The sequence below is a fragment of the Vanessa cardui genome, chromosome 20 (assembly GCF_905220365.1).
Source record: "Vanessa cardui chromosome 20, ilVanCard2.1, whole genome shotgun sequence".
NCBI lineage: Eukaryota > Metazoa > Arthropoda > Insecta > Lepidoptera > Nymphalidae > Vanessa > Vanessa cardui.
This window is the reverse complement of record NC_061142.1, coordinates 12,273,937-12,418,115: the sequence shown is the minus strand read 5'-3', so window position 1 is coordinate 12,418,115 and position 144,179 is coordinate 12,273,937. Positions and strand designations below refer to the sequence as shown.

The window sequence follows — 144,179 nt, the reverse complement described above, 5'->3', positions numbered from 1 at the left end:
GTCTTTATAATTCATCTCGTGCTCGGCGGTGAAGGAAAACATCGTGAGGAAACCTGCATGTGTCTAATTTCATCAAAATTCTGCCACATGTGCATTCCACCAACCCGCATTGGAACAGCGTGGTGGAATATGTTCCAAACCTTCTCCTCAAAGGGAGAGGAGGCCTTTAGCCCAGCAGTGGGAATTTACAGGCTGTTACTTTTTTATTTTATGTTACATTACGTAGCTCATTAGTCTGTCTATCTTAATATTGTTTTGTTTTTTACTTCACTTGTACATTTCGTATATTTAGGCCTCTCTGAGTGCGTTGTTGAAATAAGTCAGCATCATTCAGCGAAAAAGTGAAAAGTTGTTATCCAATTTCGTTCCATTTCGTTTTGTGTCAAATGGACGCGATCCTCTTGAAATACAGAAAATCAATAACAAAAAAATAGTACGTTGAGTAATTTTATATTTTTAATCTGCGATGATATTGACTATATACAATAGACGATGAATGAAATAAAGTTCATAAGGCTTTTTGTTACAAGACTAAAGTCGAGGTATGTCATAAAAAAAGTTTCGTTAAAATAGATTTTCAATCGGTTAACATATAGTATGAGATACACACCATCAATAAATAGTTTATAAAAATTAAACCGACTTTAAAATAAGAATTAGCTAGTGAAAAGTTTAAATGTTAAAAAAGAGTAACTACTGAGTTTCTTGCCGGTTCTTTTCGGTAGAATCCAATTTCCGAACCGGTGGTAGCTTCACTAACCTAATTGTAAAAAAACGATTCAAAAATGCTTGTAAAAGCCTACTCGAATAAAGTTTATTTTGATATGATTTGATTTAGTACTAAAAATAAAAAATATATTTATCTACGAAACTACTCGACCGATTTTAATGAAACTTAAATGGTTCCCTAGGTTGAAGTGTTAGGTTAGATTAAAAATGATAATCACAATACGAATTTTACATTTCGAGAAATTCGTGGACATACAACCATACACTTACGAAACTAAGCACATGTGCTTAGAAGCTTAAATGGATCATCATACTCAAATACAATTAAATAACATGCATGTCGGACTGATAACCTCCTTTTTGTAGAAGTCGGTTAAAAACTATTTCTGGACTGATATAGAGGATAATGAAAGTCATTAACTGGTTCACGATTTATTAACGAGACGGTACAATTATACGGACTGTGACGCACTTGATAGACACTCTGCTTTACATATGCAATGCTTCAACTGTTATACATGATATATGCCAAAGAATATGAGATACACAGATGTGAAATATTTTAGTCATAGAATATGTAACTTTACTCACTATTTACTTTCATACCTGTGTGCATATACGGCACAAAACAATTGAGATTTCGAATCAATTAATTTACAAACAAAATCCACATGAATCATTACTTTAAATTGCATTACAAGAAATATTTTCAGATAAAATAGTATCTCCAGAGTGTCAGTTCAATGGTGCTAAAAGTGTTATCTTAATTAGTTAAAAAGTAATTAGTCCGCAGTATTGCAATCATTGGCTTCGCAGTCCCCACGGCCGCAGCCGAGAGACTGCCTGCGTCCGACGTTGTGTGATGCTGCGTAATTAGTTCGTTTCGACTTTGTATTACGTTAAATCTAGTTTGGAAAGCTTAAAGATGTATGAGATTACCAACACCTCCCCCCGCCCCCCCTTATTCCATACAGGATTACTATACATCTGTCTTAGTTTAGCTTTAGCTTTGCCACTTGATAAATTGAAAACATATCCTTGTCTAAATTATTTTTTAATATTTTAATGAAGTATTCAAACTTTTTACACTTTATGGAAACCGGCTGTGATGGAATGGACGTGTTATGCGGAGGACTGAGTACCATGTTGTAAAGAAGATCTTGAGCATGGTTGTAGAGGACGACCAAAGGAACTATGGATGGATAGAAACAAAAAGTTTAGGCACAGGATCGCTGTTCTTAGTGCTGGCATAGTTTGTGCGCACGTGATTTTTATAGAATTTCCAAGATGCACCAAAATCATCATCATCATACTCTCCTTCTCCATCTATCATCAGTAGGTTCCCGCCACTTATTTTTCTTCTTCAATATATCGATCTGCCTACGGTGTGTACTAAACTGTATTCTTTCATTTATTAATTTCCACTTTATGTCTTTTCTGTCACTTACCTCGACATACGTGATCTACACTTTATACTTATGATATAAATTCTATATACACTATTTTAATTAATCATATAAGCAACGTCAATCTCTCTATATACTAGTTTCGATCTCGCAATTGCTATTATTGCTGATAAAATTGATTTATATTAAATAAAATCATTTAATCCAAACAAAGCAATTCGCATTTTAAATGTGATGTTTGTTTTGTAGAAAGGCGGTTATCCGACGTAAGCCGTGAGGAGCGTGTTCCGGGGACCGCTGCGGCGACTTCGATTTCTTTATTACCTAGTCTTCTCTCTTTTATTGGATTTTATATAGTCTTCCTAATTCTATTACAATCAAATATCTGTATCATTACATAGTATAAAACAAGTGTACTGCTTTCTTTACCTATGTGTGCTTAGATCTTTAAAAATAGGCAACGGATTGTGATGAGGTTTTTTAATAGATAGATTGATTTCGAGAGGAAGGTTTTGTGTATAATACATGGGCAATATAGTAAAGAATCACCGATAACATTAGAAGTTTTTAATGTGATGTCGTAAATGAGCAAATCTTTCGTAGTATATTATTTTATTATCATAATTTTACCCGTGCGAAACCAGGGCCGGTCACCAGTTCTATAATACATGTTATTTAAGATAACTTTAAAAGAATTACTTATACAAGTTAACGAGGAATCCTACATAATCTTCAAAGGAATGGTACCCGATGCTAAAGTCTGTAACTAATTAATTATTTCTCAGTTTGTGTAATCAACAGCGTTACTGAAATATCATAATTATAAAGTCTCAAGGATTATAATATTGAAATAATACATATAAATACCTAATATTGTTTAACAAGGGAATGGAATTAAAAGTTTGTATGTGTGTGTGATGTGATTCGTTTATTTTGCCCTGGCAAGTCTCGGCCTCCTCGAGTGGGCTTTATAAAGCACATTGGAAACGTCATATTATTAACTATATTAAGTGAATCTATCACCGTTTCTGAATGTTGTTTCTACCGAAATGAACCGACAAGAAACTCAATAGTTACTGTTCTGTGTTGACATTTAAAGTACGAAGTTATGTTGCCCATATACAATTGTATATGTATATTATATATCTTGCTTCGAATCCAACAATTTTCTGTGTTTTCATCAATATCATCGTTTTAGGATGGTCACGAGTTTAAACAACGATATTTTTCCAGATTCATTTATTAGCGCTATTTTCACATTCATTTTATCCACTATTTCATGTTTTACAATACATCCCGTATTTTATATCTAAATTTAGCTTCTCATTCTCATTATTTCCAAATCAATAATATAAAAAATTATAAATATCACCAAACATTGCCGTCGCATTCGATTTCTTGACATTCTCTTTCTTACCGGCCAGTATCAGACAATCGGGCAGTATTCATCGTGAACAATTAAAATATTACATTACAACATATTCTAAAAATAGTCAAACGACATATTATTAACTAAATTATTCTAATAAATTATAGTTATACAATTTATAACAAAAATAGCTCTAACAGCTCGGCCTTCCTGTCCAGCGCGTGTCCTCACGCGTTACAAACACTATTCTTTAAAATATCAGTAAATACCTACATAGGACATAAAAAAAAAATACAAAAACTAAATTAAGCTTCATACAAACAGTACTGGATATTATGGAGATATTTTGAACCATACAATATCTTTTTAATTACATATATATGCTAGTGTTATTAACATAATCGTCTCGGTCGACATTGTCATCATTATTTACATCGTCATCATTATCATTGCTGGTATCATCGTCTGTGGAATCATCGAAATTTCGGTCGAAACTCATCCAAGGTTGCATTTTATCTACGACAATGATGTCTTCATATCTTTATCATTGACTTCAGAAACTGTTTTGTCCGTCCTATTTTCAGTTTGTTTATAAAAACTAACTCCAGAGCAGTCAGTCATCAGTAGACTGATGGCCAATCCTATCACAATTTGTACATTTGACCAATCTATCAATCAAAATAAACTATTGTAAAACAGTGAGTATTCTTACTTTGTTAAAAACATCCCGAAGAGAGTCTCTAGTTCAAAGATATGTCTAACTTTTCTAATCGCGTATGCTGCAGAGCCGTCTTCCTGTTAGGGATGATAAAAAATAATGGGGACTCTACAGAAGTCTGGAATTCTATTCCTTAGAACACCGTATTATAGGCTACATCAAGACGGCCACCGTTTAAAAATATATCATAATTTTGCTTTCTCTCATTGGGTAGTGAAAAAAAATTACATATTTTGTATTTTCATCATTCAAAACCAAATTATTTATTTTAAACTAATCATGTTTCTGCGATAATGCACCGTTCACATTGTCATAGTAATTTTTTTCTGTCAACCTTAAAAAGTATCGTCAGAAAACAATTATATCACAAATACCCTTAACATAGAAATGGATATCATTTATATATACTAGAAATAGAAAGGGGCCGAAAATTGAACCTTGTGGAAAACTTATTAGTAACGTGGATCCAAAGCCTTAATTCTATTAACCTTACTTAATACACCTTAATATTTGAGCTTATAAAGGAGTGTCTCGTGTTCTACACAATCAAATGCTTTAGATAAATCACAGAATACTCCGATAGAAGCGCTATTCCCGCATCAGTTGTCGAGCGTAAGTATAAAACCAAATTGCTCACTATTAAAATAGTATTTGTACGGAAATTAATGAGAATTTGATTGAAAATAGAATTTACTTTAAATTTATTAGATTTTACATAAATATATTGAAATAGGCCTGTAATTACTGGGATCGCTTCTGTTTCCATTCTTAAAAAGTGGTAAAACTACTTCATTTTAACAAGTAAGGCAAGGAACCCGTGAGCAAACTTTTTAAAAATTAATGCTATATACGGAGCAATATCGTATATGATACTATTAATGAATTTTACCGAAATGCTCCATATGTCGTTAGTTTTTTTTTAATATTGAGCGCTTTAAATATTTTTATGATATAAATTACAGAAACTGTTTCAAAGGAAATTTCAATAACGCATTTAATAATCTTGCTGCATCTAATGTTGATGATTTTAAATGAGATATTATTTTATCAGGTATATTATCAAAAAAAAAATATTTCAAATAAATTTGCAACTTATAATTCAGAATTAGTTTTATAATTTAGTATCTACTACCTGTGTACAGTTTGATTAGTATAATTTCCTTTTTAGGTTTTTCCACAAACACTTCCAATAATATCCCAATTGGCCTTTATTCTATTATCGGAAGTCAAAATTTCGTTCTTTATTTATATTATATAAAGACTAGATAGATATAGAGCATAAATGCATACTGTTTTAAATATTTTGGAATATTTATTGACGTATTCTAGAAATTCGTTTCGATTCCACTGCCTCATACCATTTAGATCATTTAATTTATTTCTACTTTTAAATATACCAATAGTAGCCCATTCACTTAACTTCATTTTTGTGCTATTATAAAAGGATTTCATTTTGAATATCCTATTAAATTCCTCTAATATTAATTCAAAAAATAATAAAAGTTAATTTCGATCTTGTGTCGTTTGATCTAAATTACATATTTTAGACGCCACAATATCTTTAAAACATTATTGGCCTGTACATTATTTTTTAATGAATAATTTATTTGTGTACCAAAGAAAACTTCTGTCGGTTCATTAAATCTTTGCGTTAAATTAAATGACTTAAACAAGATTGCAAAGCGAACACTTAACGAAGTTACTTTTAATAAGTCGACGTAAAAGATCGCCACATACAATTACATATTTATTACTATTTAAAGTTTGGGATATTAAATATGTCAAAACTCTAATCCAATGCTTTGTGAAACAAAATACATTAGTTTTATATCACTCCGAAAATAATTCTATTTCATGATCTTTGCCACCTATGCCCTGTATATTTTGATGTATAATATTTAAGAATGGGCATAGGTACTGTCATTTTATATACTTTAAACTATAAATTTTAATATTTTTACTTTTGTCGGTATTAATATAACTTAAGTTACTATTTTTATCATATATATGATCCTTGGTAACATTACACATAAAATAATTATCAATATTGTAAGCAATTAGGTTACCAAGTTGTCTTCAGGATTTAATTGGTAGGTACATAGTACCCTCTATCAACTTAAATCTATAAATGAATTTATTAATATCAAATAACATGACATTATTGCTACAATGTCGAGTCAAATTGTATAAACTTACATTTAATTCATAAATATGTTAGTTCTGTGCATATGTGAATATGGAAATGTACTAATTATAAACTTTCATTTCTTTTGATTTTGAATTTCAAATAAATGGTTTGTCGCACCTAAAGCTAGAATAACCCATCTGATTACAGCTAAAACATCTAATTGTTGGGCTTAATATTCTGACTATTTTTTTATAGCTTTAAACTTTGTTAAGCTCAGACTTGCCATTTCAAAATAGCTTGCCATCGCCATTGTCCCTGTGCGTTCCTATTTTAACTGACCTAAAGTATCTTAAAACGTGCTCAGGTTCAGAGAGATTAGCTGCTCGTGCTCCTACTTTAACCACGCAATCGTCTAACCCGTGATTTAAAAGGTTTATCTTTGCACAATCACAATACTCTAGATGCCCCATAACGTACCCATTTATTAAGTATTTCAGTTACTAGTTCAACAAAATCCTCTCGGATAAGGAAAGACTCTATAAGCTTATTTTTCATTCCGACCAACTAAGCAGTAAAGAAAGCAGGCCCTGGTACCATGACTTAGCAATACCGCATAATTTTTGAAGCGCATAGTAAATGATAGCTTTTTCATTCCAACTATATATTTTCGCACATTCGTCAACTTTGTTTATCCAAGTTAAAATAGTTTATTCTTTACTCATAGGATCAAACTCCGGGACAACATTATTTTCGTAAGATAACTTAAACGTCCTGATAATTGACAGAAATTTATCAAGTATTTGGCTGATATCGTTTTCAGAATCATTATAAGAATGCTTAGGTTTTGGATGAATTTCGATCGACTTACCGACTGACCGACCAGATTATTCAGTTGATGAACTTGAACACCTTCCCCTACGTTTTCTATGTCAATTCGTGCTGTGTCCGCCACTCCACTTCTATTCACCATGGTCTTCCTTTCTAACTTCAGCAGAAGATAATGTTCTTTTCTTCCCTAGTCTCCTGTCCATTTGCACCTTAAGTTCACGTTGTGATCTGAAAATTCCAATCAATCCTGGCCTCGGACCTCGGGCACAATTATCATTATGCCCTAATCCTTGGGCACAATGATAACTATGCCCCAATCCTCGGGCACAATGATCATTATGTCCTAATCCTCGGACACAATCATCATTATGAGCTAATCCTCGAGCATTATCATCCTCAAGCCCTAATCCTCGGGCACAATCATCAACACGCCCATTAGGGCGTGTTGATGATTACCTCGGGCACAATCATCATCACGCCCTTAACCTCGGGCACCATCATCATCACGCCCTTAACCTCGGGCACAATCATCATCACGCCCTTAACCTCGGGCACCATCATCATCAAACCCTCGTCCTCGGGCATCATCATCATCATCAAACCCTCGTCCTCGGGTATCATCATCATCCAACCCTCGTCCTCGGGTACCATCATAATCATGCGGCCCTCGTCCTCAGGCATTGCATTGATCCATGTTACTGAAGCTCAAGAAAAAGAAAAAAAAAATGGATTAGTATTATGTGTGACATTAAAACGTTTATGCATGATTGGTTTTTTTTTTTTTTTAAATAAATAAATAAAAATAATGTGTAGGAAATAAGAATATTTTTTTTCATGTAGTCTACGCTCAACAATTATAACAAACCAAAAATATGCGAGTAACAACGAAGGTATTAATATAAATAGCAATTTAAAAAAAAAAAAATTAATAGTCTTAATTTAACCCAAGAAAAGACAACAAATACTATGAAATCTATTTTTAGTGTCATTTCCTAGAGTCTTTCCGGTGCCATCACCACATCGTTTCACTTTTACAATCACATTATTATTCAAAATTTAAAAACACTCATATCGTACCTCAATCAACAATCGATAAATAGGTCCAATCCAAATCCTTTCAACTGAATATTATTTCTAAGTTGCTGCTAACAATTTTAATGGTGGGCGCGCAAGGAAATTTTATTTATCCTTGTCGTAATCCCACTTCTGAACTTTTAGGATGGTCACGAGTTTAAACAACGATATTTTTCCAGATTCATTTATTAGCGCTATTTTCACATTCATTTTATCCACTATTTCATGTTTTACAATACATCCCGTATTTTATATCTAAATTTAGCTTCTCATTCTCATTATTTCCAAATCAATAATATAAAAAATTATAAATATCACCAAACATTGCCGTCGCATTCGATTTCTTGACATTCTCTTTCTTACCGGCCAGTATCAGACAATCGGGCAGTATTCATCGTGAACAATTAAAATATTACATTACAACATATTCTAAAAATAGTCAAACGACATATTATTAACTAAATTATTCTAATAAATTATAGTTATACAATTTATAACAAAAATAGCTCTAACAATCGTTTCAGTTATTTATTCAGTATTTATATTTTAATATTGTGTGTATTATGGTCGTCTTATTCTATATCCATTTGTGTATATCTATATATAAAAACATTTCGTTTCGTTGTGTGCGTTCAAAAATGAACTTCTATTTGTATTCGTTAAACTCTTTTTGTAAACGAGGTAAAAAGTTGATACCTAGTAAGCCACTGGAACAATTCCTACGTCTAAAACAATGAATTCAACCGGCACGGCTTCGATAGACCGACCCAACTTCGACCGTTATGGTTACGTTAGGGTTGCCAACTATATTTTTAACTGGTTCCGTTTCGAATAACCAGCAAATTCACGAGCTGTTTTCTTAGATACTGCATATCATAAAGGGTTCTTGGTCCTTTTTACATTGAATAGATCAAGCGATGTTTACAGAAAATATTGTAATAGTACACAAATTGTACTAATTTCAAATGCTGCGAAATATATACATGTATAAGACGTCCCTTCCCTCCCAAAATCAGTCGTCGTCGCAATGTGGCGCTGACAACCCTAGACTACACTCTTTACTTGCTCGTACTGTACTTTTGTAGAACAGAAATACTGAAAAAATAAACTTTGAACTGTATTGTGACTTTTACATCCGTGGACATTGTTTATTTTATAAAACAGTTCTATACTTTTTGCTTGAGTTGTAGCGAATGTTTAATTAATAGTTTTCGTTTTTATTACATCGTAACGTAATTATTTGTGGAAATTCTTGTATTAATTTCCAATCCGAATATTTATTAACACCGAGCTTCTATCCAGAATTTTGAAACTGAAATAGATGACTGGTTTCTATATATATAACATGATGTAACTGTATTAGCATTTTTATGATATATATTAGTCTTCATGTCTGCGTTATAAATATTGCAGCGTTCGCTTATGGGGTAAACATTAATATCGAGCTTGATATTCATGCATATATACATACATATATGCTACAAGTAAGATCAACAACAGCAACAACAACAGCCTGTAAATTCCCACTGCTGGGCTAAGGCCTCCTCTGCCTTTAAAGAGAAGGTTTGGAACATATTCCACCACGCTGTTCCAATGCGGGTTGGTGGAATACAAATGTGGCAGAATTTCTATGAAATTTGTCACATGCAGGTTTCCTCACGATGATTACCTTCACCATTGAGCACGAGGTTAATGAACATGAATCAGATGGACGCGTTTTAACCACCCAATTAATCAGATAGGTATATTTTGCAAAACTTACTATTAACTCTTTATAGTATTAGTATTGTAACAACACAATATCCTTGCTCTCTCAAGAATATTATGATACTCAAAACTCGTTATAGAGTAATAAAACTTCTCCGAACAACGGCCTTAGTATTTGGAGCACGACATACGAATCGTAGAACAAATATTATATGTCAAAGCAATTAAACTGATTTGTTCAAGATAAAAATAAGGTGTAATGTTGGAAGTCCTTAAAATTTATAATATTTCGGCGGTTTTTTTTATTAACATGTTTGTATATTTTTTTTACTTTATCCATTCCTACGGCACAGGGTGTTTAAGACCTCATATGAAAACTGTCTATTTGGCTACTGGCTTATTCGACCCCATAACGTTTTAAAGACTAAAACTTGATGTGATGTGATCGAATTTAATTTCTTCAGTGTGGTTCGAGACCCCGTATTCAAGTAGGCGCACCATAGCATTCTGTTTTCAATAGGCATTATATATATACTTTTAGAACCAAAAGTAAAAAGCCTCTAGCTAAGCTAAGCTAACCTCTAAAATAATTCTCTTTAATTCACAATAAAAATCAATCTACCACAATGATATTCTAATAAACAGATATGATATACCCATACTAAACAACAGAAAAAAGTGTGCCGCGCCGGGGACCGTTTTATTTAGTTTATTTTTACATTTCGTTAAAAGTAAAAAGGAAAGCTTGATAAAAACAATAAGTAAAAGGGATAACTACATGTTTTAATTACTCAAAACGTATTACTACGTAATTATGATGTATTATAACGTATTACTACGTCAAACGACTAAAGGCAAACGTCCCAATTAGGACGTTTGCTAGTCTTCACTTTTTGCGCGTTAATAACATATCAGTTTAATAAAACATCATTGATCTACCACAAAAGAAAAACATTTAGTCTACAACATAAATAACCATCAATAATCACATTACACAATAATAATTATAATCGCGATCTCAATGTGTTAACCACGAATCTCCCGCCTTTTTTCTTTAAGGGAAGTTGTGTGACTTGACAGATGTTGCTTGTTTATTCCAAAAATACAATATATCAAATAGACCTTACGGCCTCCGCACGATAGATAAATCTATGTTTGTCTTAGTCGCTCTTCAGCGAACAAGTTAATTGAAATTAATACTTTAATATACTGATAAACATAATCTTATATTTTCAATACTGTAATATAATATCTCCTATTTCAACATTGATTATTAAAGTTTGTAATATGTTTTGTCTATCAAGCGAAATCACACTCTTAATTGGCGGTTTACTGAGCGTCGTCATGTAGTTTTCATGTCATGTCATGACTTTCATAAATTTATAAATAAATTATATTAAAGTAACTTCATATATTCGCGATAGATATGGAAAAATATGTTTAAGATGAACAGAAAAGACAGTGCCAAGCAACTCAAAAAACTTTGAGCTCGTGGGATGAGTCGATACATAGCAAAATCAACATTATTATTATAATTTAAAAGTCGAAATTCCTTTGCAACTTTGTTCTTCCGAATTTAGGAACGATTATTGTTAAAATTTTAATTATTAATGCTCGGTTTGTTTAGTTTCATTATTCTAAAGGCTCTGTTTACAATTTTTGGCCGAAATAGGTCAGCGTTTGATTTTAGAATAAAGCAAATATCGATGTGTGCTCAAATTAACGAACTGAAAATAAAAGTTATACTGTATGTTTATAGTTGAAACGTTAATCTCTCATTATGATGAAGCTATGTTAACTATGTAAGTAACTTTTTTACATACTTGCTGTAATAGTTTATATGTTGCGAGATGATTTTGTTAATTATAACATACATACACATACACACACCCACATACACACTCAGGCGTCTTGGCTCAGTTAAAGAAAAGATAGCCTAATAAATCAAAATAATCTTTATTTAAGAAGGGTCATAAAAATACCTTTGTCAGTTTAGTAAGTCTTTTTTATTGGTTTTTATTTTTTGTTAATTTTGTGATAATTTTAAAGAGCGACCTTTAGTACGAATTCGTTCATGTTCAAATACGAATGTCCACGCGTCCTTTCTGGTGATTTTATTTCGATTGATTTGAAATAATTTCCATCTTTTTATACATTTTTGGAAAGCTAAGAAAATGGTTATATTTTTAAAATAATCTGCAGGCCAAGTTTTATAAAGATTTTTTTAGTTTTTGAGGCAATTTTTGAGGAAATAAATTCAAAAAAATTTTGATATAAATTCGTTTTCTGTCTCGCATTTGGACCGATAATTATTATTTAAATATTGACAAATATCCAGTGTTTAATCGTTTTTATAAAACGAAAGAAAAAAATAGATTTTAATTGAAACTTTTTTTTAATACATTTTTGAAGTTGCATTTTTGACAAATTTTGAAAAAAACTAAAAAACGTCATAACTCAAAAATGGTACACTTTTGGATGATGCATATAGGGATTAAAATTATTGCAAATAGTCCCCCCTATCACCTCCTAACGGATGTACGTCGAGTTACCAATAACCCTGTATATATGAGACAATATCACATACATTTCTCAGATCCCAATGTAAGTAGCTGAAGCACTTGTGTTATGGAAAATCAGAAGTAACGACGGTACCACTCACACCCAGACAAAGACAACATAGAATACTAGGAGTAATATCATCGACTCGGCCGGGAATCAAACCCGGGACCGGGTGTGTACGCCTTTTTTCATGGCGTACCCATGAAAAAAGGCGTACACACCACTCGACCACGGAGGTCGTCGAATATGATGGGTTATACAAATCTATTGACGAAAAAACTTATGAAACAGTGTAGAATTGCTTTTTTTTTAATTTAAAGTTCTCTTAACGAAGTGCTATTAGCCTATTACTTGTAATTAATTCCAAGTAAAGCATCCGGTTTCAATTTAAGTCGATTCCCTCGAGGTGCCTCTGCGGTGTATTAGGAAGTTTTGTTCTCTCATTGTTGTTTTCGAACGGCACTCCAGTTTATCAAGAGTTACAGTTTTTAGTTATATTAATAAAGTATTAACAACAAACAACAACAGCTTGTAAATTTCCTACTTCTGTGCTAAGGCCTCTTCTCCCTCTGAGGAGAAATTTGGACCATAATCCACCACGCTGTTCCAAGACGGGTTGGAGGAACACATTTTCTATGAAATTAGACGCATGAATGTTCCATCAGGATGTTTTCTTTCACCGCCGAGTACGACATGAATTTATAAACACAAATTAAGCACATGAATAGTAAGTGGTTCTTGCCTGGGTTTGAACCCAGATTCACGCGTTCTAACTACTGGGCCATCTCGGATCAAGGTCAAAGAATTTTTTCACGGCTATTTGTCTTTGAGGTGATCATTTAATTTAACCATTGAGGGAATAACTTCTATTCCTATATACTTCTCCAATGGAGTTTAACGCTTGTACTATAAGCATGACTGTATCTCAACGTATCGGAATCCAAGCTGCCGTTTTTGTCATAGCTATGCGGTTCCTGGTGACGCTATGACTTCTAAATTTAAACTTAGAATGTCAGTGTTTAAATACAAAAAAAATATGTGTAAATCGAATCATAAAATAACAGATCAGAGATTAACGTTTCATAAGCATGTATAAAATGCAACCTTCTTGCTGATATAGCGGTCTCTTCCAAACTAAATTTAAATCTATGTATAAATAAATAATAATTATCAATTTTATTATAAATAAATAAATAATTATAAAAGGAATAATTATTTAAGCCGACCATCAACGATTTTTTTCTATATTTATAATTCATCTCGTGCTTATATATTAACGGACAAATGAATTGTTTTCAAAAACAAACATACAACTTTGTATAAATTATAGCTAGCTTATGACTTTATAGGACACAAAAATTTATAGTATGTTGTGCTGAAAAAACAAACGCAATGATTCGCGATACGAAACAATATTTGATTATTTCTGTATATTGAAAAACTAAATCTGGATATGAATTTTAATAGACCCACGAAATATTGCAAACAGTTGTATATAACTGAAATTGTTCATATTTATTATCAAATTGTAAAGTAAATTAAAGTAAAGTAACAGCCTGTTAATTTCCCACTGCTGAGATACGGCTCCTCTTCCATTAAGGAGAGGGTTTGGAACATATTCCACCACGCTGTTCCAATGCCGGTTGGTGGCAGAATTTTGATGAAATTAGACACATGCAAGTTTCCTCACGATGTTTTCCTTCACAGCCGAGCACGAGACGAATTATAAACACAAATTAAGCACACATATATAGTGGTGCTGGCCTAGGTTTGAACCCGCAATTATCGATTAAGATGCACACTTACCACTGGGCCATCTCAGCTCTATTATCAAATAAAAAACTTTAAATAATATCTTTGTTACAAAAACCAGCAATAAATAGGATAAAGGGATTAAATACTCCGATATTGTGGTCGAGAAAACGGCTTTAGCAATAAATTGAAGCGCTTTGTGAGCTAGGAAGTACATGTTCTGTTTCTAGGTAGTCGCTAATAATATATGGTTTTATTAGCTTTTTTCACTTGTATTGCTGATTTAGTAGCAAGAGACATCTTTTTTTCTGCTTCTTTATAATATTGCTTTAAAGCGTTCAAAGATGAATGTGTTTTATTTCAAGTAAAATGTAATGGTAATGAAAATATGAAGATTATTTTTTTTTTTTACAGATATGGTTTATTTTAGTGCATTTTTTCTTATGATAAAAACTTGACTTGGAAAGATACCAAGTTAAAAGGAGGTGGCGAGTTTTAATAAACATAAAAAAAGTAAAGTAACAGCCCGGAAATTTCCCACTATTGGGCTAAGGCCTCCTCTCCCATTAAGGAGAAGACTTGGAACATATTCCACCACGCTTTAAGCTGAGATGGCCCAGTGGTTAAAACGCGTGCATCTTAACCGATGATTTCGGGTTCAAACCTATGCAAGCACCACTATATTTAATACACATGATTAATTGTTCTAGAGTGGAGACCGCGTCTTGGCAAACGTAGTGTAGGACGTCCTCGGGCAAGGTGGTGTGACGACTGAAGCAAGAAGGCTGGCAGGAGCTGGATGCGAGTAGCCCAAGAACGATCTCAGTGGCGTGCAATTGAAGAGGCCTATGTCCAGCAGTGGACGGAAATGGGCTGATGGATGGATGGATGATTAATTACAAATATTAAAGTAAGGAAATTAGTATCTATCAATAAGAAACTAATCGCAATACAGTTGTCAGAGATACAATACACCACTAAAAGAAACGATGCCTAGGGTTCAGGCTGCCTACTCTCGATCCTAAATAATCGCTATAAGATAAGGACGATGGTGTAACAATCTATACATATAACAAAATTGTAGTGTCCGTTTGTAATATTAATTAATTTCATTCTTGTCACCATTACACGCGGTCACGATTTATACAGTAACTAGTTTTAGTTCATATTTGTATACATTTAAGCATTTAATGTTATTAATTCTTATGCTAATAAATGATTTATTAACTGTTTATTACAAAATTAATATGTATGTATAAACGGTACATACACCAAAAAACGCTGGTACAATATTTGTCTGCCTATTTATGTGTTTACGGCTAATCTCTGTAATGGCTGGGCTGATTTTGAAGGGACTTTCACAGAGATAGCTAATGTTATAAGGAGTGATTTAGACATATATAAAATTTCAATTTAATTCAAAGGCGTACGAAGTCACGGGCACCAATATTACTAAATAACTAATTACGTTAATATATCTGTTTTCTATCTATCGGGAATTTTTGTAATATATAAGAAATTTCATCTTATAATATTACATCGTATCGAAATCTTACGTTACGGAATATTGGCAATAAATTAACACAGAAGGTCAAAATTAATAAAGAATATATCTTGGTACATAGAAATCAGAAATGTTTGTATTAGTTAGACGGCGTTATAGTGGTGTAATTAGTCCGCCTCATTATTTCCACATGCGCCGCAGATCTACATGTTTTTTCAAGTGAATATATTCTTATGTTTATTTTCCCCATGTTGACATTACGCTGTGCTTGGAGAATGTCTCGTGGATCCACATAATGAGAGCAGACAGTATCTAATGAGATGCCTAAAAATTGGAGTTACATGCAAGGAAAATCCAAGGACTACTTTAATTTGACATGGTGATAATTATGTTGATAATGAAGCAAGGTTTTTATTCTAAATATTTCAGGTAGGTAGGTAGTTTTAAAATAAATGTAAAGATACCACTGGTTCGCTAAGTTGACAGAAGACGACCGAGGAGGAGGAAAAGGCGCACACATTCTCCTCCTGTCTCAAAAGGCGCCGCAGGGACCAGGAGGGGTCTCAGTACCCCGGGAATCCCCTCTAGTTGTTGGAGACCCGCATAGGCGGGCCGACCGTCAGGGCGGCCAGGGAGATGCGTAAGTGATCCCGTGGCGCCAGCCGAAAGACGAAGACGGTACCGCTGGTTTTTTAAGTGGGTAATCCTAGCGTACAATGGTGCACTCGGCGTCCAGGCCTCCGGGGTGTCCCACACCTCCCTCACGTAATGAGTTTTTCCAGCGAGAAAAAAAAAGTGCAAAATGTTTCGGCAAGTCGGTTCTACCGAAAAGAATTGGCAAGAATCTCAGCAGTTCTTTTTTAGAATTTTAATTAAAGAATATGTCAGTATATATAATTAGTTGTTTGCGTTTTAAGGGTTGGTTGTCATATGTTAGACAAAAAAGTAGCCTATGTCTTTCTTGGAGTTAATGTTTTCTACACACCCAAGTTCATCAAAGTCTGTTCATTGGTTTAAGATAAAGACAGAGTTACTTTCACATTTATAATACTAATGTATAGATGTGTGTATATATATCATTCATAGAGAGTTGTTTATAGAAAAACGTAATTGTTCAATATTAAATAAAGATGTTAAATTTTAAGCATTCCTCGTATTCATATCAATGTCAATTAGTATTTTTTCAAACAAAGAAATGTTATATCAAATGTAAAAAGATAAGAAAATTCAATTGCGTATGACACTTGAAGTCCTTATTCAAACATGCTGGCTTTGTGAGTAATGACGCGTGAAAACGGAATCGTCTGAAACTGAAGGCCCTCTTTACATATGTAAAACGCTAATGCGCGAAGCGATTTAAAAACAAAAAACAACAGAGAAATATCGTAGGAGCTACAAATGTGAGACATAACACAATTTAAATAAACATAACGAAAAAATTGTTTTATATCAAAAGTGTAATATGGGCTCAAAAATTGGTAAGATTATTGTAAGAACAAATTTGTCCTCAGCTTTGGGCTAACTTTACTAATTTAAGTAGGTTATGGATCGTTCCTAATTCTATTTTCATTCAACTTCAACTGAAACAGAATTGATTTGTTCTGTTAATAGAATAGGAAAACAGCTAAACAGTTACGATTACGTAACGATTCGATTTCGATAAAGTGCAAATTGTAGAATGAATGCCTTGGGTGTATAAGATAATAAATAAAATTTTAACAAAAAGAAAAACCGACTTCAAACAAAACACTATTTTAAAACAAATGAATATGCACGAAAAAGTAATAAAAATAATTGCGTATTCAACATATTTTTTAGAGTCTTCCTAAGTTAAATGAAATGAAAAATATTAGACTACTTAAAAGTCGATTAACGATTATATCATGTAGTTATAGTTATTGGTATATTTGGAGCCGGTGTCAGCCACGGTGCCCTTGCCCCAACAATCAAAAGAAGATAAGAGCCCCTTGATTGATCCAGTGTATTATTGTGTAAAAGGTAATTTGTAAAAAACATATTTGTTAAAGTATTCTCGTATTGTTTTTTGATAGATATACTGTAGGGTTTTATTGGCTGACACCGACTCCAAATATAACAATAATTATAACTACATGATATAATCGTTAATCGACTTTTAAGTAGTCTAATATTTTTCATTTCATTTAACTTAGGAAGACTCTAAAAAATATGTTGAATACGCAATTATTTTTATTACTTTTTCGTGCATATTCATTTGTTTTAAAATAGTGTTTTGTTTGAAGTCGGTTTTTCTTTTTGTTAAAATTTTATTTATTTTTTGATTTTAAGTGAATCTGATGTTGACTAACTATTTTTTTTAATACGGATAGATTAAGCGTTCCGTTTATATGAGTCAAAAACTACTTCGAGGACAATTTCAAAGGAAACTTGCGAATAAAGCAGAAATAGACTTTCGAAAATGCGGATTTAATACGTCACGCGGCGTAAACTACAAGGATCCCTCGAAAGAGCTGTAATCGAACTCAGCAAAAAAACTTTGAAAAAGATCAACTATATTTCGTACATCATATAACATCACATCACATACACAAAATTGGATTAAAGATAGTAAGAAATTCTGCCCCATATCGCACCCTAACTGCGAGCCGTATAGGAGTTCCATCACTACATAGTATAAAACAAAGTCGCTTTCTCTGTCCCTATATCTTTAAATCTACGCAACGGATTTTGATGCGGTTTTTTTTAAAAGATAGTGTGATTCAAGGGGAAGGTTTGTGTATATAATAAATGAACAATATAGTAAAGAAACACTGATAATTTTAGAAGTTTACGATGTGATGTCGTATATAAACAAATTCTGTAGTATATTTAGTATCAGTATTGCACCCGTGCGAAGCCGGGGTGGGTAGCTAGTTGATTATAATATTCGACTATGATAATTACATAAACATAACCACATTACGGAAGGTGACTCAAATATCCAAATAACCTATAAATAAAAGATTCGACCGAGTATCGCTAACGTGCTCCTCAGAATTGTTCCGTTCCCTTCCGTTCCGTTACTTTGTCATGGATCCTGTGCTCAGAACCTTACCAAACTTTCACCAAATTACCCTTGAAGTATATATTTTATAATAAAAAAAGAATTATCAAAATTGGTTAACGTGATTTTCAGTTATTCACCTATTTGTCGCGCATACACGTAATGCAAATTTAAGACTTATGTCGTTTTCACATGGATACCATCATCGGAAAAAAAAATAAAAAAAATGGGACCCCACGGGAAGCACTACCTTTCAAACAAAAAAAAAATTATCAAAATCGGTCCACCCAGTGAAAAGTTATGAGGTAACAAACATAAAAAAAAAAAAAAAAAAAAAAAAAAAAAATACAGACGAATTGATAACCTCCTCCTTTTGGAAGTCGGTTGACAAATCGTTTAAATATCGCGAGTATTGCAATTCACATGGCCAATCATGTTTGCGAATTTGTACAGTCAGAGTAAGAAAACCTTCGTCAGTTTTCAAAACCATTCCTTTATCAAGTCTGAAATTCTTAGTACTTTTTGAATCTAAAGATCAGATAGCGCAATATGTCATTCTCGATCGATAAAGCAGATTATCGCTCATACTGAGCATACGAAAATATATTTTAATATGACAATTCTTTTCTTACCCCAACTGTACATTTGTCGAAGTGAAGATGGCTTCTGTGATGATTTTACCGTATTTCCATAAATGGCATAAAATTCAAATAGTGAATATGATAATCCGTCCATTTGTCGATTTTAGTTAAGTAACAAAGCGATCCAATACAGTGAATATTGAGTTGATCGGCTTCACTTGGTTCAATCAGTATCATTGCATCGTATTGGAATTATTTGTGTTTGTACCAACGCTTCAGTTTGCTATACCAAGGCATTTAACCTAGTGAGGTATCGCACTTAAATTTATTATATATTTGCTTAAGCAGTATTCATGTACTTCAAAATATAATTAAACAAAAAAAATAAGGTCATTGTTAGTTGAAAATTGTAATATATGATTTTAATACGTTATTATTATGTATGTATTTTAATTAAATCCATTTAAAGTAGCGTATGAGCAAAAGGTTAAGTTGAACATAACCTAAACGTCTCATATCTATTCTAATGAGCCGAAATGACTATGTGGTTAGAACGCGTAAATCATAACTGATGATTGCGGCTTCAAAGCCAGGGAAGCATCATTCATCTCGTGCTCGGCGGTAAAGGATAACATCGTAAGGAAACCTGTCACATGTAAAATAAACCCGGACTGGAAGAGCGTTGTGGAATATACTCCTAACATTCACCTCATAAGGGAGAGCCTTAGCCTAGCAGTAAGAAAATTTTAGGTTTTACATGTATGAAACCATATCACAAACACTACTCTGATCCCTATGTAGCTGAAGCACTTGTATTATGAAAAATCAGAAGTAACGACGGTACACCCAGACCCAAGACAGCATAGAAAACTATCTACATCGACTCGGCCGGGAATCGAATCCGGGACCTCTGAGTGGCGTACGCATAAAAAACGGCGAACACATCACTCGACCACGGAGGTCGTCATTTTAAAAGTCTAAAATAATAGAATTAAAAAATAATCAACCATCAGTAATATTTTTGACATTTCCATGTCATGTGTTATCGAAATTGAAATAAAACCTTATCTAAAGGCTTGCGTGCGTCCCCTAAGTCGAATCATAATAATGCCAAGTATATCTTTATTATTCGCGATATATTCTGCTCATTTTACTATCCGAGTATAAAAACTGGTGGTTTGGAACGCAGCTGTCTCGTAATATTGCCATTCTACAACTGTGACTCGATAGTCCGAGTAAAAAAATGTCTCGAACTAAGAGAGAAATGAGTCCAACTTTTCAATCAGAGTGCTTATATTTTTTGCTCTTGGTTGCTCTTTCAAAAGGATATAAGAGATCTCAATTTTACGAACAACTGTTTGTTAATTTTGTTTAGTTTTGGTCTAAAATCAGAAAAGAAGCATTTAAGTAATTAAAGTACTTTACGTTTAAAGTAAAATAAATCTATACATAATATAATAATTATGATGAACTAGTATCTACTAGTCTAGGAAGTCAGAAAGTCTCGAAACTGCGCGTTTAAGTTAAAGATTTTTTAGGAATTTCGCAAAGTATGAAAGGTTTTGTTTTTGGGGTCAAAGTTATGAAACCTTATTTAATTTTTTTTTTAACTGTACAGCCGTATAACCGCTCTCTAACAGACTAGTAACTCTGCTCTCTAAAGTTAATTATTTGTTAAATTATAACAATATAGTAAATAACAATCAAGAATACTTTAATTTTCAGCACATATACTACAGCTCTTCAAAATGTGACCATAACCGAATTTTAGGTGCAGCCATTGTCCCATAATCACTGGGACAAATATCGGCTTATGCTTTTAATCTATTGGATAAAACTAAAATAATGTTTAGAAGAACGTGTAAGTATCAAAAAAGTGTGAAGGGTGGCTAGTACCGGCACTGTGACGATCATTTATGAATATCAAATAGTTCAACAAAAGATTTCTGGATAAAACGATCACAACTAGTACGAATAACCAGCTTCTTCACTTACCCATGTGGATTATTAATTAGAAAATTTTGTTTGTTTTTTAATATTTTTAATCCATTCGCCTTCGCACAAAACACGCAGGAAACCTATGTTATTAGGAGTGCACCACTCTTGCTCAGCATAGCTTACTAATCCTTAACTTATTGATAAAATGCATATAACTATATATATGAGACCTTGTATCGTCACACATAAAATTAAACTAATTTTATTTGTCTCGGCCTGTTGAGCCAAAATGTAAGAACATGTAACTTTATCCAAGGTTGGGTCGGGTATTGAGTTTTCATGTGCATCGTATTAAGACCTTATGACCAGTGAATGAAATTGATGTATCTGATAGAATTGCGCCACAAACCATTCGCATAGGAACAGCGTGGTAAATTGAGTATCATATTATAACTCCAGACTGTGTCACTCTGTGATTGCTGTTTCTAAGCTGTGACATGTAAATGATGTGACACAGGGTGTTTTTTGAGTATTGAAAAGCATTCATATATCATATCGGGACCCTTTGTGGCTCAACTTCATCCTAACGTTACTTGAAAAGGTTTCGTCGCTGTGTCTCTGCGATATGGAATATCAAAATATACTTAGGCATAAGTTTTTGGGTTTCAAGTTCAAATAGACAAAAAAAAATCTATTATACTAGTAGTTGCCCTCGGCTTCCCTCACATTTAAGTCTTGTTTAGCATTTGTTAAAAAAGAAGTAGCCTTGGTCCTTTCTTGGAGTTCAAGTTTGCTTTATACCAAATTTCATCAAAATAGGTTCAACCGTTTGGTCGTGAAAGAGCGACGGACAGACTGATTGAGTTACTTTCACATTTATAATATTGAAATAAATTTTCATGAGCATATATTTGTTGTGTGATACGAATCGAAATGACACATTAATTAGAATACGCACCAAAAGAGAGCTGAGATGGCCCAGTGGTTAGAACGTGCATCTTAATCGATGATTACGGGTTCAAATCCAGTCAAGCACCACTATATATATGTGTACTTAATTTGTGTTTATAATCCATCTCGTGCTCGACGGTGAAAGAAAAAATCGTGAGGAAACCTGCATGTGTGTAACTTCATAGCAATTCTGCTACATGTGTATTTCACCAACCCGCATTGGAACAACGTGGTGGAATATGTTCCATACCCTGTCCTTAATGGAAGAGTAGGCCTTAGCCCAGCAGTGGGAAATTTACAGGCAGTTACTTTTACTTTTTTTTACCAAAAGAGAGTAGCACTAAGTTTTAATAATATTTGCTACATAAAAAACGTATATACATACCCTTAAAGCTGATAAAACTGCATTATAGTATTAACACTCCGTTACAAAACTTGGTTTATCTACTAAAATATTGAACTCAGTTTCTTCAGATCTTGAAGTTTTCAATAGCTGTAGTTGATCCTTAAGTATTCGATAGAGCCTCGTCGACAGCGTTGCCGTACAGCACTTCTCTATAAAGTTTTACTACTGTTTGGCTACGTTTGTAATCGATAAGAAAAATTACTTGTTATCTGTTACAAATGTGTAATGTTATATCGTAATGATTATAAATATTTTAACGATTTTAATTAATTAACATATAAATTTATATATTAAATTTTGAATTAGAGATATGCAAACATCGTTGCAGAAAATGAATGAAAATGAAATCGCGACGTAAACTCTATACACCTTTCCTATAACTGAGATAAAATTATGATCAAAGTTGTTACTATTTATTCTGACAATAGTATATTGAGCTAAAGCTGAGGGCATAAGTGTGAAAGGTATAAATACAAATACATATGTTAAACCAAATTTATTTTAAAAATCTTCAATACCTATATCAAAAAGCCTAACCCTTATCTTAACACATCCTTGTTCGTCTATGCGTCCCTTTTTCTCTGGAAAGCGTAGAAGTATAAAGTTGAAATTAATGATCCTGATCATCACGTCTTAAGCCAAGTTTTTTGGTAAAGGAAGACGTATAGAACGTCTCAGTTATTTGTGTAACCAAGATCTTTAAAAAAAGAAAGAAGTAAGGCTGAAATTAATGTCAAATACTGAGGTCGTTACGTCATATTTCGAATAAATTCCAATAGGGTACAAGCCTCCAGGGACTTTCCGTTGACCATCATGAAAATTAATGTGAAGGAGTATATCTATAGAGAAAAATCCGACGCCCATTAATTCTTTCAATGTTGTGTCGTGGTACAGAACCTTCAGTATACTTGTACTCCAAATCGCACATGCGGAAATATTTTATTTTATAAAAATACAAAGTAAACCCACTTCCTCATATACTTTACTTCTTAACTACTACTATGTTACTCTCTACTCCTAGTTTTTTTTATGGTATGGGTTGACGGACGACCATATGGGCCACCTGATGGTAAGTGGTCACCATCTCCCATAGACAATGACGCTGTAAGAAATATTAACTATTCCTTACATCGTCAATGTGCCACCAACCTTGGGAACTAAGATGTTATGTCCCTTGTGCCTGTAGTTACACTGACTCACTCTCCCTTCAAATCAGAACACAACAATACTGAGTACTGTTATTTGGCGGTAGAATAACTGGTGAGTGGGTGGTACCTACCCAGACCGGCTGGCAAAAAGCCCTACCACCAAGTAGGGCTACCACCAAGTAGTTAGTAGGTTTATACCTAGAAAATTTTACTTTAAATCATTTGTATTTTGAGCAACTCATTTTTTACAAAAGTATTGAATAATATGATTATCATTAACATAACAATAATATTCAAGATCACATCGGTCAAAACAAAAAGCGGTTCAGTAAAGCTGAAAAGCTGCTTCAATTATTGTTGGAACCTCTAGAGTCTACTCGATATCGTATTTCTATTTTAATTACCTCTTGCTATGGTAACTGTATGGTGGTATTGTTAGCGGGTAACTAATTACATAACTAGCAACCCGCCCCGGCTTCGCATAGCTGCAGTACTGACACTAAATATACTTCAGAATATGTTTATTTACGACATCACATTACAAACATCTAAAATGATTAGTGTTTCTTTAGTATATTATCCGTCCATTATACATAAAAACCATTATCTCGAATCACTCTATCTATTAATAAAAACCTCATCAAAATCCGATGCACAATTTTAAAGATCTAAGCAAACATAGGGGCAAACAGTGGTAAGCGACTTCGTTTTATATTATGTAATGATTAAAATCAATATATTTGAAATGTAATTATCTTTTGCATTGCACGCGTTCTTTAGAGGAGTTAACCAATCAACGGCACTAATGATCTTTAACATATTGTAACTTCAAATATCGACACGGAATCATATTCATTTAACAATCCCTGTTATTATAGTCTTTCGGCAGTTTTATTGTTAATTCCTCATGATTTTTGTTTAGCTATTGCGGTTTTCTACAGTTCCAGCTGAAGCCATTATAAGCTTCATCAATCAAAAATCAAAATATATTTTACGCAAGTAGTTTTACAAGCACTTTTGAATCGTTTAACAACTATATTAAGTGAAGCTACCACCGGTTCGGAAAGTAGATTATACCGTGAAGAACCGGCAAGAAATTCAGTAGTTACTCTTTTTCAACATTTATAAATACAGTTATGTTAGTTTATTACAATTATATATTATGTATGTATGGATCTGTTTCGAAGGTCCGACAGTCACGACCTTGGGATCCGCAGGCGAGTATCACACACGAGACCGTCGCATTGACTGAGATAGTATGGAAGAATAAGAACAACAGTCTGTAAATTCCCACTGCTGTGCTAAAGGCCTCCTCTCCCTTTGAGGAGAAGGTTTGTGGAATATACATGTGGCAGAATTTCTATGAAATTTGTCACATGCAGGTTTCCTCACGATGTTTTCCTTCACCGCTGATCACGAGAAGAATTATAAAGACAAATTAAGCACATGAATCAGCGGTGCTTGCCTGGGTTTGAACCCGCAATCATCGGTTAAGATGCACGCGTTTTAACCACTGGGCCATCTCGACTCTTAGATAGTAGTAGATTTTTTTTGTTAAGTTGGAATTTTATTATTGTTTAGATATAAATACTACGTTCTAGAGTCTAGACGGCCAATTAAAACTAAACTGATTTTAACATCTATTACGTCCTTGAAAACGCAGACGTTATATTACCCAAATATATAGCTGTATGTGTATAGTATTTCGTTCACAATAGAAACTTAGATTACTTACGGATAGATTCTAGATAGAATCTTAAACTACAAAGCGACTAAAAACTTTATTATCTTGGTGAAAGGTATGTTTGACACTTTCCAAATGTCATACTATTCTATTAGTGAGCGTGCATCGATACATATAATACAGTTTGTTTGTCTGCTTGTAATATCAAAATAACTACTTTTAACTAAATGAATATGTATATATACACGCTATGTATACGAAAATACTTTTTGTCTCTCTCTTTGTTTCGGCTAATATCTAGAATGGCTGGAACGATTTTGACGGAACATTCACTAGCAGATAGCTGATGTAATAATGACTAATCTGCGAACTGGACAATTTTTTTTCTACTAAACTCAAACGCGCAAGACGCCGTGGGCACAGATAGTATAGACATATAAATAAATAATCAAAGAGTAAAAAGTAGAGATGGAAGCGACAGGAATATCCCACTGATGAAAAAGTACGGGTTCCCTGTTGTGAACACATTGGGTGCGGGTACTGAAACGATAATCACGAGTTTTATTTGAAATAAGCCAGTAGAGCCAGAAACTATTGTTGTTAAATTGACCATTTAAATATAATTACAGACACGCGCCCGCTGTAACTGAGGCCAAACACAGGACGCTTGGTAGAAACGGTACGTTGCTATAATAACCGGTAATATCAAAGCGGCCAGTGCAAGATTATTTTAGACCCACTTTATGGAAATAGTTAATTGTCTGTTGCCTCTAACATTTTGTACAATGGCACGACAAATATTTACCTTACCTTATGGCTTGTAAAGCTCCAAAATTTGTCTTTGAAACGATTCAAACTCAAACTCAAACTCAAATATCTTTATTCAATATAGAAGCATTACACTTTCTTATTGATGGTCAATTGAAACACTACCACCGGTTCGGAAAGAAAATACCCTGACCTGAGAAGAACCGGCGAAAGAAACTCAGCGGGTTTTTTTTTTGTTTGTCTTATGTATTATATAAATAAACAATTTAATATGAGATGAAATAGCCAGGAGGCGATCGTATCATTCCCAAGGTGTGCTATCGATCATAAACTCATTAATTGTATAATAACCTTTTGCACACAAGCGTTCCTTAATATTTTTTTAAAATTTGGCAACAGAGGCATTTTGAACGCTTTCTGGGATCCTGTTGTAAAACCGTATACATTGCCCCACAAAGGAGTTACTGACTCTACGCAGTCGAGTAACAGGAGTAACAAGTTTGTGTTTGTTCCTTGTACCAATGTTATGAGTATCACATTTTCTCATGAAATCATTAATATTTTTTCGTACATACATAACATTAGAGAATATATATTGAGAAGCAACAGTCAATATCTTGATTTCTTTAAATTTATTCCTTAACGATTCTTTAGCTCCTAGGTTGTAGATTGCGCGAATAGCCCTCTTCTGTAGCACAAATATGGTATGGATAGCGGCTGCATTGCCCCACAGCACAATACCGTATGACATTATACTATGAAAGTAGCTGAAATATACTAAGTGAGCCGTATCAACATCGGTACATAATCTAATTTTTTTGACCGCGAATGCCGCAGAACTCAAAATTTGCTATGGATTTAAAGATTTCCTTAATTAATGGAAACTAACGGCAGCCAACTTTGCATGGGTGCAATACTGATACTAAATATACTACAGAATTTGTTTATTTATCACATTACATTAGAAACTTATAAAATTATCAGCATTTGTTAACTATATTGTTCATGTATTATATATAAAAACCTTTCTGTCGAATCACTTTATCTATTAAAAAGAACTGCATCAAAATCTTCAATCTTCAAATTTTAAAGATCTTAACTAAGTTTTAAACTATGTAATGATTATATTACTTAACATATTCGATAAAGGATGAGAGCCCGTGTCGCTTCAGGCACAAGGGACATGACATCTTATTTTCCACTTTAACACATTGACTTTGTAAGCGATGTTTAATAATTAATTATTCACCAATATGTATGGGCGGTGGCTCCCACGCCCAACAATTAGGCGAGCCATTTTCCAGTCCGTAATTTTTTCAAATTATATGGGGAGGCAGATTGACAGAAGTAATTATCACTGACAATAGACATCGGTAAACAATATTAAGCATTCCGTACATCGTCTAAGCCTCCAAGCATAATAACAGATAATATTAAACATTTATATATAATTAATTATTAATATAAATGACTTGTTATCTTTTTATTATTTTTCATATGACTGTAATAACCGACGACCTCGACGACAAATAATAGTGTGCCCCAGATTACATGGGTACGCTACTCCGAGGTCCCGGGTTCAATTCGAGTCGGGGTCGATGTAGAAAAGTTCATTAGTTTTCTGTGTTGTTTTGGATCTGGGTGTTTGTGGTGCCGTCGTTACTTCTGATTTTCCACACAAGAGCTTTAACTATTGGGTAACATTGGGATCAGAGTTATGTATGTGATGTTGTCCAATATTTATATTTATATATTTATAATGATTTTGTATCATATCGTAAAAGAGACCGGTCAATCCTCGCACGGGTACAACAAAGGTCTACCTAAATGATTTTATCGTAATATTTCCAACATCTTTAACAATCGTCCTCATATTTCAATTTACACAAAACCCTTATAAATTGTCCATCTAAACCTTCATATTTTGATCTCATGTAGATCGAGGGCACACGAAAGGTAACGTTGTTCTATTAACTCTCAGATTTTGGTTCAGGGAGGTATGCAGTCTTGGCAACAACACGCCCGCATTGTTACGGCCTCCGGCAAACATACGGCTGTAATATATACTTAGATAAGGTGAAACATGGGAATTGTCTTGAGGTTGTAACGAGAAATCTATAACCTTATGATGTCAGACAGATGATTGAATGATTACGTTGAATATATACATTATACTGTACTAGAATTAACAACATTAAATGCTTAAATATATATATATATATATATATATATATATATATATACAAATATGAACTAAAACTAGTTACTGTATAAATCTTGACCGCGTGGAATGGTGGCAAGAATGCTAGCAGCATTTCCCCGTTGAATCGCAATTCCGATCCTCTGGGCAAAAAAATAACTATAAAAATATAACTGTACTTGATTATTATAATACACGTGATTTTGACCATCGTATAAGTTATCTAAAATAAATAAAGGGAAAGAGAAGACTAAGTAGAAAAAGAAAGTCCTATATATGCTGGGATATCTAACGTTGCACCACTTTTTCGTATTGCTCAGAACAGGTATACGACCTGTTTTCAAGATTACAACCAAGCCTGAACTTTGAAGAGGAATAAAAAGAAGAATAAGATTACATATTTATGAACAAGGGTAGACCTTGTTCATAAAGTTTAAGAGATCGTCTAGTTTGGGAGTTTCTTGCCGGTTACGTTCGGTGGACCTACAATCTTTACTACATACTTCAGCTGTGGTAGCTTTATTTGTAATACGAGTTTGTAACTAATGTTTTTCATAAATAAAACTAAGGTATGATGCTCACTTAAAATGGGAACTAATTTTATATATGATCTGATCTCTGATCTCTAAGTATGTAAGTCTAATTATCTTGGAAATAAGGACGAACATCTGTTCTTTTTTCCAAGAAAAATATAATATATATGAATATTTGATATTATCTTTAAGTTCTTACTTGCTTGCTATAGAGCCTCTCATCTTTTCACATAATTTTTTGGTCATGTGTGTTAGCATAATGTTCGCAAACCGTTGAGTAATTCGAAATCGATTGTGAAATGTAAATGAAAATACCATGCCCATTCAGAGCTAATGGAATCCAACGATATTGGGCTTTAATATTCGTTGGAATGAAATATAATCATTGTTTTATGTACTGCAATATCATTCAAATTAATTATCCTAACGATTAGGCTGATTACAGACTGAACGAGTGGTGTGAAATGAAAAGTAGTCAACGATGGGGTTCCATTTTTAAATCCAGATATCAACCGATACGTCATTTAAGACTCCGCTATCATGACCTAACAATATAAAGATTTTAAGTGGTTTTTTTTTTTTCAAAACAGCCATACAGGCGATGATAACTGCAGCTTAAGATCTTTTTGATGATACAGAAGGATTTATAGGTTGAAATATAGCAAATTTGTAGTAGTATTTATGTGTCAGAACTAAGAATTAAAAGTATCATATTCGACAATGATAATATGGATCATAAATTAAAAGATACTTTATTTGTTTACATTTTTATTAAATAACAATTTAGGCGTTTATAAAAAAGTACATCTGTAGTTAGCCTAATAAATATTGGTTGAAAGCTGTGCAATTATATCTATTATGTGTATATACCTCAGGCCGTTCAATTAAGTTGATGTACCTAAAGTATTTTAGATACCGTGTAACAGCTTTGTTGAGCCAATTGAAAATTGAGTTTTGCCATACTAATGTACCAATTTTGTCTCCGAATTCGTAATTACAAGGGAATGGTTAATTAAGTTAGCCGAATCGTCTATAATTAATACGTCTTATTGAGGATATCTCGTTTGATCAAATGGTGCGATTAAAACGTTTAATTTTTATTTTATTATTTTAAATGGTGATTGTTGAAACGATAAAAAAGAATAGCTTAGAAATTACAATAATTTAAATTTGTCTTTAGCTGTCTTATTAAGATCTTGTGTATTATGTATCTAACGATTAGATATACATTTAATAATTACTTCTCAAGCTTTATTATTTTTTTAAAAATATATATGGAATGATAACTAAAAAAACTTACAATCTTCTTTAAAAAAAATAGTTAGATAAGCTAATATAGTAAAAAAGTACATATTAATGAACCTCTCTCTAAAGGCTTTCTAAAAATACATCAAAACTAGTCAATTATTACCGCCTACTACTACTACGCAGGCAGGATTCATTGTGTATTCGATGTTGAAATAGATTACCTGCTGATTTCTTGCCGGTTCTTCTCAGTAGAATCTAAATTCTGAACCGGTGGCTTCAATTAATATAGTTTGTAAAGTGACGATTCAAAATGGCTTGTAATGACTTGAATACAGTATATTTTGATTTCATTTGATTTGAATGTATGTAGATATGACTACAGACCACGTTAATAATAATCGTTAAAATTTTTAACTCAATGGAGTTAATAGTGTAAGAACGCATATGATACGAACCAATTCAGTCATTTTATATATAAACACTTATAAATACTTTGTAGCTTTACTATATGGATCAGAGTGTTGGGCTAAAAAGGGATGACTGAAAGACAATTGCATGTTGCATGCAAGAGGAAGTTTGAAAGTGACACCGATGGCCGAGAAGTTATGTGGAAGGCGGCTATCATGGTATGGGCATGTAATGCGGAGGAATGAGGAACATATTGTGAGAAAAGCCTTGAGCATGGATGTGGACGGATATAGAGGTAGAGGACGACCAAGGAAACGATGGATGGATTGTGTGAAAGTGGATATGGTTAGAAAGAATGTTACTTGTGTGTGTAATACAGAGAAGTATGGAAGGAAAATACATGTTGCGGCGACCCCAAATAATCTTTGGATAAGGACAGGAGAATGATGAAATACTTTGTAGCTTTGTGAAAGCCCGTCCGACTAGGAACCATCCATTCATCAGGTATTCTACCGCAAAACAACTATACTTATTATTGTTGAGTTTTCGTTTAAAAGGTGAGTGAGCAAGTGGTACTCACAAAAGGACCATGACATTGAAACGCCCAAGATTGCTGCATTTTTGTGATGAGCAAAATCGTAGCGTGCCTTGACGGGGCCTTGTGTAAAAAATTTTTTGGGGGCCCTTAGGAAGGATAAAGAGTTCTTACAAAAATAATTGCATAAAATTTAAAGAAATATTATTTAATATTATTAATTATAATTATCTGTCTGTCATCTGTCTTTTGTTTACGTGTGTTGGGGGCCCCCCCAGCCGGGGGCCCCGTATAATTGATACGGCAGATACGACGGTAGCTGCGCCCCTGGTGATGAGACATGATCATTATCTCTTACAGCGCTAATGTATATACGGTGGTTACCTACCATAAGGTGGCTCGTTAGACGTGAACCATATACCAAATACATAAACAACACTATAAAACTATATTAGCATTCGTTTTATGGAAGACAAGGATTGTAAGCGATGCCTTTACATTTTATTAATGTAATTTTATTCATAGAATAAAGAAATAATATTGTATTTTCATGTTTCATTGCATAAACTAAACCCAGTTTCCTATACAAGTATATACAGTGCTGTATAGCGGAAAATTTATTACCTCTTTAACATAATTACAAGCTATTTGTAGTACAGGTAGCAAGACAGAGCTTGGTGTAACTAGCTCGCTACTAAACGGCCGTCTGCCTGCAGGCACTTAGTCAGGCAAACAAGCCTGCCGATAAACTCGTTCCTGTCAAGTAAATGTTTGTTACCCAGGCACGGGCATTGATTTTAATTCTTCGTGACCTGCGAATACCTATTTATAGTTTTTTGTTCCTTATATAAAATTGAAAGTTTCGATAAAACTTCATACGTTTTTCTTCTTCACGGATCTTTTGAGAGAAATGACTGCCGAAATCTCAAGGAACTGCGCATATTTTCTATTTGGTCTGGTTTCAATATTATAGCGAAATTGTATTTTTCATAGTATGAATGTAGAGAACTTCTGATTTCCAATACAAGCTACATTATTATTTTTATTGCTATGGGTACTTTTTTGGGATCTTTTGATTCTCTATGGTATTCGCGAGTATATCAAAAGTACCACCTCAACTACCTCTTTAGTGAATTCTTATCTTATTTCAATTATTTTTCGGACGATAGAGGAAATGAGCCGTTGGAAACTGACCTTTCAAACATTTGTTTCTCAGTGCTGGGATAAGTCGTCTGAGGCGCCGCAGCGGCTAAGGGGCTTCTCAGTATCCTGGGAATCTCCCTTTGAATTGGAAGCGCGCAAAGGCCGATCTTCAAAGCGTCACAGTGAAAAGCGATCCCATCTCGCCCTCCGAAACGATGGAGAAAGTACAGGTGGTTTTTAGTGGGTAATGCGGAATACTGAGATCGAACTGGGTACCGGTGAGTCCCAATTACCCCCCCTTTAATTGGGGACAGGAGTTATGAGTTTTTATATGCTGCTGATTCGGTTCATTGACACGTATGGCAGAATTCCAATAATACTTTTCCTCACAGTGTTTTATTTCACTACGAAAAAACGAGAAAAATGATATATCAAGACTGTTCCACATTTGCCTGTATTGTAACACTACATACTCCAGATTTATTACAGAGAGAACTACTGAGTATCATAGAGCGATTATAATAACTTGTAACATAATATTAGTTACAGAGAAGAATCGAGAAGGACAAAGTAAAAACAAGTTACTCGACAAAACGAATGCTCAATATCGAATCCTAGGAACGTTACAAATCCCAAGCTCGTCAGTCAATGGCAATATTCTTATAATTGTTAAAATTATTGAATTCACAGAGATCGCTTTGGTAGTCTTTGTGAAGTATTCCGCAGAATGCTCAAGTGAGGTGTTACGAGAAATCTTTAATGTTAAATGTCGATGGCAAATATATTACGAAAAGTATAGATTTCTGAGTTATCAATGCTGTCGTCTAGTGCAATTATATCAGATACCTAATAGTTTTATTATAAAAACTAGCGGCCCGTCCCGGCTTTGCTCGTGTGGACATAAGTTTTTTTTTATATTATTACCTTTTACTTATATTTTTTGTTGTTTTTTTTTCGACTTGTTTAACAATTATCGTTCTATTTCGATTTATTTAGAAAAAAAACCTTCATAAATTATATATTTAAACCTTCCTTATGAATCCTTTTCTCTATTTGTAAAAACCGCATGAAAATCCGTTCAGTAGTTTGGGAGCTTTTCGCGAACAGATAGACGCGACCAGAGGACTTTGTTTTATACTATTTGGTTATGTAGTGATTAGTGTCGTGCATCCTTAGGACCGAGTGAGTTTGTGGTTCAATAAGTATTAATATGGAGTTAAAGCAAATAATAATACTAATATTATATATAAATTGTGTTCAACTGTTACGTTCATTAAGTTTACTTATTGATTCATTATACGTTCCGCGGTCGATGTCGTCAGTATGACAACTCGCACTGAACCAGAGCGACAGTTGATGAGAGACAAGGGAACCGGCAATCATTGTCAGCGTAGTGATGTACCAGTGTCGATAAAATATTTAATGCATTTATAAATATTTTATAATTTACTTCAATTGTAGACCTAAATGATTTCAATGTCATCATGATCATCATTACATACTATAAAACAAAGTCACTTACTACTGTCTGTCCCTATGTACGCTTAGATCTTTAAAATTACGCAACGGATTTCGAATCGTTTTTTTTTAATAGATAGAGTGATTCCAGATCAAGCTTTTTGTATATAATACATGGACAATATAATGATAAAACTCAGATAATGTTAGATGTTTCTAATGTGATATCGTAAATAAACAAATTCTCTAGAATATTAAGTATCAGTATTGCAACCGTGCAAAGCCGGGTCGGGTCGTTTGTAATTAGTAATTATATTTAATTTATACAGGGAATATAAATATAATATAATTGATGAAAAGTAATTATAACTGGTAGCTTTGAATTTAATATAAATAATTATTGGAACATATTTGAATAATTCGTGTTAAGTAATTTCCATCCACTTTCCATGATTTCCGTGCTATAAAATGCTGTGAAATTTATCGAACGAAGTTCTTTTAAGCGGTTTACAGCAGAGAAACCTGGTAAAAAACGCCACACAATAGAAAGTTATGCATTATTCCAGGGAAACCTTTTTTTCTCTTTACTTTTTCTATGTCTCCCTGTATTATTTCTTATTTCTTGTTTTATTTTAGTTCACATGGAATTTTCAATAACAATTAAATTTCTTGTCTTTTAATTCTCAATCCTTGTTGATTTATTTAATAGATAATCTAAAGCGAAAGCAACTTCATTTCAATATCTATTTTGTAAGATAATAAATACATTTAGTCAAAGACTAACTGGGTTGAGATGCAAGAACGCAATGCTCAAGAAATCTTGTGGTCAATGAATTTCTGCCACACATGTGACCAACCATTGAAGCAGCGTGTTACAATATTTCGAAATTTTGCATCCAAGAGAAAAATACCTTAGCCCAGCGGCGATTAGCATTTGTTACCGTACTTTAATTTCAATAGATTTCTGATAAATAAAATAATGAAATAAATAATTATCATCGATAGTCTCACATCACTATTAGCCGTTCATCAGTTCTCAATAATTCGTCGCGTCATCACATATCGTGTACGGTCTTGATTATGCAACGTGTGACAAGCAGTGAAATGCACTATTGATCACCATAAGGGCCTATTAGACAGCTACGAAGCAAGTTCTGCCGCATTAACATGTTATAATAATCGAAGCAAATTCACTTAGCATAGAGATTATGTTATGTCCAACATGAACCTGAGATGAGATGGTTCAGTGGTTAGAACGCGTGCATCTTAACCGATGACGTCGAGTTCAAATCCAGGCAAGCACCACTATTTATATATGTGAACTTAATTTGTGTTTATAATTCTCTTGTGCTCAGCGGTTTAGGAAAACATCGTGAGGAATCCTGCATGTGTCTAATTTCATATAAATTCTGCCACTTGTTTATTCCACCAAACCGCATTGAAACAGCGTTATGGAATATGTTTCAAAAACTCTCCTTAATGGGAGAGGAGGCCTTAGCCCAGCAGTGGGAAATTAATGGGCTGTTACTTTACTTTTAATGAACCATGAACCTATACTATTATGTAAGAATGAAAGCGAAACACCTCAGAATACGATCGTGGAACAAACGTTACAAAATGGCGTAAGTCGATATTCATTATAATACAAAAGAGATACAATATTAATTCTTACTGAATATCACTGCAGTTAATTTGACCCATATATGCCTGGATCTTTTTTGGCACTGATTTTAACAACTTCCACATATATGGTTTATTAAATAACATTAATGAAAGCATATTTTTAATTATAATAAATAAATAAATAAATATGAGACAACATCACATACATTACTCTGATCCCAATTTAAGTGGCTAAAGCACTTGTGTTATAGTAGTAAATTAGGAGTGACGACAGTACCACAAACATCTAGACCTACAACAACATACAAAACTAATGACAATCTACATCGACTCGGCCGGGAATCGAACCGGGGCCTCGGAGTGGCGTACCCATGAAAACCGGTGTACACACTCGACCACGGATGTCGTCAAATTATTGTAACTTAACTTAATTCTATAACCGACCTCGTTATTGTTATAATTTAAAACCAGAGTAAGTAGAGGCCATTAATAAAGATCGGTCAAGCTACTGAAAAATATAATTAGTGTAAATATTCTCAGATTTTAAGTAGCGGTATTTTTGGAGGAAATTTATTCCAGGCACGTAAAGGCTTTCGAGTTGTTTAAAATTTAGTGATAAAATGCAGGAACGGAGCGACGGCCGCCTTTTTTGTTTGATCGAAGCTGTTGAATTCATTATCAAACGTTGGCCCATTTTTTATTAGTTTGGTTAATTAGTATGCATGTTCATCTTTTATAACATTAATTTATAAATCTTATTTTACACTAGCTGTGCCTGCTACCTTATACGCGTTTGAATTAAACAAAATATAATTGTAGCCTAAGTTACTCTACTCTACTAACTCCCTATTATATCAGCTATCTGCCAGCGAAACTCCTGTCAAAATCGGTCTAGCCATTCCAAAGAGACGGCGCAAACAGTCAGACAGACAGACAGACAGACGTGAACGTGTGTATAGACACATAAGCAAAAAGGGCTTTTTTAATATTACAAACAGACACTTCAATTTTATTATATGTATAGATTTATGTCAAGGTGAAGGGAAGAGAAGTGTTTGCCATATATCCATTTCAGTGCGAGAAGCAGTATAGTTGAACAAAACTTAAATGTACATAAGCCTTACGATTCGCTAATAGCTCTACAGTTTTATGTAACTGTTCTTGATAAATATATTTGTTTCATATCATATATATCAATGTTTGTCCACTTTCAGTTTACTCACAAATTCAGTAATGACATATTCGCTGAGGTTCAAAGTACATTTTCTAAGATTCCACAACGAAGACCACAGAACATCCAAGTCCTGAATCATTACTGCTGAATTTCTTGTCTTAGAAATAATCTACATTGCGAGTCTGTGGTAGTTTTATGTATAATGCAATTATGTAAAAAAACAATTAAAAAATGCTCATGGAAGCTCACTAGACTAAAGTATGTTATAATTTCGATGTTCGTTAATCGAGGTGTATCTACATCAGTTTAATTCGTAGTCTATGCTTTGTCTTTTGCTGTGATTAAAACAGTCGTAGATAGAATTGATAGAAGGTTTTTTCATCATCATCATATCAGCCGGTTGACGTCCATTGAACAAATACCTCGTCCAAAGATTCCTACAACAGCTTTGCACTACTCATATCTAGTAAAGTTTGCCTGCGTGTGTGTATTATGATCATCAAAACAACAAAACGAAGTGTTTTTTTATAGATGGCTATTCCCTTATAGGAACATAGTGATATAGACATTTTTAATAAAAAAACATGAAAGGTGTGTAAAATCTAGCCATATATATCGAAATTGGAATGGTAATAAATAAACATGAGAGGGAATCGGTATGTAAAATCAAGGTATATATATCGATATTCGATTGGGTATTTGTTAAAATATTTTATATGTAATAATAAATAAATAAGTCGCTACCACCCCAAATTTCCACCAACCCGCATTGGAACAGCGTGGTGGAATATGTTTCAAACCTTCTCCTCAAAGGGAGAGGAGGCCTTTAGCCCAGCAGTGGGAATTTACAGGCTGTTGTTGTTGTTGTACCACCCCAAATATATTTACATGTTTTACAATTAATAACGCAATATAATTAAAATTAAGGACATACTTTTGAAATACGTGGTCATTAATTATGGCCGTGATTGCGGTTACTTTGTAAAAATAAAAACGAGTCGAAAACTGACACCCCTTCTTTATTGAATTTGATTAAAACGATACAAAGAAATTGATAATTTTTTACGATATATTTTTGACGAAAATTTAAAGTGTATATGGGAAAATTAATGGTGTACTCCATCGATTATATAATGATCCCCTTGAGTTGTTCTGCGATGTGAAGTAATAAATTATTGTAAAAAGGTCAGGGTACATCTCCCCAACCAGCCATCTAATCAATTCCCTAATTGGTAATGTGTATACTAACTCTTGTTAATATTAATAAAACATTGAAAGACATATATCAAGATCTAATAATTATTATTGAGTCATACAATTATTTTCCTTGGTGTTTCTTATAATATAGGTATGTAGGTGACCATCCATAGAGATATGCTTCAGAAACCTTGTGAGATGAGAGTGAGATGTTATGTTTATCATGCATATACTACTGGTTGCATATACCACAAGCCTCGAACCTCACGATACAAAATATTGTTATTGAAGTTTATGTACTTCGTTTTTTGTGTAAAAAAATATTTTGCTAATGTGTTGCTTATCGAAATTTGTGCTTTTATGTTATGATTTTGTATAAAAACAGTTCTATTATATATCGAGATTTATGCTTTACTAGCAACCTATATCTAAGCATATATAGAGACAGACGGCGGCAAGCGACTTTGTTTTATACTATGTAATAATTATCAATCTTTAGAACAATTATTAATCTAAGTCTAGAACTAAAAATTATGGTAACAAAACTATACAATTTGAGGGAGCGCTAATGTACAAATATTCTACCGAAAGAAATATTTAACGAAAAATCGTTTTTGAAATTTAAAGCTAAATTAAAAACATACTGTCAAACTTTATAATTATATTTGAATGTTTGTATAAATAAGGTCACCATTAACTATATATATGTTTATTATTATGTTACTAGTTTAAGTTTCCTATGTAAGTGAACTTTGTTCTTAATGGGAAATAAATCATCTCTAAATCTAAAAAAATCTAATCTAATCTTAGACACGATATTAATAAGGTTTTGAGTTACTGTTTTGGGATAACTTTAAATCTTTAGAGTCTACTTGAATATAGTATATTTTCAGTTGCCCTTCAGGAATAAAAGATTATTTGCTATACTATAACTATATTACGTGTTACGTCATAATCCTAGATCAATCAATCTCAGATCAAAGAAAAAACAGATTTGTCTATTTTTTCCCCTTTTTATTTTAATATAAATAGCTTCCAATGTTACGTTACTGTGCCGATTAAAGCAATGAATTATGTATAAAAATCTTTTTTAAATCTTTCAGCGGGGAATTGGGGTCACGTCGTCGAACAGCCCCGATGACTTTAACGAGTGGCTTAATACCTTCTGATAAAATGTACCTTTGTTAACTGTTGTTTTTATTAAAATATATTTACTTTAATTAAGCTGGTTCTTAAAGCAATATCGGATTGTAGTTTTATAATCTTAAGCTGTTATTAGTCCGTAATGTTATCGCCTGTTAATGCAAAGTAGCATCTCAAATAATATCATAATTAACAACTAACATATTTAAGGAAGTACAAAATAACTATAACTATTATTGAATATAATTATCAGCTATGTAATTTATTTTGCTGTGGATTTGATACTTTGAAATATGCGTTTAGATACTTCTAGTATCAAAATAAAAACGTTTTTTGAATAATAATTCGGCATTAATCAACGTAATTTCGAGTGATTAAAATTTACATGAATTCCTTGTAATTTATTATGAAGATTCAATTTGTTGGTGGAACTCAAATACTGAATTTCCATTTTCTCCGTCAATAACCGACGATATTACATTTGTTAAATTATTTTCAGATGCTTGCGGAAGAGCAGGATAAAGACATCGTCTCTCTCCCTCTTACTTTAAACTTTCAGCTTCACATCGAACATTATCCATTTGTTTAACGTTGTTATTCAAATTGAATTTCAGTGCATAGTGATGTAGAATACAAAATTAATTACGGGAATACCGTTGTTATAAAGCTTTTACGTTGGATTTTGTTTTTCAACCCCCGATGTAAAAAGAGGAACTTTGTTCTTTCTGTGGCATCGAAACCTTTAAGTAGTTGAAGGTATTTTGACTTATTTTTTTTGTTCTTAACAATGATAAAAGAATAAATTTTCAGTAGTTTTAAGACTTTCACTGCTATCACTTCACTTCACTTCACTATTATCAGAAGTTGCACTAGCATCACGATACCTGACTCCTCATTACGTTTGGACCGATTTCGATAAATTCTTGTATGTGTACTTGAGAGGTGCCTGATTAATTAGCGCTTGAATTAATTAAAATTCTTCCTTGACTCAGCTGAAGTCAGAAAAGGCAATATGTATAAAATCAAAATATTCTTTATTCAAGTGTTCCCAAAAAAGCGCTTTTGAAATGTCATATTACAGAACGTAGATTGTATCGAGAAGGATCGGCATCTAACTCAGTAATTACTCTTCATCACCATTTTAATTACAGAATTAGTAAAGTACAGTGAAATGTACAGGTATATCCTTCTATGAAATCAACAAATACTAAGACAACTATTTTTATCTTTAATATAATCTTAGTCTTATATTGAGCTTTAAATATTTTAATAGGCCAAGTTAAAAATAACTGTATAATCTTATTATGAGCAATAATATTGTGCTAAAGAGATTTAACTATGAAAAGTCAAAATAATTTTCATTAAATTTAATTATTTATTCCTCCTTGTGTCTTGTCTTGTGTCATACAATAATTCGAGCTCCAAGATTACAAAAAGACCGCATAGCTGTTTATATATTAAAACAGTTTCAATGTATGGGGGGTACCTCAAAGCAAATTGCATTAATACTATGAAAGTAACTTTATTATACTAATCAAGCAGTATCAACATCAGTTAGTTGTCTAACTTTTCTAACAGAATGCTGCAGAGCTGAGACTCGCTGTCAGAGACGATAAATGAGGATTCCACTGAAGTTTGGAGTTGAAAGTGATTCCTAGAAATAATGTAGTATCGGTTACATTAAGATAACTACTGTTCAATACTTGAAATTTTTCGTTCTTACGTTATGTAAAGCAAACATTACGCATATTGTATTTTTATGATTTAGATCTAAAATTTTTATAAACCAACATTGTATCACTCGCTCCCACCTCGACTGACTGCCTCTACTGGTGACAGAAGGGCTGGTTCGTTCCGAGCCCAAAGGATCGGAATTGCGACTTAACGGGGAAATGCTGCTAGCATTTTTGCTACCATTCCACGCTGTCAAAATATTCAGTAACTAGTTTTAGTTTTTTTTTTATCTTATCACTATGAATAATGTTAAACTTTATTAACATAAGAATTAACAACATTAAATGCTTAAATATATATATACAAATATGAACTAAAACTAGTTACTGTATAAATCTTGACCGCGTGGAATGGTGGCGAGAATGCTAGCAGCATTTCCCCGTTGAATCGCAATTCCGATCCTCTGGGCAAAAAACGAACCAGCCCTCCTGTCATTAATAATAATAATAAAATCATCATCCAGTTTTAGTTCATATTTGTATTTAATATAAATATAAATTTTTGTTAATAATTCTTATGTTTATATATTGGTTTTTGATATATTAATATTGAGTTATGCAACGGAAGCTCATTTAAAAGAAGAAAAGAATACCAAAACGGATCCTGGTAGAACGCTCATTCTTAGTAAAGTTTTAGAACAAATATTTCTTTAGTCTAAGTAATGCCATTCGAAGCATTAGTTATTGAGCTATACCTAGTAAAGCTGAATTATTCACTTTGAAAACTAACATAATATACAACATATTTTTTCCAAACACTTAAATATAAATTTTTATTTAATTTAGTATTACTCATAATAGAACTATTACATAACTAACCTACTAACCTAACATATAATATAAATGTCCTAATGTTAAACAAAGACCTTCTGTCTTGTGAAGGACAAAGTTTTTTGCTTATTTCACGATAATCCGACAGTCCGACGCGCCGAAGCGGGTTGGATATACTATGACAAAGTTACAACCAGCTACAATAATTTTATTTTCCCGCCGAGTATGAAACCCACGTTGCGGATATGATATTTGAGGTGCTTGTAAGGATTTGAACCTGAGATCTTTAAGATCCACATGCTTTAAAAAAATATATAGTATAGAATTGGCTTGGCTGGTATAAGAGGTTAGGCATCGCACCTGCAAGTTTTCCAATAATAGATTTTCATGGAAGGTTATCAATTTCCACCAAAAATTTTAAGGTGAATTACGATATAAATCTAAGAATAAATACATCATTTTTGCCCAGATATCAATAAGGTATAATATAATCTGAATATAACATAATAAATATGAAGTTTGTGTCTACGCAAATTGTACCGAAAAATATATCAATGTAGAAACATTCGTTAATCTATACTCTTGTAAAGAATAATACATAGGTTTCATCAGTTATCATTATAATTGTCACTCAACCAGTCACAATTCAGTGCCTCCAGAGCTCTTCTAAGGTTACATTCCGACAAGTTCCAAAAAAATCAAACCTTCTGTAATTTTTAAAACAGGCGTCTTTATTTTCCGATAAGTCCTTAGGCTCAGAACAGAGAGTGTTCTGAGCCTAAGGACTTATCAGAAAATCATCTATGATTTATCTTAGACTTCGTACCAACACGATACATATTATCACGTCTTTTGCTTGAGATAAATTGAGAGTAAACTTTCTAAGAACCCCTTGAACTGCAACTAGTCTTATCCAATATTCATAGCTAATATATCACGCAAACAAATACCATTGGAAATCTGTTGTTAAGTTAATGAAATTTAATAAATTAATCCGATTCAATTTGCGCAGATTTTATCCAAAACAGTTTCGAATATGGATGTATAGCTGACAAATCAAATGACCTGTAGCCGGCTTTACGACCTGTATACTATTGACACTCCATAACTCACCAATCCCCTTTACTACCTAGGTAATAGGGTTCAAAATGGAAACTATTAACACAAGTTTTTCACGTGTTGAGCTCAGCCATGTTATATTTTTATAGACGTCGTTTATCATCATTTTAAAGTTTTTTTGACTGTAAAGGAATTAACTACGAGTTAATGCAGGGTTTTTATTTCAAAACTGAATTTTTGTTTGCGATACCTTGTATCACGTTTCATTATTCGTGCAAAATACATAATGTTTTTTTTTTTCAGATAAAGTTTCAAAATCTCTCAATTGCATCATAGGTCGCCGTAGTATATATCTTAAATCTGTCTGATAATAATTTACAAATGAAAGTTTGCTTTCCAACATTGGGTAAGATGAAAACTACACATTTTGTTTTTGACCATTCAAAACTAAATTTTTTACTGTAAACTAATCGTGTATCTGTGATAATGCACCGTTCACATCGTCACAGTCAGCCTTTTTCCTGTCAACCTTAAAAATCAGTGAAGAAAGGAAGATCATTTATATATTCTAGAAATAGAAAGGGACCCAAAATTGAACCTTATGGTCCGCCAGCCAAGTGACTGCAAGGCTATTATGATATAATTATCCTCATGCCCTTATCCCAATTTTATTTATGGATGGCGCAGCATGTCTTCTCCTTCCATACTTCTCTATCGGACATCATCTCATAAGTTACATTCTTTCCAACCATATCAACCATTGACTCGTTAGTATATTTTGTTAAGAGGTTGTCTCAACCCGTTGATTGATTATATTGACACAATTTCCTACATACCTGGATAAATGTTTCAACCATAAATATATAGTTATTCGTTTCCCCGAATTTGGAATATAAAACAAAAATTCCAATTCACTGTTGGACGTTTCCTGTCCCAGACTGCGTAGTAGCACTCCTCCAGTATGGCTATACGATTGGCATACGGGTAATTATATTATGTTGAAAAAAAAAAGGTTTTTCTTATTAGTTCTAAAATATTTGTTGAAAAATTTCAATAAGAAATACTAATATTTAAAATAAAAAATGTATCCATGCAATACCAATATTATAGATGATGAAAGTAGCTCCGTCTGCTAGCTCTCTTAACACTTAAAATACTGAACCGGCTTTGGTGAAATAGAGCTGAGATAGCTCAAGGGTTAAAACATTTGCACCGCCGCATTGGAACAGCGTGGTGGAATATGTTCCAAACCCACTCCTTAATGGGAGAGAAAGCCTTAGCCCAGCAGTGGGTAACATACGGGCTGTTACTTTACTTTACTACTTTTTTTAGATGAAATTTGGTATCGAGATAGATTAATTTCATATATTTTACTCAAGTAAAGCCGCGTGTTCAGCTGGTATACTATAAATTATTATTCGTCTTGTGTGAAGAACGGATGCCAACTGAACGCTTATCATCAATTCAATATTTTATCGAGAAATAAATATATTTATCGATATGTTTTAATGTGACGTTTTAATTTATTAATTTGCAGAGCTCCGCACATTAATTTTAGTGGTTGCTTTTTGTTTATGTTTGTTAATGTCGAAATATTATTACGGATTTCGATTGATTGATGACAATTTATTATACTATAGAATATTTCATTATTGGAAGGCTTCCCACATTTAATACATGAACAAAAAATATATTTTATTAAATATTTTTTAGCTGCTGAGATGGCCCAGTGGTTAGAACGCGTGCATCTTAACCGATGATTGCGGGTTCAAACCCAGGGAAGCACCACTATATATATGTGCTTAATTTGTGTTTATAATTCATCTCGTGCTCGGCGGTGAAGGAAAACATCTTGAGGAAACCTGCATGTATCTAATTTCATCGAAATTCTGCCAATTGTGCATTCCACCAACCCGCATTGGAACAGCGTGGTGGAATATGTTCCAAACCCTCTACTTAATGAAAGAGGAGGCCTTATCTCAGCAGTAGGAAATTTACAGGCTGTTACTTTACTTACTTACTTTTTTTTACTTTACTAAATATTTTTTTAAGTCGGTTAAATACAAGCGTCAAACTTGTTCAATGTTAATTCGGTAATTCGATCAGGTTCAACTATAATCCCGCTCATATCTTGGAAGTTGAAGCACAATGAAGATGGTTGACCTGTATTCTCAGAACTGGATCAGTTGTTGCCAGCGAATAACATTGTAGTTAAATTCTGGTTTATCGATTTTACTGCACTAAAGGGGCTTAATAAAGGATAGGTATTACAAATTGCGGTGGTCATTTTAATTTTGCATAACAAGCGAGCTTTCGTCTCTATTACATCATTATCATTACAAAGTATGAAACAAATGTAACAATTAATTTTGATGCATTTTTTTAATAGGTAGGAAAATTTAAGAGGGAGGTTTTTGTAAATCATTTACTATTACATATACAAAAATACACAGCCTACACATATAGCATTGCAACCGTGCGAACTCGGGGCGGATCGCTAGTAAATGTAGTAGACGGAATCATTTTTTGATTATAATATACATTTTTATACAAATATCGTCAAGATGGTTTAGGATGATAAAATGATGACGGCCAAAGACAATGGCGCTGTAAGAATTATTAACCATACCTTACACTGCCACTGACATTGTTCCCAAACTAAGATACGCCTTATTAAATTAAGATATTCCCCTACGCCTGTAGTTACACTAGCTCACTCACCCTTCAAACAGAACACTATAATATACTACCTTCCAAACCGTTTGTAGTTTTTAATTACTGTAACATGACTGTTTGGAAATACATCTATGAACTGATCTTAATAATGATTTTCTTGATTTTATCGTTGGGAAACCGGTAGTTGTTTGAGTCAGTCCAATAAATGAGGAGCCATTTTTACAACAGTAGCACATTTACAGGTTTTATGTATAATTTATATTCTGCTCAGTAAAAAACAACAAAGATCTCTTCCTTTACAAAACTAAAGAAGAAAATATTTAAATGCGTCGGTTTATTTCACGATAGCTTTGTATTTATACGGATAAAGATAAATATAAATTATGACAATTGGCCGCTGCGCCATTCTCAACGAAGACAGGAAATATTATAATGTACAAGTGTCTGCAAACAAAGGTGCATTCTCTCGAACCAGCGCGCTGTCTCAGTAACTCGTTAATCAAACGTTCATGAATACGATCGAGCTGCCGAGTTTTATGAGTTCGGAGTGATATTATAATTGAAAATGAATGTAATTATTCATCTTAGATAATCATCTTTACGTTACTTTAGTAATATGTAGCATAATTTGTGTGTTTGTGAATGTGTGTGTGTAATAGTATATATTATTGTATAACGAATACTTAGTGACGTTGGTCAGGGAAGTGACGTCACCTTTGCGACACTCACGTTTTAATTAGTGGTCGTCAGGTGTTGGCATAACAAAATCTATGTCCTTCCTTGAAGATGAATCTTGCTTTATGGCGAAACATTTATACAGTTCTGTCATCAACCAATAGACAGGCACCAAAAAAACTACTTTCGCATTTATAAAATTGGTATGGATAAAGCGTAAATAGTAGATAAATAAGACTAAGAACTCAATAGTGATAATTATGCACCAACCTTCGCTAAGGCATTCGAAGAAGGTCGAAGGAAGACGAGAGTCTCTGTAAATGCGAAAAAAATAAATAATTATTCAAGAAGGCACTTGAAATTTAAAGTTGCCAACAGCTCGAACTGCAAATTCTATACAGAACCCGTAATAAAATCAGTTGTTACGAGTAACATTTTTAATTAATTACAATTAAATTATTATTCATCAGGTCAACTTAGTATTCTTCATAAATGTTTCTAACGCTTTATTTGTCAATGTTAATAAGATTTATATTTATTCACTAGCAAAGTTAAATGTATTTGAAGAATTTTATTATAGAGACACCTCGCCCAAGGAACGATTAATTGACTACGTGGAGAAGGGAACTTGGTGTTCCACTAAAATAATATATTGTGTGTACATAATATTGTCGTAAAAACCCAGTACTAATCTGTTTTTATACTTAAGAAACATTGAAATTGATGCTTTTTGAATTTTGGTAAAAGATTTTAAAAAGGAAGGTAAAAATATTGTTATAATTTTTAGTGATTGTTCGAAATCTCCTTCACATAGCTAAATTATCTAATCAATATAATATAATAAAATTTGCTTCATAACAAATTTCATCAAATTCGCTTCAGCGGTTTAGTAGTGAAAGAGAGACAGACAGACAAACAGAGCTACTTTCAGATTTATAATATTCGCATATAAGTCTAGTCTACATAATATTGTTGTATAAACTCTGTGATTCCACTTGCATGCCATCTTCGTTAAAACATCCCAAAGGGAGTCTCGGGCACCGAGCTCTGATTATGTTAATAATTCTTAGATGATCGTTTTTTATTTTTTTTATTTTTATGGAATAGGTCTGCGGACGAGAATATGGGCCATCTGATGACAAGTGGTCCCCATCATCCATTTACAATGACGCCGTAAAAAATATTAACTACTCCTTACATCGTCAATGCGCCACCAACCTTGGGAACTAAGATGCTATGCTATGCTAAGTCCCTAGTGCCCTTTAAATCGGAACACAAGAATATTGCGTACTGTTGTTTAGCGGTAGAATATCTGATGAGTGGGTGGTACCTACCCAGACCGGCTGTCAAAAAGCCCTACCACCAAGTAGGGCTACCACCAAGTAGTTATAATAAACCTAGAAAATTTTAACCTTAACCTACCCAGGCGGGCTGTAGGGCTTTGTGCAAAGCTCTACCACCAAGTGATTTCTTATTCGTATTTGATTTTGTACGGATCAACTTTGGCCGGTCTGTCTGTGACGTAAAATTCAACCTAATTAATAAAACTTAAATTGCTAAATAATTAATTAATAAAATTAAATTGCCCTTGGAGTAGTGGTGGAAAAACCTTCATCAAAAGTATAACACCTCGCCTCATTGCCTCCACTGGTGCCAGGAGGGCTGGTTTATTTTTTGCCCAGAGGATCGAAATTGCGATACAACGGGGAAATGCTGCTAGATATATTCTTGCCACCATTCCACGCGGTCAAGATTTATACAGTAACTAGTTTTAGTTTGCATTTGTTTACATTTAGTATTTAATATTACTTATCTTACTACTACTACTACTACTACTACTTATCACTGGCTTTGTCAAATAATAAAAAAAAGATAATAAAACTTATTTAAGTCGTCGTATAAATATATGCAATTCGCTAACTTATTTCACACTTGCTATTGGTAGCATTTACGCTAAAAAAATATTATTACTAATACCGTCTCTAGCATAAACTAAGCCTACGAAAAAATACTAGCTCTGTTAAATTATTGCACTACATATCACTTCGACAACTGTCTTCAAGTTGGTCATATTTGTTTCTTATATCCAGTCATAATCATAGGACTGATTTAAACTTGTTTATTATAAAAATATATTATGTCGTAAGTACATTTAGTATACTAAAAATATATCTTTTAAATTAATTTTAAGTATTAGGTATGTTAAGTATTAAGTTGTAGTATTTGGTATCTAAATAAATTCCTAATGAACTAAAATAAATATATGAAGTCTATGTACATATTTTTAAAATATTTGTTAGAAGTATTATATAATCAAAAAGGTTATACTTTATTTGAAAAAATAAATCTGTGTCGAAATGCCACATCCAAAAATAATTTCATACACTTCACTAATGATGACGCCGTTAAAGTATTTCTGCTAGATATTAAAAAGAGTGTTCTTAGAGAGATCGTGCTCATTTTATATGTAATTGTTTGTACTACGACTATACCTGGGTGCCTGGGACTATACCTAATGATCAGCTTACCTCATAAGCCATATTAGCTGTGTTAATCGATAAAAATTATCGAATTTGATAGTTGTTGAGGTTTGCTATAATACTTTAAAGCTACTTAAAAATTTGGATGTCATATTCATTACATTTGTTCGAAATCTCTTTCATAAAAATACTTGCTATTTTTTTTATTCGAAATGTGTTAAAAAGTTATATTTTAAATTTCGTCAATATCTGATGAGTTTTGGAGTCACAACGGAAGCCTTCAATAAATATCAGCATATCAACCGCGATTGCTGCTGTGTTGATACAGGCTTCAATGACGGTCCGTTTTTTATTAAACTTTTTATTATCATGGAAATAAATAAAAACATATTTTCGTTAATAATACAATTTTTTTCTTAATATATATTACAAAAGAAGAGTAGAAAACGGTACCGAAGAGTTTGCTAGCTAAGAGTGCATCATAGTCTCACGTCACATCCGGTCTTACTCCCAAAGGGCGCCAATAGTCGATTCACATTGACAATCGCAAACTGATAAATCTTTTAGCAACCACTTTAATTTACATATTTAAATTGTAATAATAAATGACAAGATAAAATAAAATCAAGGAAGTATATTTCGTAATTCAAAGTAATAATTTTGTTATCACCCCCAGATGCGTGGGTTTGATCCCAGCTGAGAAAACTTATGGAATCCATTAATTTTTAATTGCTGCGTGGCTTCTTTGAACATTTTCCTTATTGTAGCTTAGGATTTGGATATTGGCACCCTATAAATATACTGGAAAGAACAGTGCGAAAATTAAAATGTGTTTTAGACGTTTAAGACCGTGTTGACTCCCTAATCAGTACCTCAGTATAACCTAAAGCATTTTAAATATATAGAATTGATTTTATTTCAGGAATCGATATCTTTTTATATTTTAGATTTTTTTTTGTTTCATTCTTTATTGTACGTCTAGTTAGTACCTTTGACTATTATATAGTTTTAATACTAATAAAAAATACTAGGTCACAGTGAACGCATGACGTAACAAACACTGACTATACGTTTGCATCAACGCTTTTCACAATCAGTTGTACATTTATTAGAAATGACTTTTGAATAATACTTCTAAAACGTTACATAAACAATATCACACTACTACTTTAGAATGTAGATACTACATTTAGAATACTAAGTAATACATACTACTGAGAATATATTGCAAGAAACTCAATAGTGTTTCATTACCTGACGTATATTAATAATCCTTATTTAAATTTATATAAACATATCTATAAAACCACAACACACAAGAACTCCGCTCGTTATCATTTATATAATTTTGTATTTACTAATCTTAAGAGTAAAATAATACGATGTATATAAAAGTGTCTGAATATTCAGAGGATCATTGTGACGTGACGTGGGTAAATAATAGATGTGTGTATATTTTTGTCTAACAAAATAACAATCATAAAACTTGAAGCATTGAGTCCCAACACACAAATTATTCTACCGCTGGCCCGGTGGCATCTAAATTATATCTTAAATATGTAGGTAGTCTAGATATTACTACTGTCAAACACAATATAAATTCCTTACATTAGCTAGTCGTAGCAATCAAGATAGTATGTCCCTTTAACTGGTAATCACGTGGCTCACTTTTCAAACATAAAGCTTCAGCGGAGGTTAGTTGATAGTAAATACACACGTGGTCGAATTAATGCGGACCTCCACATCCTCACAATGCTGTCTTTCAGAAAACACCATATGATTTAATAACAAATTAAACACATGGAGCAGTCGAACACGTCCGGGCTTGAAGCAACAATCTTCGGCTCCAGTAAGTATTAAAATAGGCTTGCTTGATAAGTTACACTACGAATCAATTATAAGTATATTATATAATAAATAAAGAATAAACTATTCGTATATCAAACGCAATGGGAGTGTGAATTAATAACGATTTAAAATAAACTTGTTTATAACGGAGCGCTTTCAGCTTTAATATTATATCGGTTGATGTGATCAGTACGCCGCGCGCCGTTGTAACGCACGCACGCAATTACGAGTCGATTTTAATATACTATCACGTGTTAATAGCTGTTTATGGACCAAAACAATATTGAAATGTGACGTTTACTTGAAGATGGTTTAAAGTTGTGTTGTGTTAAATGGAGCTAATAGGTGTCGCGTGGGGCAAGTCGGGCGTTTGTATGCAGTGCTTAGTGATTCTGGTTGCCTTATCAACCATGGGCCGAGGGCTTGTGGAGACCGAGGAATTCATGAGTGACCTTGACTTGCCTAGTAAGTATAGGACTCGAGTATTAAATGGTATTTGAATAATTTGTAAGTAATGTATTCCTTCATATATTTTGTAGAGATACAATTATGTTATAATTTAGAATATTTTATTGGAATTAAATTGAAAATGTATTATTTCGTAACTTTTTAGTACTTTCTATCATCTTTTTTTTTGTTGTTTTATTTAAAATAAGAATATATTTTACAAGAAATTTTGAATCGTCATTTAATAAGTATATTAAGTGAAGCAACCGTAGATGCTAGTATATTCTGCTTTAAGTATTATTCTTAACACACCAAAAATTGTAGTTGTTTTTGTAGTATGCTTTAGATGCATTTATTGTTGATATTTGAATATTTTTAATACCCATATGTCGTAGTTATTTAACATATAATTTGTTAAATACAGCATAAATATAATGAAATCGACTTCCAGTTTCCACGAATGCGTTCTCTAGATTACGAGGAATACAATGTTGCAATTTTCTTGCAGTAAGTATAGATCAGCTAATGATATATGAGCAATGCTTCTTGTTCATTGATAAGGATGGGAAGTTCACCTACTCTAATTGTAATACGACACAATTTAAATGTAGCATCAAAAATAACAATAAACAGCAATTTGGCAAATGTACATATGACATTACAAATTATTACGTTTGCGTAGTGATCATCTTCACACAAATAAATTAAGATTGATGATTTCTAAGACGCACTTAATTCGGGTGTGATCGGTTTTACGAATTATGCCGATGCTTCATCTAAGTTGTGTCGTATTTTACGTGTATGATACGCACTTTCCTGTTACCCTGACAGATTTTGATGTATTTTATTTGAGTGTGTGGGTCTCAGGATGTTTTAGATTTTAACAGGTGGGTGTACATACTTAATCAGCATGCACAGTATGGATATGCATTTATGTAAACAATCAATAGAATCAGTAAATCTTATTCAAGTATAATTTCTTAATTGTCATTTTATCGTGTTATGCTATACAGAAGTATTAACCCTACACCCGACACGGATCAATAGTTGAAAACGGTAAATCTTACCGAAACATTGTTGATTCAAAGCCGGGTAAACGTATAAAGGAATTGTATGGATTTTTTAAAATTTGTGTTTATCAATTAGGCAAGTGACATAGCTGGGTTAGCCTTTAATCGAGTATTAGTTTTCTTAAAATTTTCTGTAAGTAATGGTATGTACATATATCAATGTATTGGGTATAAAAATAGTCAACCTTTTATATGACATCGCTCGAAATTTAATGTAAATTATATAATGGAATATAACTTACTGTGTCAATTCATAGTTAACTAGTAATTCATAGGGACATACCACCTTAGTTTCCAAGGTTGGTGGCGCATTGGCGATGAAAGGAATGGTTAATATTTCTTACACTGCTATTGTCTATGGGCGATGTTAACCACCATAAGGAGACCCATATGCTAGTCCGCCAACCAATAGCATAAAAAAAACGTTGCTCCTGGCTACTCTATACACGTCGGTATATTTAATAAACCTCGAATAGTATAACAAGTGCCAACTAACTGGATATCAAATTTCACTTCGATCAGTTCAGTGATTTAGTCGTGATGAGGCAATACACACAGAGTATTAATTATACAACAAAACAACAACAACAACAGCCTGTAAATTCCCACAGCTGAGCTAAAGGCCTCCTCTCCTCCTTTGAGGAGAATGGTTGGAACATATTCCACCACGCTGTTCCAATGCGGGTTGGTGGAATACACATGTGGCAGAACTTCTATGAAATTTGTCACGTGCAGGTTTCCTCACGATGTTTTCCTTCACCGCCGATCACGAGATGAATTATAAAGACAAAGTAAGCACATGAATCAGCAGTGCTTGCCGGGGTTTGAACCCGCAATCATCGGTTAAGATGCACGAGTTCTAACCACTGGGCCATCTCGACTCCTATTATTATTAATTATATCCTATTAATTATATCTACTTAATATAGCATAGCTAAATAGGAACATAAAATATTAATTTTATTATTATTCTTTTTTGGGTGTGTGTTTTTTGTATGTATATCACCCGTCACGAGTAAAGCTTCATAGGGTTCTCGTATGTGTGGCGCCGAATTTAGATAAAGATAAGGGCGTTATGATATGGACCCGAAGGGATTTCGTAATACAGATCTATCTGAAGTTCAAGCAATTTATTCTTGACATCGTGAACAGATAACAGATAAAATGATCCGGCTGGTACGTGGACGTGTGAACCGAATTAAACGGGGCTACGTGGGATAATTCATACTCGTCACGTTACGTATTTTCACATTAATTTTATAATTAAAATTTTAAGTAATGGTTATTCTTTCAATATATCGCGTGTGATACGGAACGCGTGCATCTTGATCGATGATTGCGGGTACAAACCCAGGGAAGCACCGCTAAATATTCATGTGCTTAATTTGTATTTATTACGCATCTCAAGCTTGGCGGTGAAGGAAAACATCGTGAGGAAACCTGCATGTGACTAATTTCATAGAAATTCTGCCACATGTGTATTCCACCAACTCGCATTGGAACAGCATGGTGGATTATGTTCCAAACCTTCTCCTTGAAGCGAGAGGAGGCCTTAGCTCAGCAGTGGGAAATTTACAGGCTGTTGTTGTCGCTGTTGCATAACTGAAGATATCTTCTATATCTTTTACTTCCAGATGGTTTACTTACTCTTCAACTTTCTGCAACCAGGTCCTGCCATTTTAGGTCATTGGTTATGAAAGATGTTCTAAGATGGGTATTCCACGGTCTACTTAAAGTCTTTACTGTTCGCAGGGCCAACAGTCCTTCACGAGCCATGATTACTGATTTTGACTATAAAATAGGTGATAGTTTGGTTATTGGTATAGTTCTCCCTTCTGTAGTAAGGGAGCACTAAATTGTATGCAAATAATGCCTCAGTCAGACACTGATTTTAGCACAAATAATGCACAACATTGTAGTTATATTTTACAAAATGAAGTCAGTATTTAGAATATCTGCTCGCTCCATAAAATTCAGCGAAACAATTCTAATAACATATTGTCTACCTTACCTGCCGTTACAAGAGTAAATAATGTTCTGTGTGGAGTTGATTACATCGCTCGCTATAACAAATAGTTATTTGACTTTAAAGGTAACATTATATTATTAGATCGAAATTCTTTTACGAGACTCATAGTAAAGTGGAAAAGCCGAATCGTCACTTGAGAAAAAAGCCTTATATCCGCTCCAGGCCATCTCACTCTTTCTCTTTCTTTTGTGTATTATATTATTTAAACTATTTTTTTTTGTCATTATTTTTATTCTCAAAAGTATTTTATACTGTGTCTCTTATTGAGAGACACAGTAAAGACTTTTAACCAATGTTTGCGGGTTCAAACCCAGACCAGCACCACTGAATATAGCATGTTAATTTGTGTTTATAATTCATTTCGTGCTCGGCGGTGAAGGAAAACATCGTGATGAAACCTGCATGTGTCTAATTTCATAGAAATTCTGCCACAAATGCCATCGACCCGTGGAAAAGCGTGGTGGAATGTGTCCCAAACCTTCTCCTTAAAGGAAGAAGAGGCCTTAGCCTAGCAGTGGGAAGTATACAGGCTGTTGTTGTTGTTGTCTGTTATTAAATACATATTATACATAGTTAAAGTTAATTCGTTACAATTGTCGCCATGATTCATCTCTTTTTTTCAATTGCTTTGTGTTAATCTGTAGATTGTTTAGCATAATCCAAAAAATACCGTAAATAGCAAATTAATTGAAAAAGGTTGTAGTTTATAAATATAATAACATCACGCTACGACTTACGGGCGGCACGCGGACTGAACCGCGGAACAGCTTATTGTATAAGCGACACTAATTTGTACACTAATTGCAATTAATGATATAGAATATTTGTGCTAGGCCAAATTAATAACTAGCAATATTATTGAAACGTCATTTCATTTATACAATAAACGGATAAATGATAATTCCCCTATTAATGAAGTGGTAAGATAATTACGAATTACCTAAGGTAAGTAAGGTAAGTTCGCGTAGTTCACTTACCACTCCGTATTCCTTCCAAGCTGAAACAAACAAAGACTATTCTCATGAGTGTAAACTTGTAAAGCTCTTCTTTGTTTACATTTCATTAGATACGGAACTCGAGCGTTCAACGTTGAGTGGATCGTTTTATTTTTTATTTTTATATACAACTAACTAAACGTCCCGGCTTTGCACGGGTAGAATAAGGTGACATAAAATATTCTTATTGAAAATCAAGTATGGTAAAAGTTATTTTGAGCCTTCTTTGTATTCTTCTTAGGCTAGTTATCTTTGTGATTATGGATTAAACATTTTCGTAATAAATACATCGAGATTCCGTCGTCTTGGTTCTACCAAAAAGATATTTGACGACATCTTTTTTCATGGGTACGCAACTCCGAGGGTTCGATTCCCGGCCGAGTCGATGTAGAAAATTTTCAGTAGTTTTCTATGTTGTCTTGAGTCTGGGTGTTTGGTGTACCGTCGTTACTTTTGATTTTCCATAACACAAGTGCTTTAGCTATTTACATTGCGATCAGCGTAATGTACGTGATGTTGTCCAATGTTTATTATTATTTATTAGGACGTTTTACAAACAATGCGTTTGTCCAATCTCGGAGCTTATATCATCATATTTATTTCGTTATGTATGTTATAAATGAAGACCTTTCAACTGGTAGACTAAATGAAGATAACGAAAGTTCTGCAGCACCCTCCTTTAAACCAAAATTTCACACGAGTCTGCCTTTATGTAAGACATTAATTACAAAACGACCATCTCCTCAAGACAAATAGTTTAAGCTACTTTAAGCTGTGCGTCGATGGTCGGGACATTGACTTTAAAATTTACGTATATATAAATTGTTCTGCAGTCGAGATGGCCCAGTGGTTAGAACGCGTGCATCTTAACCGATGATTGCGGGTTCAAACCCAGGCAAGCACCGCTGATTGATGCTTAATTTGTCTTTATAATTCATCTCGTGCTCAGCGGTGAAGGAAAACATCGTGAGGAAACCTGCATGTGACAAATTTCATAGAAGTTCTGCCACATGTGTATTCCACCAACCCGCATTGGAACAGCGTGGTGGAACATGTTCCAAACCTCCTCCTCAAAGGGAGAGGAGGCTTTTAGCCCAGCAGTGGGAATTTACAGGCTGTTGTTGTTGTTGTTGTTCTGCTTTGAGATATTCACATTCATCGTTTATAAATCCTTTATTTTCTATTGTTTAATTGTTAGAACAAAGTTATTAGTGAAACAGCATTGTGTACACCTTGACTCTTTTCTTCCTTAACAGTCTCTCTGACTAATTTTTTTAGTGTTATATAAAATGTATCTAAAATTAATTTATTTGTTCGTTGTTATTTCAATTCGTACATACAACAATTTGATTTTTTGTCATTGAATTATTTTCAATCGTAATTAAATCGTTTTTATTGTGTTTATTATTTAAAATATAATATATAGCGACAGCCACACTGTTTGAAAACGAAATCTGTTATTTTTTTTGATTGAAATATTGTCAATTAATAAATAAACACAAAATTTGTTCAGATTCTTTCTAAAACTGTGTGTGATTCTGGGAAAAACATTCAAGCACATGAATTATTGAATTTATTATAAGATCCCTTATTACTTTTTAATTTCAATTCACTATCTCATTACCGTAGTAGTTTGTTTTTAAGAGTTACTTAGATTAAACCTCAACTAAAGTCGGACAAATAATAAGCTATAAGGTTTACATGTTAAGAAATATACATATTGGTAAGATCAGATCAGAGTTTTTTTGATAAGCAGCAAAGATATAACTACACCTAAAGTATCAGTGATCGTTGCTATTGCTGACTCATTAGATTATAAGATTAAAAGAAATGAAAATGCGCCTGTATTTGCGCATGCGCTTGAACACCATGATATCTCACTTACATAAAGCATACTTGCTTCTCAAAATATCATAATATATTGCCCTAGAGTGTGCGAGCAAACTAAAAGATGGTTTTAAGACGCGAACAACGCAAAGTATTTTTTGAAAAAGAAAATTGCCGTGTCAATTTTTGATTATGTTTCTCTAACATTCTTGCTTGTCAATTTCTTTCACGGAGTCAGCCAGCTGGTTCTTAATAATGTTGTTCTTTTTGTGAATAAATTATTTAATTTACGTACGAGTGAAAAACTAAACCCTTTGCTTCATCTATATCCAGGTCGTGGAGAGCAAACATCCATTCCCTTCTAGTAAATTTATTATACTGCAACATAACCTATAATTCATTTCAGCACATGCAGCTTTTCTCACGACGATTTGCTCCAACTGAGAACGAGATGAATTGTAAACACAAATATAGTTCTTGAAAAATTCAAATTTGTTCGTATATGATAAGACTCGCATGTTTTATGTACTGGATTTATTAACATAGCGAGTATATTTGAGGGCCTTGGAGCCAAAGAAGATATGAAGTTGGTTTAGGTCGCAATATAGTTATTTAATAAAATAATATACAAATATGTATAAAATAACAAAAATATTTCATACATCTTGTTAAAGGCATTTTGATCATCAGTATTGGATGAAATTGCTAAGCTACCACCGGTTCGAAATGCAGATTGTACAGTCATAAACCTTCAAGATACATAATAGTAACATCTTCTATTATATCATATATATGGGTCGCTAGACCCGACCCGGCTTTGCACGGCTGCAAAACTGATACTAAATGTAGTAAAGAATATGTAATTTATCAGTGTTTCTTCGGGTGGAAATAACTTACCACCAGGTGTCCTATTTGGTGGGTTGCCTGTATTAAATAAAATAGTACATATCGTAGATTATTTTGAGCAATAAAAGTGAGTGTAAAGTTTCAGCTCAATTGGTCGATGAACAGGAAAAGTTGCATTAAAAATTCTATCACGACTTTCGAAATTCTTTATACTTTTTAACTTTTAAAAGAACATCTGAAATATATTTTAAGAAATGAGGTGTGGGCTGTACTTTGTCACACCGTGTCCTTACCCTGTGTGGGACGATGGTGTATGGGTGGAGATATCACGCGTGGTACTAATGGTATCATATTTACGAATATAAATAGAAACGTTAATCCTCGTAAATTGGGTAGGTAGTCTCGTACACTCCTTTATTTATTGATACTTTAATTCCTGTTTCCAATAGAAACGTGTCCATTTACTGTTGTTATGTTTTGTTGCTAGAAAAATTTTATTATTATCTTATTGTTTCTATTCTTAAATTCTCTATTTTACTGTTTATGAATTTACTACACAAATAATTGTAATTAGTAAGATACTAATTGATAAAGTTTAATAAAAAATCACGTAGTTAAAGCGTACTGCTGTTTGACGGTAGAAAATCAGATGTGGGCTAACCTACCACCAATTAAATCTACCTATACAAACGGCCTAGCACAAAGCCTTTCCACCATATTAAATTACTCTTTTGTTTTATAAAATTGCATTTTAAAATCTTATTAATTTAATTGTTGCATTGGTCAGTCGTTCAAAATAATGAAACAAAGAAAGATCACATTTATTAAACAAGTGCAATCCCAGCAATCTGGTATGAAAAATTAGTTAAAAATTATTTTAGCACTTAGTCCGCAAGATCTTACTTTGAAATTCTTCCATAATGAATAAACAATTTTCTCAACAAATCTTAGAACTTACTTGATAAGAATAAATGTATTATGAATATTTTATAATACAAGTATTAATACTAAAAAAATATATAAATAAAAACCGCAATCAATTTTCATTTTAGATAAGTTTTTGTTATTATAAAATAAACTGGAGTGCCTGCTTCGCGTGCACTCTAGACTTGCAGATAAACTTTTCGGTTATCCGCTGGCAAACTTGGCAAACTTTCGAAAGTTGCAGCATTTGTAACGAAGCATACAGGTTATGTCGTAGAAGTCCTACTAATATTACAAATGTGAAAGTTTGTTTTCTTGGAGATATTTCCCTCATTCATAATATGGATAGATGAATACTTTTGATGTTAGGTATTGAAATCGATTATTTGGTAAGAACATTCTTTATTCATTTAATGAAATTACTTAGAATCTGGTGATGGCTCTGTGGTTGGAATGAATCAGTCTTAGCTAAAGATTGCGGACTCTTCTGAGCACGATCCACTTTTAGATACTTGATTAGTGTTTTTAGTAATTCATTTCGTGCTGCACGGTGGCAAACAAAAACAATTGTCAAGTGTAAATAAACCGACACTACATGTACCTATCTTATTGAAACACCATAATTTACAAACCTCCAAATTTATTTATAATTTAAAGATAGAGTTATATTAATGGGCCGCTTCTATTTCTTTAATCGAACAACTTTTAATTACTCGTCATTGCTTCAACACTAATTATTGGTTTGGTTTTTGAGGTGGCTGCGATGCGTTGTTCGATGTTTTATTTATCTTCACACACGTGCCGGTTGCTTAAAAACTAGATTATATATAAATTATATGTACCTACGTCATCTACTTAATTTTGCTTATTAGATATTACAGTAATTGAAATAGTCCAACAGATAAAGAGTTTTAAATACTTTTTTCATCTGCGTTTGTGTCCCACGTTGGGCGCCACAATTGCATTTGAAGAATTTATGTTCATTTCTCATAAAATCGAAATTCCGAACTTATTTCTTGCGTTTCTATATTACAAAATGAAGGTATCAAGTTATTATACCTTTTAATTACCCTCTATGTTAATTAATCAGCCAGATAGTTCATTGTCTTTATCGAATATATTACCTTTAAAATAAGTAGGTTCTTACTATGAATAAATAGTTAACAAAAATAAAGATTGACATTTAAATGGAACTATTCGGTTTGAACACAAAGGCCTTCATAAAATCAATTTATATAACTTCTGTCTAGCTCGTCTTTATAGTTTGAATAAATACAATTACTATTATTATATAAATTTATATTTGTTACATTGAAATGAGCGTGTTTTTTTTAAAAACTAATTCAATGTTTGATATGTTTATAAAATTCCCTATTGTAAATTTTTGAGAACAAAAGTTCATTTGTTTTATGATGTGTGCTATAATTGGTAAAGAGTTTCACAGTGGGGTTTTTTTTATATTTGTTTGTATAGAAAAATCTCTGTACATGAATGTATAGTTTTTTTCCGAGATTTTTTGAAATATTTTCTTTAGTCTTTTCTCATCATTTAAATTCTAAATAGTATATTTTTAGGGCAGTTTTATTCGTATAATATATTCAAATATGTAGAACTCTGTATTCTGTATTGGAATTTCGGTATATACCTTCACATATGTACAGTGATCGTTGGCGCGAACGCTTATTTCACGAACGTTGCACAACTAACAGATATAGCAAAACTTTGTGAAAGGAAAGTTCTGATCTTATAATTTCAAAGTACTTTTTTCTTTCTTTAAAAAGTCTTTAAAAGTATATAATTTTAAAAGTAAGACGAAATAATTACTTAAGGTTTAAGGAAAAGGTTTTACGACTGGCTAGTAAAATTTAAGAGGATATTACGCTGATTAATTTAAAGTATTATCATAAAAGAATCGCGTAAAGTATAAACTTTCGTGGTGATGTTCGTTTTATTAGTGAGTCGATGTAATGATAGGCATAAGGGACATAACATCTCAGTTCTGAAACGCGACGTGATTAATATTTCTTACAGTATTAAAGTGTATGGGACAACATTACTCTGATCCAAATGTAAGTGGCTAAAGCACTTGTGTTATGGAAAATCAGAAGTAAATACGGTACCACAAACACCCAGAACCAAGACAACATAGAAAACTAATGACAATCTACATCGACTAGGCCGGGAATCGAACCCGGGACCTCGAAGTGGCCATCAAAACCGGTGTACACATCACGGAGGTCATCATAAAGTCTATGTCAAGGGTTAGCAACAAAATTAGATTCGAAGTCATACAAACACGTGTTCCTTTCTTGTATAACCTGGGTTCCTTTAAACGAGGTCTGAAGAGGCACCTTACGGGCCGGCTTAGCAAGGGCGGTTAGTGCAGTTCATTGTTTCTGAGTGTAACGGTCATCTTCGCATCTCCACTACCACTTACCATTAGGTGTAGTGGAGTCATTTTGCAACCCGGAAAATAAAATCGTATAAACGTCTTAGCTTAAATCGCCTAACTCCAAGGTACATCAAAAATATTAAACATTCTATATTTTGTACCGTGAATACAAACATATTATTAACTTATCCTTAACCTTTAATTAGTGTGTTTGGTATATAATTTATTAAAATATTACAAACAGCTTGTATTTTATAATGAAAACAGCTTATTGTAATTCAATTTGTATTATATAGATAAATTAAATGCTTAAATATATATACAAATATGAACTAAAACTAGTTACTGTATAAATCTTGACCGCGTGGAATGGTGGCAAGAATGCTAGCAGCATTTCCCCGTTTTGATGTTTTTATGTATATATATCAAATATATATTTATGGTTTAAGAACTTTATTAATTCCTCAAAAGAAATACATATATTTCACTTACTGAGAAACTATATAAAATAAAACAATTATAAAAGAAGCGTACAGAGATAACAAAGTAAAGATAAAATAAAATATCACACAAAAGAGGGTAGACAGATCTTAAAAAATAAACACCGTATACATGCATGTTTCAATTATTAACTTCATAGATTAATAAGTACCAGAAGTGGCATTGATGGATATTGTTCATATGGAAGTTAAGTTTATAATGTTGCAATAAATTACCTAAGCCGGTATATGTGTGTATATGTATAAATGTTAGTATGTTTTGTAGTGTAAGTGCATGCAATTATTAATATTATTATTATTTTATTTTTATTATGTTTATTAATTTAATTTAAATTAAATTAAATTTTAGTGTAAATAAGTTATATTTTTTGTTAAAACAAAAAATATAACTTATTTATGATATGAAATTTGAGTAGTTTTTTGAAACTTAACATTGATTTAGTCTCCTTTATTTCCTTTGGTAAAGAGTTATATAGCTGAGCACCTTCATATTCAATGTTCTTTTTACCGTAATTTGTTCTAGATGGGCGTAATATTAGATTGTTAGCATTTCGTAATTAAATTTTTTGCACTTGTGATTTTTTTAGTAAATGTTATCTTAGTGTGTACTTCCCGGTTTAAAATTTTTCGTACTAATATACATGTATAATATTTGTATGTTTGTTTTATATTCATAATTTGTGTGCCCGTGTAAATCTTTTGTGTTGGTGTCCGAAAACGATAGTTAAATAATATTTTAATTAATTTATTTTGAGTTTTTTGTATTATATTTAAGTTTGACTTAGCTGCCGTTCCCCAAATTTCTATCAAATAGTCAATTTGACATGCGTTTTTCTCTCAATAATTTCATTGTTTATCATGAGTTGAAAGTTACTGTCAATATTTTTGTTTTTCGCGGATAATATAATATATTTTGTTTTTGAGATATTAATTGTTAGTAAATTGTTTAGAAACCAGTCACTTAAAGTATTTAAATCAGTTCTTACTTTAGGCAAAATAGCGTTAATAGAGTTGCCAAAATAAAAAAGGCTTGTATCATCTGCATATAGAGATATGTCCCCATGAAGACCAATTTGGGAAATATCATTTATGTATATTAGGAACAACAATGGGCCCAGAATTGATCCTTGAGGGACGCCATATTGAATAGATTTAGTGGAACTTTGGTGTTGCCCTATTTTAACAATCTGTTTACGGTTATGTAAATAAGATTTTAATATTTTAAACGCGTTCCCCGTCACACCAATATTAGAAATTTTTCTCATTAGTATTTCATGACTGACCGTATCAAATGCCTTAGTTAAATCGACGAATATACCCAAACCTATTTGCTTTTTATCTATTTTGTTTTTAATTTTAGTGATGAGATCAATGGTTGCCGATAGCGTGTTTGAGTGTTTGCGAAAACCGTATTGCTGTTTATAGAAGAAATCGATAGAATTTAGGTGATTTTCTAATCTAGAGTAGATAACCTTTTCAAAGATTTTGGAAATAACGGGAAGTACGGAAATGGGGCGGTAGTTACTGGGATTCGATTTACTTCCAGATTTATATATCGGAGTAACTTTTGCGACCTTAAGACTGTCTGGAAAAGTTCCTTCGTTAAGGCATCTATTTAGACATAATGTTAATTTATCTGCTACAATATTTTTAATGCATTTTACAGCTTTTGTGTTAATACCATCAATACCAAAACTAGCATTAATATCAAGATTATCAATAATCTTAATTATTTCGTTCGGTGTAGTAGGTGACATCTTGTTTAGCTGAATTTTACTGTAGGTGGTATTTAAAAATAGTCACGCGAGTACGAAATATATACATCGCTCGATACAATATAAATCAAGTGAAGTACAATTTCTGCATCTAGAGAAATTTTCTATTATGTATGCTCTTAAAAGTTCATCTCTCAGACAGAAAATAAGCATAGTCTCCTCCGAGTCTTGATATAGGAAAAGTCCTTCACGAGAGGTTAGGTTCAGATGTTTAAGAGAGATACGAGACCACTTATATGTGAAGAAATAACTACGGCAACATATACATGTTTATATATACTGATTCTTTCGTCCTTTCTTCTCAGGTCTGAGGTGTTAAATTCCGAAACGGTGGTAGATTTTTGACTATCAATAAGAAAGTGTTACCACTTCTAATTTGAAAAAAGATTTTTGACTTTGACTACTATACATAATATGACAGTAAATTAGATACTAAATATTTTAATATGTAATACAATATAAACAAAAAACAAACAACAGCCTGTAAATTCCCACTGCTGGGCTAAAGGCCTCCTCTCCCTTAGAGGAGAAGGTTTGGAACATATTCCACCACGCTGTTCCAATGCGGGTTGGTGGAATACACATTTGGCAGAATTTCTATGAAATTTGTAACATGCAGGTTTCCTCACGATGTTTTCCTTCACCGCCGAGTACGAGATGAATTATAAAGACAAATTAAGCACATGAATCAGCGGTGCTTGCCTGGGTTTACCGCCTGGGTTACCCGCAACCATCGGTCAAGATGCACGCATTCTAACCACTGGGCCATCTCGACTCATACAATATAAACAATTTAATTAAATCAAAATAACTTTCACTAAACATTAATCAACAAAATCGAAATGTAGTGTAACATTTAAATAAACAATGTACGGTGTACAAATATACAATTATGATATACTAGCTGAACTTGCGGCTTTACTTGCTCGAAATTTATAAAACGCAATCTCTCTGACAATTTTTACTCCCTTAGAAGTTAAGTTTCATGAAATCCGTCCTTAGGGGACGTCTGTACTTTATTACGAAATTTCAAGTTTGAAGGTATGAAGTATAACTTCGTGAGATTTGGTGATTAAAAATTATAATTAAATATTGGAATATATTCGTTATCACACATGATGATATTCAACATATAAGTCTAGTCATTCACGTTCGTATTATCTATCTCCGATATATTTTTAAATATAACTCAATTCGCTGTCATATATTCTACGTCATAATCAAATGCCAGCATACGTGCGCCAGCAGCGTACTACTCCGCAGGTTTCCGTTGGAGACTTTTTAAAAAACTATTATTAAGGAAATATAGATTTATTAAGATTTAGACAGAGAATTTAACAAAAGGAAACAGTGGAAATATATAGAAAATATGAACGATATGACGGATTCGGAGAGACTGCCCGTCATCCCACGCCTTTGACTATTAAGCCATTATTGCTGATGCAGCATGCTGAAGAGCACGTCAGCACATAAGGGTGCATCCAACAGGCGTAACAGTACGATAAAAAATAAATAAGTCCTAATTAAACTATTTTGATGCTTCGACATAAATAAAAACGAAATACTTGTCACATGCGCTTCATATTTAATAATATATGAGTGAGTTTACGAAGTTAATTCCAAGTAGCATTGTTGGGTATATTTAAATAATGTGATTCTCATTCTAGTAAAAATATTCATAATAATGTGTAACCGGATTGATTTTGTAGAGAAAATAGTAGCGTCGATTATTGATCGGTTGTAATGTATGAAGTATTTTTTGTTAATATTACAAAAATTATGCAATGCAATAATAGATATGTATTAAACAATATTTTTTTTATTTGATAGCTGGTTGATCTTTGAATTACACCTTTTATTTACCTCCTTTTATAACAGTCAAAGAGAAAAAAACATTCAGCCAATATAAAAAAAATATTGACAAAAAATATTATATATTTGGGGTATATTTCATTTCACATATACTTATACGAAAATATTCACGTTACATACAAATTATATTCACATTTGTCGCATCAAAATTCGAAATTTAAAATGAATATACTAAAAGCTTCTTCGAAAAGCGTCGCATTTTCTGTTAAAGTTATACGTATATTGGTTTAATATTTTTTCATTTTGTAATTATATAATACTTTTCTATTAATAGATTTTTAAGGTGAATTTCATGCGCTTTAAAGTATTATATTTTATTAAAATATATCGATATTTCTTTGATGAATACTGATTGCATTCGTTAAAAACTACGTATACACTGGTGGTCGCAACATGCAGTGGCGCCATAAGTGTTTTATACCAATCCAATTTTTGTATTGCTGAAGATCTGAAGAACGAGCACTGCAATGAATATTGTCCTCAAAGAATAGAACACTCGATGGGCCGGCTAGTCTTGTAAGATACCAAATAATATACCTAAAACAAGATACCTAATACGTAAGTCCTGTCAGTTCGGGCAAGAGAAAGAAATACTTGACTTTAATTTCAAATTGTACCTTAAACTCTTACCTAGGGATAAATATAAAAAAAAATGTTAATGGGTTAAACAGCTAGAAGGTAATATAAGGAAAGCTGGTAAGTTTAACATAAGTGTGATAAAAAATATTGATATATTTGTTTGATTGAATATAAAATGCATGTTCCAAATTCAAATTACTTTCCTACAATGTAGTATTGACATTTATATTATAAGTTTGGCAGTTGGTTCAATATTGGTCCACCATGAAATTGTTTATGAGTAATATAAAAAGATGTTCATGGAGTTATTAGGATTAAACACTTACTCAAACTTATTAGCCAAAGATTCTCAAAAGAAAAAAACAAATTATCACACACGTCACTTTCGCGTATAATTTATATATTTTTTTACCATTAATTTTCACGTAGTTCCCTTTTTTATTTCCAGACAGCACCACTGTCAAAATTTTAAGATTTACGATGCCTGTGTCAAATGGAACGTAGCGTAAAAAGGATGTAGCGTAGACGCAACGGAAGTGCGACATCCCCCTTCCTTTGAAAGGTCAAAGGAATGAGAAAGCCAACTTCCCAAATCCGGACTGTAAATGAGAATCGTTTATAGTAAAACTCATTAACTTTGATGCCAGCCTATAGCGTACCTGTTAGTAAACGAGCTTAACTGGCGATATTAAGTAGCTTAAGGCGGTATCACACGGCTCCTTTTCCTTTTGCTTGTTAATTCAAAGTTAGTCTGACATAAACCTTATGTTGGCAATACTACTCTATATTAATATTGTAATGTGAAAGTAGCTCTGTGTGTCCGTCTGTCGTTCTTTCACGACCAAAAACCGCTTAACCGAATTTGGTGAAGATTGGTATTCTTTTTTGGTTTTTTATGGTATCTGTTGGCGGACGAGCAATTGGGCCACCTGATGGTAAGTGGTCACCATCACCCATAGACAATGACGCTGTAAGAATTATTAACTATTCATTACGTCAATGTGCCACCAACCTTGGGAGCTAAGATGTTATGTCCCTTGTGCCTGTAGTTGCACTGACTCACTCACCCTTCAAACCGGAACACAACAATACTGAGTACTGTTATTTGGCGGTAGAATAACTGATGAGTGGGTGGGTACCACCTAGACGGGCTTGCACAAAGCCTACTACCAAGTGAAATATGAAGCACACTTGAACTCCAAGAAAGGACACACACACATGACAATCAACACATTAAAAAGCTAGTGAAGCCGTGGGCGACTACCTGCTAGTAAATAACATGAAGTGACATTTGTGACCATTCTTTCTTCGTAGATACAAGTAACTCAATGTAATCCTCAGTAGCAAAATAACATGTTTATGAAATAACGGAACATTCATTTGTAATATTTAAGAATTTTTTTCGTACCTTTTATATCCTTGAAAGCGCGCGATGATTAATGTCTCTGTCCGCTGTAAGTACATTCTTACACAGATAATATGTAAATCACTTAATAAATAGCCGGAGCATCTTCATTTCGCAAATTCACTTACATATTTATAATTTATAAAAATGAGTGTTAAATTTTGAGATACAACAACAGCCTTTAAATTCCCACTCCTGGGCTAAATGCCTTCTCTCCCTTTGAGGAGAAGGTTTTTGAAACATATCCACCACGCTGTTCCAATGCGGGTTGGTGGAACACAAATGTGGCAGAATTTCTATGAAATTTGTCACATGAAGATTTCCTCTCGATGTTTTCCTTCACCGCTGAGCACGAGTAAATTATAAAGACAAATTAAGCATATGAATCAGCGGTGCTTGCCTGGGTTTGAACCCGCAATCATCGGTTAAGATGCACTCGTTCTAACCACTGGGCCATCTCGACTCACTCACTCACTCATTTTGAGATATCGAATAAAATTAATATCAACCTTTGTTCCTAAAGAAAGATGATATTACACCCATCTCATATTCTACGAGCTATCAGCGATATCGTTGGTTGTCTGGAAGAGTCTCTATGTAGCGATAAGTCTTCTTGTATTTGAGCTGTATACATGTTTTATTTATGAACTTCCTCTATGTGGTGTACAATAAACTATGAAGTAATATTTGTTAAAGTAGCGCCACACATTAACGCCGAATAGAGGTATAATAATGCTTAAGCGCTTGGCTGACTCTTGACTAAGTACACTCACACTAATAAGAATAACGTTATGCGCGTGCATAGCGTGTCACTCACACTAAGATACAGTTAGTCAATTTTTTAATATCACTCTCTATCTAGACATAAATATAATTTAAGTTTTTATTGTATTAATTGAAATATCAAATATTAGTAGTCGCCGGCGGCTTGGTACACGTTAATACGTGTAATAACCCTAATGGGTTAGCCTAGAATATGTTTATTACTGTAAATTGTTAATTGACATTAAAAAAAACAAATCCCGCTGAGTTTCTTTCGCCGGTTCTTCTCAGGTCTGAGGTATTATAATCCGAACCGGTGCTAGATTTTCGACAATCGATAAGAAAGTGTAAACACTTCTTCTTATTTTTCTTTCTTCTTCTTTATTTTGAATAAAGGTTTTGGACTTTGACTTTGACTTTGAGCCTATTGCCTTTCCTGGAGTTCAAGTTTGCTTCATACATAATCAAATTCGGTTCAGCGGTTTGGTCGTGAAAAACCGACAGACAGATAGATAGAGGTACTTTCACGTTAATAATGATAATGTAGATAGAACGTTTAAATTATAGTTAAGCGTAACAAAAGTGTATATAAATGAAGCATCGAGTTGCTTACAGCGCAGATACGGAAAGAGAATACGAATATTTCTGTACTCTGCGATTCATTATGATGCGAGCATTAAAACTGAGCGACGTGAATATTATTATCTATATATAAAATAAAATTCGAGTGTCTGTTTGTAATATTAAAACAACCTTTTACTAAATGCAAATTTTTATAAATACGGTATACATACCAAAATAACATTTTTTTTTACAATTTTTGTGTCTCAGTCTGTTGCAGTAAATTTCTGTAAAGGCTGGACTGATTTTGATAGGACATTCACTAGGAGATAGCCAATGTAATAAAAATTACATTAGGTTACTTTTATTTTTAAATTATGTACCAAATAATAATAAAGTCACTCTGCAGCATTAAAGAACTGTTCAACCACTCCAAATACATGTAAACGCGCAAAAATTCGCGGGTATATCTAGTTATTACATATTATGTAAATACACGAGTAATAATATAAAATACATACAGATACCATTTAAAAAATAACTAAGCACGTTATGACGCAACATCTTGCTGGATCAGTAGCGCGTCTTGGGGGAGGCCTGTGTCCAGTATTGGAATAATACAGGTTGAGATGACATCAGCTGAAATGGCCCAGTGGTTAGAACGCGTGCATCTTAACCGATGATTGCGGGTTCAAACCCAGGCAAGCACCACTATATATATGTGCTTAATTTATGTTTATAATTCATCTCATGCTCGGCGGTGAAGGAAAACATCGTGAGAAAACCTGCATGTGTCTAATTTCATCGAAATTCTGCCACATGTGCATTCCACCAACCCGCATTGGAACAGCGTGGTGGAATATGTTCCAAAACCCTCTCCTTAATGGAAGAGGAGGCCTTATCTCAGCAGTGGGAAACGTACAGGCTGTTGCTTGCTTTGCTTGCTTTAAGTTGAGATGATAACGATAATGATGATGACATAAAACATAATTTAATTTGTCATGTATCTGTTTTCTGATGCAAATTACCAAGACTATTATCATTACATATTATAAAAAAAGTTCTCCGGTGCCTGTTTGTCTGTATGTTCGCGATAAACTCCAAAACTACAGAATGGATTTTCATGAGGTTTTCACTTATTGACAGATGAATTCATAAGGAAGGTTTTAATGTATTATTTATTAAGGTTTTAGTGTAAATACGTTGAAATAGAACGACAATTTTCAACATGTCGGAAAAAAGCAACAAAAAATATATCATCATCATCAACAGAAGCAGTAGCCCAGGTTCGTTCACTGCTGGATAAAGGGACTCTCCAAAATGCACGCCGCTGTAGTATTTCTGCTACTCTCTTCAGCTACTCAAAAATATTGAAAAATCATTATTTCCAACCGAACGAGACCAGGACGGGCCGCTAAATAAATTTAAAGAGAGTCCACAAAGAAATAACAAATGAATATCAACTGATTATTTCAACATTATTAAAATTATCTCAACTCTTCCTTTGTTCGTTAACTCAACAACTATCTGTTCTGAGCACCTTTGTTCAGTTTCATTTAATTACGAAACAGTTAATACCCTAAGACTACTGCCTTTTTTGTTAAGACTTGTTTCTTTGGTATCGTTTCAATATATAAATAAATATAATAAATATAAATAAATATAAATATGACACAACATCACATACATTACTCTGATCCCAATGTAAGTAGCTGAAGCACTTGTGTTATGGAAATCAGAAGTAACGACGGTACCACAAACACCCAGACCCAAGACAACATAGAAAACTAATGGTAATCTACATCGACTCAGCCGGGAATCGAACACGGTACCTCAGAGTGGCGTACCCATGAAAACCGGTGTACACACCACTCGACCACGGAGGTCGTCAATATATATTTATATACTAACTAGCGACCCGCCCCGGCTTCACACGGGTGCAATACTGATACTAAATATACTACAGAATTTATTTATTTACGACATCAAATTACAAACTTCTAAAATAATCACTGTTTCTTTACTACATTGTCAATGTATTATATACGAAAACCTTCTTCTCGAATCACTGTATCTATAAAAAAAAACTGCATCAAAATCCGTTTTAAAGATTTAAGCATACATAGGGGCATAGGGACAGAGAAAGCGCCTTTGTTTTATACTATATAATGATTTTATTATTATAATATATATTTAAATAAAAACATAGATGAAAAATTCTCCATTTTTGAAACTAAAACTAAACAGTTGGTAACAAAAATAGAACAACAACAAAAAATTATAGATATTTTAGACAAACAACTTAGAAGGAAAAACATAATATTTTTTGGCATCGAAGAAAAAGAAAAGGGTTATGAAAGCTTACTCTCAATAGTATTGAATATCATAAACAATATGATGGAAATACCTTGTCAAAAGTGGGAAATAGAAGACGTTAAGAGGATGGGGAAATATTCCGGAAAAGCAAGACCAGTAGCCGTTACAGTGACAACAACAAGTAGGAAAATAGAGTTACTAAAAAAGAAGAAATCATTAGAGGGTACAAACATCTATCTGAAAGAAGATTTCCCCCCTAACGTGCTACAAAAACGAAAAGAATTACAAGAAGAGTTTAAACGCGAGCGAGAGGCGGGGAAAAAAGTAGGTCTACGGTACGATAAAATTATGACTCTAAAGCCACGAAAATCAGAAGCCCATACACCAACAGAAAGAAACACAAACAAACGTTTCATGTCTATATCGCCGGAAGAAACCACGAACGGAACAAGAAAAGGTTGCAACAACGAAAAGACTAAACAATTACCTAAAAGAAACAAGTCACAACCCATAACTAGTTTCCTACGCCCGCCACAGCCAAACCTCAATGACCCGACTCTACCAACTGAAAATAGGGAAGGGATCCAAAAAAACTAACTGGTGCCTCTGTAACCTCTCTACCTTCTCCAAGCCGGCTGGTCACCGTGGAGAAGCCAGACCAACGCCTCCTAAACCACATTCAAAACCAAAAAGACCAGATTAATAGCAAAAACATAATCAAGAGAATGACATCACAAAATCTCTACATAGCAAGCTTTAATGTGAGAACATTATTATCGGACAGTAGAATAGAAGAACTAAGGCACGCTGTTATGTCAATAAAATGGGATATTATAGGTTTGTGTGAGATAAGAAAAGAAAAAGAATCAATAGAAGAATACACAGACTTTATCTTATTTCATTCGCGTGGAACGAACGGAAGAAATGGAGTAGGATTTTTAATTAAAAAACATTTAAAAAATAAAATAGTAAATTTCAAATGTCTCTCGGACCGCGTGGCGATACTAGAAATACAAATATCCGACAACTCTATCTGGTCACTCATCCAATCATACGCCCCCACAGAACAATGCAATGAAGAAGATATAGAGCATTTTTATATAACATTGCAATCCGCTTTAGACTCCATTCACACAAAAAATATAATCTTGCTCGGTGACTTCAACGCAAAAATAGGGATGGCCCAAAAAAATGAAGAAAAAAATATAGGGCCATACGCACACGGAGATAGAAGCCAGCACGGCCAAAGACTAGTAGAATTTGCAATCGAAAATAACTATTACTTTATGAATAGTATGTTTCAAGGCAAACCTCATAAAAAATGGACATGGCGATCACCAAACAATAAACACTTTAACGAGATAGACTACATACTAACAAACCAACCAACCTATATAAAGAATTTCGATGTAATAAAAAATGTGTGCTGTCATTAACTTTAAAGCCACAAAGAAGAAAAATAAACCGCTGGGTATATATATATGGTACCAGATTCATACCAAATATCTCAGAAAACGACGCTAAACATTGGGAACACAAATTTATGGAAACAATTAATACACATAAAACAGTACAAAATCAATACGATAAGCTAGAAATTGAGTTACAAAACTTTTCAAAACAGCTACCCCAAAAAAGAAAACTTGCAAATAAATATATAAATGATGAAACAAAAGAACTATTACAGCAAAGAAAAGAACTATATACGAAAAAGAGAACAAAATATGTGAAACGCGAAATAACAAGAATAAGCAAACAAATTAATAGAAATATTACGCAACAAAAACGGGCAATACGACAGAGCACCTTCGAAAGATTTATAAGTAAAACGGGGGGAGTACGTAAAACTTATAAAGAGTTAATAGAAAAATCAGAATGGACAGGCAACTTGAAGAATAAACAGGGTATTACGCTAACAAAACGTCCTGATATAATAAATGAAGCCACACAATTCTACAAAGAACTCTATGCTGGTGCAGATAAAACATACTCACCTCTCTACAAAAAATCAAGCAAGTTCAACGGAGAAAATGTAAACCAGGAGATATCTACAATTCTAACTTCAGAGATCGAGTTCGCAATAAAATCCCAAAAAAATGACAAGTCCCCAGGAAGCGACAACATTACTAACGAAACCCTTAAGTCTCTGTCGACCATACTCTTGAAACCTCTACAAGCTTTGTTCAATAACATTCTTAGAACCGAAACCACACCGGACCAATGGTCAAAATCCACAATCATTCTACTGTTCAAAAAAGGAGATAGAAGTAATCTAAACAACTATAGACCCATCAGTCTCATGTCGAACTTATACAAAATTTTTTCAAAGATCATATTGAATAGAATAACAGGGACCCTAGATGAAAACCAACCGCGCGAACAAGCAGGTTTCCGGAAAGGATACTCGACTGTAGACCACATCCACACTGTGACACAAGTAATAGAGAAAGTAAAAGAGTATAGAAAGACTATATATATCTGCTTTATAGACTACACAAAAGCATTTGATTCTCTACACTTCGAAGCCATATGGACAGCACTCACACAACAAGGCGTCAACCAAAAATATATAAACCTAATTAAAAATATATATACAAAATGCTTCGCCAAAGTACGTCTAGAACGCGAAGGTGCAGAATTTCCAATACATAGGGGAGTTAGACAGGGGGACCCGCTCTCCCCGAAGTTATTCACAGCAGTGCTCGAATCCATTTTCAGACGCCTGGACTGGGAAACAAGAGGAATACGAATAGATGGAGAACTACTGAATCACTTACGTTTCGCGGACGACATAGTGATTTTCGCAGAATGCGCCACTGAATTGGAGAGTATGATGAATGAACTGGCAGCGGAGAGTCAAAAAGTAGGACTGTCAATGAATACGACGAAAACCAAGATCCTAACCAACGGAATTCCTCAAGATATTACGGTAAAAAATGAAAAGATCGAATACGTAAAAGAGTATATATACCTGGGACAACTCGTAACTTTTGAAAATAATACAGAAAAAGAAATTAAAAGAAGGATAACTCTAGCGTGGAAGAAATACTGGGGATCGAAAGAAATAATGAAAAACAACGAAATTCATGTAAATATTAAGAAGAGACTTTTTGAAATAACGATATTACCCTGCTTAACATACGGATGTCAGACTTGGTCATTAAGGAAACAAGATGAAGATAGATTAGCCATCTGCCAACGTAAGATGGAAAGAAGCATACTCGGTTTAAAACTATCTGATAAGGTCAGCAATATCAGTATTAGGAAAATAACCAAAATAACAGATGTGAGGAAAAGAGCGAGACTACTCAAATGGCATTGGGCAGGACACGTCTGTAGAATGAACAATACCAGATGGGCAAAACGCCTAACAGAATGGGTACCAAGAGACACAAAAAGAAGAAGAGGACGACCAAGCAAAAGGTGGAATGACATCTTTAACCAAAGACGGGGGCCCTTATGGATGCGTGAGGCACGGGAACGTGAAGAGTGGAAAGGTTTAGGAGAGGCCTACGCCAGAGAGGCGACTACTACTTGTTAAATTTAAAATATATTTTTTTTTCCTTATAATACACTTGTTTACTTAGAAATAGAATTTAGATCTAGCAATATAAACTATAAAAGTATAAGTTGTAAGTAGTAGAAATAAAGGCTATTTTTTATTTTATTTTATTTATTTTTTAATGATTTTATTATAAAAGCGAAACGAAGTCGTTTACGATTTTACGACGTAACTATTGAATGGAAATTGATGAAAATTGGCATATAGCCAGCATGATTTGGTATACCAAGAAAACACAGAGATGGTTATATCTAGCACCTGGCGACTATATTCACAAAGTCGGAAGCTGCTGGGTAGATAAAATTCTTTCTTAAAAAGTTTTTACAACCACACTAGCAGTTACCCGCAACTTTGTTCACGTGGAAGTTGAATATATTTACAGGTTAACTTAATTGGTGTGTATTTTATCCCTTAGGGTAGAATATCCAGAAACGGATAAACGTATATCTACACGTTTATAATCAGTATCTCACAAACTAAATAACGTTTCTTGTTACTAACTTAAAAAATGACTTCACTCACTCAGGGATAAAATTTCCAAAATTACTCCCTTACTTTCTCTACGCAATAAACAATCCTACTCTTCAAATTTCATGGCCCTAACATTAATAGTTTACGCTCAGCTATGCTGAATCAGTCAGCCGGGACTTTTTATTTTGTATAAGTATATAGATAAGAATTTTATTTATAACATGGAACTGCAAGAAATAACTCAATTAAGATAGAATCCACATTTATTTTGGATACATTTAGTCTGTATCATTCCTCTATTCAGAATAGATTTATTATAATACCATCAACAAAAAACTGATTGAATGAATTTGATTGATGAAAAACTGTCCCTGTTAGTGTTCGATTGAAGCGTGTATAATGAATATGTAAAGCTTATATTTTATGATAACCACAACATTTCTTTATTATTTACTTAAAGAAATAAAAAATAAATACAACATCTATCTTAAAATCGTGTAACAGAATTTGTATTATTTTCTTAAAAAATATCTCAAATACAGCTGTGGGTAAAATTTTCTCTCAATAAACATTTAATCAATCAACATAGTTTAAAATTTCATTTAATTATGCAACGAATTCCTCGCAGGAATCAGAAATGGAGCCAAAATGTAGTATATTATATTTTATTAAAATTTATAAAATAAAGAATCGCAGAATATCAATATTTAGTCGTGTTGTTTTCGGAGATTACGTTTGTAGTTATAGCCATTTTATAAGCACGAGGTAGATAACATCTTAGTTCTAAAAGTTGGTGTTGTGTTTGTCTACAGGCAATGGTGTACATCTATTTGCCCAAAATTAATGCCTTTAAATTAAATATTCAGCCTGCTGCACTAAGGTCTCTTCTCCTTTCGAGGAGACGGTTTTTAGTATATTCAATCCCGCTGCTCCAATGCGGATTGATGAATACACAAGTGGCAAAATTTGTTGAAATAATACACATCCAGGTTTCCTCACGATATTTTCCTTCAACACCGAGCACAAGATTAATTACAAACAAAATAAAGCACATGAAAATTCAGCTCGAATTTCTGCCCGAAATCGGTTAAGATGCACGCCTTCTAACCACTGTCCCATATTGGCTCTGTTGGCCCATTTAACAAAAACCTCGAGAACCAAATCCTAATAAATATGATATAATAACATGGTAACATAAATCCTTGAACGAATTACAGACTCTATTACATCCAGATTTAATAACTTTTCAGAAGGAATATTAAAAATCTTTTTATGTGAAATGTCTCTTGTAAATAATATCTATTATGAGTTAAACTTAATTATAGTTTTAAGTTAAACAAAAGTGTATAATATAATATTCAGTTTTCTTTCAAAATCCAATTATTATAAATTTCGGAATGGTTGGTACTTAAAAGTAAGTGGTACTTTAAGCATCGACGAAAAGATTACTAAGGTCATACAAGATGGAATAATTTGAAAGTGGTTTCATTATTAATCGGGAGTAAACGAAATTGAAACTTCAAAATTTTAGCGGAGATAAACCCGAAGCTCTGAATTTTGCAGATTACGAAAATATCTACTTAAAAGAACATCATTTTGGAACTGTTTTACAAGCTATTACAATAATAAAATCTAGATCAAGTCAAAGTTTTTGTTAACTAGATTTTTTATAGAAGATGGCGGACCAGCTAATGGGCTACCTGATCGTAAGTGGTCACTACCGTCCATAGACAATGGCGCTGTAAGAAATATTAACCATTCCTTACATCTCCAATGCGCCACCAACCTTGGGAACTAAGATGTTATGTCCCTTGTGGCTGTAGTTACACTGGCTCACTCACCCTTCAAACCGAAACACAACAATACTGAGTACTGTTGTTTGAAGTTAGAATAATGTCTGATGAGTGGGAGATGACCTGGGTGCACAAAGCCCTACTATCAAGTGATGATGATGAAGATAACATGTTATAACATTTTGATTTTATTTTTTTCTTAATAATAATTTTTATTACACAAGATAAAAGTAAAGGTCTTACAGACTTTTTCGAACGTAAAGTAAAACTTATACTTTTGAAGTTTTGAAAGTTCTCGTAATATTTTTCTTACATCTTTCAGAAAATAAATAACTATGTTAACAGTAACAAGCTCATTGAAATGTTTCTATATTTCAAAGTAATATTAAAATGACTGTGATACTAATTTGGTCCTTCGAGCCGGGTTAAAATTATTATCATTAATCTTGATTCGTTTTAACGAAATTTTACACCCATATTGCACATATTTGTATCCATAGGAAATAAATATCAATTAGGCTGTTAGACTGACTTCCTGCTGAAAATAAAATTAAAAACTAAGTGTTTTACAATCTAGTTTCATAAAGCTAGGTTATGTTGCAATTCATAAAACTGTAAAAGTAATATGAGATCAAACGATATCCGTTTTCAGAAGCTGCTGACAAAAGCCAGCATCCGATGCCCTTATCTTTGTTCCAATAATACTTGATTACAGTCGAGATAATTCCAGTTGGGTCGTGCTCCTCCAACTTTGTCGACACTTGTTCCAATTTCAAATGAAACTAGTTAAGGTTCGAGGTATTATGAATTAAATTATATTAAAATTTCTTACTAACACCTAAGATTTTATGAATTTTAATATATATTTCTCATTGTTTATGGAACATTGACAATGGCTGATAATATTTCTTTAAAATTATTAACTTAAAAGTATGTTAATAATATGAATGAATAAGTGAAAGTATTATACAGAATATATTTCGGTAAAAGGTTTTCTTGTGACGTTATTGACATAAAATTAAAATCAATATATACTCTATTCAAGTAGGTTAGGTTTTGAGTCATATAAAATAAAATAAAAATTAATAAATAAAAATAAAAATAAATTTATTGACATGAAAAGTTAACATAGTCGCAAAACATCCAGTGGACACGCACTAGGCAAGCCTGTCTTGCGGGTACCAACTACCGGTTACAACATTATTAACAGAAGCTCGGACTATATTCTACGATCCCATATCTAATTATATAATAATACAGCACATATATATGAAATAAAAAAATATGTAATACCCAAAAAATAAAAACTAAATATAAAAAAATAAATATTATATCCGTATTATAATCCGTATAATTGAAAGAGAATATAAAAACTTATCATAAATTTATCCATATGTAGTAGTTTATAATGTACAATATTACATTATATAACCGGAGAAAACCGTATATCATAGAATGAGCGCTAAGAAAGGGGGCGTCTCTATTTCTGTTCGTTCATATTCCACTCTGACAGCTGTCAGACTTGACTTAAGCGTATCAGGCGAAAGATCGACAGCTATCCATTTTTTTTTCGAGGCGCGAGATTACAGACTGCAGTTCAAAAGTTCTTCGAAGAAAAAATCAATACCATTTTGTGTCTAAAGATTTTGTTAACTCAGGATTTCGGGAGCTAAATCCCTTTTTCTATATTATTCAATACACTACAATACAGTAGAAAATGAGTATATTTTAATATATATACCTAATATAGTACTTCGTAGAAATTAGCTTCGTCTGAAATATTTAATAACTAGGTCAGAAATATCTTTTTAATATATATATTATATAATAATATATTCCCCGTTTTGAATTTCGTATGTTATATTACATAATAAATTTAACTAGAAGCTCAGATTATTATCTGTAACCTAGTTGAAAATATTTATCAAGGTGTAATATTACTCGTATTAGCATATGTGTGATACCGTCAGCTGAGTAAAAACGGGAGAAAGGAGGGTGAGGAAAAGAAAGGAAAATAAATAACAAAGGCAAGGAGGTGTGCGAAAGAAATTGCAGAGAGTCAAATCATATTTAAACTATAATGCGCATTAATTTACAAAAATATGTCGCGTAGGGGCTCGACCTCGTTATAGTTTTATTATATTTATAGATTATGAGGTCAAGACAGATCTACGTGACCTGTAACTTAAAGAACCTTGGTTTTAATAAGAAGTTTTATAACGTAAAATACGTAAGTGCTAGTTTTTAATTAAGTTTCATTATAATGCGTGACTCAATCTGATATTTTAATATAGGAATTTGAATATTAAGCGAAAATGCTTTAATTATAACAGTTAGACCTTATTGTTATCATAAATGTATAATATTTCATGACGAATTTAAATTTTAGAAGCGAGCGTTTGTTTAATATTGTTACTAGCAGCACAAGTGTCTGCGAATTTCAGTCCAGTCAGTCTTGTGGATCTGATTAAATTTTATGTATAAGATGTTTTGATGTTCATTGTTTACCTTGATCTTTTGCTTTGTGCTAGCCCATTTAGGTATTTATTCACCGACTCATCATATATGCTTTTACCAAGCAATAATTCTAAGTATTTTTGTGTTCCGGTTTGAATAGTAAGAAAGTCAGCCGAAAAGGTACAACCAATTTCCAAGGTCCATGGAGCATTGGTGCTATGATTTTTTGGTAACTTGTTAGGCAAACACTTTGCCCACTTGTCTACCTATAAGAAGAATTACCGCATATACTTTATCGTACCGCCAATTGGCATTTCTAATTGTTATTGTGTTCTGAATTGATTCTGATTGAGCCACTGCAACGCCCAAGGGTCATAATATATTACTTCCCAATATTATAAGGTTTGGTTTATATTTATGGTAATGTATAGGCGGTACTGATAACATTCCGATAAACATTTGTCAGATGAAATATTTTTCGGTTAATGGATTATTTTATTTTTACAATATTACAGTGTTTCTTGTAAGGTCTTAAACTGTCTTGTGTGTTACTAGATAAGAGATAAGGGCTGTGAAGGCTAAGTCCTCGACATCGTCTCTCGGGAAATTATCTCCGTATTTCCATTCCGGAGGCTGTTCATCACAAAACATGTAATACTTATCTCGAGATGATCGTTTTTGTCAATCTAATTTGACTTTTATTATCATTTTACTTAGGTTTGGTTTAGTTTAAATTATAAAGAAGTAAAGAAGAAGCGCGAATTATGAATATTTCCTCTAATTATCTTTAGCTCAAACAATGTTCTCAAAAATATCATACGTCGTATTTTCGAGAAATTGTGACATTTGACATTGCTGATACTAGAAACAATTGTTTCACAAGGTTAGTTGTATATTTTTCAAATGACGTACGTTTTTACAATCGGATCCCGGAAAAGGTTAAAAATTTCTATTATAAAATTTAAAAGAATCGTTGAAGAGTGTTTCTGCTAGAGGATATTAAAAAACTATTGACCTTTTATTTGATTGCGTACCTTGGGATGATCCAGGCTATTTCAAATATCGAATTTATATATTTTTATTCAGTAAAAATGTTATCGTATGTAAAATATGGCATTTATTAAAATACCACAGACTTTCTTTCGGCAGTTCTACCAAAGTCATTGTGTTCATTTCCTGATCGGTGGTAGATTTATTAAAAATAAATAAATAACTAGTAAGAATAAAAAAATTACTTCGACTTTGAATGTCGAAGATTTAATGATAAGAAAAGTTTCAAGTGCCTCTAATAGAAGCGCTTATAGCAAAAAAAACCTTTGTTTAGAAATCCATCGATTTACCTTCATAATATATTACGTTTTATTTTAGCTTTTATGATCTTTTTTAAACGAGCATTTTATACGAAGAAAAAGGAATAGATACGTCAATCTTATATCTATGAGCACGCATATATATGTGTATGTTTGTGTGTATATTTACTTACCAGTATTTGTAATGATATAATTGGTAAATCTATACAAAAGTATATTTTAATTGACTGATATTGGGTCTATTTTTACACTGAATTTCAATGACCTAAATTTGGCTATTCGATTTTCGAACTATATAAAATCGAATTTTCAAATAACATTGCATATAAATAAACAGAACGAGATTACTTTTCAGTTCCCTTTTTTTTCGAATACATTCAAAATATACAACACATGTCTGTATAATCTATATTATCTTCGTTCGAGCGATATGCTGGTTTGCACAAATAATCTCGAAGTACTGGACCGTGTAGCCACTTTTAAGTAAAATATATTAAATTCGCGAAATTCTTAAACAATAAACGTGTGAAGCAGCTTGTGCATTTCAGAGTTTAAAGTTACACGTGTAAATTAAATAATATTAAATGTTTCCTGTGAAAGTCGTATGAAATTTTGGAATATTATATTTTAAAATACTCAGTGAATTCAGTTTGGAAAACTGTTTAATCTATCTTAAAGTAAATAACGTGAATATTTCTTAAAAATCGTTCTTAAAACTCGCTCATGCCTCCTCATACCTTATGTTAGGTAAACATCATTTTCACAGACTTCAAAGGATTTCCTTTTGGAAAGTTTTTATTTTGCCTATCTTTTTTTACGTATTTTCGTCGATTATTAACTCTGCAATAAAAATAAAATTTTATATAAATAAAAAAAAAAACATTGTTAAGGGTCACTCGAAGTATTGACTGTGAATTGATATTAATATTTTTTTATGAATTGAAAAAGTCCAAAGAGCATAAAAAATCAAATATATTTCCCAAGTAGGTTTATTATGTTTTTGTCATACCCGTGAATGGGCTGGAGAAAGGGCCAACTGATATCACCATTGCATCAACAAATAAAAACTGTAAATTTCCCAATGCTGGGCTAAGGACACTTCACCTGTTCAGGGGAGGGTTTGGAACACATTCTATCACGCTGTTTCAATGCCGGTTGGTGGAATACATATGTGACAGAATTTCTATGAAATTAGACACATGCAGGTTTCCTCGCGATGTTTTCCTTCACCACCGAGCATGAGATGAATTATAAACATAAATTAAGTGCATATATAAAGTGGTGCTTGCCTGAGTTTGAACCCGAAATCTTCGGTTAAGATGCACGCGTTCTAACCACTGGATCATATCAGCTCGTGCTTGTATACTGGCGGTGATGTGTTTGATGTAGCTAAGTAAATCTACGAACACACAAAGTTCTTAATAACCTTGTGCAGACAAAAGTGCCATATTGTTTGATTTGGGTGCTTTCAATTCTCGTAAAGCCGGATGCTTTGCGAAACAAGTTACTGACTATACAATCGAGTAACTAAGTTTGGTAACCTTACTGATGAAAATTATTGTAACAGAAATACGTACAGTACGACACAACTTAGATGTAGCATCGGCAAATTCAATAAAACCGATTACCGCCGATTTACACAATCTATAGAAATAGCTCACTATCGCGCTATTCGACGCTATACGTCGCTATATATTCTCGTGTCAGTTTAACCCGAATAAGCGAGTGCATGAAAAACAACGTGTCGATTTGACGAATATATCAAGGTCATATGATATTACAAGATATTACGTTTGTGTAAACATCATATTCACATGAGAAATAAATGTTGACAATTTGGGATAGCGCACTTAATTCGGATGTGATCGGTTTTACGAATTTTGCGGATGCTACATCTAAGTTGTGTCGTACTATACACAGCTTCGTAGTTAAGTATTACTGGTTATTTCGTTTATTGGTTTTGACGAGGGCTATACCTCCGTTCTGCTTCTTTGATCTTGTACCTCGTTCTTAATAAGTCGATTTACTTTATTATTGTTAACATAAGCTGAGATGCCCCAGTGGTTAGAACGCGTGCATAACCGATGATTTCGGGTTCAAACCCAGGCAAGCACCACTTTATATATGTGCTTAATTTGTGTTTATAATTCATCTCGTGCTCGGCGGTGAAGGAAGACGTCGTGAGGAAACCTGCATGTGTCTAATTGCATCGAAATTCTGTCACATTTGCATTCCACCATCCCGCTTTGGAACAACGTGGTGGAATATGTTCCAAACCCTCTCCTTAATGGAAGAGTAGGCCTTTTCCCAGCGGTGGGAAATTTACAGGCTGTTACTTTTTTATTGATAACATCCAATCCGATTGTTATCCTTTAATTTACAAGGTAATATAGCTTGCGGTAGTTGCTATGTCACATATATTTAATGGGTTTAACGTATTTTATTCGCTTCTGGAAATACTTATATACATTTTTCAAACTGTGAATCGAATGTTTCACGAGATATATTTACAGATATTTAGTTTATTTTCCATCATCACTAAAACTAAATAAAACAATGTATGCATCGAAATTTTTTGCCGAAAAATTCGCCATTGAAAAGTTAAACAAAACATATTCAATGTTTTTCCCGATAAATCCGAACCTTCAATAAAAAATACATTCCGTTACTTATTCGAACAGATACGTTTCAACAGAAGCTTAACTTTGGTTTGTTATTTCGTCAATTAAAAAGAGAGGTTGCATACGAGAGAGAGAGAGAGTTAATAAAAAATATAAAATATAATCCTTCTTGGGGCCAGTTATACGTTTCTATAATAAAATTCCACAGACATTTTTAACTTTGCCGTTTCATAAATTTTAATCATTTGTGTAAAATACATTGGTAAAGTAGGGATATTTTTCAGTACCAGATTATACAGAAGATAAAAAAGCGAAGAATTAATACTCGATAACATACGTATATACTTGTAATTATATATCATTTCTTGCCGGTTCTTCTCGGTACAATCTACTTTCAGAACCGCATGGTAGCTTCACTTGATATAGTTGTTCGATTCAAAAGTGCTTGTAAAAGCCTTCTTGAATAAAGTATATTTTGATTTGATTTAGCGGATTGAAGCTGAGCTGAATATAATTGTGCTAAAATCATGAGAATTGGATCTGAGTTCTAGAATTCATCAAACGTTTTCGCCCCATTCATGCGCCCATTACCTCGACATTTTAAGTCATTCTGTATTTGATGTAAATAGTTACTTCAACATCATAATCCTTGTCGCTGTTATTTGTACAGCTAGAATCAATAAGCTTGCGTTTTTGCTTGGAAGCTGAGTAATCCAAAACAGACATAAGTCATATAAAAAACTTTTCAAATCTTATGGTTAGTTGATACAAGATTAAAGAGATGGCTAAGTAGCCATAAGTCCGCCCATTGTACAACAATCGAAATCGACATTTTTTGTTTTATTTTTTATTATTTTGTTATTTTATTTTTTCTGTGTTTAATCCTAAGATTTGTTTATTTTTGTTTGTGTTGTACAATAAAGTATATTTCATTCATTCATTCATTATATTAAAATATATTTTAATAGTCTTCATTTTAATCCTGCATCATGAATTCGTATTCTATATTCAAAATACTTACATAAAAAGAATAAGGTTGACGGTGCCTTTTTAGATGAACGTTTTCTATAAAATGAAGCACTTCAAATGTCTGCGAATATACGCCCATTCTTGCCAGGCGCTATGTACTAAAATGTTGCCACTGCAAATCTACATTCAATTGTGTCACATTATATTATAATATAATATGCCAAGGACAACCAAATAAAAGTACATTTAAAAAAAAACTCCATTGAGAATTTCAAATTATGCAATAATATATCTTTTTAATTTGCCATACATGAAATAAAGTATAAATGTTTCGTTTTCGCAATAAATATAATTCGCTTTTCGGGATATTTTTATGCCGACATGCTGGTCACACCGGTGACATCACGTGAAGCTTTGTGTTTTATTACGCATAATTTTTTGTAGTTATGTTAAATAAATACTTTAATTGCATTTTTGGTTTGCGGTTTGGTCGTAACAGACAGACAGACAGTTACTTTCGCATTTATAACATTAATATAGATTTCGATTATATAATTTCATTCCAAGCCTAGAATTGTACAAAGACGAAGTAACGTCTCCATAGTGAGACATAAAAAAATTCACTTCTAAAAATTTTCGCTCACGTTATTTCACAAAGTTTAATCGAATAGTGCAAAACGCCGCTTAGCGTTGAAGACCTCGTTTATAGCCCTAGTAGTGGCTATTTAGCACTTCTGCTATTTCGAGAGCAGTTTCACGGCTATAGAAAATATTATGCAGATTGCTGTTAATATTGAAGTTTTCATTCATTGGCAGATGTGTTTGAAATTTTAAATTATCTAAATATTAAAAAAAAAATACTTATGAGTATTGGTTGTAGCGTTATAAATAAATTCGTTGAGTGTTGTGAATGTAGTGTCGTTAATTCCTTTAAATATAAATAAGATTACAGTTGGAATACAATTAAATAGAACATGTTCTAAATTTAAATTTTAATACTTTAAATTTAGAACGTGTTCCATTCACATTTGAAAATAAACGCTGTGATACGTTTTAAAATTGTACAGAGCCCTCTTCACGCGAGACACACTTGGTCGGTCGCTTTGCTTTTATGCATAGATCTGCTTAATTAAGGGTAGGTGTAGTCTGGTTTAATTTACAGCGTAATTGGTACGCTATGAATATATAAAGAAAAATTTATAACAAAAATCTATGCGAAAAACGTATAAAAAGACTCACGCAACAGACCAATTTAAAAATGCAAGAATGAGTTTATTTTGATTTTTAATTGTAGTGGTTCATGAAAGGCGAATGAAAACCATCGGTTATGATGGCCACTGAAATAGATTGCTTTCATTTTTAAAAACGGTAATTATTCCCGCTAGAGTTAAACAAACATACACTCAGAAATATAACGTCTGCAAGTATTGTGCATATCACTAACTAATCGACATTTTCAAGACGGTATTACAATGCAGATTATTGTCCGTTCTACAAAAAATAATAATAATAGTAATAGTCTGAAAATATCCCACTGCTGGGCTAAGAGGCCTCCTCCCCTTGAGTATAAGATAAGGAGCTTATTCCACCACGCTCCCCAATGTAGGTAAGGTAGGTGGATTTAATTGTAGCAGCAATTCGTTGATATTAGGCACATGTAGTTAACCTAACGATGTTTTCCTTCACCGACGAACTCAACATTAATTATAAACACAATATAGCACATGGAAATTCTATGGTGCTTGCCTGATTTTGAACCAGCAATCATCGGTTAAGATGTACGCGTTCTAACTATGAGGCCAACTCGGCCTTTCTGTCTGTATCTATGTTCAAATAGGCAGGTAATAGGGATAAATGTGTACCTACCGAAACTTTCAAAAACTCCTAGCTACATGTAAAATATACGTTTTAAAATAGTTGTTAGATAGTTTAAAATTTTACTATACAAACAATGCAGAAGAAAAATCGTCTGAGCGAAATCTCTCATGCAAATTTTTGACGACTTACCAGTCTATGAACCTATCATTAATTGAAGTCTACAAACGAATTAAATCTAAGACCAAAGCGAATGAACCAGATAATCTAAATTAAACTCGATTACGTCCAAAATGTACACAAACACATTATACATAGCTTGAACTGTGTACGGCGGTCGATTGCTAAACACCATTCATTTAACAAAACAGACTCGTGCCTACCTTCCACTAAATAACAGATATGATGGGTTATACATAAAAATCTCAAAATCTCAGTCCGTAATATTCACCGTTATGTATATTCCTTATTAGTACATAATATTTACAAATTCTAGTTCATAATTAAATTGTTTTAAAACATTTTACTATTCTACATAATTATAATAAGAAAAAAAGAAAGAATTTGGTCATGTCATGTTATGTTATTTCCTTGGTATATCATTTTATATGCTATGTTAAATTTCGTGGACGAAACCTTCGATAGCCCATGGGTGATTGATGGTGTAAGATCGCGAAGCAGTTTCATCTGCAATTTGAGAAAGTGCTTAAACTTGCAAATTAAATAAAAACGAAAACATTTTTTTTTAAAAATCAAAATCGATCTGTAAAATATTTCAACTGTATAACATGGAAATTAATTTAAGAACAGTATCAATTGATCCGACATGTTCGGATAAAATAGTCAGTCAACGCATAAACCAAAAGTGGTAACGACGCGCCGCCGTGTTTGGACGCTCGGCCTATTTGTGTGACAAAAATAAATTATACGGCCGTCCGTTCGTTTGAGGTAATTATTCCCTTAATGTGCACCGACGACTTATTTCGGTGTTGGCATGTTTAGGCACAATGTATCTATAATATATATAGCTCATTTATATATATTAAGATTACTGATTTATTTTTTCTACGTGTATCTATCAGATATCAAATGGCCCTAACAGACGCATTTTTATACCCTGAATTTCCATGTCCAATGTCCATTAACATGACTGGAGAGATTTCAACTGAAACAATTTTGTATTTTTCAAGACAAATGAGTGTGGCACTCTTGACACCAATGATGTTCTAAAAAGTGAAGACTAGAAAACGTCCTAACCCAATTAGGAACGTTTGCCTTTAGTCGTTTTCATTATAATTATGCCAGTAATTCGTTAAAATACATCATAATTACGTAGTAATATGTTTTGCGTAATTAAAACATCTAGTTATCCCTTTTACTTATGGTTTTTATCAAGCTATCCTTTTTACTTGTAACGAAATTTAAAATAAACGGTTCCCGCACACACACAGCAGCACACTTTTTTCTGTTGTTTAGTATGGGTATAACATATATGTTTATTAGAATATCATTGGGCACTACCAATTCATATCTTCGAGCAGCTAAAGTTTTTTTTATAAGAAATTTGATGACATGATTCGATAATGGTTCAAATTTATCAACAATATTATCCCCTGAGGGTTAAGGTTGTGTACTAAGGTGATGACGGTAAATGTGAGGACTAGTCACTAGACCAATGAGCCAGCTCTGTTTTGTCCTTTAGGGACTCACTTATTTTACATCTCTAATGCGTCGTCAACTATAAAGACTAAGATATTATATTTCTTGTGTCTGTAGTTACACTGGTTTAATAACTCTCCAAAATGGTATACAATAATCAGTTAGCTATTTAGTGGTAGATTGTATGACGAGTTACTGGTACCTAAACAGATGGACATGTAAAAGCCCCTACCGTTGAGTGAATTATTTTATAATTAATGACTACAATGATTTCATAACCAAATCAAATAAAAATAAACTCCAAATACTTTTATATCGCTGTTTCATAAGATTAATAAAACATGAAGTTACCATCGGTTCCAAATGTAAATGTTAGCGAGGAAATCCAAGAAACGATTTACTATTTTAAACGGATTACGATAGATTCATAGGCACTTTTCTCATTGCGTGTTTTAATTTTGTAAATTATCTTGTATACTAATCATCGAAAATAACCATTCAAAATTATACTGTTTTTTGTCGAATAATAAAGAATATTCCTTTCCTAACGTTAAATATATTTTTTAATTATTTTTTTAGATTCTCATTAAACATCATAAATAGGCGAATGGTCAAATAGGCCAGCTGATCGTAAGTGGTCATCACAGTTCATAGATATTAGCATAAACGATTTAAAAATGTGGTATACTGTTTGTCATCCTATTTTGTAGCATATACATATCTTGTGACATTTCATCTATCAAATTTCTATATTACGTACCGTAGGTATTACAAATATACTTCAAAATTTAGTTCGCAACTTAGTCGGATGTTAGTGAGCTTAGGACAACATTTTCAAAAGTTTATTCTCGGAATATACAAAGCCTCGTACACCATTATAAAGTTTTAATAACAATATCGCCGTGCGTATAATTATATATATATATATATATATATATATATATATATATATATATATATATATATATATATAACCAATACGTCTAAAAGATATAAATTAAATCACAGAGTCTGAGAATAATTGCAAACTTTAAATAAACAGTTTTCTTTTTGTCTGTCTGCCTGTTTAATTAAAAAAAAATAGGTACAAACTTAAGTGATGTATCACTTCCACTGGAATAATTCCAAAGAACCCATGGTCATCTTTAAGATTGGTTCAGTATATCGAACGGCATATTTCTTTATACTATGATATAAAAACGCGAATTATCTGAGGGTACAATTACTAATTAATTAGGTGCTCGTATTAAAAGTACAAATGAAAATACTTCAACTACCTGATTTGCCATTGAGGTAATATAGTTAGTTTTTGTTATATCCTCCTGGTTGAATTCGGCACGTGGTTAAAACTTGAGAGAAACTTGCTTCTTCGCAGGATATATTGATAGCGCACAAGTGTGTTCGCAAACACACGCACACTCTTATCGTTGGGTTGGGAATTCGGTCTGTCATAATGACGGTGGCGATCAAAACCACCAGGTAAGCGATCATTATTCGCTGTGGAAATGAAACGATCGCTCTTAAGTTATTACAAATAAAGAATATTTTATTTTATAATTTTAGTAGTTAAAAGATTCTGCAGAATTTCAATTCATAAACAAGTGTAACACTTTATTTTGTATATATTGATTTTGACTTTGAATTGTTATATAGGAATAAGTTTTTAGCGTTTTATATCCCAACAATGGCATCAGATTTATTATGGCTTTTAAGGCTGTAATTAAAGGGACTTACAAAACACAATTTGTTGATAGAATGACATTTATTTGTAGTGTCTCATTTTAGGTTAGGTTTATTCTGAATGTTATCACAGCCGTTGTCGATTATTCTCATCTATTTTTGGCGAAATTATTGAATGGAACAAAGTTAAAACAATATCAGCCAACACATAAAGGTCAAAGGTCGATTTTTCAATCTCGATCGAGAGCTGACTGGAAGCGAATTGTATAAAAATAAAATCACATTGTATAAGCTGTTTAGCTGTTAAGCAAAGCGAATGAAATTACGAAACAAAAATTTTAATCGTATAGAGTTAAGTTTTCGCAACCGTGGCCCGGTACTAAATGAATTTCATAAAACTAAAGTGCCTCGAACAATTTTCGCGCGGTACGATTGTGTTAGTGTAGTGTGTTCGCAGCATTATATGGACGTAGATGAACAAACTCGGGCGATCGACGTCAAAGGTTGAATATAACGATGCAATTCTGTTGAAACGTCGGACAAAAACAAACTAACGGGCTTCAGTAGTCGCAATGATGTATATCTGACATCTCACCATGGTTCGAATATAATATGTACAGCGTTCATATTATACCTTCGAAAAATTGTGTCAAATCAAATAACACGCACTTGTATCATTGTATATGCACTAGAAGTAAGGATAAACTTATAACGCCAAGTTTCCGACTCCGCAAAGTCAATAGATCCTTCTTGGGGCAAGGTATCCGTTTCTATAATAAAATTCCGCAGAAATTTTTAACTTTGCCGTTTAGTAAATTCAAATCGTTTGTTAAAAATACATTGGTAGAAAAAGCATACTATTCGATACAAGATTTTGTAGATGATAAAAAAGCGTGGAGTTAATACCTGTTGACTTCCAAGCAGGATACATTAATTTAAATAATTGTATTTAATTAACATGACGTTGTATTTTTTAAATGTTAAAAAAGAGTAACTACTGAGTTTCTTGCCGGTTCTTCTCGGTAGAATCTACTTTCCGAACCGGTGGTAGCTTCACTTAATTGTAAAATGACGATTCAAAAGTGCTTATAAAAGCCTACTTGAATAAAGTTTATTTTGATTTTGATTTTGATTTTGATTTTGTCCGACCGTGGCAGGCTTTTCCCAAAAATTTCAGAAAAGTCATACAATTTTGAGAATATGTGACGATGAGATGAGAGTGTGGTACCCAGTCAACCTAGCAAGTAAGCCCTTCTAAAAATAAAAGCAGACCCAGATGTCCGTAGTCTATTCCAATCCATGATAGAATGTATCAACAAAGCTAATTTATTCCAAAGTTCCGATAAGAATCACCGCCATTTTTTTTACAAATCTTTAATGAACATCATAGATTATTCAAGCTCTCGACCTGTGGTCTTTTTGTTTTTGTTTTCTTGCTTAGTTGTAGTAGAATGGGATAGAATATGTAATACATCATTACATAGTGTAAAACAAATTCACTTACCGCTGTCTGTCCCTATGTATGCTTAGATATTTAAAATTACGCAACGGATTTTGATGCAGATATTTCCAATAGATAGCGTGACTCGAGAGGAAGGTCTTTGCATATAACACATGGACAATATAGTAAAAAAAGGCTGATAATTTTAGAAGTCCCTAATATGATGTCGTAAATAAACAGATTCTGTAGTATATTTAGTGTCAGTATTGCACGCGTGCGAAACCGGGAATGATAGTAATAGATAAAGTAAATTACGACATTAGGCTGAAGCTAATATATTTTCATTCCACGCTCAATGATTTACAGAACCATACTAAAAGGACGTAAGTTCCCGGAGTAAGTTTTAAAATATGTAAAGATACGTATAAACATTCAAGGCGTTCAAGTATTGTAATGTATTCATGCACCGTGTCGGGTCGCAAATGTAAACAATACGCCGCGGTAACAAATGATAAACTTTAGCGTTGTTTGTTTTATATTATTTATTTTTATCGTATCCGTAATATTTATGGGGCATTAAAATTTGATTATTATTTATAATACCTGACGACCTCCGTGGTCGAGTGGTGTGTGCACCGGTTTTCATGGGTACGCCACTCCGAGGTCCTGGGTTCGATTTCCGGCTGAGTCAATGTATCATTAGTTTTCTATGTTGTCTTGGGTCTGGGTGTTTGTGGTACCGTCGTTACTTCTGATTTTTCATAATACAAGTGCTTTAGCTACTTACATTGGGATCAGAGTAATGTATGTGATATTTATAAAAAAAACCGTTAGCAACTAAATATATTATTGTCTATGTACAATAAACTTCACTGTCTTGATTTTGTAGTAGGTAGTGTATAAGTGTATACGGCGTACATCTCAAGGTCAAGCAGGAGATTCAATAAAAAATATTATTATTGATCTCCTGTTAAAATAATTTATTTTATGAATAATACGTGTATAGCTTAGATTAGCTCCTAGCGATATTAAAACCTTATATCAACAACGAATCTAGACAAATTAAACTTCGATTATCAAAGTGTAATCACGTGATATGTGTTGAAAGATTGTTAAAAATATATGCAAACTGAAAAATGTTACTCTTATTAGTAAGTAGCCACTGTCCAAAGACATTAATAATTGGAAAAATATATTGTTTGTGACTCGGACCGAACACCAATGGACACATATGTAAACAGATTTTTATGCATTTCGTACAAACCCAGTTGCAGGCGATCGGTAATTTATTTGTTGTACGAACCCTCAAAGTATTCCTTGATGTTACACAGCTGCTTAATGAGAAACGCCTCGGAATAGATCAACTGATTGACAAGTTTAAGGTTGATTTTCAGATAAACCATAAAACTTATCCTCTGAATTTTAACCGGAATCGAAGAAGGCGCGTCGTAAATTTGTAATTGTTTGTTGTTAAAAGATCCAGTACATTTCTTTGTTAAGTGGAACCGATGTTGGTGGTACGGTGATTTATTAATAAATTAGTCGATTGTGATCGAAATTAAGTCATTTATCTGATAAAAATAATCACAATTTTGAAATACAAGTTTGTTAAGCTGTTTTCATTCCCACTGTCAGCAACGGCTTCGTGTATTGGATATTTGGACTTGGATATACAATAACTGTTTTAGAGTCCTCCTAGGTAAAATGAAATGAAATATATTAGACTAAGTAAAAGTCAATTTACGATTATATAATGTAGTTATAATTATTGCTATATTTGGATTCGTTGTCAGCCAAGAAAACCCTATAGTATATCCCTACAATATATTTCTTACAAATTACCTTTTATACGATAATATACTGGGTTAATCAAGGAGCTCGTATCGCTTCTTTCTTTTGATTGTTGAGGCCAGTACCCGTAACTGACGCCGGCAAAAAACAATAACTATAACTACATTATATAATAGTAAATTGACTTTTAAGTAGTCTAATATTTTTCATTTCATTTTACCTAGGAGGACTCTAAAAAATATGTTAAATATGCAATTATTTTTATTACTTTTTAGTGCATTTTTATTTGTTTTAAAATAGTGTTTTGTTTGAAGTGAAGTTTTCTTTTTGTTAAAATTTTTATTTATAACGATAATTATCACACAATATATAGTATTTAGTTAAATAAATGAAATTCAACTACTTGTGTTACGATCACAGGAATGTAATTTCCTCGTAATACGATTCGAATATAGTACAGCTATTCTGTTAGCTTATAAATAGTCCACTATTATGCAAAGAGCAGGATTTGGAAATTAACAAAGTTGCTCAAATGTTCAAATACGTGCAGACTTCCTCACGACACGAATGACAAATCCAATTAAAGTCTTTGCATTTTATTACTACGCAAGTTTTTCCGCTTGGAATTTATTGTACCATTCCCTTATTTTCGCCGTTGTTTCTTAATATTTCTACTAATGTGATAATATGAAAAAGTAACGGTTGGTTTGTCATTCACAAAACAATATTGATGAGTTCTGACCTGGCGTTGAATCAACTGTTTCTGCTTTTCGAGGCACGTATTATCAACTTCCAGATTTTGCACTTATGTGAATTTTTTACTGATAAACTAATCGTATTTTTGTTAGGTAGGTATCTCAGGCTTGTGAGTCAAACAGTGATACAGGAATAAATCGACTTGTGTTTGTATAATGATAATATTAGCGGAGTTTATACGGAACCAGAGACGTGGGCGAAACGTGGTGATAAATACATGTTGTCCCTTGTAACGAGTAATGTGATATCCTGTATATTGTTTCCCATGGCAACTGTCTGTTGTCAGTGGATATCGTGTGAAGGCTGCCTGTCATGCTCCATAGATGACGGCCGTTCACCTACCGGATGTCTTCATGTGTGAAGTACATTTGATATCGAATGTCTAAATCAAATACATATATATTGTATATGCCATCTGGTCTGCATGGGTAGTATTGATGTTTACTACTATTAGCAGAGATTTAAAAATAGATCATAAGGCCAATAATAATACCAATACAAATGCACTATAAACATATAACAAGTGATTTAGTAATATTTAGAGATATATATGATTTCTTTAAGTCGTGTGTCTTACATTCATAATCTTGCGGCAAGTCGCTTATCTTACATAGTATAAAACAAAGTTGCGACTTTCTGTAAATTTTCTACAGCTGGTATACATACATAAGGCCTCCTTTCCCATTGAGAAGTGGGTTTGGAACATATTCTATCACGCTGTTCCATTGCGGGTTGGTGTAATGTACATGTGGCAGAATTTCGATGAAATTAGACGCATGCAGGTTTCCTCACGATGTTTTTCTTCACCGTCGAGCACGAGATGAATTATAAACACAAACACAACAAAAGCACATATAAGCTTGCCTGGGTTTGAACCCGCAATCATCGGTTAGGATGCACGCGTTCTAACCACTTGGATTTTTAAGACTAAACGGATTTTGATGCGGTGTTTTTGATGGATACGGTGATTCTTGAATCAATTTTATGTATTAAACATGCATAATATAGTAGAGAAACACGGATAATTTTAAAGGTTTCTAATGTGATGTCGTAATAAATACTTTCTTTCCACGCTACCCTACGAGATGGATAAATTTAAGCCTTATTCAATTGAGTACCTTAAATATATAGTGCATTAAATATAGATCAATACGGCCTTATATATAATGTGATTTAAATGAATATTTTCTAAGTAACAGTAAGATTTAAATTGCACTGTCTAATAACAGAAATCTTTGAAAGTTCTGTAAAAAAAACATCATGAATTATATTTGGTATAAACATTGCATCTATGCAAAGCCGCTGCGGGTCGTTATTAATATAATTTACTTTGCATAATTTTAATTATTCAATCTTAGTTGAGATGGCTATGGCTTAGATGATGACGATGATATACCTTTAATCGATTTCCGCCACAGCGGCCGTTAGACGACTGCTGAAATCCCACTTTCTAAGTTTTATTTTTTATTGCCGTTTACATAGTCTAAAAATGCTTACATTATTTTTGGACAATACATCTTATTTTAAAATATCATTTACAATTAAATTTGTTGCCTGCGCTTTTGCTCGCGTTTTAGTGTGGTTGTCATTTGTAAGGTATAAAAAGTATCCTATGTTCTTCCTGTGAGTTTAAGTTGGCTTCATAACAAATTTCATCAAATTCGTTTGGCAGTGAAAGATCGACGGACAGACAGATAGAGTTACTTTCAAATTTATAATATTAGTATAGATCATAATTAACTGCATAATAATTCCATATTTATTTATAATTTTTATCAATATTAGCGTTACATGTAATCTCTCCGTGTTCACAGTTCCTACAGCTCACGTAGCCGGTGTGGTGGGGAAGAAAGCAGCTCTACCATGCGACACACAGCCATTATCATCTGATGACGGGGCTGCAATGGTGCTATGGTTTAAAGAAGCGGACTGGGAACCATTATACAGGTAATTCCTAGCTTATGATTCCCTTTTATTCCATATTGAGAAAATAGACTGGATATTCGAGAAGAAAATTCAATAATTTCTTCCAAAGATTTGCCTCAAGCATGTATTTCAGATGAAAATGTAAACGTGTCTAGATAACAATAATACGGTCTTTATACGGTTTTATAGTTTCTGCAAGAACTTTTACTTTCAGTTGTAACGTTGAAGCAACTACATATATTTATAGAAAATTTTCATCTATAAAATTTAACCGATATTTTATTTAATAATTATGTCAATAATGATCTATCTTACAAAATTAAATTTAGAATACCATTTTTGTTTTATTTATATGATGTGCTTGACGACCTCCGTGGTCGAGTACACCGATATTCATGGGTACACTACTCTGAAGTCCCGGGTTCGATTCCCGGTCGAATCGATATAGAAAGAGTTCTTTAGTTTTCAATGTTGTCTTGGGTTTGGATGTTTTTGTTTGTATTTTTACATTTCATCACATTACATTGGGACCAGAGTAATGTATGTGATGTTATCCAATATTTATTTATTATTATTATATAATATACTAAAATCTAGTTTCTCTCAGCTATGATATCAGAGGTCGAACACCGAGCCAGCCGAAGCTGTGGTCTTCCCCGAGCGGCTTCGGGTCTCGGGCGTATTTTCGTGCCACTGCCGTGCCAGCGATCCTGCTTCTAGATAACGTCAGCACCGCAGACACTGGGATTTATCGCTGCAGAGTTGACTTTAGGAACTCTCCAACTAGAAATTTAAGGGTCAACTTTACTGTTATTAGTAAGTTAACTAAAATATCTTTGTATTTGATCATTTAAGTCTACGAGTTCTGTAGTTGTCAGTGCAAAAGCCGCAAAATAATTTTAATATACCAAAGTAATGTGGGACCCGAGATGGCCCAATGGTTAGAACGCGTGCATCTTAACCAATGATTTCGGGTTCAAACCCAGGCAAGCACCACAGTATATATGTATGTGCTTAATTTGTGTTTACAATTCATCTCGTGCTCGGCGGCGGCGGCTGTTACTTTACTTTACATTAAATGTAATGTGAAATTTAAAAATAATTGAGAGAAACAAAACAACACTCGAATAATGAAACTAAAGTCAGAAAAAATATGGATGATCAAAATCAGCCAGTAATAATCTTTGCTGTTAATAATTTCTGCTATTATTACAGAAAAAGTTGTAAAAACTTAAATCAACTGAAATAGACGGTCCTTGGCTACATTTCATTTTTAATTATTTTTCTCAGGAATCCGTAACTTTTGTGAATACGAGACAAAAATATTTTTAAATCTCTCGAGAATTCGCATTCTGGAATATTGGAAAGCGTAGATTGTGCCTGTCTGTTGTCTATCCAATATTTACTTACTGGAAATACGTCTGAAGAGATTTTTTATTCATAACTAAGCTAGAGTGAGTTTTTATCATTTGCCAACAAATAATCTACGAACGGCAGTGAAGACTTATCCTGTGAACTATTTACTCACCCGTCAACTTATGTATGCCATAAAATCTATATTAATAGTATATAAATAAAAATTTTAACAAAAAGTAATACCGACTTCAAATAAAACATTATTTTAAAACAAATAAATATGCACTAAAATGTAATAAAAATAATTGCGTATTCAACATATTTTTTAGAGTCCTCCTAAGTAAAATGAAATGAAACTGGTGTCAGCCACGGGCACGCGCTTGGCTGACACTGACTCCAGATATAGCAATAATTATAACTACGTTATATAATCGTAAATCGACTTTTAAGTATTCTAATATTTTATTTAAAAAATACAAACGAATTGATAACCTCCTCCTTTTTGAAGTCGGTTGATAAGTAACTCTGTATGTCTGTCGCTCTTTCACGAGCAAACCGCTGAACCGAATTTGATGAAATTTGGTATGAAGCAAACTTAAACTTCAAGAAAGAACATAGGCTATTTTTTGCGTAACACATGATAATCAGCTTAAACGCGAGCGAAGCTGACTATTAGCAAAATATGTTTATACAAAGGGCTGAAACGAAATATTATAATAATAAATTCAACTCTTTGTATAAAATTATTCGTTACATAAATAGGGCTGCAAAAATACAAAGACATCTCATGAAACTATCAAAGCGTCGATTTAGATTTTTATAACCTTTTTATTTTATTATACATTTATAGCGTTTTAAAAGTGAACCTCGGAAAGCTACTGGTTATATTCTTAGGCTGCTAACGTTTTTATAACAAATTATCATTTTCACTTTGTTCTCTGATAATTAAAACCTCTTGTAATTCTAATGTCAAATTGTTATTACTCTTTTAATTGCTCGAGCGTTTGTTTTCAATTATATTCAAGCAGGGATCGAAAGGTTTAGAGGTTTTCACGTTCTGTTACGAGGTCAAAAATCAAAATAAACTTTATTCGAGTAGGCTTTTACAAGCACTTTTAAATAGTCATTTTACAATTAAGTGAAGCTACCACCGGTTCGGAAAGTAGATTCTACCGAGAAGCTTGCTGGTTGGCAAGAAACTCAGTAGTTACTCTTTTTAACATTTAAAAAATACAAAGTCATGTTAGGTGAATATAACATTACTATACATATACTTTACTGCCATATATAATTTAATACTAATATTTTAATCGTTTCACAACTGAAATTGTGTTGCCTATCAAATCAAATCAAATCAATTGGGGATTGGTTGTCATGTGTTAGGCAAAAAAGTAGCCTATGGCCTTGGAGTTCAATTTTGCTTCATACCAAATTTCATAAAATTCGATGTATTTTGGTAGTGAAAGTGTTGCAGACAGACAAAGTTGCTTTCGCATTTATAATATTAGTATAGAAGTAGAGACTATAAATACTGCTTTTAATTACGTCGAAGAATGAAAACTCCTTAAGCGGTTATAGAATGAACGATTTTTTTATATGAAAAAAAAAACGCGTAAAAAAGTGCGGTGACGTTTTCAATATAACACATTTCGTCTCTCACACTTATTTAATTCTTCAATCGATGTTAAAATTTTCCCATTAGTGTAAATGTCTCCCATTACCGTTGTTAATAATGATACATTCGTGAAATTACAACGTAATGCGACGCAAATTTTCCAACCGATAAGTAGGATTTCATAAAAGTTAAAGAAGATTTCACATTCGCAATTTCAAATGAAACGGTTTCATGTGGAATCGTGTATTTCGTTATTAAAATTGTGCAAAACTTTTGAAACGCTTAAAACATTTTTGCAAATCGATTTCAAGTCGAGATTTAATGCCGGTAATATTATTCCGTAATATCGCAACGAAAATGCAATTTATAAACATGGTATTAGTGAAATTAAAGTTAACAACTTACCACTTTCAGCACAACTGTACGCTTTTATTGCGTTGTTTTATTTATGTCCTATACGTGTAGGTACATTCAAGAAGACAGTGCTTTTCAATTTACTGAAATGTCTATTAGAGGGAATTCTTTCAGCGTCTGTTAAATTCTGTGTGTTAATTGAATTTAAAATGGAATCACACTTTTCCTGTATAGACGTGTTTGTATCGAGTGTTTTGACCCTATGTATATTTTATGAGTCAAGATGGTCCTATGGCTAGAAGGCTTGTCATGCTATCAACCGACGATTGCGGATTTAAGTGCAGGTACCACTAAATTTCTTTGTGCTTAATTTGTGTTTATAAATCAAAAAATCAAAAACAAAATATACTTACTTCGTTCACGTAGACTTTTACAAGCACTTTTGAATATAAACTATAATAAGAATACTAAAGTACATATATTAAGGGATGCAGCTACAGTAGTATCTCGTGATCGTTGGATTAGAAAAACATCTTGTTACTGCTATTTTGTTCAACCTATTTTATGTATAAGTTTCATCAGTATATCCAGAGACATCATTAAATTTTCTTTAGTATTTAATACAATTGAAAACAGAATACATGTAGTATTAGTAACGATAAACTCTCAAGAGCTATCTTAGTACTTAATAACTTGGACTGATCGAGTTCTCTGTACAAGTTTTCTCATCAGAGGATTAGTGGAAACTTTGTCTGTTTACATGAACCTTCACCTTTATGAGATTTTACCTGTTCCTACAAGCATTATTTGCTTACAGCTCCACCGAACCGACCAGTCATAATAGACGCGAAGACCAGGGATCACACGCGGCTGCTGGAACCTTACGATGAGGGCGAAACTCTGGAGTTACTCTGCGAAGTTCATGGAGGTAAGATTAAACATTTATTTTAACTAGAGAAATACATGCTGATGAATGTAATATAAAATTTTAACAATAATAAGCTTTAAATTTTTTCATCGAAATTAAACGGGAAATAAACCAAATCTATACTACTATACTAATATTATAAATTTGAAAGTAATTCAGTCTGTCTGTCTGTCTGAGCGACAAGAGTGACAGGCTCTTTCACGAGCAAACCAATGAACCGAATTTGATGAAATTTGTTTTGAAACTAATTTAAACTAAAAGAGATGGACATGGGCTAACTTTTTTGTTAAAAATAACAAACAACCCTCTAAACCGCGAGCAAAGACGCGGGCAACAACTGGTAAAGTGTAATTTTCTAAGTCATTTCATAAAACTACTTAGTGGTAAGATTTTGTACAAACCAGGGTAGGGACCACCAACTCATTGGACATTTCAGCTTTCTACCAGTAACAGTTCCATCAAAATAGGGTAGCCGTTCCAGAGATTTGCTGGAAAAAACATACCAACAAAAATTGTAAAAAACCTTTTGTCTTGGTATATGTACCGTGTAAACATATGTTCATATGTATTTAGCAAAAAGCGGTTATTTTAATATATTTTAATATAGATAATAAAATCCATATATGTCACATTAGTGTAATCAGAAAACTCAAACATATTGAAACTATACTAATAAAGTCGTATCATAAAACAATTTAACGTGATTTCGCAAGAGCTGGTTTACAACAAGTTGGACAAACAGTTTTGTCAATAACTGGCTGTTAACCTAAAAAACTATTGTATTTTATTTGATAGCGTAAAATAAAACTGCATAAAATTAAAATAGCCCTTTTTTACTCAATTCATATGTATGGATTCGCGGTTCATAAACCAAAATAACTTTTTTTTTTAATTATTGTTTGTCTGTCTGTTGGTCCGGCAAATCTCTGGAACGCAGGACCGATTTGACGAGACTTTCTCGGGCAGATAACTGATACAATAAGGAGTACCTTAGGCTACAATAATATATTTTTTGTTAATTAAAGGCACAGCTAGTATATTATTAAAAAAAGCATATTATTCAATACAGGATTATATAAATTATAGAGAGGCGTGGAGCTACCATTTGTCGAATGCCGGACAGGATACATTATATACATATATAAATGTATTTGGCTAAAATAACTTTGTATTTTAAATGTTGAAAACTTCTGAGTTCAACAGTACTAACTTTCAAAACCGGTCGTAGTTAAATTCAAAAACGCCTGTTTGTAAAATTGCGTATTTTTTTGCGACAGATAAATAAGCAAGCCTCTTTGTTTTATACTATGTAATGATTGAATGACGGTTTTATATAGATCTACCAGTATCTGCATTCATGTAAAAAATGACATCAACTATATCCAATAGAATGAGTTATAGAACGGTACGACAATGTATCGCGACCGATAAAATTGTCGTACGTGTTAACAATTTCACTGTGACTATGTATCGGACACGTTTGTCGGAACGATAAATATGTCGTGTCTAGATAGTGTGAAGAGGCCTCGCTGTATTAAAACATTAATTTCTTTAACAAGATGAACCGTTATTACGCGTTATATTTTCAGCCGGCCCCGGAATAATACGGAAAGTATTGAAAATGCATTAATATGTTTAACAGCACTGCAAAATATAATTATTGGGTTTTTGTAATTTTTAAAAGTAATTTAATATAAGTCCTTACGGCGATTATTATTTTGTAATGACAATATAATTCATTTTCATTTTTTTAGTATGATTATGTTTCATTTTTCTTAAATTAAACTTTAAACGCTTCTAAAGTTTTATCAAATAACTGACTAAAGTAAGTAATGATCTCAAGTTCCAATAGCTTTTCAACTTTACAATTGTCTGTGTATAAGGTTAAATATAATGTAGTAGCCTCTGGTTTGAAATGTTACCGAGAGGAACCAGTTCTTACTGGTATCTTGACGACCTCTGAGGTCAAGTGGTGTGTACACTTGGTTCTCATGGGTTCGCCACTTCGTCGTCCCGGGTTCGAGTCGATGTAGTTTATCATTAGTTTTCTATGTTGTCTTGGGTCTGGGTGTTTATGGTACCGTCGTTACTCCTGATTTTCCATAACACAAGTGAATTAGCTACTTACATTGGGATCAGAGTAATGTATGTGATGCTGTTTCTTTGTATGTTCATCTTATCTCAACAGTTACTTTTTTAGAATTTAGGCATCATGTAAGAAAATCAACGAATAGCAGTTAAATTAAATCTAACAGTTAACATGCCTTATTGTTAGATGGTGTATTTATGTACAGTTTTATTTAATTTCTCTGAAAAACGTTTACCAAAATACGTTAAGGCCGGTCTATTTACATTAAAGACATTAATTAGAATTACAAAAATCTCGCAGAAATACGTTTCGTAAGACAAATTCTCTGGAATTAAATATTCTGAATTTATTTCGGCAACCAGTGGCCTAAATGTTTTAGCTAATATATACAAATAAATAAAATTTACTGTAATTATTTGCAAGAGCTGACATGGCCCAGTGGTTAGAGCGCGTGCATCTTAACCGATGATTTCGGATTCAAACCCAGGCAAGCACCACTATATATATGTGATTAATTTGTGTTTATAATTCATCTCGTGCTCAGCGGCGAAGGAAAACATCGTGATGAAACCTGCATGTGTCTAATTTCATCGAAATGTGCCATATGTGCATTCCACCAACCCCCATTGGAACAGCGTGGTGGAATATGTTCCAAAACCCCTCTCCTTAATGGCATAGGAGGCCTTAGCCCAGCAGTGGGTAATTTACAGGCTGTTACTTTACTTTATTTGCAAGTTTTCAAAATAAATACGAACATTAATTTTACTGTTGAATGTTTGTGCGTAGGTCTTCAGGGTGATTTAAAGTTATATTTGAAATAACTGGGTCTAAGTTATACATAGGTAAAGTTAGGGTAACTGACCGCCAAGCAGTATTACTTTGTGTACGTATTCTGGTTTGAAAGGTGAGTGAGCCAATGTATATATAGACATAAGTCTAATGAGAGTCAAAACATTTCAGTTTCCAAAGATGAGAGTTAATTCGCATTGTAAAGAATGTTCAAATTTCGTATTGTGTTAATAACGTGGACGGTAGTGAGCACTAAACATTTTATTAATGAATTAAAAATGATAATTGGTAAATTATTATTTTACACTATTAACTAGAATTTCCGTTTTTTCCTAGTATGAGGAAATTCGATTACTAATTTACCGGTATTATATAAATATTATTAGGTTTCAGAAATACAGAGCACATCTTAATTATGTTAATTAAATGTATATGAAATAGAAGCATTCGTATTTTTTTTAATTTAGGTTTTTTGTAGTGAGTGACGGCCTGAAGCCTGTTAAGTTTGATACGTTTTACTATACTGGTATGTTCACCCTTTCAACCAGAATTTTTTATATCGATGTGCAGCTTTTGGTACTATTGTGTCTTCTATAAAAAGAGTTGATAGTAATTAAAGTTGAATTCTTCCTTGAAAGCATCTGATTGTAATTTTTTTTATGATGTAGGTTGGCGGACGAGCATATGCTCGTATATAAGGCACTTACCATCACCCATAGACAATGACGCTGTAAGAAATATGAACTATTCTTTACATCGTCAATGTGCCACCAACTTTGGGAACTAAGATGTTATGTCCCTTGTGCCTGTAGTTACCCTGGCTCACTCACCCTTCAAACCGGAACTCAACAATACTGAGTACTTTTATTTGGCGGAAGAAAAACTGATGGGTACCTACCCAGACGGGCTAGCTAGCTAGGCTAGCCCAGACATGGAAAAATTGTCAAAATTACACGTAAAATTCTATATAACTAATAAGCTTGGATTATAGACATGAATATTAATTTATCTTAGGACAAAGAAATAAAAATAGTTTCATTAATACGTTTATTTTATTTAACAGGCGATCCTCGTCCGAGTTTGATATGGTATTTAGAGAATACAGTAATCGATGACTCTTATGAACTACAAAATGGCGGCGTCACGGTAAATAACCTGACGTTCCCGAGCATCGGTCGGCAGCATCTCAACGCGAGGCTCATCTGTCAGGCATCGAACACCAACCTCGCGCCGCCACAAGCCAAGCTTCTGATATTAGATATAAATCGTGAGTAATACCTGTGTCGAAGGCTGTTTTGCCAATCAAAGCCCATGTACTAATTGGTCCTTGAATATATGCGAATTTGAATTTGTTTGAAAATATACTACTTAGTAATGTGCTACAGAAAAGATACTAGACCAAAATATTGTATATTTGTTTAAAAAGCAAAATTCTACTTACTAATGGACATACTTTGCTATATCTTAGCAATTAGGTATTTCCTTCAATTGTTCCTGTTAACCCAAATAGTTCATTAAAGACCAGGCTTAATAATATTGAACGTTTTGAGAATTTTACGAAATTTAAAAATCAATTAATGAAAAAATCGTATTTAAGACTGAATTTTTCTATAAGAGTCGGTTTTTTACAGTAAGGCCGCTCACCGTCCAGATATTGAACAAGAACAGACAGCTCTCAGCAGACCGAAGCTATGAGGTGGAGTGCAAGACATCTGGATCGAGACCAGAAGCCCAAGTCTCTTGGTGGAAAGGTTTCAAGCCATTGAGGAAAAAGGCTAAGAATGTAAGTAAATTTCTTTCTGCCCAATAATAAATTAACTTAAAAATCCTTATTAATATAATTATAATAGGCGAGATGGCACAGTGGTTAGAATGCGTGCATCTTAACCGATGATTGCGGGTTGAAACCCAGGCAAGCACAACTGAATACTCAGGTGTTTAATTTGTGTTTATAATTCATCTAGTGCTCGGCGGTGAAGAAAAACATCATTTGGATGGAAATTGCATGTGTCTTATTTCATAGAAATTCTACCAGATGTGTATTCCATCACCCCGCATTGGAACAGCGTGGTGAAGTATGTTCCTAACCTTCTCCTCAAAGGAAGAGGGGGCTTTAGCCCAGCAGTAGGAAATTTACTGGCTGTTTATGTTGTTGTTGTTACTATCGGTTGTAATGATTGCGAATCCATAATTTGAATTATGTATTATGATGATGATGATATCCTAACTACAACTATCCTAACTTAAATGACTATCAACTGCACACGTGGTACAGTACATAAATATGTGCGAGTGCATAAGTGCTCTCTCTAATCCTTGCTCTGATAATCCGATTGGATCGGAATCCTCCACAAACGGAGATAGTTCGCTAACCAACGGCTTTATGGGCTTTTTGAGTCACGAGAACGCTGCCTACATACCATCCACCAAGCCAACGAAGCAGTAGAAATTAATTAATGAATAAATAATAAGCCTTTGAACAACACAAAAAATTTTCAAATGTTATAATTCGTTAATTTTTTTTAACTTACTATTAAATTCAATGGAATCAAATCAAAATATACTTTATTCAAGTAGGCTTTTAAATCGTCATTTGACAACAACACTAAGTGAAGCTACCACCGGTAGATTCACTCATTTTTACAACAATAAAAATACAGTCTAATATTACGTATTGTTTTAAAGAATATAGTTTAATTATAAACGTTTTTGTTTGAAAAAAAAAATTGTACGAAAAGACAACACTATTACTTATTTTTTTTGTGTTTCATTTATTAATTAATTTATTATATTATATTATATATTGTTTCATTTAAATAACTTGAAACAATACATTTTTTAATTAATAATGTATTAGGAAACAAGACTAAAAAAAACCTATAAATATCATATGTGCGTCCGTTTGTTTAATTAATCCTTCAAACTTGACGTGTTTATAAAGAATTTATTATTCATTGCATATCCAGTGACTGCAGCTGCATTTAGATTATCCGTGCGTTTGTTTATTGAGTTTTTATATACAAATATGTATTTCTAGTTTACCGCGGTTTCGTCCACTTGTGGGAGGGGGCGGGGGTCTTTGTGAATAGAGAATGTAGTTCATGTAGTGATGCAAAATGATCATTATATTCGGGCAAAAGAATAACAAATAATTCAATTCCACTTATCTAATCAGATTTTATTAACACTAGTCTAAAAATAGTAATTTTTTTTACATTTTGTGTTTTATTCCCGAACAGCGGCGTGCATATGCCTCGAGAGGGTGCAATTTATAATCAATGAAAATAAAAAGCGATAGTCAATCTATATATAATAAGTTGTCTATTGAAGTTTATTAATTTTACGATCAAGTAATTCCCAAAGAAATATTGTATAGTAGGGTATAAATTCTCCTTATAGTATTACCAATTGTTAATAAATTAGGCATATTTGAGGCATTGATGGTTTTCTCGCAGAACTTCAGTTTAATGAAACGATTTTTTAGGATTTTCTTTTAATTTATTTCAATGTAAGCTGTAAGTCACTCAACATAATTATAAAACCTCTTTTAAATTATATTTTAAATATCGAATAGTAATTTAATTCAGTAAGAAAAGAGTGTTTACGTTACGTTTTTTTCTTATAAAGCCGTAGTATCGCTCTCTATCGGGCCAGTTACTTTTTTTCAGGTGTCTAAATTTTTTTTGAAATCGTAACGATTTAGGAAATCGTAATCAAGAATCCTCAGCATATTTACAGCTGAAGCTCTTCAGAATGAGACAATAACCGGCTTGCTTTATGCAGCCATCGTCCAATAATCACTGTAACAAAATCGGCTTACACTATTAATAAAACATATACCACCTCTTGTGGTTGTAATAGACCTATTACAACCACAAGAGGACGAAAGCAAAACATATAACATCTGACGTAGATGTGACGCGACGCATTGGTCGATCGCTTGAATAATCTATGATATTCATCATGGGTTTGCAAAAAATAGCTTTTTGAATGTCATCCACCAAGCTGTAATAAATTGAAGTGTATATTACTTACGACGAATAGTCTTATTTGATACGTAAATGTATATGAATCAAACACTTTTAGTGGTAGCATAACTTAATAGTTGTTAAATGACTATTCAAACGTGCTTGTAAAAGCCTTCTTGAATAAAGTATATGTTGATTTGTTTTGATTTGATTTGAGTAGTGCGCTTACTATATAATTAAAACTAAAATTTCCTCTAGTAAAATTAATATTCAAACTTGTCTTTATAAAGAACGTATTTTGTTTGATAAATATAATATATTGATGTTAAAGTTTCGACGTAAACAAAATTAAACATAACATATTCTTATTAATCGAGTACCTCACTGATTATAATCATTATGTTTTGTTTCTTCTTTCAAATGTAAATTTATTGATAACGGAAAAAGAGCAAATACTATTCAACTATACCCAGTATACAAAGTTTATTAGTACGACTGTAAATAGCGGTTATTGCGACAATAATAAACTACTCAAACCTCAGATATTCAAACATTAAAATATGAACCTACTAGCGATAAATTCACTTGCTTAGTTAGTTATACACGATAGCTTTGTACGGCATGCCGTGCCTAAACACGCTGTGTAATCAAAGCCTTATCCCTACTACATGGTATGCAAACTAGATACGCTGGCAATATTACTTGCAGAACTAGGCTGCAAACTTGCCAACCACATGCGTTTGTACAATGAGCAAATTCTCATACTAACATTATAATCGCAGGGAATTGTCACCTTTATTTCTATAACAATAAGATTTGTAATACACGCGATAATTTAATCCAGAAATTAAATTTATGAATACTGAAATTCTAAGTTATTTTTTATGTTCGACCTGAAATTCCTCTCGTTTGTTAGGGATGGTTCGTTTTGCATTGTAAAAATAGGCAAAGAAAATAGGACGACACCTCTCTGATGTGTAATTTACACTTCATCGGTTTGCACTATTTTTTTGTATTCGTTCGTCGGATTATAGACACAGAGAAAAAAGAACTGAAAGTATTATTGTTGTGTTTGTATTTGTAGTAACGTCGGGAATTTCTTTGATAAAATTTCCTTTGTTTTATTCAGTATCTTGAATTTCTGAATAGTAAACGAAGATTACTTTAAGCTACCAAAAAATGTAAGTGAAACAACAATACGAGAACGTTTGTTTTGAATCAATTTCAACGTGTTGTTGGCCACGAATTTCGAAAAGGGCGTAAGAGTTCTTACAGTGCTGACTTGTCATCGTGACCTTTATGATAATGTGTTAAGAATTATATTAATTTGTGTTTTCTCCGTACAGTTTTCTGATACTAATTCAACGACGAGCATCCTGACGTTTGTTCCTGAAGCTGAAGATCATGACAATCAACTGATCTGCCGAGCTGAGAATCCTCGAGTCGCCAATTCCGTTATAGAAGATAGCTGGCGATTAAATATACACTGTAAGTATTTTGTGTTCAAACTATTTCATCGGAAATTTATTGCAAAATAAAAATTATTCTTAATTAGTTTACGCGACTTTGAAAGGTAGAAACAGAATATGGCTTTTGTAAATTAAGAAAATGCTTTACGGGGATACTCGCAGGGATTTAATGGCACTTATTATGTGTACTTATGTATGTATGTAATTGATATCGCGTTCAAAAGTAACAAAAAGGAAGCGCGAAAATTCAACTGACACATATACTCCTTAGTCCAGCACTTTATCATATACAGGCTATTTTATTTATTTTGAACATATATTTACTTATTAAATATAAAACATACGTAAAAATGCACCAGAATTATCCGATACGTATATACTATTTGGGTACTATTTGTTATAACTATTCGTTGTTGAATATTCAAATTGTTTTATCTGAAACGGTCACACCCTTCATACATAATATTGAATTGAAGGTGTCTTTGTTCCTGCCCAATTGTTCGGTTGCCCAATCGATCACAAGATAATTATAGCACTGCAAGTAATCAGAGGAAACATCCCAATTCACTCGCTCCTAATCTCTGTTAATTAATATAATGACAGGGAACGTTATCTGGTTCGGCTTAAAGGTAAAATAATTTGGCACTTACTTCTTGGTTATCCGTACCGGGAAAGGTCCAGCTTAATGGTTACTTGTATAATATATTCAAGGAACATAAGACGTCTGTGAGAACGCGTTTCTGATTAAGTAAGCCCTACCACCAAGTAAATTAGATTTAGCCCGTCTGGGTAGGTATCACCGCCCAATAACAGTACTCAGTATTGTTGTGTTCCGGTCTGAAGGGTGAGTGAGCTAGTGGAACTACAGGCACAAGGGACATAACATCTTAGTTCCCAAGGTTGGTGGCACATTGACGATTTAAGGAATAGTTAATATTTCTTACAGCGTCATTGTCTATGGGCGATGGTGACCACTTACCATCAGGTGACCCATATGCTCGTCCGCCAATCTATACCATAAAGAAAAAGAAAAAAACAGGGCACTATGTTTTGTTCGCATTTCATCTCATGTTTGGTGCTGAAAGAAAACCTCCTCAGAAAATGTGCGTTTTTCTGAGAAATCTTGACACACTTGTACCTTTCGATTCGTGCGGCGGCGTGGTTAAATTAACTTTTGTCTGGTGAATAAGTGAAAAAGCTTTCAGCAACGAATATCGTGGGCTGATACCTATTTATATCTTCAAAGTTATTGTCTAATTTATTTTTATACTTAAAATTTACTTTAGCTCCTTCATTGTATAAGTGATTCAATTCTTTTCATCATCTATTACTTACTTTATGCTTTCAGAAACCCAATTTACAACAGAGCTTTTGTAACGTTTGTGTATAATAGAGTTATTTCAAAATTACATAGAATTTTATAGGTGTTTTATGTAAAGGTTTAAAAAGCGTTCATATTATAAGTTAACAAGTATTATCAATTTGGGTAAAGAATATTAAATTTTCAGATGTACCAATAGCGACTCTCAAAATGGGTTCGAATTTAAACCCTAATCACATAAAGGAGGGAGACGACGTCTACTTTGAATGCAACGTGCAGTCCAACCCCAAAGCGAACAGACTAGCTTGGTATAAAGACGTAAGTGCTTTTCAAACCCATCTAAAATATATAATTATTGACGAAGAAATAATCTCTCTGTAAATAATTTATCTATACATTCTATACATTTTAGAAGAGTCGAGATGGCCCAGTGCTTAGAACGCGTGCATCTTAACCGATGATTGTGGGTTCAAACCCAGGCAAGCACCGCTGATTCATGAGGTTAATTTGTCTTTATAATTCATCTCGTACTCAGCGGTGAAGGAAAACATCGTGAGGAAACCTGAATGTTACAAATTTCATAGAAATTGTGCCACATGTGTATTCCACCAACCCGCATTGGAACAGCGTGGTGGAATATGTTCCCTTCTCCTCAAAGGGAGAGGAGGCCTTTAGCCCAGCAGTGGGAATTTACAGGCTGTTGTTGTTGTTGTATATTTTTAGAAAGAGGTATTTTTAAGCGATTCGACCATAACGGCCATTTTCTTCGGACAATGTTTTGCTCAAGGTATACTATTGTGCTGAAGTGGTACACTTTATGTCTACATATGTGCACTCTTTATATCTACACTTTCATAATTCACTAGGATAGCAATCCAAAACGATTGAAATAATTTAGACTTAAGAGATATTTTAAGAGCCAAACAAGTGTAAAAAGTGACAACTTACAAACCTTGGGTCGTTACTGTAAATTTCTAGACCGAAAAACGAATCCAAATTAATTGTTTTTGGTTTGATGTAGGTTATTATACCATCAAGATAATTGTAACAGGTATAATAAATAATTGGAAAAATATTTCTTATACGTGCTGACAAATATTTATCTAACGAAGATAATATGAATGCTGACAAATATTTATCTAACGAAGTTATCAGAAAAACATTTCAAAATGTAAGCTTCGTTTAATAGCGAAGAGAGTTCTGTAAATGAAATATGTATTTGAGAATCGCAAGATACAGGAACGATGTTTTAAAAGTGCATTTGCTGTTCATATTTATTTAAAACTAGCTGTGCCTGCGAACTTGTACGCGTTTAATTTAACAAAAAATATACTGTAGCCTAACTTACTCCTTATTATATCAGTCATCTACCAGTGAAAGTCCCGTCAAAATCGGTCTTGCAGTTCCAGAGATTAGCCGGAACAAACAGACAGACAGACAAACAAATATTGAAAAAAATGTTATTTCTATTTATATGCATTGAGTAAAAAAGGGCTATTTTAATATAACAAACAGACACTCCAATTTTATTATATGTATAGATAATAATATTTTTATTTGTCCAGTCACAAGAGATCCAACACAACGCCAGTTCAGGAATCATTCTTAGCGATCAAAGCCTTGTTCTGCAAAGCGTGAACAGAACAGCATCAGGCGATTACAGCTGTCTCGCCCACAATAGCGAAGGCAGCGCTTCGAGTAACCCCTTCTCTTTACAAGTTAGATGTGAGTTTGGAGTTTGATTGGTTTCGAATAATCGTTGAACTATGACTTTCGACTGCAAATGTTACTTTTCATTTGTGGCAATCTTATTTTTATTGATATGATAAATATCAAAAACGAGTTTCATTTTTATTGCAGTCTGTTTGTGACATACTGATATTATTAAATTTGACTTTGCGATATTGTATATAAATTAAAGATTGTTTTTTCTTAATGGACACTACCCAAAATATTTGTCGATGTAATAGTTTGTACTTAACAGGGAATTGACATCGTTATTGTTATTGTACCAATGCGGGTTCAATTCAATCAAGCACTGCACTATTTTACCGGCATTTTTTATAATTGTTATCCTGTGCGTAGTCGTGAAGAAAGACATTTCTTGGATCCTTGCATGTGACAAAATTAAGATACAAAAATAGTTCAAAATAGTTTCCATTTTCATATTTGTAGTTTTGGTTTTAATTTACGAGGACTTAAGTTTTTAAATATAACTGTATTATTTTACCGACACTGTTCTGATATATGAAACAATTTCTTTCATTTTATCACAGATGTGCCCACATGCAAACTGCCAGAAGTTAGTCAAGTATTGGGTGCACTGAAAACGGAAATGATACAGTTATCTTGCATTGTTGACTCCAATCCTGAACCTTCTAACTTTGAGTGGACTATCAGCAGAGCTGGTGACCAGAGCGAAATACCTCCAAGGTAAGTTACATTTTTAAATTAAATATTCCCATTGCTGTTTTTAATTTAGCACAATTATTATGTTGGTTCAGAATTTTTGGAAAACTGCAAGTAAATAACGAAAGAAAAACGTATTACCTATATGTTTATGGATTTATCATAATTTTATTTACGGTAAAGAAAAACATTGCGAGGAATGCGTTAAATCTCTTAAGTTTTCTTGAGTGGGAGGTGTTGGCCAGCTCTTACGTGATCTTGCTTTACCTTTTTATATGAACAATCTCCGCTCTTAAACATTATTGCTATTAAATGTTCGGTAAAAAGATTTCACTTTTATATATAAAATTATAATATAAATAAAATCAACATCAATAAATGGCTTCTGCGTGATTCAATAACAAGCTACAGAAATTGTTTTCAGAAGTGTGTATGAAAGTGAAAAAAAAAAAATGAATAATAAAGATTTTTTTTGTTCTAGCTTATATAGGATAAAAGGTAAAACATCCGTGTTAAATTATACTCCAGTTGAAGACAGAGATTTCGGTACGATATCCTGCGTAGCCACTAATTCCGTTGGAAGGCAGGAGACACCTTGTATCTACAACCTCGTTGCTGCTGGTAGAGTATTATATTTATGTTCTAGTATTCCGTACTACCGATCTAAATATAAAATCCTCTTTTGTCTGTCTGCCTATCAGTCAAAATCTATCCTCTTTTATTTATTCGGTTAATAAAATTAGTCAACCATGACAGCAACCATATCTATACAGACAGTATGTTTTTAAATAGTAATTCAAATCCCAGTACTAACTTTATTTTTACTTTTTGTTTAGACGGACTTTATGCAAATAAAATGTTTTTTGTTATATAGGTCGACCTACGGCGCTACAAAATTGTAGCGTGTTAAATCAAAGTGAAGATAGTTTGCAAGTGGATTGCTTGGAAGGCTTTGACGGAGGTCTCCCACAAGTGTTTATTCTTGAAGTACTTGAGTTACCGTCCAAAATTGTAAGTAACACTTTCCATTTTAAAACATATTAATATATTTTAAAGGTATTTGCTATTGTCTGATAATTTTTTTTTTAAATAAGACATGTGTGTACATTTATTCTCACAACTTATATGCAAGATGATATATGTTTATAGGAAATATTACTTATGTTATTTCTGAGACTCATGGAGAACTACAAGAAATGAAGTACGTTAAAAGCAAAACTTATTCCTTAATTTAATAAGAACAAGCGTTGAATTTCAAGAACAGTTTTATCGTCCATTTGATGCTATGAAATTCAAATTTTTTTCATTTCACTGCATTGAGATTCAAGTTAGAATATTTTCATAATTTTCATTATGTACTTTTTATTTCAATTCAACTGAATAAAGTTACAATCATTTTCAAGTGAAAAAGAAATGTATTTACCGTATGTACTCGTATGTACTGAAGGGCCCGTTAGTTTCTAAACATTATAACAGTAGCGTTTACCTATACTTACACATTTAAACATGAAACATTTACTCGTCGTTTCCATAATTAAATCGCAATATATAACATATATATATGTAATATGTTGGATGATATTGGAGCAAAATAACACCAAATTGTATATTTATCTAAAACAGAAAAGTTTAAGGTTATTATAATTAAGATATTTCAATTAATTAATATTTAATATTAACATGTCTTGAATTATTTACTACTTCTACTAAACTAAAACAGAAAAATCGACGATTAAAGGTTTTTTACTTCCAATAATGTAGCTTCGTGTAAAATAAAATTGAAATAAATTTCTTGACAAGCAGGCTTAAAATACTCCTTCTTGAGTCCGCTGTCATTGTTATTACTAAGTGCCAGATCATAAATGTTTGGCAGCGCTCATACTTGTACTTTGGTCCACGGACACATTATACTGTGTACAAAGCATACATATATATTCGATTTGTTGTAAAAAAAAATAATTTATGAAGTCATGACCACTATTTGTATAGGCCTCCACACTTCCAGTCTAGCTAGGTATGTCACAGTCAGTGACTTTCGTTGCTTTTTTTAACTGTCTCTTGTTCTTTATCCATCACTTGGAAACATCTCCCTCCCCCCTTTTCTTGTCCGCTTATTCTTATACTGGAATCGTTTTGAGCTTAGAGCATGGATTTACTGCTGGTCTGCCATTCAATCAGTTTGAAGCCTAAAATTATAACACGTGTATATAACAGGTCTATATATTTTAAATTAATCATAAAGATATGTAGATACATGTCGATATACATTCAATAGTAATCAGGAATATTATTACCAGCATAATTTAAAACATACATCATGTTGTTCATATAATAATATCTGAGGTGATCACTAATATATCAATTTTCATTCGTTGAATATTCAAGTTCTTTGCTGGCTAATCTCCATGTTTAACAAATGCTGTTTTTAATTTTTTTTGTTATATATTAGAACTTTACTGGCAATAGTTTTATTTTTTCATGTGTGTGTGTCTTACGTATGTGTGTGTTTTATTCCTAAATAATATACAAAATAAATATCACAAAGTGAAATGTGTGATTTAAATTACACTACACGACTAACGGCAGGTTTATTAATCTGACATATATTGATCACTCTGGTTACCCATCAACCAACGAGCATTCATGTCATAGTCAAATTAGTTAATCTCACTTTGATCAGCGTTTCAGAAACCGGTGGTTAATAATTAGTTAAGCGTATTTACTAAATCATGGACGCGTAATGGCAGTGGTATGTTAGCATTTATACGGTCAATCGCTATTTCAATTCTCGGCCAAAATAACGAACGAACTACCATAGGATGAGTTTTTGGGATTTAGCCGATTTCAAAAAAGAAGGAGGTTTTTAATTCGTCATTGTGTATTTGTTCGCGGTTTTTTTATGAATCAGTTTTCGGATAAAGGAAAGAATCTTTATTTTAATAATACCAATAAATAAAAAAGTCTGAAGGATCTATTAACACAATATCCTTTTAAATTATTCTATACTTAATTCAATAGCATATGCTTCAGAGTCTCTTGCTATTATTTAGATAACGTATGTAATCCTTTATAAAAGAAAATATATTCCATAGGTCCATGCGAACATAACTTCAAACTTCACTCCTAGCTTCGAACTGTTAGGGTTGGACAAAGGAATGAGTTATGCCCTCAATTTGTATGCAGCGAATGCGAAGGGTAGAAGCGAAGTGGTAGCCCTATACACGATCGCTGTCCAGTCGCCAGATAAATATACAGGTAATTTGTCGTCTCGGTCTTTTGAATAGATAACATACTTATTCTATTTTATTCATAACTAGCGACCCGGCCGGGTTTCTCACGGGTGCAATGCTGATACTAACTATACTTCAGAAAATGTTTATTTACGAAATCACATTAAAACCTCTAAAATTATCAGAGAATCTTTACTGTAGTGTCCATGTATTATATACAAAAACCTTACTCTCGAATTACTTTATCTGTTAAAAATAAACGTATCAAAGACGAAACAAACAGTAGTAAGCGACATTGTTTTATACTATGTAAAGATGGTTTAGCATAATAATTGTAATTAGTGTTTGATAAATACGGAATTAGTGGTTGTAAAAAAAGCTGATAAGTAATTTTGATTCCCAGGAGCCGGCAGCCCGTTTAACCTCTCTCCATTGATCACGTCACTTGTAGCAATGTTAGCGCTTCTCAGCGCTGTGGCGTGCGCTATTATCATAGCGGTGTATCGTAGACAGTTTATTAGGCGACATGTGAAGCAACCTCCATCTACGTGAGTATGAACTTGAGACATACGACGTGATGTACATCTTCTGTAGTATAATTATTTTTGAGATATCATTAAAATGTTAGAACATTAAATAATAATAGTAATATTCTGTAAATGTTTAGATGACCCAGTGGTTAGAGCGCGTACATCTGAACCGATGATTGCGTGCTCAAACCCAGGCAACACCACTTAATTTTCATATACTTAATTTGTGTGTATAACTTTTCTCGGACTTGGCGGTAAAGGAAAAAGTCGTGAGGAATCATGCATGTGTCTAATATCAACGAAATTCTGCCACAAGTGAATCCACTAATTCGCATTAGAGCAGCGTGGTAGAATATTCCCCTAAATTTCTTCTCAAAGGGAGATGAGCCTTTATCCCAGTAGTTACTATTTTAACCTATAAATGTTCTAATGCTGAGATAAGGCCTCCTGTCCTTTAAAAAGATTTGTTAGTTAATCTCACCAGTTAGCTCCAATAGAGATAAGTAGATGCTCATATTGCAGATAATCATTGATATTAGATACATCATGCTCGTTTCTTCACGAGAACGAACACAGTATGATACTTGTCGAAGTTTGAAACAGCAGTCATCGGTTAAAATGCACGCGTTTTGATCGCTTGGTCATGACGGTTCTCATGTTATTGATTGAGCTGACTTGTAGTAAAGTATGTTGTAGTAAAGAGATATGTTATTAACGCGCAAAAAGTGGACTAGAAAAACGTCCTAATTGGGACGTTTATCTTTAGTCGTTTTACGTAGTAATACGTTATAATACATCATAATTACGTAGTAATACGTTTTGCGTAATTAAAACATCTAGTTATCCCTTTTACTTATTGTTTTTATCAAGCTATCCTTTTTACTTTTAACGAAATGTAAAAATAAACGGTCCGCGGCGCGGCACACTTTTTTCTGTTGTTTAGTATGGACATAACATATCTGTTTATTAGAATATCATTGTTTTAAATTGTATTTACTGTTGAAAATAATTTAAATATTAACTCATCCTGATGAGGACCATCATTCTTAAACAATAAAGTGAATTATAATGTTATAAATACCGCTTAAACAGGAACGCTTTGTACTCGGACGACAGTGTGGAATCCTTCCCTAAGAAAGATAATCCGCCGACGTACACCGCTTCCCCGAAGGTTGACTACAACAGCCAATACGAGCTGAAGATGGACGTGGAAATGGACGACGATCCTGACATTATACCCGTCCAATTTGGTGAGTCACGTGATTGGAAACAAAATGGTCCGATGGGGTTACTATTTCTTATGACAGACCTACATATTTGTCCATACAATTACCTAACAACAATAAATTGTGTCAACGCGTATAACATGGCAAGCCATTATAAAATGTACATATTCGTATGTATTTTGGCTCTTCCACGGAGTACTGAACTGAAAATTTAATACGACTATTTTGCATAAATATATGAAAAATCTGTAATTTGTAGAACCAGCAGTGATCATTCATAATTACATATTAGAACGTATGACATATGGATGTAGTTATTTATTTATTTATATACCAACAGAGTATACGGAAAATGATATAAATGAAAAATGTGTACAAAGGGATAACTTATCTCTAACAAGAGATCAGTTATCTTCTAGAAACCCTGAATCTAGTGGAGATTATTTGTAATACATATTTATGGTGTAGGTACAATATCAATTAGTTTTATATTATAAAATTCAAGTAGACTTAACGATAAATTAATAATTGTAATAAAAGTTAATTAATGTAATAAGAATAATAAAAGTTATATTATTATTTATAAAATTTCATTGAATATGCGCTGCGATTTTATATGAAATCACAATTTTTATGTCATCATACAAAGAGCTATAATTTATTCGTTTATATTTAGAGTAATATTAAGAATATATCACTGGTATATAACTACTCGTACATTATTCCTAAGTGCTAAAGGGTAGCTATATTTGCATCAAAGCATTTTATTTATTAGTAAATACAGTGAAACCTGGCTAAGTGAAACTTCAAGGGACCTGCAATGTTGTTTCATTTATAGAGGTATTCTACTAACCCAGTGTCTCAGATACCCAGGTATAAATAAATATCTGTTTCAGATATAGAGGTATGCTTTGACATTTTGCAAACCTTTTAGGTAGTAAAGCAAAACTAAAATTTGGAGTCATTGATACTTCAAATTACATACATAGTAAAGTGCGGAATTTGCGGGTAGAAAAAGAATAAGTCAGGAAAAATACAAAACAATGTTATCTCAGTTACAAAACAACAACAGCCTGTAAATTCCCACTGCTGGGCTAAAGGCCTCCTTTCCCTTAGAGGAGAAGGTTTGGAACATATTCCACCACGAGGGTTGGTGGAATACACATGTGGCAGAATTTCTATGAAATTTGTCACATGCAGGTTTCCTCACGATGTTGTTGCTGAGCACGAGATGAATTTTAAAGACAAATTAAGCACATGAATCAGCGGTGCTTGCCTGGGTTTGAACCCGCAATCATCGGTTAAGATGCACGCGTTCTAACCATTGGGCCATCTCGACTCACTTACAAAAGTTACAAAAACTCAGTTACAAAAGTTTATGCATAAAAAAATCACTTGCTGTCTGTTATGTTATAGAGGTTATTGTAATGATAAAACAAAATAACAAATCCCAGTTATAGAGGTTTGCTTCGTCCCACTAACAGAGGTAATTCAATGCCAAAGTGATGGGACCGCGGCATGAGTTCCAGTTATGGAGGCATTTCACTTATCCAGGTCCCACTTAACCAAGTTTCACTGTACCTACCCTTAGGAAGTCGATTGGAGCGCCACTTTATTAAAAACACAGACCATGAGCCTCTATTCAATAATATTTTTGTTATAGACAAAAAACCAATCGATGATTATTGTAAATCAAAGTTGGGAATGGACGATGCGATGAAAAGCAACCAAGCCGTTGCTGTAGCAAACAATGGGGTGAGTACAGGACTTTATCGCGATTTTCTGATTAGAAATTGAGATACTTTTTCTTAATTTTCTATTCTTAATTGAAAGCGGGTGCACTTGCTTCTATTTATTTTTGAAAACAAAGTAAGTGGGCTATCTGGTGGTAAGTGGCTATCGCCTGATGACTCTCTGAAATATATATGAGCCACTACTCTGACTTACTCTAAAACAGCCATATAGACTACTTATGTTTCACAGTAGAAGAGAAAGTGTGTTTATATAGTCAGATAAGCCTGATGAGTCTACGGTCATAACACCACATCTTACCATTACGGTCACCACTACCACATTTTATCTTATACGCATGGGTTCCATTAATTGAAAACTAGAGTTAAATATTTTATTTTTTCATAACTTACATAATTTATTTGATCAAATGTTAAAAAAAAATTACTTATGTTTTAAAGTAATTTGCAAATTAAAATCAAATATGGCATAATAGCGAAAACCAGCTGATGGTAAATAGTCAAGATCACCCATAGACATTGGAAACTAAGTTTCCCTTGGTGTCCCTTGTGCCTGTAGTTATATTGACTCACTCAGCCATCTGTTTGGGCGGAGCATATAAGAGGAATGAATAGTACATTCCCAAGTGGGTCACAAAGCCCCGACAATAAGTAAAACAAGATACGTAGGATTAAGTTAGGTAGTTTCTAGTTCATATTATTATTTAAGATTTATATTAAGGTATGTACAATCGCAATAAATATAAGAAATATAATCCTTATTATACTTCAGCACATATCATTCGTGAACCGAGGAGTGACAGCGAGGAGCGTTGACATCTCCGCCTCGAGGCATGAAGTCGTCACTGCCTCGAGGCGAGTGCGTGAATCCTGCATATAGGACAAATGTTCGCTATACCAAAATGTCGTACCAAAATTATGAAAATTGTAAATAAAGTATATTTTCTTGTGGATACATTTTGGTTATAAGTATTATTGTTTAATAAATTTAAACTAAAATTTATAACTAAGAACTTTCGATCTAGACTTATTTATAGTTAATTGTTTAAGATCAAATCATTTATGATAACGTCTTATTGAATTGAAAGGAAGATTTTTGCAGGAATTGTTATTGTATATACCTAAATTTTACAAGCTTAAATTTACATATTTTATCGAATTAATATAGTCGGTTTGTAAACAAATTCCTGAAAATGATTTTAATTTATAATTTTGATTGTTATATCGATTTGAGATAGAAATTAACTTACAAGAAAATTATAATTTGTAACGTTCAACATTAAATTACTTGTAGCTTTGTCTTTTACGAACTCTTGTGGAAGTAGAGATAAAAATGATTTTCGCAAAAAGTTCACCATAGGATATAATATGTATACATAAATGTAACACCCAAATGTACATTGCAATCAAATGAAATATTACATGTAACAAATTCTTTGCCTTTGTATGTTATATTGTAAAGTTATAAAAGATATTTGTGTTAATAAAAACAAACTCGTCAGTTGTAAAAAAATAATATAGATATTTAGTTCCAGAATGCAGAATGGACTTTATATCTCGAGACAATGTATATTATACCCCATAGTGGTCAGCTGGATTTATTGTAGACTTTTTGTTTTTTGCTGTACGAGTACGTACAAGCATTACACCCGTTTTATAAATTGTGCAATATATTTTTCTTCGTAAATAAAAAAATCCCGAATCTTAATTAATAATAAAAAAAACTAATTGCTTATTTCATAAAGTGTATTCTTTTAATTTAGTTGATATGCTGATTTAAAAAATCAATTAAATCTTTATCGTGTTTGTGTGATGTCGAAGAGAGTACTTAATTGGATTGGGGAGCGGTCAATTGTAGGCTATGATATAATTTTAATCAAATTTGTTAAGAATTTGTGAATAAACGAATGTAAGCGTTACTATATTAAGGTTAGATAAATTGTAAGTTGGATATTTTTACAGGGTTATTTTAAAAACTGTTATTATTATTCAGCTATTTTAAAATTTGCTTCGCATTTAATAAACGAATCAGAATTATTAAAGAGACGCAAAATCCTGATAAGTATTAATATACTTTGTATAAGATGTCTTTATATAGCTGTAAATGGTATTTTATTTTATAAGTAGAGTGGAGTCTGTTATTTGTTTAAAATATTGTCCTTCTTGGGTGTACTAGAAATTAACTTATGTATAGTCCTTATATTAAGTTACCTTTTAATTTATTTTTACGTGTTTTATGTATCCTATCCTATGGTACCCATAAAGTGTAAAATATAAACTAAATTCTGAAGCAATTTGAAATTTATATTTTATTTACATAAATTTAGTTGAAGTGTTAATTTTTACATACAGATAACCCTGTAGAAATAGTAGAAACTTACTGGCAGTTATTTCGATATAAGTATAAAGCTTAACTTTTTTTAGTTCTTGAAACATTTTACGATGAGATTAATTATAACATTATATAATAAACAAATAACCTTTAGCAGACAATAGAGTCACTTACAATGGATTTCGTATTTGAGGAATGGACTTTGACTTACAATCCATTAAATTCGTTTCTATATGTTATGTACATGTTATTTGAAACTTTCGAAACGTACTTTATAGAGACACTTTTGATATAGATAGAGTCAATTTAACAAGCCTAGTTTAGTAGTGAATGTAACAGGTGTAGAGTCACTTTCATTAGCAATATAGTTTAATTATTATATGTTTTCAATTCGAAATAACTGCAACATAATGTACAGTAGATAAGCAAATAAATACAACGCGTTGATTGTTAGATAAATAAATGGTTGATTCAATTGTTTTAGGCCAATTCGACTGACAATGTAACAGTGATATCGTAACGATGATTGTGAATTAAAATAAATACTTGGGTATTGTTCGGTTTTTTATTTATCTTTAAAACTGATATTGTGGTCGAGTGGTGTGTATACCGGTTTTCATGGGTACGCCACTCCGAGATCCTGGGTTCGATTCAAGTCTGAGTCGATGTAGATTATCACGAGTTTTCTATGTTGTCTTGGGTCTGGGTGTTTGTGGTACCGTCGTTACTTCTGATTTTCCATAACACGAGTGCTTTAGCTACTTACATTGGGATCAGAGTAATGTATGTGATGTTGTCTCATATTTATTTATTATTATAGCTTATTCTATAAAATATGGATTTAATGGTCGCAAAAGGCTTATGGTTATTTTTAGTGCTCATCACCATTCATAGACAAGAAATAAGAAATGTCACCTCGTCAATGCACAAGCAAACTCGGGAACTAAGATATTATATCCTTTGCCCCTGATGTTACACTGACAGAGTCAGTCTTCAAACCGGATATTTAAAACATATAATTACTTGCTTAATTTACCGATAGAACGTTCAAATCTAGGCAAGTGACGATTTTCATAAGTTATTTTGACAAAATAATTTTACTATTAATATTATTCGTATATATTCAAACGTTGTTCCAAGTAGAATGTTCAAAACTTCGCTAAGTTGGAAACTTGGTGTTACAAGTTTATCTGTAAGGTTTCTATCGAAGTCATCGAAGTCGAGTTATTAATAATATAATTCGTTATTTTATTTAGAATTAAATTACCTGTACAACTATTGGGTCTAATGTTATATTTTTCATATAGAATAATTTTGCTATGTCTATTAAAATAAAATGACAACAACAAGTTTAGTTTATCTCGAACAGATCTGTTAGAGATTACTCTCATCAGATCCAAAGGTTATAGTGACGAAAGATGACCAATGTTTTAAATGTTAAAAAAGAGTAACTACTGAGTTTCTTGCCGGTTCCTCTCGGTAGAATCTACTTTCCGAACCGGTTGTAGCTGCACTTAATTGTAAAATGACGATTCAAAAGTGCTTGTAAATGCCTACTTGAATGAAGTTTATTTTGATTTGAGTTGATTTGAAAGGTAATAATAATAAAAAATATATAACTGATACTATTTAAACAGCCTCATTGTTTAAGTAGTAAATCGAGTATGGTGGTTACTGATCACTTTATAAGTTAAATTTTATTATATTATTATAAAAAATACTGCAGTTTATGGCAGTAGTATTAGATGAATATTGAAACAAAAATCTATTTCACTGACAACCAACATTAATGGCTGATATTGGTATTATAAATAGACCATTCTTTGCACTCGAGTGATTGAGTTTCAAATAGAAAACAAATGTAGTCTTCACCACTCGCTGGATTATAATAACAGGAAATCAATAAATTAATATAAATATAGAGTATCGTTGGTTAATAATATTCTTTATATGCGAAATACGCATACACCCATGAGGAAGTAAAGAGCGACGGAGGGAGAGCCTGCCTGACGACATAAAAGTGCTTCCAGGCATTTTTGTCAGAGCTACGAGTCACGTTGTATATGTCAATCTTCTGCATAAAAATATAAACTCTTTAAGGCAAATCAAAAGGTTTTTTCCTTCTATAAAACAGATCAGTCACTATATAACAGAAGTACTAATACTATTAATAATATAACGAATTACTTACATCGCCTATGAGCTATCAACATTGAACACTAAGATGTTATGTCCCTTACTAGCGACCCGCCCCGGCTACGCAGGGATCAACACTCCAGAAACTAAAATTATCAGTTTTTCTCTAGTAATTTCTCTATGTATATCTCTCTATACAAAAACCTTACTTCCATATCACTATATCTATTAAAAAAGCCACATCCAAATCAGTTGCGTAGTTTTAAGGATCTAAGCATACATAGCGACTACTATGTAATGATGATGGTGATAGTTTTCATCGGTAAAAAAATTGAGTACGCTAAAGCCTTTTATGTTTATAATATTTAAAGGTATCCTACCTTTAATGGTAGCTGATTTGCGTGACACTTCCCATGTATATGTTCATTACGATGTCTTGTATCTGTAGTAACATTGACTGTCTCAGACTTCTAACCAGAAAACAACAAAGCTAAAGCTGTTTTATTTTTGATAGTAAAACAGTTACTACATACTGTTGTGAAAAATGTATTACAACTATATAACCACTGATTTTCAAAAGCCGAATCTGGATGACTAAAATACGAGTAACAGTTAATTAATAAAGTAAATCCTTACTGGTAACAATACTGGCGGTTTCTCGAATAATTACTGCGTCGCTATTATATACTTATTGCTCAGAACGCAGAGCGCAGTTTGCATAAAATACAGGTATGGTAAAAGGTAGCATAAATTATATACCATATAAAATCAATAATTCTTATTAAATTTTAAACAATGCACCAGGAATTCCTCTTGAAGTTTTTCGTTGATGCTGAGCAAGAAATCAATAATTATTATTTCTATAATATAAGGCTACGTCACGTCTGCTAATTATTATTTTAAATACGAGCGCATTCACTGCTGGCATATAGGGCTCTTCCAAGATACCTAGCCTCCTATTTCTTCATTGACTTGGATGAGTCCCGATACCTTCTTAGGTCATCGTGCCACTTGGCTGGCATAATATATCACCTACATAACACATATACATTTTGAGATATCTACATTAAATATTTTCAAATAAATGCATGTTGCAAGTGAAATACTATAGGTAATTGTAAAATTAAAGGAGTGCGAATAATTAATTCATCCCTTGTGTCAACGGAGTCTAAATACAGTTTTTAATTCAGTTCCTCAATTTAATTTCAAGTGGAGAGGTAAAAACAAAAGCCGCCATTAAGCGCTCATTTACAAAATGCAAAAATAGCCGTAATGGTCTGAGACAGTCTTAACGTGGATACGATTTTACTATTCACTATAATTATATTAAATTATGACTATTATGTGTAGAAGAGAGGAAAGGAGTTTTCGATCCTCATTCTCAGTAGAATTTATAGCTCGACTCGTAAATAGACGTGAGAAATTCTTGAAAAAGCCTACAATTTATGTTGTTAAATTAATTATTTATGCTATAGAAATAAATAAATATATTTAATTTTATTTGTAAAATATTAGCGTTGCGTTGTTTGGGACCATTAACTATGTAAGATTTTTCATTAGGTACTATAATTATACACTATAATTTAGTAACACATGAGTGTTATTCGAAAATAATATATATTTTATTAAAATTTCCACCGCCGGGCTAAGGTGTGTTACCCCTTTGAGGTGAAGCATTGGAGCTTATTCCACAACGCTGCTCCAATGCGGGTTGGTGGACACATGCGGCAAATTTTAATAAAAAATTGTCACATGTAGGTTTCCTCACAATATTTTTCTTCATCGCCGAATAAGACATGAATTATAAATACGAATTAAGCGGTGCTTGCTTGGGTTTGAACCCGCCATCATCGGTGAAGTTGCACGTGTCCTAACCATTAGACCATTTCGACTCGGAACTATTATCAATTGTACTTGTATTTGAAAGTTTAATCACCGTAGCATCAAAATCTTACCAAGATTTGTTACACATCTCGTTATTTTGACTTCTTAATTAGAATAAATATAATCAGAGTAGTTAAGAATCAAAACCTACGTATTCCTAATATAACATACGTATTCGATTATAAATTTAATCGTAGATGAAATTTATAAAACCACATTTACATTGCGTTTCAATCTAAATTATCTTCGCTTTGAAATTCGTGTATTTCACGATCGATGCGCGAATATACGATGAGTTCGCAGAACATTGGCACGTATTTATAATCGACTATTCGATCGTAATACATTATTAATAAATGTCAAACTTACGTGTAGTTTTTCCCTCTGCTGGGCTAAGGCTTCCTCTCCCATTTTGAGGAGGATGTTTGGAACATATTCCACCAATGCAGGTTGGTGAAATACATTTTCCTTCCTCAGGTTTTTTTCCTTCATCACCGAGCAAGAGATGAATTATAATCACAAATTAAGCACATGAATATTCAGTAGTGCTTGCTAGGGTTTGAACCCGCAATAATCGGTTAAGGTGCACTCGTTCTAACCAGTGGGCCACTTTAGCTCAATTGGAGTGTATATAAAGTTGTATTTTGTTATATTTGTCAAAAACCTAGAAATAGTCAGTCAGAAAGAAAAGTCAGAATAGGATTTATTCGTTTCAGTTTTGACAACATTATTAGTTTGGCATTTGTTTTATAAACGTAGACTATTAACGTTTTAATGTCGCATTACTTCTTCCGTGTATGTTTAAGAAGTAGTACAAAGTTTTCTCTTCACCTATGAATATATTTTCGGTCACTTCGCATATAAAATGAGTTTCTCCGATAACAATAGGAGAGCGAAACATGGAAGATGACAGTGTGTGACAGTGTCTTGAAAAGTATAAAAAAGTCGCTGTGCATTCTGGTCATGTCATATTTTGAATATGGATCTCATCCTATGAGAGTGCGGTTGTGTACATTTGTACTTTAATATTATGTTTGGTGCAGTTGATTGCAGTTGAGTGCAATGCTATTTAGAAAAACTATAAACTTGCTAAACTAAATAACTTGCAGATTCTTCTTGATGGAGGTTTCTTTCTAAAACTGTGGTAGTATTTAAATATCGACAATTAAAAACGCTGCATTGTGACGTTTACTTGAATAAAAATGATTTGATATGATTTTTTGACTTCTTGGAGAATAGTTGCTGTGGTATAAAACTATGAGAAAAAAAAATGATGACCAAATATACCACCTTGATCATCGCTCATCAACCAGCAACCTTGAAAACTAATTTGTTATGACTCTTGGGCGTGTAGTTAAACTGGGTCACTCATATTAAATCCGGAACACAACAATACTGAGTATTGAATAATATACCCACTGATATATGAAGGTAGAATACCCTAATGAGTAGCTGGTCCCTACCCAGTCTTTTCGTCATATTTTTATGGATTTCATCTTGCATACAATTATAATTAATTCGTCTTATCCACACAAAATAACGATTCAATTTTTCCAGTGAAGCAATCAGGGGTTAATTTTCAACGGGCTGTCAGGGCGAGCGGCGCGATATTGGAGCGACGGGTTTCCGCACCTAACGACTCATTTCCGTGTAAAAATGACGTTTTGTAGCGAGATTTGTTTTAGACGCTGCCAGTATAACGGTTTTGCACGAGATTAATTGAAATTTAACTTTTTATAATGGAAATTGAATTGTTAACTGATTATGTTGTTTAAAATTATAAAGTAAATTTATAAAATGGAACACACAAGTGTTATTTGTGAATAATTTATTTTATATATAACGAAAGTTGAATATAAATAGTATATGAGTAAATTTAGGGTAATTTTAAAAACAATAAAAGTAATTATATTTAATTCAAAGCTATTAATTTAGTGTAACCTAAAGCAAGTTGGAATCGTCATTTTACAAACGATTCTAAGTGAAGCTATCTCCGGCTCTGAATGTACATATTACCGGAAGAACCGTCAAGAAACTCTGTAGGTCATCTTTTTCAAAATTTAATGTACAATGATATGTTAACCAAATACAATAATACATAGCTAATATCCATTTAGCGCATGTAACAGATATTGGTATTTGTGTAGGCCACAGTCAGTAAATTTTGTGTTAATTCTGTGCGTGTAAATGTTTATCCCAGACTTCTTTTCTTACCATTATGCTTTTCATACCGATATTACTTGTGTGTTTGTTGTGTTATTTGTTGTAAATCTATAAAAATCCCTTGTACCTTCGGGATGTCATTAACAAAGTAGAAATACTAACTGATGGGTCACAATATATGTATTTACAACAATATTATTTTTATAAAAATGTATTGAAACATAAAATACTTTATTTAATTTTGACAAATTCTAACTATCATTTAATTTAAATTTGTACAATTTATATAAATATTACTTATCTGTAATTTATTGATTTTCATAATTTTCACTATATTTTTCTTGTTACATTATTTGTTTGTCTTGTAACCTTATAATTATTATATGTACATCGTATAAAACAAAGTCGTTAACCGCTGTCTGTCCTTATGTAAGCTTAAATCTTTAACATTACGCAACGGATTTTGATGTTTTTTTAATAGATAAAATAATTCGAGATGAAGGCTTTTGTATATAATACATGGATAATATAGTAGAGAAACAAGAAAAAACTGTCGTATATTTAGTATCAGTATTGCACCCGTGCGAATAATAATAAAATTAAAAGGTATAATCCACACTTAGATTAATAAACGAATTTACATGCTCGTTAAATTTCTTTACCCGTAAATTTCCATAGAACCATAATCTTAGCAGGTAACATCGCTGGCACGTTGGGGGTGAAAACGTTTATAACTTCACACCCTTTAACGTTTAATTGCAGTCGCAGTTGATTTCCTTTCTGAAATGGTGTAGCGTTTGAGGGTTGACTTCAATTCCCTATGAACCTATATTGGTCTTAGTAAATATATAAGCATATATTACTTTATTGTTTTTACTAAATATTAATGCCTATGAAATGAAAAAAACTATCATTTTTTTCTGTCTGCATGTTTGTAAGGGTTTTTCTTAAATTTATGTTTATTTTTTAATAAACAGTAAGGTTTTTCTTGTTAGTTGGTAAAATCCTAACGCTTTATTGACTCCACTGGTGATAGGAGGGTTGGTTCGTTGTCCAGACGACATTCAACGGGGAAATGCTGCTTGCATTCTTACCAACATTCCACGTGGTCAAGATTGACACAGTTACTATTTTTAATTCATATTTGTATATATTTAAGGACTTGTAGCAATTCTTATGTTAATAAAATAAATATTGTCTTACATCGCCAATATATATGTGGCGGTGGTGATCTACAACCAGGAAGCCAATTTACAAGCTCAGAAGTACAAAATACCAATAAATTATAGAAAAAACGTCTGGAAAATGCACGTAATTTTTATATAATGTAATGATAAAAAGTAACGATTTCATATGAGTAAAAGCAAGCTGTTCTCAGATCACATTAAGAACCTACATCTCATTTCCAGCAATATATTATTTGAGGCTGACATTCCATTCATTTGTCATTCGCTTCGACTCTGAATTTATAAGTGTCGAAACCAAGCTTCATTTCTCTGTTATATGCTTTAAAATTACAACATTTAATGTCCGTTTTATGACGTCACTAGCTGAGAAAAATGTCTTTGAGTGCCTTCATTATTTACAAGGTAGTAGAGATTACCAGCCACACATTACATATTTTATGGCAAAACAAAACACTACACTGTTCCAGTTTTATAGGTGAGTGAGTGATTGTTGAAAAAAACCTTTATGATACACCAGGGCGTGGAACTTGTGAAGCTTTCGACTGCGTTTTTTTCAGACCAATTTGTGAACTTTCAAGAAAAGAGTGTACTCATATTTTAATGTACCTGTAATGCCCCTGGTATTACAAATTTCCATGGAGCTAGTTACCACCGGGAGAGCCTCCTGTTCCTTTGCCATCTACAGCATAAAATAACACAAAACACAACATCACATCTTAGACCTCCATATTAGGTAGCCCATTACCACACCGGTTAGTTTGTATACATAAAAAAATCGGTTGAATAAGCTTTTCTAGAAGTATTTTTCATCAAAATCAATATCGAGGAATTATAAAGCCTAATTAATAAAAAAAATATATCAGTCTTTATAATTGAATAAAAATAAAACAACCAATTAGAGTTGGAATATGATGCTTTTACTTAACTATCATATTTTTTACAATTTATAAATGTCCGTCCATATAAACTTTACTTCTTTAAAGCTTTTTGAATCTGAAAAATTAGGATTTATTATTATAAATATACAGTAATAAAAAATTAATAGCACTTACTAATATAAAATAAATTTATTTTTCGTTATATGTCTAATAAGCAATATTTTATTATTAAGAATAATAATTCACTTATATGAGAACACACATTAAATAAAATATTCGCTAATTGCGAGTACGCAAAAATAGCGTTTCAATTTAAATATATAATATACGGTAATCTTTCAAAGTAATATCAAAAACCTGAAACAAATTAACGAAAAAATGCCTAGGTAAGTAAAAAAAGTAAAGCTATCATGGAAGTTACAAAGACTTATACTTACTTATACGACATAATTTTGAAATAATGACTTTTTATGGGAGTACAAAGCGTTTCGTTACGTAACGCGTTACGATGCTTATCTATCTGGCTTTTCTCTTTTTTTTACGCATACAGACAGGCAATAATAGTACTAGTATTATACATATACAATGCTAATGTACCATTTAAGAATTGTAACCGAGAATAACATATTTTATTAATAAATAACCTTATGTATTCTCATGTTAATATAAATACATTTTAAGTAATAATCTAAGCTTTACTCGTATTAAACAATTTCAGTATTCAATAGCTTAACTTAGATTGGTTTAAGCTAGCACCTTTATCAGACGGCCGGAGACACATACGTAATTTTTTAAATTTAAAAATTGAACTAATTTTTGAATGTTGTAACCATGTTTCTGCCTTAATTATAGATCATGAAAATTTGCATACAGAAAGGGGCAAAGTGCAAAGCCTTGGGCGGAATCTAATTTGAAATAAATCTTACTTGCGCTAAGACGAGGAGTTGATTGTAGATCACGTCGAGTACAATTAGCGGCAACGAGAGATCTATCGAATATTTTTTGCTGTCCGAATAGCACGGCTGTAAAGATTTGGCGCAGTCGAGCCAGCGCTTCGTTAATTTGTAATCCGTGGTTCTTTCTTGAACAATAAAAAAATTATAACATTGCGATCATCTGCTATATTTGCTTTCTAAAATGGATAAAGCTAGAGTTTGGCTTAATTGAATGATCATTGGTCGGTAAAAATTATGACGCAATGGGCGACCAATTTGATGATTAAGATTGATGCGACGTATTTCACGAACTGAAAGATTACAGTATTTTTATTTAGCATAAGAGTTTGAAGGTTTTTAAAACCATGTGTTTAAATGTATCGTTTAAATAAAACCTTGTTTTCAAATTGGTTTAGATGTGATGTTAAGAATATTATATTAATTTATGCATACAGAACAAAGTTCAGTTTTTAATGATTCTAAAGCATATGTAAAAAGTGTTGCATCAGTAGTATATTGCACTATCAAATGTATTCAATAAAATCAAAATAGTTTTTTTTTTTTTGAAAAATAAAAGAATTATAGTTAGTAAAATTACCTAGTATTCGAAAATGTTTTTATTTACCTTTGCCCGTCAAATCAAAGACTAGTTTTTTTGTTAGATGTCGCACCAAGTTAAGGCAATGCACTTTAGTTTCATAAGAAGCCTGACATAGGACCAACAACATATAAATATATCTTATTCCTCGCCAAGCAAGAAAGCCCAAGAAATGTAGATCCTGTGAACAAATAAAATAGGGTGTGCAGCTCGATTTGAGAAGTTTAACATCTTAACTTGAAATGGAAAGAAAAACATTTGAAATATTGACTGATGCGTTACTGAAATTAACAATTCTATTATGGATTGTAGGTTTCGTTTCTTGACTTTCGTTTTGGTACAATCTCTTTCTGGAAGGAACTATAATTTATTAACATAAGAATGAATAACATTAAATGCTTAAATATATACAAATATGAACTAAAATTATTTACTGTATAAATACTGGAAGGTAATTCCCCAATTCCACGGTTAAATTTATCTATGTGAGAGAAATTTATTTTGATATGCAATTCTAAATTTGAAATTTGTATAAAAAATAACTTTTATTAAGTTTTACGGGATTATACAAGTGACTGAATAGCTTGATGTCAGTATATGCTTATTATATATGTGTAGGTTTTATTATAAATCTAACAGACTGACAATTGAGATTCTTAGCGTTAAAATCGACACTTGAATTAATTATAGCTTTATATTATCTATATAATCTTCCATGAAAAATTGCAACTAATGTGCTTGTAAGAGATTAAATGAATATGTTGATGATATAAATTTCATATTTTTAAATATGAAAATTTTATAATTTTTTTATTTAAAATTAGTTCTAGTTAGTTTGTCGGGGTAAACCTTTGAAACAAAATTTAAAATGACTGAACTAAAACTTTGTTCACCTAGAGCGGCGGAATTGCAATCCAACGGGAAAATACTGTTAACATTTTTGCCCAAAATTCTTCGTAGCAACTATTTTTATTGTAAATATTTCCGTTTGGATTTGTGAGCTCATATTTATTTCATCTCAGATAAAGTAACATAAAGTAAAAATAGCCCGCAAATGTCCTACTACAGGGTAATGGCGTCCTCCCCTTTTGAGTAAAAGGATTGGAGCTAATTCGAACACGCCGTTACAACAGCAATAAATGTTTAGTATGGAGTAAATATCTGTTTATGTTAACCCATATTGCTTGGTAGGTAGGTAGGTAGGTAGCTTGGTAGGTAACACTTACTCATCAGATATTCTATCGCTCAACAACATTACTCAGTATTGTTGTGTATTGTTGTGTTCGGGTATGAAAGGTGAATGAGCCAGTGTACAGGCACAAGGGACATAATGTCTTAGTTCCCGAAGTTGCGCAACCTCGCGATGGCGTCAATAATAGTTAATTGTTTGCTTATCTATATCATGAAAAAGGGAAATTTGATAAACGCTCATAAGCTTAAAGAAAATAAAATAAGTAGATAATGAAGTATACTCACAGTATGGTCATTTATTAGAATGACGACGACGCCAAAAACGACACTTACTAAAAATGTTACCAATATCATCACAGCAATCTGAGGAGTTTGAAATTTTTATTAGTATTCGTTAAATATTCATTTGTTATAATAAAAATATTAACCTTTTATATGTAACTTCTAAGACAATAGAGATGTGTGTGAGATTTCTTGAGACCTATCAAGAGTAATATTCCTTTACAAACTGCAGGAGTATATAAACTCGAATGTGAGTGTGGTTTATCTTACATAGGCCAAACAAAGAGAAGTATCGGTACCAGGGTCAAGGAACATATAGGAGATGTCAAAAATAGGCGTTCTTCTAAGTCTGCAGTCTGTGAACATGCTCTGGATAAACCTAACCATTTTATCCGATTTGATAAACCACAGATCCTCGCTAGAGAACACAGATTCATTCCTAGAATGATACGCGAGGCTATTGAAATTCAAAAACATCCGAACTTCAATAGAGAAGATGGTTGGAGACTTTCTAACACCTGGGATCCACTTATTAAAAATTTAAAATCCCAAATCCAACAGACTGCAAGACCTAAAGATACAGTTAGTGCCTTCTGCGTGCAACCGGAACGTTACTCAAGATATCAATTGAGAAATCGTTGGCGGTAGTTGTTAATAATATTTCCTTTGTTCTTCAAATAGACAAATGTCATCTTAGTCTGCCCGTGACCACGAACACTGCAAAGTGCTCGAAACGTCGGGATGTTTAAAAATAATTTAAAAATAATTAATATACGCGATTCATCCGTTATAAATAGTTTTATTTAAATGTGTGTGCTCATTGCACGAATGTGTGCTTTCAGGTATACTTTCTATTCCGATATAATGGGAGGACAATACAAACGCAAACAAATCAGCTGCAGAAGTAACGGCTTGACTTGGTCTGTTTTATGATATAGATGGCAAACGAGCAGGCATCTTGAATGCTAACAAAAACCCGACGGAATTTGTCTGGCGAGGTAATAAACTTAAAACCTATTTGCACATAAGTAAGGAATATAACTGTGCCTCTAGGTCCTTCAAAAACGCGATAGCTGAGACGAAGTCGAAGTACATTGACAGAATTGGCGAGAGACTGGTGCGCTTCCCATCAGAAACACGTGCGTTCTGGTCTCTCGCTAAGGCTGTCCTAGGGAATTTCTGTCAGCCTTCTTTTCCAATTTTGCACAGGGACGGTGAGTCATTGGCCCATACGGCGAAGGAGAAGGCCGATCTTTTAGGGTCTCTCTTTGCGTCGAACTCGACTCTGGATGACCAAGGAAAGTCACCACCATCAATCCCGCGGTGTGATACGACGATGCCGGAGGTTAAATTTCGGCAAAGTGCAGTTCAGAAAGCACTTCTTTCCTTGGACATTCACAAGTCGAGTGGACCCGATGGCATCCCTCCAATCGTGCGACGGACATATGCTCCCGAGTTGGCACCGGTCTTAACGCGTCTTTTCCGGCAATTCTACGCATTAGGCGTCGTCGCGAACTCCTGGAAGACTGCTTTGGTGCATCCGATCCCTAAAAAAGGCAACCGCTCAGATCCGACCAATTATAGGCCTATAGACATCACTTCCTTGCTCTCCAAGATAATGGAGTACCTTATAAACTGCCAGCTCCTGCGGTATCTAGAGGAGAACCAGCTGTTTAGCGACCGCCAGTACGGTTTCCGTCGGGGTCGGTCGGCCGGTGATCTTCTAGTTTACCTTACTCATAGATGGGCTGAAGCAGTTGAGAGCAAGGGTGAGGCATTAGCAGCCAGCTTGGACATAGCGAAGGCCTTCGATCGCATATGGCACAAAGCGCTTCTTTCGAAGCTTCCTTCCTATGGGCTTCCCGGGAAATTATGCAATTGGATTACCAGCTTTTTGGCAGATCGGAGCATCAAGGTCGTTGTCGACGGTGCATGCTCCGACTTAAAGTTCGTCAATGCTGGTGTTCCACAAGGCTGCGTTCTATCACCCACTTTATTTCTTCTGCATATCAATGACTTGTTGCAAATTGGAAACATTCACTGCTATGCAGACGACAGTACTGTTGACACCTTATACACCGGCCGCGCTAATATTTGTCGGGAAAACGTCGAAGAAAACCGGAACAAACTTGTGTCTGAAATCGAGTCTTCGTTAAACGAAGTCTCGAACTGGGGCCGGCTAAATTTAGTCCATTTGAACCCCAAAAAGAAGCAAGTTTGCGCGTTAACCGCCAAAAAAACACCATTTGTCGTATCTCCACGATTTGAGAACATCCCGATAGCCGCTACAGGTACTTTCACGTCGGCCCATCGCCTAAAACTTTACAAGGCGCAAATTCGGCCTCACATGGAGTACTGCTCTCACCTCTGGGCGGGTGCTCCCCAGTACCAGCTCCTTCCATTTGACCGCATCCAACGTAGAGCGGCTCGAGTTATCGACGATCAAGCCCTTTCCGATCTCCTTGATCCTTTGGCTTTGCGTAGAGATGTCGGATCACTCTGCATCTTCTACCGAATTTTTCACGGGGAATGTTCCGAGGAATTGTTCGGATTAATCCCGGCTGCTGAATTTCACCTTCGGACATCTCGCCAAAATTCTAAGTTTCGCCCGCACCACCTTGATGTCCGAAAATCCACAACAGCGCGATTTCTCAGACATTTTCTGCCTCGCACAACCACTTTGTGGAACCAGCTTTCGCCGGCGGTTTTTCCGAACCGATACGACATGGGAACCTTCAAGAAAAGAGCCTACTCCTTTCTCAAAGGCCGGCGGTGTTGCAGATGTCCATGGGCGGTGGTAGTCACTTTCCATCAGGTGAGCCTCCTGCTAGTTTGCCACCTATTCCATAAAAAAAAAACATAAGTAATCTTGTGCTTAAGTCATACGCAGTACCGGTCATCAAAACCTACTTAAAGAAAGCAGAAGGTTCAGTTATTAATATACAGTAGGTATCCTCACCATATTATCCTTCACCGTCGAGCACGAGATAAATTATAGTATATAAATAAAGCTCATGAAATGTCTGTGGTGCTTTGCCCACAGACACTTCATGAGCTTCATTACACATTACACCACATCATTTAACATCGGTTAAGATGTACGTAATCAAATAGGCAATATCAGCTTTGTTTTTAGAAAAAAAATACTCACAATTAAATTATAGTCTTCGTTAAAACGCGAGGAACCAATCAGTATATGCCTGTAAATTCTTGTACCTGTTTCTGTATCGACGTCGTCATCGGTCAGTTTTGATAATTTATCGTTAAATTCGTTTATAATAGCCGAACAAAATATAATTTCTAAATCATGAGCTGAAAATCCTATAGATAGTGTTATAATTTTACCCACTGGAAAATTAATCAATTTCAACAGAACAGCATTCAAAACAATTGACGAAGCTTCAAAATACGTCACGACATGTATTCCTTTAACAATTAAATCATCATTTTTATTATTACTTAGCGATATTCTTGGACGTACGTAACACTTTTCATCCAAAGCCTTCATAGTTTTAAGGAGTCTTGTACATCGTACCGCTGTTACAGCCAAGAGAAACACTTCCAAGAGAACGATGCGTTGTATAATGACCACATATTCGTTACTGGTTGTATCTTCATCGCTTTTGGAAAACACATCAACGAATACAGAAGCTATGGTGATACTGAGGGATGTGACGAAAATCAAGTTACCGATAACTTTTAACTTTCTTTGCTCGAACCAAAAGGATCGATTGATGCAGCAGGCGTTCAGTAAAAGGATAATGCTTCTAAAACGATCTATAGCACTATTCGCAGCCATGATGTTATCCCGGTTTCGAAGCAACGGTTGTTCAGAAAGTCCGCGGTTAATTTGACTTTAAATTCGTTTTCCATACAATCAAAATGTCGTCAATTTGATTTCATAGTGTTGGTTTTGTAAATCATTACACTGATTAATGCCTTGGGAGCAATTACATTACATTTATAAAAAAATAATGGAAAACATTTTTATTGTGAATTGTTATATATTTTACACACGGGTTTCCTCACGATGTGTTCTTCTGAAACTTTGCATGAGCGAGAAGCAAGATAATTCCAACCCCGTCAATGTTATTACCTATATAGTTGACTCCAAATAATAAGAAGTACAAGTCTTTAAATGCCAGGTAATATCTCACCTTTGTATTATTATTAGGAAGTCGAATGGTAATCTGCCACATGTATATCTGTCTAACCAACTGTCATTGACGTGAGTTAGGTTTAATAAAATTCTGAACTTATTTTATATTTGTTCTATGTATCTTCTTCTAAGCTTGCTATCAATATATGGCTATAAAGGAATAGAAAAAACAATCAGCGACAAAAAAATAGTTTCCGCAAAATATAAATACATACCTTTTTATAGATATGAGTATTATAAAGATATAAAATGTTTTGTATATTTATTTTGTAATATTTTGATTGAAATTTTGTACACTTTCATTAAAATTCCCACGGGAGGTTATTATTTTAGACATACAGTTAGTTTTTATATTACACGATTTCGATGCGACTCTTTATATAATAGTATCAAATAATTTACCTTTGAGTTTGATTTTCTACCCATCGAAGTTAAATGTCAGACTCAATAGACTACAGTTTGAATTCATTGTATCGATCAAATTGTTAACAAGATATCAGTGACCATAAATAAAAAACCAAAAACTATAAATAATATTTAAATTTTGAAAATGAACGAATTCTAATTCGATGATTTACTTGGTGGTGAGATTTTGAGTATGCCTACCCAGGTACGACCGACTGATCTGTAATCTACTATTTTTATTTTAGTTATGGAATAGGTTGGCGGACGTATTTACCAGGCGGCCCATATGTTTGTGACCACTTGGTTACCATCACCCATAGACAATGACGCTGTTAGAAATATTAACTGTTCCTTACATCGTTAATGCGCCACCAACCTAGGGAACTGAGACGCTACATCCCTTGTGCCTGTAGTTACACTGGCTCACTCACCCTTCAAACCGGAACGCAAACAATACTGCGTCCTGTTGTTTAGCGGCAGAATATCTGATGAGTGGGTGGTATCTACCCAGGCGGGCTTTCACAAAGCCCTATCACCCAGAAAACAATTCACTACTACTTAGCATTGTTGCATCCCAGTTTGAAGAGTAACTAACCTAGTGTAACAGCATTAAAGGCATGACGTCTAAACATTTAAGGTTGTTGGCGCATTGCCGATGTAAGGAATGGTTGATATTTCTTACAGTACCAATGTCTATAGGCGATGGTGATTACAGGTGACTTATTTATTCGTCTGCCTACCTATATCTTAAATCACGATTAAAAAAATCGAATTACTTTTTCGAAGTAATTTAAAAGTAATCAGTATTATTATTTACGTCACACAAAATCTTTGTTAGTGATGGCGAGGTGTTGTGGACCCTATAGCCTATTATTAAGTTCCTGTTACTATTCAACGCGTCGCAATTTTCACGTGAAAGCATTAATTTTCCATAAGAAAAGCGAACCCTCGATGTCCAACAATTCTGGGCTTAATTTAGCGGAACACTTTCGCCCTTCAACGGCATCGAAACCTACCAAGTGTACGATAAGTGCAACCATCAGAACGATTTTATATGAAATTTATCAGAGTTTCATGAATATTACATTGTATCTGGATCAGGCAGGTCGGAGGTTTTCATTTAACCGACTTAAAAATGGAGGATACAAGTTCGAATTTAATGTTTCTTGTACTAAATATGAAAGACAGATATATCAGAACGACTGAACCAATTTTTGTTTTTTAATCTGTATTTCATCACTTTACACTCTGGTTTTCTGTTTATTGTAAATGAAATAGTAATGAATTTTTTTTAAATAAATACTTTTGTGAGAATATTCGGTTGAAACGTATGTTTTTCCTAGTATATTTTGGTTTCCAGGTAAAGTTTTGATGTAAAGAAGTTTATGTTGAATGCGACGGATTTTTCGCTTGGTTTCTGTAATTTTTACTTTCTTTTTCACTGTATTTTTCAATTTTTATTGTGTTTATATTTAAAAAAAAAACCATTTTATATTTCCTTCCGGTTACATTGTTTCGCGTTTATCGTATTCATTCGTTTAAAAAGGATTATAATTCAATCGCGAAGAGTAATTGTTGAGTCATATTATTTATTTTTAAGATATCGTTACTACAGCCACAAGAGACCTAACGTCTCAGTTCGCAAGGGCGATGTATATGTTTACAATTTTATACGATGCCTATAACGGGTGTCTAATCTTAAAAGTAAAAAAATAGTAACAGCCTGTAAATTACCCACTGCGGGGCTAAGGCCTCCTCTTCCATTAAGGAGAGGGTTTGGAACATATTCCACCACGCTGCTCCAATTTGGGTTTGTGGAATGCACATGTGGCAGAATTTCGATGAAATTAGACACATGCAGGTTTCCTCACGATGTTTGTCTTCACCGCCGAACACGAGTTGAATTATATACGCAAATTAAGCACATACATACATATATATAGTGGTGCTTGCCTGGGTTTGAACCCGAAATCATCGATTAAGATGCACGCGTTCTAACCACTGAGCTACCTCAGTTCTTCTAATCTTATTTAATTCATATTGCAATATATTTTTATTATTATCATTGAAAGCGAAGTCTTTGCTCATAACACTTATTGTAAAATATACATATTTAAAGAAAAAAACTTTTTAATATGGAAGTTTAATACAGCTAGTTTTGTTTAAATTTTAATAAGTATTCTATTTATAAAATAGAATGTCCTGAAGCACAGATAATTAAAGCACGTCTTATGCTATTTGACAAAGACTATTAATGTTTAAGTAACTTTAAGTGATGGCAGAAGAACACTGGCATTTTGAGAAGAAGTAACCTTAATATTCAGTGTTATGGGACAAGTGTTACTATTATAAATGTGAAAGTAACTCTTGTCTGTGTGTCTGTCGGCCGCTCTTTCGTGACTAAACCGTTGAACCGTTGAAAATTTGATGAAATTTGGTATGAAGCAATCTTAAACTCCAAGAAAGGATATAGGCTACTTTTTGGCCTAACACGTGACAACCAACACCCTAAACGCGACCTAAGATTGTTTAATTGCATTGGTTCTCATTATATTATATAATAGTTCTCCCTGCGACTTCACAAAATGCTGGCTTAGAATTATTTTATAAGCGAAGTTATATTGGTATTAGATTTATAAAAATATCACATGATAAAATCCTTATTTCGGCCCTATGGCATCGCATAGGACAGATAGTTCTAAGTCATATACAAAATATTATTATTCATACTCTTATTTATGCTAAATCATTCTATCTAGAATCTTGAAATAATGTATAGGGGACGTCCTTTGCGAAGGGTCTAACTCGATAAAGGAGAAAATTATAAATTTTAATTAGACTCGAAAGAATTTACTACGAATCTTTGAGACACTTTTAGAATACTGAAATCATTAAATGAACTTGAGATGTTAGTTTAATCAATCCTTTCGGTATAAATATTTCTTTTTCACTGGTCATATTATAATCATACAAATAATATTATATAATTTTTCTTTGCTTGTTTGTTACACTTTTTTTATTAATATCTCGACCGATTTAAATTAAATACACGCTGTCGAGAGTTCAAAAACGAACATAGATATAGATAACATAGATAGAGTACTTAACAGTACCGTCAAAATGTAGAGATAATCATAAATCTATATTATCTTTTGGTGGTACTAATCATTTTTTTAATTTAAGTGTTTTGTACTAATCATTCATTACAGCCTTACGAACCCCGTAAACGTGGCTGCCCTTTGAACAGCCGTGTCATTGAATTTAATGGATTTAATATCGAAATATCTCATTTATACGAATTTAGTGGGTATATGTTGTCGACTAAAATATTTTTTAGACAATCCCTAATTGTAAATACTTTACGATCATGTCTGTACGTTATTACAATACGGAACGTAAAAAAAATGTATCTGGAGGAAGACATACTGAAAGAGATATATAATAATATTATATACATGTTTTACGTAATGGGTTGGTGGACGAGCACACGGGCTACCTGATGGTAAGTGGTCACCACCGCCCATAGACACTGGCGCTGTAAGAAGCATTAACCGTTCCTGACCTCGCCTGGGACTTATGTCCCTTGTGGCTGTAGTTACACTAGTCTTCACCCTTCAAACCGGAACACAACAATACTAATTACTATTGTTTGTATGATTATTTGAATATTCATATGATTTCACAAATAGAGAGTAAAAATGTTATATGATGTAGTTTAAAGCGCTTTAAATACTAAAAGGCAACTAACATTAAACACGAGTGTTATTCAAGCTGTTAAAAATTCCAAAGGCGCTGTAGAATCCTATTCAGCGCTGGAAACGCTGAAGTGTCGTGGATTTGCATCACAAAGTCTGTTTATCCGTCTGTCTGTCCATCGTCTTATTTGTACAGTTTTGGAAGCTATTTTAAGTCGCTTTGTCTCCTTTTGGCTGGCTTGAAAAAGTACACTATTTTGTACATTTGCAAGCTTTATAATAAACTTGCTTTTAAAATCATTTTTATTTATGTTGAACTTAATTACTTTGTTTTATAATGAGTGCGCTTTGCATGGCGTTTCAAAAGATTTATTAGTTCGACTATTTTATCAAAAATATTTTAAGGTGGTTTGATTTGTGTCTGCCCAGGCTAATCTCTGAAACGGCTGACCGATTTTGACGCCCATAACAGTTCACTTACAGATAGCTTATGTAATAAGGAGTAAGGCAATGACATGAAATGCGCACGAAGTTACGGACACAGCTAGGATGGTTCAAAACCGAAGGTCGATAAAAAGTTAATAGTTAATGAGTTGATTCAGGGCATTTATGGTCGAAGAAAGACTTGTGTACTATAATTTAGTTTCATTAGCTGGTCTGCCTTAATCATCATGATCGCGGATTCAGACCTGGATATTATGGAGATCATCTCCAATCCATAATGTGCATAGTTCATACCAACGTGAAACCTTCATGGAATGAAATTCTAATTAGCATACACCAAGCCGTATTGGAGATGGATGAATTGATTCACATTTATTTTGATAAATATATAAGTAGATAATTTTTGTGCAACAAATTTTTGATATGTAGATAATTATCACCTTCAAGAAAACGGCGCACCCATTACGGCAAGGCCGTCAACGCATCTGCTAGCTCTTCGGTATTGCAGATGCTCATGAGCGGTGGTAATCACTTTCCTTCACGGGAGCCTTCTGCTCGTTGGCCAGTTATTACATAATAATAAAACAATCATATTATAGCCAAGCGATAATACTGAGTATTCAATTGGATGAATGATTTAGAAGCATTGGCGCTGCAGCCTGTTAGATAGATTTGAGTTTATTGAGTCGACGCCTATTCTATGAATTTTATAATTGGCTCCAAACTACAGTTGGGCACCCATTTATATGTCCCATCAGGAAAAATATGTAGTGCTATTTATGCAATTAAAACCAACATAATCAATTTACATAAGTAATTAAGCTTGTGTTCAATTTACGAGTGATTCCACTTCGTATATAATATCCAAGTCTGAGAGAGAACGTTTCCTAGTTTTGTTCGGATGATACTTTAATAGCTGTATGGGTATAAAGTGCAGATATATTTCTGTTATAAGTTATTCTCGGAATTGTTTGCTTAAATTAAAGCAATTTGTATCTTTTGCATACAATTAAATAGTTGAAGCTGTTCCAAATTAAAGTCTTAGTACAACGTATAGTTTTTCTTTGCTAATAGTATGTGCTGTTTTCTAGAATTTTAATTAAACCTAAAGTAATTAATGGACCGTGTATGCAGTTTTATAGAAAAATAAAAAATTCTTAGGCTGCGTAAAATACTTGTTCTTTAAAAGAATTTAAATAACTATTTATAGGCTGAAAGTGAGAGAAATTAAAATAGCTCTGGTTGCTTTAAATGTTGGTATAATTAATTATCTATGTAAGCAACATAATTTATGTTTGAGATAATATATTATTTAATAACACACTTCGAATTTTTAGAGTCTGAGTTTGCTCTCACTATATCTGTGACATTATCTCATCATCATTTATCTCACATAGTATAAAACAAAGTCGCTTACCACTTTAGGTCTCGATGTATGCTTGGATCTTTAGAAATACGCAATGGATTTTAATGCGGATTTTTTTTAGGATAGACTGATTCAAAACGAAGGTTTATACGTATTTTATAGTATACTCAATGCAAAATTTAAAGTGCAGAAACCCACTATGGGTTGTATATTCTAATGTCTGAAAAACTGTAAACGTTGTAGGACATTTTGTAGTATATTTAGTATCAGTATTACAACCGCGCAAAGCTGGGCTAGGTCGCTAATAATTAGTATAGTAGCCTTAATTGTATTTTTTCAAAATGTTGTATTCACATAATTTTACTACCCTGGTCATTTTAGTGTAACTCAGAATAGGTATTATAAAAAGTAGTACAATAAAAATTTAATTAATGTTAAATTATAAGGTACGAACATAATTCATGTAAGTTTTGAAGATAATTAAGCTTAAGTATAGAGTTTATTTAATTAAGTTAGAGCTTATTAATTTACGTTTGGTTCAAGTTATAAAATTAAACGGGAGATATTAACCCTTATAAATATAACTAGATATGCAAAAGCAATTAGATTTGAAACAAATTAATCTTACCCAATTAAAAAAAAAAAGAAATTAAAACAAAGACCTGGGGCACAAAGTTAGATGACTAATCAGACAAGTAACATACATACAGACATTAACAATAACTAATAAAAATTATAAATATTCTACGACGCTCTTTGAAGTAAAACCACTCACACAAACGCAAACACAGTGGATATCATTCATTCTTAAATTATTCTACACCAAATTTTATATCGGCATGTATATCTAAAATTCCAAACACTGTTTGGTAGAGCTTTGTATAAGCCTCTCTAGGCTTATAAGTCTCATCCGATATTCTCCCGCCAGACAGCAATACTAAGTAATTTTGTGTTTCGTTTAAGTGAGCCAGTGTAACTACTAGTAATAGTAAATGTAAAGTAACAGCCTGTAAATTACCCACTGCTGGGCTAAGGCCTCCTCTACCATTAAGGAGAGGGTTTGAAACATATTCCACCACGCTGTGCCAATGCGGGTTGTTGAAATGCACATGTGGCAGCATTTCGATGAAATCAGACACATGCAGGTTTCCTCACGACGTTTACCTTCGCCGCCGAGCACCATATGAATTTATAAACACAAATTAAGCACATATATATAGTGGTGCTTGCCTGAGTTTGAACCCGAAATCATCGATTGAGATGCACGTGTTCTAACCACTGGGCCATCTCAGCTCAATAGTAGTAGTAGTAGTAGTAGTAGTAGTATATACTTGATGTTAAGTTTCTTGATCTTTTCATAGTTGATGGTCTTGGACAAAACATCTTGCTCTCAATGTTGGATATTAACCGTACCTTACGTACCGCCAATGTAAGGTATGGTATTGGTTAAAAACCAAGATGTCCCATTGGTTTTAGCGCGTACACCTTAACCGATGATTGCTGGTTCAAACGCACATGTGAATACACCAACCCGCATTGGAGCAGCCTGGTGAAATATGCTCCTAATTTTTTTCTCAAAAGAATAAAAGACTGAGCCCAGCAGTGGAAAAATGACAGGCTGTTATTATGAACATAATAAATATCTGTGGACGGCAGTGACCTAATACTATAAAGAGACTTATGTATCCACATTACTAGCGATGTTTAAAATGAAATAACTAAACGAAATTGTTTTAGTTCGTATTCAGAGTGTTTAACGGAGTTGCAATTTTGTACGGTTATTATTAACACGTGCGTAAAGTTTCAGGAAACGTTTCCAATATAACATAAACGTACAAATCGCTTCGTTCATAACTTGGTTTCAAAATTAGTAATGCTATTACGTCCTTTGAAGAAAATTATTACGTTCTCTGGACAAATTATTGTACATTGAGGTTACTAAATAGGTAGTTTTTTTGAATAGTTGAATATAGTACGTAAAGTAGTATAATAGAGTCGAGATGGCCCAGTGGTTAGAACGCGTGCATCTTAACCGATGATTGCGGGTTCAAACCCAGTCAGGCACCGCTGATTCATGTGCTTAATTCGTCTTTATAATTCATCTCGTGCTCAGCGGTGAAGGAAAACATCGTGAGGAAGGTTTCATGCGAAAATTTCATAGAAATTCTGCCACATGTGTATTCCACCAACCTGCATTGGAACAGCGTGGTGGAATATGTTCCAAACCTTTTCCTCAAAGGGAGAGGAGGCCTTTAGCCCAGCAGTGGGAATTTACAGGCTGCTGTTGTTTGTTGTAAAGTAGTATGTAAGAAACCTTCTACTATGCGTTTCCATGTTTCGACACTGTAAATAGGAGGCACTGATGAAGACTTTGGCCTTAAACGACTGTGGCATCGACAAATTAAAAAATAACCTAACCTCTCGAATAGCCCCCAATCTTAACGTATTTTTTTTCGAGAAGGACTCAATGTTGTGTATGTGTAAAGCAGTCCTGCACAACTTCAGGTAGAGTCTTTTACGACAACCGGTCTCGGGGATAAATGTTGGTTGGTCATAATTTTTGGTGAACTCATGATGAGTAAAAATGATCATAGAACGCCATAGAACTAGTAATTTACATGTCGACGTATTTTTCGAGCTTCCGTACCATATTTTATTCCCACACAAAGCACACTAGTAGCCTTGAGAACTGTAGCCATGAATCAAGGGGTATATAACTCAAATTATTTCTTTTCAAAACTTCATTTTGTATCCTTAGT

At 33.1% G+C, this 144,179-nt stretch overlaps 1 protein-coding gene across 1 annotated transcript; it reads left to right on the top strand.

Annotated features, from left to right (window-relative positions):
- The first annotated feature begins 50,378 nt into the window (after nt 1-50,378).
- Nucleotides 50,379-120,653, top strand: LOC124538594 (nephrin-like). Its single transcript, XM_047115708.1, has 17 exons — nt 50,379-50,644; nt 94,619-94,751; nt 95,338-95,546; nt 98,873-98,983; nt 102,925-103,128; nt 103,493-103,644; nt 107,176-107,317; nt 108,807-108,937; nt 110,185-110,344; nt 110,896-111,052; nt 111,510-111,649; nt 111,903-112,039; nt 114,121-114,283; nt 114,662-114,806; nt 115,881-116,038; nt 117,678-117,769; nt 118,538-120,653. Exons 1-17 carry the CDS (start codon nt 50,512-50,514, stop codon nt 118,643-118,645), a joined length of 2,475 nt encoding a protein of 824 aa, XP_046971664.1. The 5' UTR covers nt 50,379-50,511; the 3' UTR covers nt 118,646-120,653.
- The last annotated feature ends 23,526 nt before the right edge of the window (nt 120,654-144,179 follow it).

Coding starts and splice junctions, on each gene's coding strand:
- LOC124538594 (XM_047115708.1), top strand. CDS start 50,512: ATGGAGCTAATAGGTGTCGCGTGGGGCAAGTCGGGCGTTTGTATGCAG. Junction 111,650..111,902: donor CTACAACCTCGTTGCTGCTG/GTAGAGTATTAT, acceptor TTTGTTATATAG/GTCGACCTACGGCGCTACAA. Junction 117,770..118,537: donor TTGCTGTAGCAAACAATGGG/GTGAGTACAGGA, acceptor ATTATACTTCAG/CACATATCATTCGTGAACCG.